The 139466-nt window shown below is 49.5% G+C and overlaps 6 protein-coding genes and 2 pseudogenes across 14 annotated transcripts in view; 3 read left to right on the forward strand and 5 right to left on the reverse strand.

Annotated features, from left to right (window-relative positions):
* The first annotated feature begins 256 nt into the window (after positions 1-256).
* On the forward strand, positions 257-976 carry LOC308255162 (phosducin-like protein 3; annotated as a pseudogene). Its single transcript has one exon. The product of its transcript is annotated as a phosducin-like protein 3 (transcript).
* A 5991-nt stretch (positions 977-6967) lies between these two features.
* SEC14L5 (SEC14 like lipid binding 5) lies at positions 6968-50742 on the forward strand. 3 transcript variants are annotated; one of them, XM_080682176.1, is made up of 16 exons: positions 6968-7211; positions 7859-7973; positions 25525-25674; positions 26051-26182; positions 28032-28160; positions 28797-28989; positions 33798-33910; positions 35501-35690; positions 38183-38271; positions 38363-38433; positions 39821-39992; positions 42684-42812; positions 43665-43799; positions 44181-44408; positions 45504-45664; positions 48622-50742. In XM_080682176.1, the coding sequence occupies exons 2-16, from the start codon at positions 7911-7913 to the stop codon at positions 48731-48733; spliced, it is 2067 nt and encodes a 688-aa protein (XP_080538302.1). In that variant the 5' UTR covers positions 6968-7211; positions 7859-7910; the 3' UTR covers positions 48734-50742. The 3 variants fall into 3 exon arrangements, with proteins under 3 accessions (XP_080538302.1, XP_080538301.1, XP_080538303.1); XM_080682175.1 differs by lacking the exons at positions 6968-7211; positions 7859-7973 and having other exon boundaries at positions 25430-25674; XM_080682177.1 differs by lacking the exons at positions 6968-7211; positions 7859-7973; positions 33798-33910; positions 35501-35690 and having other exon boundaries at positions 25430-25674.
* A 10249-nt stretch (positions 50743-60991) lies between these two features.
* Positions 60992-69930, reverse strand: NAGPA (N-acetylglucosamine-1-phosphodiester alpha-N-acetylglucosaminidase). The gene is made up of 11 exons (XM_080679188.1): positions 69828-69930; positions 69266-69721; positions 68242-68381; positions 67007-67115; positions 65639-65767; positions 64936-65141; positions 64787-64834; positions 63664-63792; positions 63354-63485; positions 63184-63247; positions 60992-61780 (listed from the first exon to the last, which is right to left on the reverse strand). Exons 1-11 carry the CDS (start codon positions 69908-69910, stop codon positions 61570-61572), a joined length of 1707 nt encoding a protein of 568 aa, XP_080535314.1. The 5' UTR covers positions 69911-69930; the 3' UTR covers positions 60992-61569.
* Positions 69931-78545: 8615 nt separating this feature from the next.
* Positions 78546-89252, reverse strand: LOC308253666 (UPF0764 protein C16orf89 homolog). Of its 2 annotated transcripts, XM_080679324.1 has the most exons (8): positions 88968-89252; positions 87435-87584; positions 86252-86402; positions 84965-85082; positions 83617-83752; positions 82678-82782; positions 80939-81025; positions 78546-78873 (listed from the first exon to the last, which is right to left on the reverse strand). In XM_080679324.1, the coding sequence occupies exons 1-8, from the start codon at positions 89170-89172 to the stop codon at positions 78710-78712; spliced, it is 1116 nt and encodes a 371-aa protein (XP_080535450.1). In that variant the 5' UTR covers positions 89173-89252; the 3' UTR covers positions 78546-78709. The 2 variants fall into 2 exon arrangements, with proteins under 2 accessions (XP_080535450.1, XP_080535451.1); XM_080679325.1 differs by lacking the exon at positions 82678-82782 and having other exon boundaries at positions 88968-89196.
* Positions 89253-94041: 4789 nt separating this feature from the next.
* LOC308252692 (GTP-binding nuclear protein Ran-like) lies at positions 94042-94774 on the reverse strand (annotated as a pseudogene). The gene has a single exon. The product of its transcript is annotated as a GTP-binding nuclear protein Ran-like (transcript).
* A 387-nt stretch (positions 94775-95161) lies between these two features.
* Positions 95162-107598, forward strand: ALG1 (ALG1 chitobiosyldiphosphodolichol beta-mannosyltransferase). Its single transcript, XM_080680802.1, is given in 14 exon segments — positions 95162-95371; positions 96293-96370; positions 96523-96626; positions 98396-98544; positions 100199-100288; positions 101432-101542; positions 102305-102426; positions 102629-102667; positions 102987-103046; positions 103786-103896; positions 105142-105256; positions 106186-106261; positions 107297-107422; positions 107425-107598. Coding segments are annotated over 14 exon segments (1413 nt in total). The 5' UTR covers positions 95162-95163; the 3' UTR covers positions 107449-107598.
* A 1781-nt stretch (positions 107599-109379) lies between these two features.
* EEF2KMT (eukaryotic elongation factor 2 lysine methyltransferase) lies at positions 109380-124596 on the reverse strand. 4 transcript variants are annotated; one of them, XM_080680803.1, is made up of 8 exons: positions 124268-124596; positions 121972-122031; positions 119767-119847; positions 118532-118633; positions 113654-113787; positions 113276-113571; positions 111852-112001; positions 109380-109965 (listed from the first exon to the last, which is right to left on the reverse strand). In XM_080680803.1, the coding sequence occupies exons 1-8, from the start codon at positions 124361-124363 to the stop codon at positions 109865-109867; spliced, it is 1020 nt and encodes a 339-aa protein (XP_080536929.1). In that variant the 5' UTR covers positions 124364-124596; the 3' UTR covers positions 109380-109864. The 4 variants fall into 4 exon arrangements, 3 of the variants coding, with proteins under 3 accessions (XP_080536929.1, XP_080536930.1, XP_080536931.1); XR_013961237.1 differs by having other exon boundaries at positions 109399-109965; positions 113176-113571; XM_080680804.1 differs by lacking the exon at positions 118532-118633 and having other exon boundaries at positions 109399-109965.
* Positions 124597-126305: 1709 nt separating this feature from the next.
* The window catches only part of LOC308253048 (ectonucleotide pyrophosphatase/phosphodiesterase family member 7-like), a gene marked incomplete at both ends in the record, with an annotated part of 37716 nt that continues 24555 nt past the window's right edge, over positions 126306-139466 (reverse strand). The window contains 4 exons of the mRNA XM_080678066.1: positions 126306-126375; positions 128026-128149; positions 130206-130434; positions 133929-134555. Coding sequence (XP_080534192.1) covers positions 126306-126375; positions 128026-128149; positions 130206-130434; positions 133929-134555 — 1050 coding nt within the window. The remainder of the gene's footprint in view (positions 126376-128025; positions 128150-130205; positions 130435-133928; positions 134556-139466) is intronic.

Here is a 139466-nt window from a genome sequence, read left to right on the forward strand (position 1 = left end):
TGCAGGAGGCAGCTGATCGATGTTTCTCTCTCATCGATGTTTCTAACTCTCTATCCCTCTCCCTTCCTCTCTGTAAAAAATCAATTAAAAAAAAAAGTGGATTCCTTTAAAAAAAAAAAAAAAGATGCGATCCTCCTGGATTTAGGGTGGGCCCTGCATCCAATGACAGGCGTCCTTATCAGAGAAAGACAGAGCGGAAGAGAAAGGAGGGACCCGGGTGCTGCGGCCAGCCTGGCTTGAGATATCTGAGACAAAGATGCAGGACCCCAATGCAGACACTGAGAGGAATGACATCTCACGCGAAAAGGGCATCTTACCCTCGACGGACAGTTTGAACGAACGGGAAAAGGAAGCAGAAGAGGAGGAGCAGCGAGTCCTTCCGCAGTCAGCTGTGAAAACATAAGAAGATATGACTCTGGAAGAATTGGAGGATAATGAAGACGAACTGAATGAGGAAGAGGAACAAGCTATTGACATGTATAGGCAGCAGAGACTGGCTGAGTGGAAAGCCACCCAACTGAGGAATAAATTTGAAGTTTTGGAGACCTCAGGAAAGGATTATGTTCAGGAAGTTACCAAAGCTGGAGAGGGCTTGTGGGTGATCCTGCATCTTCACAAACAAGGAATTCCCCTCTCTTCCCTGAGAAACCGGCACTTCAGTGGACTGGTCAGGAAGTTTCCTGATGTCAAGTTTATCAAGGCCATTTCCACAACCTGCATACGCAATTGTCCTGATAGGAATCTGCCCACAATATTTATTTACGTTGAAGGCGCTATCAAGGCTCAGTTTATGGGACATCTAGTGTTTGGTGACATGAACCTGACAATAGATGAATTGGAGTGGAAATTGTCTGAATCTGGAGAATTCAAGACAGACCTGAAGAAAAACCCTAAGAAGCCAATTAAAGATGCCTGACTGTCCTCAGGGTGCAGCTCTGTGCCGATGAGCAGGGGCAGCGATTCCGAGGCTGACTGAGGCTGTGTCCAGGTAACGTGCTGAGCTTTCTTGATGTGACAGATCATCTGGATGTTTTTAAAAAAAGGAAAAAGTAGAAATGAATCCTTTTGGTTTTTATAATTACTAGTGGCCCAGTGCACAAAATTCGTGAACTTGTGGGGAGTCCTTCAGCCTGGTCTGTGCCCTCTTGCAGTCCAGGAGCCCTGGGGAGGATGTCCGACTGACGGCTTAGTGGGCCTAAGCCGTCAGTCAGACATCCTTAGCATTGCCATGAAGGCGGGAGAGGGTCCCACCACTGCCGCTGTGCTCGCCAGCCGTGAGCCCGGCTTCTGGCTGAGCAGCGCTCCCCCTGTGGGAGCACACTGACCACCAGGGGGCAGCTCCTGCATTGAGTGTCTGTCCCCTGGTGGTCAGTGCACACCATAGTGACCGGTCATGCCACCATTTGGTCATTTGCATATTAGCCTTTTATTATATAGGATGTTTCAAATCTCATAGTTCTCAGGAATAATCACTGCTGGGAATCTTCTTGAATTTCTTAGAACTCTTTTTAAATTAATAACATTTTCTTAAAAATAAAAACCAGCTGTTGGCATGACAAGAGAGAAAGAGAGAGAGAGAGGCAGAGGGAGATCTGAGACACAGAGACACGTGGAGAAGAGAACAAGGCTGTGCAATCACTGACCGCTGACTGAGGCAGAGATTGGCATGATGCAAATTCAGGGTGGAGGTGGAGGCCATTGCCAGGGAATGATTGTGGCATTCTGTGATTATATTGAAACCATGGACTTGTAGCCTATAAATGAATGGATTGTATGACGTGAGAATTATGTTTCAGTAAAGCACAGTTATCACTTTCCTACACTGCACCATCTCAAATGCCAGCCCCTCAGCAAAGTCCCATGGGAAATGGCCCCCCTTTCCAAGCTGGCACTATTAACCCCCCTTTTTTTTTATATTATCGTGGAAAAGTATACTAGTACATAACATAAAACTTACCATTTTAAGTGCACAGTTTAGTGGCATTTAGTATTTCATGTTGTTGTGCAACCATCACCATCATCCATCTCAACAACTTTCTTATCTTGCAAAACTGAAACTCCACACCCATTAAATATTAACTCCCCATCCCCCCTTCTTCCTGCTCCTGGCAACCACCATTCTACTTTCTGTCTCTATGAATTTGACAACTCTAGGGACCTCATATAAATGACAAAATTGCCATATAATAATTGCCCTTTTGTGTCTGGCTTCTTTCTCTTAGCCCCGTGGTCGGCAAACCGTGGCTCGTGAGCCACATGCGGCTCTGTGGCCCCTTGAATGTGGCTCTTCCACAAAATACCATGGCCTGGGCGAGTCTATTTTGAAGAAGTGGTGTTAGAAGAAGTTTAAGTTTAAAAAATTTGACTCTCAAAAGAAATTTCAATCGTTGTACTGTTGATATTTGGCTCTGTTGACTAATGAGTTTGCCGACCACTGACTTAGCATGTCTTCAAGTTTCATCTGTGTTGTAGCATCTGTCAGAATTTTCTTCCTTTTAAAGTCTGAATAATTTTCATGTTACCCAAATTTTAAAGAAACACTATGGCCACCTTTACTGCAGAGACACCGGATGTGGCAGTGCCAGAATGCACACCCAGGTCACCTGATTCAGCACCCACCACTCACCACCCTGCAACCCAGCCCCTTCCTAAGCACCACGGGACTCCCCTGCACCACCTTACTCTTGTTCCTGCCCCCCTCCCTCTTTGCTGAGAGACCCTGGGGCTTAGAGAGACTTTTGCTCACCTTTGGACCCTGACCGCACATGCAGCTCCAGGTGGAGTCCAGAGCAGCGAAGCAGCATTTGTGGAAGTGACTTGACTTGGAGGTGGGTTGGGGGTCAAAGTGGGTGGGGCCTGGCTGTGCAGCCCCCTTGGTCAGGCTCCCCCAGACTCTGTCTCTTGCTCAAACTAAGCCACCTAATGATGAGGACCTCTGCATTGAGTTCTGCAGGCTACAACCTGCACACCTGTACACAGCTGCCCTGCCATTGACTCCTAAGACCCTCCAGTTCCCAAATCCAAGAGGCCTCTGAGCTCTGCTCTGAGTGGGGGGGGTGGGGGGGGAGGCGGGGGAGAGAGGGAGAGGAACAGGGAGGGGAGGGCGGGTGAAGGAATGCAGAGGCAGCCTAACAAATGAGATTGGTGCAGAAAGCAGATTGGGGGCAGAGGTGGGGGAGGGGCAGGGGCTGGTGGGAGGAAGGTGTGACTGTGTAAAGGGACCAAGTTTCCTTTTGGGGTGATGAAAATGTTCTGGAAGTAGATAGTGGTGCTGGTTGCACAACCTTGTGAATGTATTAAAAGCCACTTAATTGTATACTTAAAAAATGGTTAGATGGTAAATTTTATGTTATGTGTATTTTACCACAATAAAAAAAATACCCAACTTTCTTTAGCTTCAGCACTATCCCAGGGCCCTTATGTATTATAGGAACCAAGTCTAGGACCACTTGTATCCCACAAGGGTCTGGACTCTGGACCCTCTCACTCCACCCCCTCTTCATGCCACCTGCTCTTGATATCAATTGAGAACATTTCCCTTCAGGACACCTTCCAGGAGCCTCTGTGTTAGGACTGGGCCCAGTGTTTTAGTCAAATAAATGCATCACAGATATGCAAAGACATTGGGTGTTTCTGGAGTTTTCAAAACACAACTCACTAAGAGGCATCTTTGGTTTGGTCATTCCCACAGGACAAGTAGTAAACAGCAAGTAGGAAGAGCTTGGAGGTCCTGTCCCTGGAACTGACTTCATGCCCCAGAATTCAAATCACCCCATCCTTCTGGCACCTCCTCAGTCCAGGGCCCAGGATGCCTGGCTATCTTTTCAGCTCAGGCTGGGAAATCACATTTTTGGTACTTCAGCTCCAGCCCTGAGGGAAGAAGGCTTTGGAGAACCAGAGTCCTGGGTTTGAGTTCCTTACTAGCTGTGTGACTTTGAGGAAGTTACTCAACCTCTCTGTGTTTATTTTCCTTGTCTTTAAAATGAAAATTAACCCTAACTGGTTTGGCTCAGTGGATAGAGCATCGGCCTGCGGACTGAAGGGTCCCAGGTTCGATTCCGGTCAAGGGCACGTACCTTGGTTGTGGGCACATCCCCAGTAGGGGGTGTGTAGGAGGCAGCTGATCGATGTTTCTAATTCTCTATCCCTCTCCCTTCCTCTCTGTAAAAAATCAATAAAATATATTTTAAAATAAAATAAAATAAAATGAAGATTAAAATAGTTGTGACCTGAAAAAGTTTTTTTAAATTAGGTGATAGTCATATAACGTAAAATTAACCCTTTCGATGTGTACAATTTGGTGGCATTTAGTGTACTCACAATGCTGTGCAACCAGCACCTCTATGGAGTTCCAAAACATTTTTATCATTACTGCCTTAGCATCCCATCATTACAGCCTTAGAATAATGCTGGTACAGCAAGTGCAGTGAGTGCTCCATGAATGGCAGGATAATTAGAACAGGGGTCATAACCGGTAAGCCAAGGCGGGTGGTGGGCTTAAGTTACTTCCCTTGGGCTGCAGGAAGAAGTTAGGCTCTCACTCGCCTCTGCGTCCCATTTTCCACCTTGAGCTCTCTATACCCACCCACTGTCGCACCCCTCCCCCCACCCAGGGTCATGCCCTCACCGGTTGGGCTGATGGAGCCAGGAAACCTAGCGCCTCTTCCGCAGTCTCAGGGCCTCTCCTCGGCTCCTTTCTGCTCTGCTTGGCCCACTCCGCTGCTGCTCCCCCAAGCTGTCACCTTCTGTGGCAAAGGAGACACGTGTGGGTTGGGGCGTCCGGGAAGTTTTAGCCAGGGCGAAAGAGAATGAATGGGAGTGGAAACACGCCCACATCTGGGAGGAGCTCTTATGAGCAGACCGCCCTCACTTATGAGCGCACCACCTTCTTCCTCAGGGTCGGCTTTTACTCCAAGCATCCTGGGATCCCCTGCATCCAGCAGATCCTCGGGAATCTATATGAACATGTACCCTGCTGAAGGGAGCTGGAAAGTTTGGGACAGACTACTGCCGCCCCATCCTTCCAGGTGCAAACATCCTTTCTGTGGTTACTTTGTACAATTTAACGCCTTTCGTGCCATCATTATAGCTTGTGTTAATGCTCACTACTTACATGCACTGACACTCAGGAAAAGCATGCGAGTTTCCTAGATGAGTCCAGGGTACAGCAAAACATCCTTGGACCCATCTCCGGCAATTCGCCAACCTGTGGAGACCCAGGAGCCATGAACTGTCGTTTGCTGCCATCTTGTGGCAGGCATGGGAACTTTGCTCCCCATTTCAATTCTTTATAGCCCTAATCAAGAAAACATAACTGGCCACAGGTCACCAATAAGATCATGAGTGCCTGAATCAGACAGAGAAAGATAAATACCATATGATTTCACTTATGTATGGAATCTAAAGAAAAAAATAAATGAACAAAACAGACACAGACTCATAGATACAGAGAACAAACTGAGGGTTGACAGATGGGGAGGGACTCAGGGGGTTGGGTGAAAAAGGTGAAAGGAATAAGAAGTACAAATTAGTAGTTACAAAATAGTCACGGGGATGTAAAGTACAGCTTAGGGAACATAGTAATATTGTAATAACTATGCATTGTCAGGTGGGTACTAGAATTATCGGGGGAATCACTTCTTAAATTACATAATTATCTAACCACTATGCTGTACACCTGAAACTAATATAAAGTAATATTGAATATCAACTGTAATTTAAAAAAGATCCTATGTGCCTGGGGGCAGATCACAAGACAGACATGGTCCCAACCTTGTGAAGCTCACAGCCTCCTAGAAGAGACAGTCAATAATCCACAAGTAAATAAAATGAATGAATAAATAAAATGATTATAGAATGTGATACAAGCTAGGAACAAAGCAGGGGCAGAGTATCACAGGGTGAAAAGATATGTTTAATAAACCGAGTGTCTGTCTCCCTACACACCCACTCCCTGCCCAGAGCTGTGGGCCACACAAGGGCATGTGCATCTGTCGGACTCCCCCTTGTGAATGGGTAAAGTCACCCAGTGTTGGCACATAGTAGGTGCTCAGTAAATGTCTAATAAATACACGATGGCAACGCTGTGCTCAGCCAGCTTCTTGGCTCCTTTAGGCCAAACAGATGGGGGAGGAAAGAGGGGCTTATGGAAGAGAAGCTGGGTCCCTGGGGGTCCTGGGATGGCTGTAAGGGTTTGGGTGAGGATGATGGACAACCGTCACCCTCCCACGGAGACCCTAGTCCACCTTGTTTTAAATTGTACCCTCAATCCACTTGCTTCTTGAACCCCTTCCTTACTTATATTTTTCACTTTGGCATTTTTCACCATCTCACATACTATGTATTTGCCTTATTTATTTAACATTTGTTTCTCTCCCCCACTCCCAATCCCGGAATGTAAACTCTCCGATGGCAAGGATTTTGTCTATTTTGTTCACTGATGACTCTCCAGTGCCTAGAAGTGCCTGACACTTAGTAGGTGCTCTTTAAATGTTTGTAGAGTGAATGAATGATGCATGGGTGGGATTTGGGAGCAGGACCATGAGGGCACTGAGGGGAGACCAGTGGAAGGAGTGGGGCTCAGAGTCCAAGCAGCAGGTTGATCGAGTTACAGAAGAGGCCAAGTGTAAACTGTACTTGGAGGGGAGACATTGAGCGGGGCAAGGTTCCGTCGGGGCAAAGCTAGACTGGGGGTGGAGCCTTGAGGCGGGCTCTTCCTGGGGTTGGGCCATTCCCGAGGTTGCGTACTTTAAGGGAGAAACCGGTTGGAGGCGGGGCCCAAGCGAGGTGTGGCCAATCTGGAGGAAGAGCCGGATTGGGGGCGTGGTCAAACAAGAAAAATAAATAAAGGAGGAGCTAAGACGGGGGCGGGGCCAGAAAGCGGCTGGACCAATCAGGGATCCGGGTGAATCTGGGAGGGGACGAGGGCAGGGCCATCAATGGGCGGGGCTAGTCCAGAGGCGGGGCCGGGCCAGGATCTCTGCTGTCCCGGGTCCTGGAGCGCTCCCTCTCAGCAGGTCTCATTCGCGACCCGCAGGCCCTTCCCTGGCCACCTAGGCCCCAGGGTGTGTAGGGCTGGACTCTCCAGGCTCGGAGACTGTGGTCCGGCCTCGCCCCAGGCACTGCGCTCAGAGCCAGGAGACTACGGGGTCCCTAGCGGGCTGAGTTCCTCGCCGCCCCGGGCTGTGTCCCCACAGACTCTGACAGCGAGGGTGAGCCGGCCCTTGCGTGCATGCGTGTGTGCATGCTTGTGTTTGTCTCCTGCATGTGCGCACCAGTGTGTCTGTGTGCACAAGAGGAATTGTGTGTGGGAAGAGTTAGGTAGGTGCATGCTCCAGGGAACTGAGTGCGTGTGAAAGTTACGTGCATGTGCAAGGGTGGTCCCACGTGGGAGGAGAGTCCTGCATGTGTGTGTATGTGTGTGAGACAGAGACAGTGTATGTGAAATTTGGTAAAGACTGTGGGTGTCACGGTATCTTGGAGGAAATGAGAGGGAAGATACAGTGATTCTTGGAGGATGTCTGTGATGAGCTATGGGGTACGTGTGGTGAACTGTGGGAGTGTAAGAATGGCGAATGTGTGTGTTTCCATGTGAGTGGCAGTGAGGGTGCTTCTGGGGGCCTCCATGTGAAGGGGTAGGGACCAAAGAAAGTTTGGGGGTACTGATTGCTCTTGGAGGGTGAGTGCTGAGACCTGGCTGAGAATACCTTGGGGATTACATTGTGTCCTTTGCTTTGAGGGCTGGGAGATTTTGGGGTGGGACTAGAGGGGGTGGCCCTACCCCTTGCATGGGGGAGCAGCGGTAGGTTCTTGCTTCATGTGGAGGGAGCTGCCACCTCAGCAGTCACCTGTCTCCCAGGCTCTGTGCTCACTCCTACCTGAGTGGCTTCTGTTGGTGCTTCCCTGAGAACATGGTGCAGAAGTACCAGTCTCCTGTCCGTATCTACAAGTACCCATTCGAACTGGTCATGGCGGTGAGTGACCCCTGATTCTCTGGGTCTTGTGTGATGGTTGGAGGGATACAGGAGGTCAGCTAAGATTGGAAGGAAAGGGAACCCCTCAGTCCCTGGATCAGAAGGAATTATTGAGCTACTTGGTTAACCTGATGGGTCCAGCTTCTAATCAGTGACCCCTCAGCCTGGCCATCCTACCTTTCACTACAATTTCTGGAATCCTTGCCCACTGACAAAGCACAAGGTCTTTCTTTCTCTTCCTTGTTGAAACTTACATGTCCTCTTGTCTCAAGATTCTCTGACATAAAACAAGGAAATCAGCTAAGTCACTGCTGTCATTTTGTGTAATGATAATAATAATAATAAGCACACTAATGAGGATGATGATGGTGGCAGCCATTCACTGAGGGTGTACAGTATGTACAGTAAGTACAAAGAATATATGTGAAGATCAGCTGGTGTGGCTTAGTGGTTGAGTGTCAACCCATGTACCAGTAGGTCGCCAGTTTGATTCCTGGTCAGGGCACCTGCCCTGGTTGCAGACTCTATCCCCAGCAGGGAGTGTGTAAGAGGAAGCCGATAGATGGTTCTCTCTGTCATTGATGTCTCTGTCTCTAAAAATTAATAAAAAACATTAAAAAAAGAATATGTGTAAAAACATACATTTAATTCCCAATAGCTCACATTATTCTCATTTTATCTCCACTAAACGGAAGCTTGGACAGGTGACAGGATGGCCCCAAGTTCTGTGGCTAGGAAGAGGTAGAGCTGGTAATCAGATATACACAGGGAGGATTCCAGAGCCATAATTTTAGCCACAACACTCCCCAGGGTCCTCCTTCCATTTGCACACCCTCTGTATGTGTCCTGCCTAATCTTATTCTATGATCCTACCTATATTTGTATTTATAGTCACATAAAGGATTAAAAAAATTCTTCCATACATGTTATGCTGTTACGTGTAGATGGTTCCATGTCAGGAAAGAAGCAGAGGGCATACTGGCTAGTTGGTGACCTTGGGTAAGTTACTTAGCCTCTCTGAGCCTCCACTCCCCATCACTAAAATGAGAATTGCATAGTTTTGAAATCTGGGCATTCTGCTCAGGAGCAAATGAGTCAATATATGTAAAGCTTTTTATGCAGGATCTGGTGCAGATCAAATGCTATTATTGTTTTTGTTAGAGTTATTTTTGTTGCCCATGGCTGTGTGACTTTTCTTCATTTGTAAGAGGGGTGGGACACCAGCGGGTGATGGAGAGATTTGGGGACATGCCATCCGAAGCCCTGGTCCCTATAGTGGCTCCGCAGTGCTCTGGCTGTGTGTTCAGGAAGTCACTGCATTTCTCTGAGCCTTGGTTTCTTCATTTGTGAAACAGGGATGGTTATATGCACCTCATAAGATTTTCATGAGGATTCAAGATGATTAATGTGTGTGTATGACCCAGTGCAGGGCCTGGTCCATACTAAGCAGACAATAAATGATGGCTAAATAAAAACAATTGTCCTCTAAGGCGCCAGGCAGCTCACATATTCTAAGACTCTAGGACTCATTTGTTCATTCATTCATTTACACAATAGAAAAGAGACACTGTCCCCACCCTTCTGGGACAATGCAGGGGCCTGTGGTCCTTTGCCACAGAGCAGAGATAAATAACAATAGCATGGGAAACTAATACTTTTTTATTGCATGGGCTTAATAATTGTAAATTTAACTTAGAATGTTTAGGATTCTCAAAAATGTTTACAAAGTGGCATATTAAAATAAAACATGCCTGTAGCACTTAAGACTGTATTAACAAGACATGTAATGTGCTCATGTCACCTTTTCTGGACTATGTTAAGCCTATTTTGCAGGCTTTGTGGTCCATAAATGAAGACAGGTTTTAGTTAACTCCCTAGCGGTCAACAGTCTCTAGGTGTTGATGTATAGACGCTTGTGGGTGCAGTAGGAAGCAAAGGTTTTCAGATATTTGTTATCTAAATCTGCTCTAATTTAAGTTATGCATATTTTTCTAATACCATGTCACCTTATCTTCCATATAGTTTTTGTCAGTGAAAAGGCTCCAAACCGCTGTAACATCCCTGACAAAGCCACTTTGCCAACTGTTTACAAAACATCATTGTCCCAAAAATAGCTGCATAACTCAACATGACTTGTCCACTGTGTGGGCACAAAGGGGTTTTCTGCACTTAATGTCCGTCTTTGTTTCTCAGCTAAACACTTGCCCTCAGTTTGGGTCAGATGCCAGGGAAGTTTTGGATGAACTCAGCTGTTTTTACCACATCCGAGTGACCAGACCAACTGGCCTTTTGGTTTCTCTGTTTAACAAAACTGACTTGAGAATCAAAGCCTCCCTCATTTCTTCCAAAGTCTCCAAGTGATTACACAAGAAAACTAAAATTGGGCCTGTGGAACTGGTTATAACATAGCAACGAGGCAGCCCTGGCCGGTGTGGCTCAGTGGGTTGGAGCAACCCAGGTTGAGGGTTTGATCCCTGGTTGGGGAAGGCAACTGATTGATGTTTCTCTCTCTCTTTTTCTCTTTCCTTTCCCCTCTCTCTAAAATCAACTAGCATGTCTTAGGTGAGGATTTTAAAAATAGCACTGAGGCACCCTGCCAAGACCTAGCTTAAAATTTTTTTATTTTTTTTTTATTTCAAAAATTTAACTCAATTCTGTTTCTGATGGTGGGATTCCAAGGGGAATTTTGCTTTCTTCTTCTCCTTCTCCTTCTCCTTCTCCTTCTCCTTCTCCTTCTCCTTCTCCTTCTCCTTCTCCTTCTCCTTCTCCTTCTCCTTCTCCTTCTCCTTCTCCTTCTCCTTCTCCTTCTCCTCCTCCTCCTCCTCCTCCTCCTCCTCCTCCTCCTCCTCCTCCTCCTCCTCCTTCTCCTTCTCCTTCTTTTTCTTTCTTCTTTCTTGATAGTCCTCTGTATTGTTTGGTTCAAAACAATGAGCTTGGCCCTGGCCAGTTTGGCTCAGCGGATAGAGCATCAGCCTGCAGACTGAAGGGTCCTGGGTTCAATTCTGGCTAAGGGCAAGGGCCTGGGTTGCAGGCACGGCTCGATCCCCAGTGTGGGGTGTGCGGGAATTATCCAATCAATGATTCTCTCTCATCAGTGACGTTTCTCTCTCTCGTCCTCTCTGAAATCAATAAAAATATATTTAAAAAGAACAACAACAACAACAACAAAAACAATGAGCTTGGGTTATATTGGTAAGCAGAGGAAAGTAATTAAGGCAATGAAGGCAGCTGCCTTATCCAAGGTTGGAGAGGGTCCTTGCTCCCTTTGAATGTGGGTACCAGGAAGTGTGTGCCTGTGGGTCTTTGTGGAGATCCCTGTGCATAGAACACAAAGGCCTTGTCTTGGAGTGTGGATTGTGGTCACTTAAGTCCTGAAGGCCACTCTGGTCAGCCCACAGCCTGTCGTGGATGGATTTTGGGTTTCTGGGCTCTCTACCCAAAGGACTCTCCACCAGCTGGGTCCTTGCTCCAGTTTCTCACCTGGAAAATAGAGATACTAAAGGCCTAGCTCTTCAGAGAGTTGAAGTGATGATTCAATGAAGAAATGTGGGCTGTGGCTGGTGTGGCTCAGTTGGTTGAGCATCATCCCATGCACCAAAAGGTTGGGGCACATTCGATCCCCAGTAGGGGGCCTGTAGGAGGTAGCCAATCAATGTTTCTATATCATATCGATGTTTCTCTCTCTTACTCTCCTTCCTTTTTCTCTCTAAAATCAATTTTAAAAAAAGAGAAAGAAATGTGGGTGCCTCGACAGGGCCTAGTACATTGTTAATGCTTGTGAAATATTATTTAGATTTATTACTTTTTAAAAAATATATTTTTATTCATTTCAGAGAGGAAGGGAGAGGGGGAGAGAGAGAGAAACAACAATGTGAGAATCATTGATCAGCTGTCCCCAGCATACCCTCTCCCCCTGGGGATTGAGCCCGAACCCTGGGCATGTACCCTGACCAGGAATCAAACTGTGACCTCTGGTTCATAGGTTGACACTCAACCACTGAGCCACACTGGCAGGGCAGATTTATTATTATTATTACTTAATGTTTCAACAGCTTTATTAAGCTACTAGAGGCCCGGTTCACGAAATTCATGCATGGGGTGTGTGTGTCCCTCAGCCCAGCCTGCACCCTCTCCAATCTGGGACCCCTCTCACAATCCAGGACTGCTGGCTCCCAACTGCTCGCCTGCCTGCCTTCCTGATTGCCCCTAACCGCTTCTGCCTGCCAGCCTGATCACCCCCTAACCACTCCCCTGACAGCCTGATTGATGCCTAACTGCTCTCCTGCCAGCCTGTTTGCCCCTAACTGCCCTCCCCTGCAGGTCTGGTCACCCCTAACTGCCCTCCCCTGCAGGCTTGGTCCCCCCCAACTGCTCTCCCCTGCAGGCCTGGGTCCCCCCCAACTTCCCTTTCCTGCAGGCCCAGTCGCCCCCAACTTCCCTCCTCTGCCAGCCTGGTCACCCCTAACTGCCCTCCCCTGAAGGCTTGATCGCCCCCAACTGCCTTCCCTTGCAGGCCTGATCCCTCCCAACTGCCCTCCCTTGCTGGCCATCTTGTGGTGGCCATCTTGTGTCCACATAGGGGCAGCCATCTTGTGTGTTGGATTGATGGTCAATTTGCCTATTACTCTTTTATTAGCTAGGATAGAGGCCTGGTGCATGGGTGGGGGCCAGCTGGTTTGCCCTGAAGTGTGTCCCGGATCAGGGTGGGGGTTCCCTTGAGATGTGGGGCGGCCTGGGCAGGGGGCCTGTGGTGGTTTGAAGGCTGGCCATGCCCCCCAGCAACCCAAGCAGAGGCCCTGGTATCTGGGATTTATTTATCTTCTATAATTGAAACATTGTAGCCTAGAGCAGAGCCTAGCCTCCTGCTTGCTCCGTGGCCACAGCCATTTTTGTTGGGATTTATTTATCTTTTATAATTGAAACTTTGTAGTGGAGGCCAAGGCAGGCCAGGGCTGTAGGAGCTTGGCTTCCTCCATCACTGGGGGCAACCCAAGCCTCCTGCTCTCTCCAGCTCCGTGGCTGCCACCATTTTTGTTGGGATTTATTTATCTTCTATAATTGAAACTTTGTAGCCTTGAGTGGAGGTCTGGGCCCGCCAGGGTGTGCGGAAAGCTTGGCTTCCTCCATTGCCGGGGAAACCCAAGCCTCTTGCTCGCTTTGTGGCTGCAGCCATCTTGGCTGGGTTAATTTGCATACTTGCTCCTGATTGGCTGGTGGGTGTGACTTTTGGGTGTAGCGGAGTGATGGTTAATTTGCATATTACTCTTTTATTAGATAAGATAACTCACATATCATACCATTCACCCATTTAAAGGGTACCGGTAAAAGTTAGTGGTTTTTAGTATTCATAGAGTTGTACAACCATCACCACTGTCAATTTTTTAAAACATTTTTTATTGATTTCAGAGGGGAAGGGACAGGGAAAGAGAGAAAGAAACATCAATGATGAGAGAGAATCATTGATTGGCTGCCTCCTGCACACCCCCTTTTGGGGATCAAGCCTGCAACCCAGGCATGTGCCCTTGATTGGAATCAAATCTGAGATCCTTCAGTCTGAAGGTTGATGCTATATCCACTGAGGCAAGTGGGCTAGGGCACCACTGTCAATTTTAGAACATTTTCATCATCATGCCCCCCACCTCACCCCCCCGTGAAAGAAAACCGTCCCTGTACTTTTTTTTAAAAAAAAAATGTTTTCATTTATTTTAGAGAAAGGAAGGGAGAGGGAGAGATAGAAACAACGAAGAGAGATTGGCTGCCTCTTGCATGCCCTCCACTGGGGATTAAGCCTGCAACTGGGACAAGTGTCCTGACTAGGAATTGAACTGGTGACCTCTTGGTGCATGGGGCAATGCTCAATCCACTGAGCCACACCAGTTGGGCAGAAACCTGTACTCTTTAGTCATCATCCCATAATCTCCCCCATTCTGCCCAGCCCTAGATAACCACTAATTCACTTTCTGTCTCTATAAATTTGCCTTTTTGGACAATTCATATAAATGGAATCATAAAATATGTGGTCTTTTGTGATTGGCACACTGTTTTCAAGGTTCATCTGCATTGCAGTGTGATTGAGAACTTTATTACTTTATTACTTTTTTTTGGCTGAATAATATTCCATTATTATTATTATGGATGGGCACATTTGCTTATTCATTCATCAGTTGATGGACTTTAGATTGTTTTCAATTTGGGGCTACTATGAATAACATTGCTATGAACATTTATGTACAAGTTTTTGTGTGAACATATTTCTCCCAAAGAAATACCTGGTGTGAATGGTGGTGGTTAATTTTATTTGGTGGGTTTGGGAAGATTCAATTTTAAATTTTATTTAACAGACACGTACACACTGCTTCCTAGGTCCCAGGCACTGTTCTGAGCCCATTCAAATATTAATTCATGTACTTCTCATAACCACCCCGTTAGATAGGTTTGGTGGGTAGCCCATGCTACAGATGAGGAAACTGAGGCACAGAAAGGATGAATGAATTACCCAAAGCCACAAAGTAAACACGAGGGGATTTAAACACTTGCCCTCAGTTTGGGCCAGATGCCAGGAAAGTTTTGGATAAACTCAGATGTTTTTACCACATCCGAGAGACCAGACGAATTTATATTCCCAACCATGAGCTCTGCTATTTCTCAAAGCTGAGGATCTGAAGTTATGTTTCGATATCACATCGACGGTTCTCTCTCTTACTCTCTGGATCACTTCTGTGATGGAGCAGTTACCATCAAGGCTGTGTCCAGAATGCCGGCACCCCATCAGGACCCTGCAAAGGGCAGCACAGCCAACCCCCCGTAGACCCTGGCCTCTCGTTGGGCAGCTGATGCCTACACAGCCTGAGAGCGTTTACTGAGCCCTCTGTGCCCCCAGCCCTTTAAGCAGCTGAGAGGCAGGTATTATATGGCAGCAGCAGAAGAGGAGGCTGAGGCTTAGAGAGGTTAATGAGACTGTCCCTTAGTCAGTGTCCTCCTTTGCTAGAGCTGTGTAGCTAAGTGCTACGACTGGACAGCGCAAAACAACAGGAAGTTAGTGTCTCACAGTCCTAGAGGCCAGAAGTCTAAGCTCGAGGTGCCAGCAGGGCATGCTCCCTCTGAAGGTGCCAGGAAGGCCTCTCTCCTAGCTTCTGGTAGTTTCTTGGCTGTGGCAGCATAACTCCCATCTTCACGTGGCGTATTCCGTGTGTCTGCACCTCTGTGTCCAAATTTCCCCTTTATAAGTCATATTGGATCTATAAGGAATGACCACATTTTAACTCGATTACCTCTGTTAAAGACTCTATTTCCAAATAAGGTCACATTCTGAGGTACTTGGAGGGGACTTCTTTTTGGGGGGAGGGGGGGGAGGAGGCACAATTCAGCCTATAATGCTTTGTGAATGGCACCATTGGTAAATGGCAGAGATTTGAACTTAGGGAATCTGACCCCAGAGCCTGAGCTCACAGCCAGACATGCTGGATTCTGGCTTGATGTTCAGTAGACATCTGTGCACCAGAGACCTCTGCGGCTTCAGAAATGACCCGGCCGCCTCTCTTTTCCTGCCCCAGGGTCCCTGTGGGTCTCAAAACCCCTATGGCTTCAGGTCATCTCAGATTCTGCAAACCTAAAGAAGGAAGATGGCACGGAGTAGAATTTCCTAAGCAATACGCTGTCCATGCGGGGGAAGGGTTGGGAGGCGAGGGCTGTAGTCAGCAATGAAGTGCTAAAATATTTAAAGACCTGGCTTTTTGTATTGATAAGCAGCATGTAATTTAGCAAATGGGTTATTACTAAGGAGCAGCCTCTGAAGGTAAATCCTTGCTGTCCAGGTCAAGGGGAGGCACAGTTGAAATTGTTGTTATGGATGTAGTTTTAATAAAGCAACAGGGGCCTTATGTAAATGAGTTTAAATTAGTCCCCCGGGGCCAGTCATCTGACCCGTTGCTAACAGATTAAGAGAAGCAGTATTTTCCACCCTGGATTGCTTACAGGGCTCTGGGGCGCTCTGATTTGGGCTGCAAGAACAGAGGCGATCCACTGCCCAGAAAGGTGGTCTTCTGATTTCAGGGGGCCCTGAAATAAATAAACTAGGTCCTCATTCGTTAGTTTACACATGCATTAGTTCCTGCACACATGTGTGTACGCATCCCACAAACACTGAGTTTCCACCGTGTGCCAAGCACTGGGCTAGGTGCAGGGGCTATGAAACAGCTGATTCCTAGTACTTTTTTGAATGCATCATTATTCTGTTAATTTTATATGGAATTTGCTCGTGTACTCGTTTAAATGGGTCTTTTTCATTAAAGTAAGTTTCAGGAAGGCAGAGACCATGTGTCTTCCAGTTCTGTCTTGACCTGGTTTTCTGGACATGATCCTTTTTGTCCACATAGAGCTGGCACTGCGGGGTGTGTGTGTGTGTGTGTGTGTGTGTGTGTGTGTGTGTGTGAGAGAGAGAGAGAGAGAGAGAGAGACCAGGAAAGTGGCATGAAGGGTACTTTGTAATGAGGGAAGAACTAGTCGCCCGCCAAGGGTCTTGAAGGCAGCCAGGCAGAGCCTAGCTGAGGGGAGGAGACACACGGGGCAGAACTTGTCTCTGAAGAAATGGACATGGCGAGGTTGGGCCTCAGTGAAAGTCAGAAAGAGACTGGTGGGTCATTTGATCTCTCCAAGGACTTTGGGAGTTTGGAAGGTTTGAAGCAGGGGAGTGATGTGGTCAGATTTGGGGCTTAGGAGGATCCCCTGGCCCCAAAGTGGATCAGTGGGGGTTTCTATCCCAGAGTGTGGGGAAACTGAGGTGATGGAGGACAGGCACATTCCAGAGACACTTGGAAAGTTCTAAAATAGCATTTCCCTGCCATCACGATCCTGACATACAGCTAAATGTCAAGACTCCTTGGCCTTGCCTTGCTGCTGCCTCACCACTCTAGGAACCTTCCGGGGTACCAGCTGATCTTGGAAGTCTGTGCGCAGGGAGAGTGTTGAGAGGAGGAGGGCTCCCCTGCCCTGCCCCCCACCCTGGGTGAGAGCCACAGCAGGATTGTGTGAGTTGCTGGGCTGGGCAGCCAGGCTGTGTACTCGCCCAGAGCCTGAGAGGCCAGGCATTCTGATGGCATGACCTCATGAGGAGGTGCGGTCCCAGCCAGGCAAAGGGAGGAGTGAAGAAGCACAAACGAATAATTACTAGGCCGTGCTAATTGTGCCCCGTTCTGCAGACCTGGGACTGGGAACCTGCAAAAAACAGGCAACACTGTTCATCCGCACCTTGTTCAGGAAAATTCACTGGCCAATCGCTGCAGGTGCACTGCTATCGTGACCAGAGGGGAGTGATCAGCCATTATTCACCTGTGCGTGAAACACCTTCCAGAACTTAGCTCTCCACGGGCGCACAGTGAACACAAGGCACGGGTTACCCTCTGGGCAGCAGTGCCCCAGCGGATTAGACAGAAGCCCACTCATGCTGACAGGTGGGACCTGTACTGCTACATCTGCTCTTCTAGGTATACATGTGACGAGCGTTCCAGCTGTCTGCTCCCCCCCACCCCCCACCACTCAGCAACTGCCCTCCCCTCCCTCCCTCCCTCCCTCCCTCCCTCCCTCCCTCCCTCCCCCCTCCCTCCCTCCCTCCCTCCCTCCCTCCCTCCCTCCCTCCCTTCCTTCCTTCCTTCCTTCCTTCCTTCCTTCCTTCCTTCTGTCCTGGCATCCATCCACAAATATTGGCTGGGTGTCTCCAGTGTCCCAGGGGAATCTGGTGGTGTAGAAAACAGACATAGAGACAGAGACGTTGACTATAAACAAATAAACACAGACATGATATCCTAACCCACATCATGAATAATGCTCCTAGTAGGGCTGTAAACCACCTAGGAGAATGGTTTACTCTTTTTTTTTTTTTTAATATATTTTATTGATATTTTACAGAGAGGAAGGGAGAGGGATAGAGAGCTAGAAACATCGATGAGAGAGAAACATCGATCAGTTGCCTCCTGCACACCTCCCACTGGGGATGTGCCCGCAACCAAGGTACATGCCCTTGACCGGAATCGAACCTGGGACCTTTCAGTCCGCAGGCCGATGCTCTATCCACTGAGCCAAACCGGCTAGGGCGGTTTACTCTTTTTTTGAAAAAAATATAAAATATACATAACCCAACATTTTCTATTTTAACCATTTTAAAGTTCAGTGGCATTAAATACATTCACAATGTTGTGCAACCATTACCACTGTCCATCTCCACAAATTTTTCATCTTCCCATAATGAAATTCTGTACCTATTAAATACTAACTCCCTGTTCCTCCTCCCTAAGCCCTGGTAACCACCATTCTGCTCTCTGTCTCTGTAAACCTGACTACTCTAGGTACCTTATATAAGTGGAATCTATAATAATAAAAGTGTAATATGCTAATTAGACTGGACAGCCAAACGACCTTCTGGACATCCTTCCGGACAAAAGCCGCGGTGGCAGGGGCTGAGGCAGAGGCAGTGAGGGTGATCAGGCAGTCAGGCGAGCAGTTGGGGGCAATGAGGCAGGCAGGTGAGTGGTTAGGGGCAATGAGGCAGGCAGGCAGAGTGGTTAGGGGCGGTTAGGCAGGCAGGCAGGTGAGCGGTTAGGAGCCAGTGGTCCCAGATTGCGAGAGGGATGTCCAACTGCCAGTTACACCAGCAGTCGGACATTCCCCAAGGGGTCCTGGATTGCGAGAGGGTGCAGGCCTGGCTAAGGGACACCCCTCCCCCCCCATGCACAAATTTTATGCACTGGGCCTCTAGTTGTACAATATTTGTCCTTTTGTGTCTGGGCTCTTTCACTTAGCATCATGATTGAGGTTCATCCATGTTGCAGCATGGAACAGAACTGCATTCCTTTTGATGGCTGCATAATATTCCACTGTATAAATAGGCCACCTTTTGTTTATCCATTCATCCATCAATGGACATTTGGTTTGTTTCTACTTTTTGGCTATTGTGGATAATGCTGCTATGAACATAGGTGTACAAATACCTATTTAAGTCCCTGTTGATTGATAGCCCTAACATATCTACTCTGTACCAAATGCCTTACACATATTATCTCCCATCTTTAGAGCAACCCTTATGCAGTATCATCATCCTCATTACCCTTTTTCTGAGGAAACTGAGTCTCAGAGGGGTTAAGTTGAAGTCACCCAGCTGGCAAGTGTCAGAGGTGGCGTCTAAGCCCTGTGCTTTGTCTCGACTGCTCCACCATGCCTCAGATGTTTCCCCTCACCGTGTCCAGATGCCCTGGCTACAGGGTCCTTCTCACCCTCTGTCTGGGCCCTTTCTGTCTCCTGAGCTGGCTTTGCCCAGGACAGCAGCAGGTTTTTTAGCTACAGGGCCATCTGGATAAGCTGTTTGTATAGACGCACATGGCAGTGATTTCAGAAGGCTTCCAGAATAGTGTCGCCGTGGTTCTGATGAAGGCCTACTTCCCTTCATCAGCTGGGATGACACTGGTGCCATTGGTGGGTTTCTGATGGCTCATTCCCCAAGCCCTGATTAAGCAACTTGGCCAAAGCTGGGGATCCAGACAATGGCAGATTACTCAGCCATGAAAAAGAATGAAGCACTCATACCTGCTACAGCATGGATGAACCTCAAAAACATAATGCTCAGTGAAAGAAGCCTGCCACAGACGACCACATATTGTATGACTCCAATTATATGAAATGTCTAGAGAAAGTAAATCTACACAGATAGAAAGTAGATTAGTGGTTGCTGAGGGTTGGGGTGAGAGGATTGGGGAGTGACTGCCCATGGGTATGGAGTTTCTTTTTAGGGTGATCAAATGTTCTGGAATTAGATAGTAGTGATTACTGCATAACTTTGTGAATGTACTAAAACCCACTGTATTGTACACTTTAACAGGGTGCATTTTATGGTATGAGAATTACATCTCAGTTAAGAAAGAAGAGTTGGGAGCACCAAAGGATTGATACCTCTCTGTCCTGGGGCCTCCCAGGCTTGCAGGGAAAGCTGGCGGGTGGACAAGGAAGGCTCTCGAGGTGGCCACAGGGTGGTCGGTGCCCCGAATCCTGTAGCATGAGAGGAAGGTGGTGTATTGGGTAGAATTTGGGTATTCTTCCACATTTTCCATGAAAGGTTTGGATTATTGGTTCCAGCTTCATTTGAATTTGCATGAGGAAAGAGCAGGAAGGAAGGAGGGAGGGGGAAGGAGCAGCTGTCAAGTGATTATCAGAAATAGCTTTCCTGTACTTTATAGAATCTCGCTCTTTTTAAAAATTTAAATTTATTTAACAAATGCTTATGTAGAATGAACCATGTGCCAGACTCTGTTTTCAGCACCTTACCAAAACAGACTCGTTATTTGCCTGGACAACTCAGCAAGGTAGACGCTTCTCTTATTCTCCTTTTAACAAATGAAGGAACTGAGGAACTGAGAGCTTGATGATTTGTTTGTGTGGCCACAGAGCTGGTCAGAGGCTGAGTAGAGATTTGAACCCAAGCCCCAGAGTCCATGGCCTTACCGACTCATTCATCATGTAAATGTCTATTGAGTGTCAACTATGAGCTAGGTGTTTTTCAAAGCACCAGGATTGTCCTAGCTGGTTTGGCTCAGTGGATAGAGCATTGGCCTGCAGACCAAAGGGTCCTGGGTTCGATTCTGGTCAAGGGCATGTTCCTTGGTTGCAGGCTCCTCCCCAGCCAAGGCCCTGGTTGGGGCGCGTGCAGGAGGCAACCAATGGATGTGTTTCTCTCACATAGATGTTTCTCTCCGTCTTTCCCTCTCTTTTCCACTCTCCCTAAAAATCAGTGGAAAAATATCCTCAGGTGAGGATTAACAAAAAAAACACAAAACAAAACAAACAAACAAAGCACGAGAAATTCAGAGGTGAGCAAGCCCCCTGCCAGGGTCTGATGACTTCTCGCTTCAGCAGCTGTGACTCAGAGGAAGGAAACAGGTACCGTGAGCGCTCATGGGAGGGTCCACTTTACAGATGGGCCTGCAGGGGAGAAAGGACATGCTGTGCTCAAGGTCATCCAGCTCAGCTAGGAGTCCAGGGCTGTCTAACTCCAGCCCCCGCTCTCCACATGCTAAGTGTGTCCATGGCGGGGGGGCTGGGGGGGGGCGCATATGGGAGACATTCAATGGAAGTTTTCATCAGCCTCTGCCTGCCCCAGCTGAGGCCCCAGGAGTGGGTTCTCGGCCTTGGATCAGCTGCCTTTCTCAGCTGGCAGGCTTGGGTGTCCCTTCCCAACCACCTGGCAGAAGGGCTGTAACTCAATCCTCTGCTGCCTTGTGTCCCATGGTGGCCTAAACCATGTGTTTGTCCATCAGGGAGAAGCTCAGGCTTGATTTGTGGGGACAGCAGTCAGCATCTGAGGCTCTTAGGCAGGGATAACACTAGCCGAGTGAGCTGGTTTCCAGCACAGGTTGGGGCCTGTGAACTCTTTTTTTTTTTCATTAAATATATTTTATTGATTTTTTACAGAGAGGAAGAGAGAGGGATAGAGAGTTAGAAACATGGATGAGAGAGAGACATCGATCAGCTGCCTCCTGCACACCCCCTACTGGGGATGTGCCCGCAACCAAGGTACATGCCCTTGACCGGAATCGAACCTGGGACCATTGAGTCCGCAGGCCGACGCTCTATCCACTGAGCCAAACCGGTTAGGGCCCTGTGAACTCTTTGACCCTGTGATGTGGCCAATGCAAAGGGCCCCTGATTTGTGGGTTTAGGTCAGTGGGACTCAGCATCTCCAAACCACCCACACTTGTGATGTCTTAGAGGCAGGACAGGGTGGTTCAGGGCTGGGGTCTGGGTCAGCCGGGCCTGGCTCCAATCCTGCCACTTCCAGTGACAGTATAATGTCCTCCCAAGCCTCAACGTGCTCAGCTGTAAAATGGGGAAACAATGGCTCCCATCTCATCAGGGCATTGTGAGGATGAAATGATGCAGTTAGAATTTTGTAAATGTCGGTAACAACAGTGTCAGACACTAGACCACACACCCCAGCTGACAGCCCTCTGATACTGGAGCACTGGCCTAAGGATGGACTCCTTATTTCGGGGCCCTTGCCTTCCAGACAGAGCCTGAGCTCTGGGAGCCCCCAGGGCCTACGGCGGCGGCTCTGTCGTTGGAGCAGCCACTGTTCACTTGAAGAAGGCAGCGCCTTCCCTTGCACAGGCAGGGTAAGCTGTGCCCAAGCGCCTGTCCACCGCGATCAGCTCCCATGCCTCCCCACTGGTATCTGGGGGCTCCAGATGGGGCCCTTCTAACAAGAGGCTTGTTATGACAGGAAGTTAGCTAGTGACGCTTAGTGCCCTCAGCTGGCTGCGTGCGCTGAGCTGTGGCCTATCATTCCCCACCGACATGGTTCTCAGGCGATCGGGGACTTCGGTAAGAAGTTTATGTTATTTCTTTCTTTGCTCGTTGGCATTTCTTTGAGCCCCTACTAGTGTGTGCCAACAACTGAGATGATGCGGGTGTGAGGTCCGTGTGCTGAAAAGCATGCAGCCCAGGCCTTTGGCATGTATATGCAAGTGAGTAGTATGTGTGGTTAAAAGGTGCCATAAGTGCTATCCAGTAAATGAACAGGGAAGGAGGCAGCCTTGTGGTGGGGAGAGGGGAGGCTGTCCCAGGAAGAGGGACCAGCAGAGACAGACAAGTCCTTGAAGCCTGGCATCTCCTCACTCCCTATCCTGGTCTCCTACCACCTGGGAGCCCCAATGACTCGTCCCCCTCCCCGTTCACTGTCAAGTGAATTGCCCAGTGTTCCAAGCAGGGGAAACAGCTAGTGCAAAGGCCCTGGGCAGGAACAAGCTGTTTCCTGTGGCTGACACAGCGAAATACCACAATTTGGGGGCTTAAACAGCAGAAATTTGTTATCTCACAGTCTGGAGGCTAGAAGTCTAGGATCAAGGTGTCGCAGAGTGGGTTCATTCAGAGGGCTGTGAAGGACAGGCTGTTCCAGGCCTGTCTCCTGGCTTCTCGTGTTGCTGGTAATCCCTGGTATTTCTGGCTTGTAGAGGAATCGCTCGGATCGGTGCCTTCATCTTCACGTGGAGTCCCTGTGTGTGTGTGTCTGTGTCCACATTCCCCTTTTATAAGGACACCAGTCATATGGGATTAGCGCCCACCTACACCAGCATGACCTCATCTTAACCAATTACATCTGCAACAACCCTGCTTCCAAATAAGGTCACATTCAGAGGTCCTGGGGGTTAGGACTTCCACACATGAGCTTTGTTCGAGGTGGGGGCAAAATTCAACCCATAACAGTGTGTTCTAGAAACAGCGAGGCTGGCGTGGCTAGGGCAGAGTGAAGGAGGCTGGGGCGGGAGGTGGGCTGGTGTAGAGGAATCACCCCGATGAGTGCCTTTAATCTTCACGTGGCCTGACAGGCCACAGTATGGAGTGTGGGATTTGTTCTGGGCATCCAGGCCTGTTCTAAGGATGTCCTTTCATCTGGGGAACAGGAGAGAGACTGATGAGCAATCAGTGGAAGCGGAGAAGCTCAAGGGCAGTGTGGCCACTGCCTGGCAAGAGTTGAAGGACTGAAGGTGGAGAAAGAAATCGTGACCACAGTACAGGTTTTGGAGAACAGAACACAGCTCCTTCCCAGCCCATTCGGAGTGCTCTGCGGGCACAAATGCAGGAGGGAGCCAGAGCAGCCGGTGAGGCCTCACCTCTGTAAAGGGTAGATGGATGCTGGCATGTTTTGAAAGTATAAGGAGGGAAAGGAGTATATGCCCCAGGGGACAAAGCCTGGCTCTGTTTCCAAGTTTCCTGGGAGAACAAGCCCTGCTGCTGAGCAAGGGGTTCCTGAGGGAGTGAAAGCTGAGCCAGCCTGGGATTCAAATCCAGGTTCACCATTTTGCCCTGTGTGACCTTGGGTAGGTTACTTAGCCTCTCTGGGCCCCAGTTTCCTCATTGTCAAATGAGGATGCCATGCAGAGGATTAAATGGAAGAATACACACAGCTGGAAGAGCAGAGTCAAGGCTTGATGAATGCCAACTACTCTGAGACACAATCTGGTAACATCCTCACATTGCAGATGAAGAAACAGAGTCTCAGACTTGCCCAAGGTCACCCAGTGAGAAAGTAGAAGAGACTCAACTGAGCCTGACCAATTCTGAAACATATACCCCTTTCCCTCCTTATGCTTTCAAAACATGCCAGCATCTGTCTGCCCATTACAGAGGAGGGGCAGGGCTGGCTGCCCTGGCTCCCTCCTGCATCTGTGTGGGCAGAGGCTCCTGCAAGGGCCGGGGAGGAGCTGTGTTCTGTTCCGGCAAACCTGTACTGTGCCACTATCTGAGTCCTGTTGTCTGGAGAAGGAATATGCTGGGTGCCTGTGATGTGCCAGGCTGCATGAGCTAATCAACCTGATTTTGTCTTCTGGGAGACAAGCTTGGTACACATTTTCCAGATGATAAAACAGACTTAGAGCAAGGCACTGGCCTCTCTGCTGGGAGGAGGCAGAACTCCACCCAGCTCGCATCCACTTTGCCATGAGGCTCCCTCCTCAGTGGGGAAATGCCTTCCTTTGAAAGAGCATTCAGGGTCCTCCCTTGCCAGCCATCAGGGTCCAGACCCCTGTCTGGGAGCCCCATGGTGCACTTTCCCCGGGGACCAGCGTTCCTATTCTAATGCTGGTGGCTTGTGTGTTTGTACACAGCAACCAGATTTGACAGATGGCAGGAGGCAGCCCCATCCCCCTGACCCTGGCGGAGGGCGGCTGGGCTGGCCTTGTGGAGCTGGGATAACACCAAGGGCACCAGGGGCACGTCCATTCCCCCTCCTCCTGTCTCTGCCAATCTGAGCTGGGTGGGTGCCGCCTTTCCGCTGGGAGGGATGGGGGTGGAAGTGTGTGTCCTCAGATGCCAGCACTATATTTGGAGCTCGCTTTGATTCTGATTCCAGGGCATGTAGGCTGTGACAGGCGCTTGGAGCAGACGCTGCTTGAATGCCGCCAGCCATGAATGCCCACACGCCCCCCAGTGGCTCTGACTGGCTCGGACTCTGGAACTTCCCAAACTGGGCACAGACTCTCTCCCCTTCCAATCTGGAGGCCTTTTCTTTCTTTTAGTTGCCTAACTGCTCTGGTTCGACCTCCAGGAGGTTGAATAGAAGCAGCCGGAGCAGGCAGCCTTACCTTGTTCCTGCCCTGAGGCGGAAGGGTTCAGTCTGTCACCACTGAGTGTGAGGTCCGCGGTGGTTTCTGTAGATGCACTTGATCGGGTTGAGGCGGTGCCCCTCTCCCTCGCTTGTTGAGCTTTTACCATGAAGAGTGTTGAAATTTGTTCATTTTCCCTTTGAAAGATGCTTTCTTTTAAAGTGTCCCAGGTGAGTCCACTCTTTCTTCTAAGGGCAAAAGCTCAAATGTAAATCCAAAAAGTGATCTGCCAGGTCGCTGTCTTGGTGGTAAAACAGCAGTGGCCACGCGCTTCCCAGGGGACAGAAAGTTCTCACTCTCCACAGCCGTCTGTTCAATGAGCAATGAGAGACATTCCAGCCAGGGCAGGAGGAGGGCTGTGCCCGGCGGACCTCGGCCACCCCCTCGCACTCACTGCCCTCTACCCCCAGGCCTACGAGAAGCGCTTCCCTACCTGCCCGCAGATCCCTGTCTTCCTGGGCAGCGAGGTTGTGTTCGAGTCCCGCAGCGCCGATGGCGCGGTGCACGTGGTGGAGCGGAACTGCCGGCTGCGCGTGGAGGCCCCGCGGCTGCTGCGGAAGGTGGGAGCGCGGGGGCAGAGGAGGAGGTCGGACAGGGTGGTGGGTGACAGCTGGGAGCCAGGGGTGGGGCCACAGGGCGGGGCCAGTGTGAGTGTTGGTGCCGGAAAGGGGTTACGCGGTGGGTCTGGGTCGGAGGGGCCGCTGGATCATTGGATCTGGAGGGACCAGGGCCAGGAGGCTGGGCTGGGACTGGGCGGGAAGCAGGGGTCCGGGAATGGAGGGCTGGGGAGAGGAAGGCGGGGACCCCGGCCCAGGCGGTGGGCAGGCGTGGGGCGGGGTGTGTGTGTGGGGGCGGGTTCCGGGGTGACAGGGCAGCCCTCGGATTCGTGCCCCCACCCCTCACCCCCCCGCGCACCCGGTGCCCCATCCCTTGCAGATCGCGGGTGTGGAGCACGTGGTCTTCGTGCAGAGGAACGTCTTGAACTGGAAGGAGAGGACGCTCCACATCGACGCGCACAACGAGACCTTCGCCAGCCGCGTGGTGGTCCGTGAGAACTGCAGCTACACGGTGAGCGCGCGCAGGGCTGCAGCACCCGCTTCCCGCCAGCCTCCTCCCTCTCTCCCAGGGCCTTGTCCGATAAGATGCAGGCCGCACCCCACATCTGCAGTTCAGATACACAGCCGATACCTTTTTTTCTTTTTTAGTTTAAGTAGTTTAAAATATTGTTTGAGACATACTTACTAAAATAGTATTTGTTGTTTATTTTAAATTCAAATGTCACTGGGCATCCCGCTTTTAATTGGCTAAACCTGGCAACTTTTCTCCGCCCTCCATTCTTCTCTCATTCCTTTCCTGCCTCATGAAACTATGCCTTATTTCTCTACCTGTAGAATGGGGTAGCCACATAGGTTGTGGTGAGGATTGAAGGAAGTAAAATATTCAAACCCCTTAGAGCAGTGCCTGGCATATACTAAGTCCTGCATATGTGGTATCTTTTAACATAGTTAAGAATACTTATTATTCTCCAGTGCATACTGATTGAGCACCTACTATGTGTCAGGCACCCTGAAAAGTGCTGGGCACTGTGGACAAATGGGCCTGACCATTGCCCTCGTGGAACTTTCATTCCAGTGGGAGACACAGGCCAGAAAAAAAATCCCAAACAAATCAGTACAGACTATCACCTGTCACACATGCTCAGAAGGGATCCACCAGATAGAATTACGGAAAATAAGAGGAGGGGCGCTGTCTTGGTAACTGTGTCCCTGAGGCTTCCCTGAGGAGGTGCCACGAGCCAATCAGAGCCACTGGGGGGCGTGTGAAGCTGGGAGCTGAAGGGTGAGCAGGCAGGGAAGTGAGTCCTGGAGGCGGGAACAGCAGGTGTGACCCTTTGGTGGACAAGGGAGGTCAGAATGAGGGCTGTGCGGTCCCGCTGGCCTCAGGGCTGGAGTGAGGCCTCTGGGGGCATTTGAAAGCCAGCGCTGCCACTTTCTTGCTGAGTGACATTGGGCATGATGCTGCTCCTTTCCTGAGCCATCCTTCCTTGTCTGTAAGAGGGGACCTCTGCAGAGCCTGCCTCAGCAGTGCTGGAGGGGCAATGAGATAATGTAGCTGTGCTAGATCCCAAACGGCATTTCTGTGGCAACCTTGGCATTTTACAGGTGTTTTTGTTGGTTTATTTTAAGATTTTTTATTGATTTTTAGAGAGAGAGGAAGGGAGAAGAAGAAGAGAGAGAAAAACATCAATTTGTTGTTCCACTTATTTATGCATTCATTGGTTGACTCTTGTATGTGCCCTGACTGGGAATTGAACCCACAACCTTGGTGTATCTGGATGACGCCTAACCAATCGAGGTACCTGGCCAGGGCCTGTTCACTAACACTTTAGACCAGTGGTTTTCAACCTTTCTAATGCCGCGACCCTTTAATACAGTTCCTCATGTTGTGGTGACCCCCAACCATAAAATTATTTTCGTTGCTACTTCATAACTGTAATTTTGCTACTGTTAATGAATCGTAATGTAAATATCTGTGTTTTCCGATGGTCTTAGGCTCATTGCGACCCACAGGTTGAGAACCACTGCTGTAGAGCCTAACCATCGGGAAACACAGATATTTACATTACGATTCATTAACAGTAGCAAAATTACAGTTATGAAGTAGCAACGAAAATAATTTTATGGTTGGGGGTCACCACAACATGAGGAACTGTATTAAAGGGTCGCGGCATTAGAAAGGTTGAAAACCACTGGTTTAGACCTTGTGTTCTGGGAGGGGCTCTTGGTACTGCTGGCCCCCTCGGCTGTTGCAAGCTGTGACAGTGCTGTCCACTGAACGCTCTAGCTGATGCAGGTCACCAAGAGAGCCCTGGTGTCCCCCACCCTGAGACTGTGTCACCGGCCCTGCCTGCTTTCAGGTCCACCCTGAGAATGAAGAGTGGACTTGCTTTGAGCAATCTGCCTCGCTCGACATCCGGTCCTTCTTTGGTTTTGAAAGTGCCTTGGAGAAGATTGCCATGAAGCAGTACACAGCCAACGTCAAGAGGGTAAGAGAGGCTCCGTCCGTCACAGGGAGAAAAGTGCACAGACCTTGGGGGCTGCCAGTCCTGGTTCAAAACCCGCTCTGCTACTTGACAGCTCCTGTGACATCACGCAAGATCCTTAACCTTCCTCATCTGTAGAATGGGTATTCTAATAATGGCCATATTACAGGAGATGATGGATGGACAGCAAGCCTGTAATGGGGGCACCATAATCACTGTCCTGATAGCTCCCAGGCTTGTGTGTAAACTCTGTGGACACAGAAGGGACATTGTACGATGCTTTTTCTTGGTTTAAATTGTCCCCGCTTGTTTTAAAGATCTGAGACACTTCACTGAGTAGAGGCCTTTAGTGTAATGAAACAGATGAAATCCATTTTAATAATATATTTTGTCCAATGGGTTATCAATATAAAACTTACTTGGGAGCTATTTTACATTCTTTGGTACCAAATCTCGCAAATCTGGTGTGTATTTAACATTCACAAAACATTTCCATTTGGCTTGGCCACATTCCAACTGCTTAATACCCACGTGTCAGGGCTGGGGCCAGAGCCAGGTGGGGGTGACTCCCAGGCTGACATTGGTTACCCCGCTGTCCTGCCCCGGTGCTGACGTGTCTTGGTTCTCTCTGGGTCCCAGGGGAAGGAGGTGATTGAACATTACCTGAACGAGCTCATCTCCCAGGGCATCTCTCACATTCCCCGGTGGACGCCTGCGTTGGTTCGAGAGGAAGACACCCGCTCCCAGGCTGTGCTGGGAGATCCCAGCTCGCTGGAGGTCAATGGGCCCAGAAGCACCCAGGGCCCCACTGAAGAGGTGGTTGGTACGGAAGGTAGGTGACTGTGGCTTAGGCCCGAAGTTCTAGGACGTCTGCTCATTCTGTGAGGGAAGAATTGCCATGGGTCCCCTCGGGGATGGGCATGGGTCCTGGAATGACAGCCTCCTCTCTCTCACGGCTGCTTTGCTCCCTCTCTCTTCCAGCCCAAAAGCCAGAACTGGCTTATTTCTCGATCAGGAGTTGACTTGATCTGGTGCCTTCAGGCTCCCTTTTTATCTGGTCTGGTCACTGTTTTAGATTATATGAGTAATGCATAATCATGGTGGGAAAAAATCCAAGTAGGAAGTAGGACTCTTTTGCTCTCCTTGGAGGCAACAATAGTTTTGTGTTTGTGAAACTATCTAGGCATCTATACATGCATAATATGTACATGCATACATACATTCAGATATAACCTATGCTGAACAGAGGAGAGCATAGTATACATTCTATGTGATACTTTGTGTTTTCACTTAGCATGTTTCTTAAACAACTTTCTGTATCAGTGCAGGTGTCTTAGCATTTTGCATTATTTCGTGGTGTGGTTACACCACAATTTACTTATTAATAAACATTTATTGATTATTTTTAGTTTATTTGGCTAGTACCCTACTGATGGATATTTAGGTTGTTTCTGTTTTTTAAAAATACAAAAATGTTTTTAAAAATATTTGCATGAGTATCTACACAGCATATAATTCAAAAGGTTGAATGGATGAGTCGAGGTTATGTGCGAGGTTATAAATTTTGGTTGATTTACCAATTAGGCCTGCAAAGAGGTTGTATTAGGCAATGTTCCACCAAAAGCGTGTAGCTGTGTTTACTCCTGGCTTCACTGTGGCTCCCCGCAGCACAATTATTAAACACTAGAGGCCTGAGCATGACTTTGTGCATGGGTGGAGTCCTTCGTCTTGGATGGTGATCAGGGTTGATCGGGGACTGGGGGGACGGCCAGCCAGGGGGAGGGACTGCAGGAGATTGGCCGGCTGGCCAGGGGGAAGGACCACACGAGGTTGGCCGGCCAGGCCCCCTGCATCGGTCGTTGGTCACTTAGGTTTTTATATATATAGATTTTAAACTTAAAGGCAAAAAGTGACCACTGGTTGATTAGTGATCACCTTTTTCCTATGAGTGAGGCCAAGTATTATTTTTTCATGTTTAGTGACTCTATTTAACTTGGTTGTGAATCCTTGTTCTTGTTCTTTGTCCATTTTCCTATTTGTCCGTTAATTTCTTACTACTTTGTGAGAGCTCTTTGCATATTAAGGCAATTAGCCTTTGTCATATTTCAAACTTGGATTGACATGGGAAATGTTCACAATATGATGTTAAAGGAAGAAAACCTAGGATACAAAACTGCACATCCCCCTGAATCCAGTTTTAACCACGTGTACCTGTGCTCTCGACATTTCAGTGTCTCCTGGGCACATGGAAGTGTAGGGCTGGCCTGATTTAGAGAAACACTGTAACCAAACACACATCGGGGTTGTGTTTAGGAAGAACAAAATTACCTGTTTAACAAATATTTATTCTGCACCAACTGTGTGCACTAGCTGGCTGCCATTGTGGTGTGTGTGTGTGTGTGTGTGTGTGTATTTTGGTCAATCCTCACCTGAGGACACTTTTTCCATTCATTTTTAGGGAGTGGAACTGGGAGAGAAAGAGAGAGAAAGAGAGAGAGAGAGAGAGAAACATTGATGTGAGAGAGACACATTGACTGGTTGCCTCCTGCACGCACCCTGACTGGGTCTGGGGATCAAACCCACAACCTTTGATGCATGGGCTGACACTCTAACCACCAAGAAACTGCCCAGGGCATACATACATTTTAATAATATTTAAAAAAAATTTTTTACAATGCTGCATTTCTGCCCCTTCCTGTGCATACATTCTGCAGGCCGTGCCTTGTGCCCTCCTGTTTCACACAGCCCATTCCTTCCTTCTCCATCTGGGCTGTCCACAGCAGGGCTGGCACTCAGGATGGCTGGTGGAAGGCACGGCGTGCTCCTTCCGCCCTGGATCACTGAGCCTTTGTGTTGGGTGAAAGGGGCCTTCACAGCTGCCTGGGGGCTGGAAGGATGCTGGTATCTCCTGCCTCCCTTGTGTTTTCTCCCTCAACCCTTCCTTGCCCCCTTGCTTAGAGCCCCCTACCCGCCTCCAACACCTCTGCCTCTGATCTCTCTGTGGGTCTGGACAGTACCCCCCACAGCTTTACTCTTGCCTCTAGTTACCCAGACGCCTCCTAGAGCAGATGGCCTGACCCCCAGCCCTGGGCTTTGTTTTGGAAGGAACCCTGGGTCCTGCTGCTGGGTGTGCAGACACTGGGCCATCTGCACACAAGAAGAGCTATGCCCACGGGGCTGCTGCTCTTTGCAGAGTGTCTCACCCACTGCGGAGAGGCTAACACACTGAGATGCCTCACCATGCTGGCATCTGCCACCTCAACAGTTGAGAGTGGGCCACAGGACCTCAGGTTATAGCCAGGCCTCTAAATGCCAGCACATGCTGACCCTGAACAGCCCAATTGTGTGAGATGGGACTGAACAGGGGAAGTGATCTGTGTAGTTACGGACTGTATTCTGGGGTCAGCTTAAGAAAAGCCTTGCAGGGCCTGGGGCGGTGGAGAGGCAAAGGAACTGGCATTTATCAGCCACCTGTTATGCTGGGCACTCTGCATGCATTCACTCATTTGAGTGTACGGAGCCTCTCTCAGGCTCAGTTTTGTCTTCTCTAAAGTGGGAAAATAGTGACGCCTGTCTCACAGGGTGTAGGGAGAACTCATGGAGACAATGCATATTGCTAATAATTGTTACTCCAATAACGAACAGTCTGAAGGAGAAATTAAGAAAACAATCCCATTTACAATTGCATCAAAAAGCATGAAATACCTAGGAAAAATTTAATCAAAGAGGTGAAATACCTGTTATCTCTCAGAAAACTATAAGACACTGAAGAAAGAAGCAGAAGATACAGAAAAGTGAAGGATACACATTGCTCATGGACTGGAAGGATTAATATTGTTAAAATGTCCTTACTATCTAAAGCAATATACAGATACAATGCAATCCCTATTAAAATATCAATGGCATTCTTCTCAGAATTAGAACAATTAATCCTAAAATGTATACTGAGCCACAAAAGACCACAAATAGCCAAATAAATTTTGAGAGAGAACAAAGTGGGAGGTATCATGCTCCCTGATATCAAACTATATTACAAAGCTACAATTATCAGAACAGTATGATACTTTCATAAAAAACAGACATATAGATCAATGGAATAGAATAGAGAGCCCAGAAGTAAATCCTCGCTGAGATGGCCAATTAATCTACAACAGAGGAGGGAAACATATACAATGGGGTAAAGAAAGTCTTTTCAGTAAGTTGTGTTGGGAAAACTGTACAGATATATGCAACAAATGAAATTGGACCACTTTCTAATACCACATACAAAAATAAACTAAAAATATATAAATAAATTGAATGTAAGGCTTGAAACCATAAAACGAGAAGAAAACATAGGCAAGAAACTCTTTGACATCACTCTTAATAATCTGTTTTTTGGATATACTTCCTTGGGCAAGGGCAACAACAGAAAAATAAACAAATGGGACTTGCATTAGACTAAAAAGTTTTTGCATAGCAAAGGAAACCATCAACAAAACAAAACCATCAGCAAAACAACCTACTGAAGGGGAGGACATATTCACATATGATACATCGATAAGGGGTTAATATCCAAAATATATAAGGAACTCATATAACTTAACAACAACAACAACAACAAAACAATCTAATTACAAAATGGGCAGAGGAACTGAATAGATAATTCTCCAAAGAAGACATACAGATGGCCAATAGACATATGAAAAGATGCTCAACATCACTAATCATGAGGGAAATGCAAATTAAAACCACAATGAGATATCACCTCACACCTGTCAGAATGGTTATCATCAATAAGTCAATAAACAGCTAGTGTTAGTGAGGATGTGGAGAAAAGGAAACCCTTCCTTGTGCACTGTTGGTGGGATTGCAGATTGGTGCAGCCACTGTGGAAAACAGTATGGAGGTTCCTCAAAAAGTTAAAAATAGAGTAGCCATATGATCCAGCAATTCCACTTCTGGGTATTTATCTGAAGGAAAAACCCCTACTAACCCTAAAAGATATATGCACCCCCATGTTCACTGCAGCATGACTAGCCAAGATATGAAAGCAACCTAAGTGTCTATTCATAGACAAGTAGATAAAGAAGATTGGTACATATATACAATGGAATATTATTCAGCAATAAAAAAGAATGAAATCTTGCCAATTGCAACAACATGGATAGAACTAGAGGGTATTATACCAAGTGAAATAAGTCAGACAGACAAAGACAAATGTGATTTCACTTATATGTGGAATCTAAAAAAAGAAAAAGAAAACAAAATAGAAACAGACCCATAGATATAGAGAACAAGCTGATGCTTACCAAAGGGAAAGGGATGGGGGCAATGGAAAAAAATATTCAGAGGGTGGGACAGCTCAAGAAGATAGGGATTATTTCCATTTCTGAAGGTCAAAGGGGACATATCACTTGCGACTGTGAGATCCAGGCTTGGTCCCGCATGAGTTTTCAGAACCACCTGGAGATGGATTGGAAAGACTAGAGGATCTGGAGCCCAGGTGGCTGTCGTCTGGTGAAAGGGCTTCTGTGTGGCTTGGAACTACATTTTAGATCCAAGGTGGCCAGTCAGGCATGGGCTCCAGAAAGGGCAGACAAGGTGGGGAAGAGACACAGCGTCTCTCTCTTGTCCTGAAGCCCCCTTCTTCTCTGGCAGGGGACAAGCTGGACGCAGACTACATTGAGAGGTGCCTGGGCCATCTCACGCCCATGCAGGAGAGCTGCCTGATTCAGCTCCGGCACTGGCTGCAGGAGACACACAAAGGCAAGGCAAGTGCAGGGCGGGGCCTGCTGGAACAGACACATGTTCTGTATTAGCTGCCCAGCCTAGGCCCTGGGGAGGAAGGGCCAGGGAAACCAGTTTGTGTCATTGGTAACGCTGGGTACTTAGACTTTGCCTTCTTTTCATTACATATGGTTTCATGTGTCTGTAATGCTCCCGTTATCACTGACTACGCACTGCTGACAAGAACACCAGACAATCCTTTTTTTTTTTTTAATCCTCACCCGAGGGTATTTTCCATTGATATTTTAGAGAGAGTGGAAGTGAGAAGGATAGACAGAGAGAAATATCACTGTGAGAGAAAAACATTGATTGGTTACCTCCTGCATACCCCCGCCCAGGGCCCTGGCTGGGGAGGAGCCTGCAACTAAGGTATATGCCCTTGACCGGAATCGAACCTGGGATCCTTCAGTCCACAGGCCAATGCTCTATCCACTGAGCCAAACCGGCCAGGGCAAGGCCAGACAATTCTTTATGGTGGGGGCTGTGCTGTGCACTGCAGGGTTTTGAGCAGCATCCTTGACCCCCACACATTAGATGCCATGAGCTCTTCTCCCCACATTGTCACAACCAAAAATGGCTCCAGACATCACCAAATGTCTCCTGTAGAGCACAGTCACCTCCAATTGACAACCACTGCTGTTCACAAAACCAAGCATGCTATTCTTTTTAAAAGAGACTTACTTACTTGCGAGGGTTGATTTTTGACTGCATGCGGATTTTGCCTTGAGACTCTAAGCCCCATCACAAGAAGGTCCAATATGCATTTGGGTCCCGAGCATGGACTTGATCTTCAACTCTGTTGAATTGGAACTTCCTGCTTAGTCATAAGTTGATGGCCCTTCCTCCCCACTTTGGGAGGCAGACAAGGGAGTTAGTACTGGGCTGTGATGTAACCTGTCTACCTCATATGTAAAATTGGGATAACGTTAGTATTCGCCTCCCATAGTGAGTTAAAGGGAATCCACGTAAAGTGCTTAGAGCCAAGTCTGGTTCAGAATGAGAACCCACTAAAGGGTGCTTTTGGTTGGCGCTGCCTCTCCCTTGATTGTTGATATTTGCCAGAGGGAAGGAAGGAAAGAGAGCTGGTGGGGTCTTAACTTATCTCCTCAGCTATTAGTTAGTTAGACTCTTTGGGTTATATGTGGCAGGAATGCAGCTTGAACAAGGCAAAAAAAAAAAAAAAGGGGGGGTGGGTGGGTGGGTGGGGGAGGTATTATCTCCTATAACACACTGTTAAGAGGAGTGTGTTTATTTTCTGGGACTGCTGAAACAAAATGCCATAGTTTGGGTGGCTTACAACAACAGAAATGTATTCACTCCCAGATCTCAGCCACCCATCTGAGATCAAGGTGAGAGCAGGGTGGGTTCCTTCTGGAAGCTCTGAGGGAGAACCTGTTCTGTGTCTCTCCTGGCTTCTGGGAGCTGCTAGCAATCCTTGGCTTGTGGATGTGTGTGGATGCATATGGTCCTTTCCCCAGCTAAATATTTTCAGAGGAGACAGGAGATTCATTTCCCATAATCCTATCTACTGGATTAGGGAATACCATTCTTTGGGTTGCTCCTCCTTCTTGCAGATTCCCAAAGATCAGCACATCCTTCGGTTCCTGCGGGCTCGTGACTTCCACCTGGACAAGGCCCGGGAGATGCTGTGCCAGTCCTTGAGCTGGCGAAAGCAGCACCAGGTGGACCTCCTCCTTCAGACCTGGCACCCCCCTGCCCTCCTGGAGGAGTTCTATGCGGGGGGCTGGCACTACCAGGACATAGGTGTGTTCCTTGACCTACGTAACATAAGTGTATCCTTGGTCACTGCTGAATGCACTGTGAATACCACTTTCCAAGCTTCTTATTTTTCCTTTGGACTCTTCTGGGCATCTGGACATGACCACCCAGCCATGAAGATGGCAGAGCTGGGCTTGAGGCAAATAGTGCCTTGGGGCTGCCATAGCAAATGACCTCAAACTGGGCGGCTTAAAACAACAGAAGTTTATTCTTTCCCAGTTCTGGAGGCAGAAGTCTGAAATCAAGGTGTCAGCAGGCCGTGACCCTCTGCAGGCTCTAGGGTAGAATCCTTCCTTATCTCTTAGAACTCTGGTGGCACAGCCTCACTCCAGTCTCTGCATCTGTCTTTACATGGCCTTCCTCTCTGTGTATCCTCTGTGTCCTCTCTTCTTTTTCAAAATATGTTTCTATTGATATTTAGAGGAAGAGGAAGGGAGAGGGAGAGATAGAAACATCGATGAGAGAGGAACATCATCGATTGGCTGCCTCCCGCACACCCCTTACTGGGGATCAAGCCCGCAACCCGGGCATACGCCCTGACCAGGAATCGAACCAGCAACCCCTTGGTCCCTGGGTCAACACTCAATCGCTGAGCCACACTGGCCAGGCCTCTCTTCTTATAAAGACCCCCAGTTGTTGGATGTAAGGCCAACAATGATCCAGTGTGATCTCATCTTGAGACCCTACTTCCAAATAAGGCCACATTCTGAAGTTATGGGTGGTCGTAAATTTTGGGGATATATTATTCAACCTACTATAAATTTCTTGGGATTTTTAAAATTAAACTGCCATTGAAGCCCGTGCCTAGCATGATTTTCAATGTCCTTTATATAAAAATTCATATACAGTTGTCCCTTGAACTTTGCGGGGATTATAGGCACTGACCCACTCTTGTGCAGTTGAAAATCCATGTATAATTTTTGACTCCCCAAAACTTAACTACAGTCTTCCTTTGGCATTTGCAGGATACCAAAATCCACAGATGCTCAAGTTCCTTATATAAAATGGTGTAGAACAATGCATTGATCTGCTGTTGATGGAATCCCTGGATGTAAAACCCAGGAATATGGAGGGCTGACAGTATATTTATTGAAAAAAAAATCTGCATATAAATTGAGCCAAACCCATGTTGTTTACGGGTCATCTGTATGTTGAATAGAGCAAATGCTCGACTCTCCTGAAGAAGGGGCTGAGACGTTGTCCTTCAGTGAGCCGGTCCTCATTATTCACATACTGCATTTATTGCCCCCAAATCAACACTCGGGACGCTTTCGTGGTCCTTCGTGGACATGTGCAGAGTGCCTGCCCTGCAGTCCCCAGCTGAGGTTGAACTGGGCGTCTTCTGCCTTCCTGCTCAGCGCTCACGCTGGACACAGCATCCCTTTTGCAGTCTACTTAGTGCCACTTTTTTTTTTTTCATCTTTGTGCATTTGGTTGTGATTTTGCTGTTTACAATGGCCTCCAAGCATAGTGCAGTAGTGCTGTCTCGTGTTTCTAAGGGTGCAATGGCTATCACATGCCTCACGGAGAAAATGTGTGAGTTAGATCAGACCTGCATTACAGTGCTGCTGGCCGTGAGTTCAATGTTACCGAATCAACAAAGTATACTAAATAAGGTGTCCTTAAATAGAAACACAGAAAACTAGGTTATATGTATTGATCAGTTGACAAAAATATTATGACTAGAGGCTGGCAGGAACCTAACCCTGTGTTTTTCCTGGAAGCAGTGGGTCTGTATTTGATACTTCAGTGTTCAAGGCGATTATAGAACAACTAACGAGAATAGCAAGAATCGACTGCTTTGGTCTCTAATTCCTTGTTTTTCCTTTTTGCTTGGGCTGACAGAAAACTAGCAGCTGACTTTTATCTACTCTCTCCATGTTCCTTCATTACATGGCTCATTTCCTCTTTTTTAAAGTTTTTAAACTAACCTTTTATTTATTTTATTTATTTATATTTTATTGATTTTTTACAGAGAGGAAGGGAGAGGGATAGAGAGTTAGAAACATCGATGAGAGAGAAACATCGATCAGCTGCCTCCTGCACACCCCCTACTGGGGATGTGCCCACAACCAAGGTACATGCCCTTGACCGGAATCGAACCTGAGACCCTTGAGTCCGCAGGCCAACGCTCTATCCACTGAGCCAAACTGGTGAGGGCTAAACTAACCTTTTAATGTTAGGACAGTTTGGGGTTTTCAGAATAGTAGCTAGGGTTTACAGAGAGTTCCTGTATGCACCGCATTCAGTTTCCTTTACGGTGTAAACCCGTGCTTTTAGCACATGGTCTGTTTCTTTCGCCATAATTGGTATCAGGCCCTCGTAGGAATAGGCAAGCTATTAGTAAACGACAGAGGGACCGGCCGCGGTGAGCCACAGCCTGGCCCTCCTTCTCTGAGCAGGGTGAGGTCTCATCACGGCTTTGACCTGCCCTATTCCCAGCATTCCCTACACTGCGTCCCTCCCTCTTTGCACAGACGGTCGCCCCCTGTACATCCTGCGCCTGGGCCACATGGACACCAAGGGCCTGATGAAGGCCGTGGGGGAGGAGGCGCTGCTGCAGCACGTGAGTCGGGGTCCCTATTCCCTGGAGCCCCCGGGGCTGCCTGGGGTGAGCAGCCAAGTGCAGGTTCGCCAGCGCCTTCTCTACCCTCCAGGTTCTCTCCGTCAACGAGGAAGGACAGAAGAGATGTGAAGGGAACACCAGGCAGTTTGGCCGTCCCATCAGGCAAGAACCCGCCAGGGACACATTCCCCTGAACAGTACAGACAGCCCAGGCTCACGAAGCATGGCCCTTCACAGAAGTGTCCTCGCTTGATCCTCACAGTGATCCTGTGAGGCAGGGACCGCACCGTCCTGTCTTTCATCGGGGGAAACTGAGGCTCAGAATAGTGATGCTTTCCCACGTTTGCTAAGTTGGTAGTGGCAGAGCTCATGCCATGCATCCTCCTGGCCTTTGCCTTTGGGGACCCTCCCTGCCCCCAAGTGCCACCTTGAGTCTGTCTCCCAGGCATGCAGACTTGCAGCTGTCCTGGCACATCCGGTAACCCACCGTTCCCCTCTGGCTCCCCCAACTTCCATGCCTGAGCCCAGTTTCCCACACCAGTACTCACAGCGCCGTCGCCCCCGAAGGCACTGAACCTCTCCCTTCTGTAAAGTGGGGCCAGTATCACCAGTTCTAGGGTTTCTTTATGGATTGTCAAAAACAGTAACGTTAGGAGATGATGCAAACACGTGTCTAGAACTTACTGTGTAGCAGGTACTCTCCTCAGCACCTTGATTCCTGGCATCCTTATACCAGCCCCAGGAAGGAGGAGCAGGCAGGACCTGCTACTGAAGCTTTTAACCCAAATCCTGACCTTTATGAAAATTACCGTCCTTTGCCATTTGGTGCTTTCCTAAGGGGACATCTCCTGGGGTGCGGTGGGGAATGGATCACTCAGGGTCCTGGCCAAGAGGCAGAGTTCCCCTGGGATGGCTCAGATGACAGGGTCGCAGGGTATGACGGTGGTCTGGCAGGGTGAAGGGAACGAAGCTGGGATGCAGAGGCTTCCAGGGACTAGTGCAGCAGTAAAATGGTCATTTTCCTAATGAATTAGTACTAATGAAATGGAGGCACAGAGAGGTTAGGTGACCTGGTCAAGGCCACATAGCAGGTGGCAAACCCAGGAGTGCTTGAGCTCTATTTTGTTATCAGCATATTTTCAACAATCCGTAGTAATAACTAGCTTTTACTGAGTGGGTGCTATGTGCCTGCCCTTTACATATACGTCTCATTTAGTCCGAACAACAGCTGCTTGAGCTGGAGACTGTTACTGTCATAGCCACTGTCCTGATGAGGAGGAAGTTGCCCAGGTCACACAGCTTTCAAGGGTGAAGGTGACACTGGAATTTGGGGGCTCAGCCTCCAAGCCCACACTCTGAGCCTCTTTGCCACGTGGCCTCACTGTGGTGGCAGGATCCAGGAGTGTCCTGTGGGCCCCACCCCTTCTGCTCCCAGCCCTGCCTCACTGAGCGTGTCCATCCCTGCCTGTCAGGCCCTGGGTCCCTGCAGGGGGTGCTGGGGACCTTGAGAGGTGGCAGGGCAAGGTGGAGCGAGGGCTTGTGTCTTGCAGCTCCTGGACCTGCCTGGTAGACCTGGAAGGGCTCAACATGCGGCACCTGTGGCGGCCGGGGGTGAAGGCCCTCCTCCGGATGATTGAGGTGGTCGAGGACCACTACCCCGAGACACTGGGCCGGCTGCTCATCGTGCGCGCCCCCCGCGTCTTCCCTGTGCTCTGGACACTGGTAAGAGCAGGGGCCGGAGATGGGAGGGGTCGCTCTGTGAGTGGCCCTGCCTGCTTGTCCGGTGTCTTTTCTTCTAAGTCAGACACCATAAAGCTCACCACTGTAAAGTGCACAATGCTGTGATTTTTAGTGTATTCACAGAGTTGTGCAACCATCACTGCTACCTAATTCTAGACAATTTTCATCTCCCCAAGAGGAAACCATTAGCAGTCACTGCCACCCTCCTCCCCCAGCTCCTGACAACCACGAACCTACTTTGTGTCTCTATGGGTTTACGTATTCGAGATATTTCATATAAATGGAATCAAACAGTATGAGGTTATTTGCGTCTGATTCCTCACTCAGCATAATGATTTCAGGCTCATCCACAGTGTAGCAGGACTTCCTTTCTTTTTATGTTTGAAATATTCCACTGTACAGATGGAGTACATTTTGTGTAACCTTTGTCCTTCTTCGTGGACACCAGAGTCACACTCAGAATTGGACAGGCTTCCCTGGACCCCTGTGAGCAGGTTCTGCGGATCCTATGCTACAGGGATATTAAAACGTTTTGCCCATGACCCATAGTAAGAAATACACTTTATGTTGCAGCCCTGCACATGCATGCGTGTATACACACACACACACACACACACACACACACACACAGGCTAGTCACAATGTACTAAATTGATTTCACAACCACTGACAGGTTGTTACTTGCAGTTGAAAACCACTGTCCTGAGGCCCCTCCAAATTCTACAGACTCAGAGTTAGCATCTTACCCAGTGCCAGGGTGTGTGTGTTCAGTGCCCACAAAAGCTTGAGAGGCACTGCTGTAAGTAGAGGTTTGATCAGGATAGAGATTCAAGAGTTTAAAGTTAAACGGACTCAATGTTTTACTAAGCACCTACTATGTGCCAGGCACATCTCCAGGACCTGAGGATTCTGAGTGCACAAGCCACTGTGTTTCCCCCTCAATATCATGGGCGGGAGAGTTAAATCAGATAACCCCACACAAGTAAATAATGCTTCATGGTTCCCTGTGACATGGGCCTGAGGACAGTCAGGGTTCTTGGGGAGACTAAGCCAGGTAGGGGTTGACGCAAGGGGATAATTTGGATTGGGGAACTGAGGAAGGTCCCGCTGAGAAGGCCACTTGTGCTGAGACCTGAGGAAGGAGCAGGAGTCCGGTAGGGCAGAGCAGAGGGAAGGGCATGGCAGGTGACCTGCACAGCATGGGCAAGGGCCTGGAGGCCGGATGCGCGTTAGAAGAACTGAAAAACCGTCCCGGGGGCTGGAGCCAAAAGGAGCAAAGAGGCCGGCTGCCCCAATGAGGCTGGGAAGACAGAGGCTCAGGGATCAGTGCTGCCAGGTCCAGGCTGTGGCGACGATGGGACCTTGTACTGGGGCAGTAGGGAGCCCCGGAGGATTGTCAGCCAGAGAGGATGAGCAGACTTCTGGGGCAAAAACTTCTCTGGCTTCTGGGACGAAGTCAAAGCTGGGTTGGGGAGCAGGAGCTGTGGGAGGGACAGGCAGAACCTGCTACTAAAGCTTTTTATCCCAAAATGTCCTGATCTTTGTAAAAATTGCATTCCTTTTGCTGCTGGAGATTTCCTAAGAGGATGTATAGTGGGTGGGGGTGGAAGCCAGTCAGTTGGGGTCCTGGCTGGAAGGCAGATTCACCCTGATGGCGCAAATGGAGGGGTGGGGTGACAGGATGGAGCTCCCTGCAGTGGTGTGAGATGGAGAGGCCCCTAAGGACTAGCCACTGTAGCAAGCCCTGACCACCCCAGGGCTGCAGGGACAAGGGGTGGGGATAGCCTTGTCATCAGAGCCCCTGAGAGGTGGAACAGGGTGAGGGTGGGGGCTGCCAGAGGAGCTGTGGCTTCCAGGGGCACTGAGGTGGGGAGGGGTAGCAGAAGAACACCCCCATTTCCTGCTGCTTCCCCTTCCATTGGCCACACCAGATGGAGCAGGGGACTGCCTGCCAGGGTGGGGCCAAAGCAGAGTGACCACACAGGTGGGGTCCCAGTTCCCAATCTGTCTTTTGCCTGTAGCATTCCTTGCTGAATTGGCCTGTGCCCTGAAATGCTAAACTCCTCCCTCCCTCCCTCCCTCCCTCCCTCCCTCCCTCCCTCCCTCCCTCCTTCCCTCCTTCCCTCCCTCCCTTCCTTCCTTCCCCACCTATTTACTGAACCACACCAGCACTGAGGATGTCCTGAAAAACCTGATTGACATGCAGCTTAGAGTGCAGTTGAGATTCCATCTGGGATAAACAACACATGGCCATCCATACAGTGGAATAGTATTCGGCCATAAAATGGAAGCACGGGTAATGCTTCCTTTTTATAATGCATGGATGCGCCACGAAAACATCATGCTTAAATGAACGAAGCCAGACATAAAAGGCCTCATACTGTATCCATTTATACAAAATGTCCAGAACAGGCACAACTGTAGAGACAGGAGCAGACTGGTGGTTTCCAGGGCTGGGGGAGAGGGGACAGGGAGTGACTGCTAATGGGGGTGGCGTGGCCTTTTGCGGGGATGAAAATGTCTTGGAATTAGATAAGAGGTGACAGGTGCATGGCATACTGAATGAACTAAAAGCCGCTGAATCGTTCCCTTTAATGTGCTTAATTCTGTGGTGTGCAAATTACATCTCAATAAAAAACAACTCTTCATCTTGCTCCGTCTCCCCCACTTCAGATCAGCCCCTTCATCAATGAGAACACCAGGCAGAAGTTCCTCATCTACAGTGGCAGCAATTACCCCGGAGGCCTTGTCGACTACCTGGATAAAGACGTGATCCCCGACTTCCTTGGCGGGGAGTGCCTGGTGAGGCTGCCGGGCTGGGACTGGAGGAGGGCCAGTGTGTGGCTTCGAGGACATGGGAATGCCAGGGCAGGGCTTGTTCTAGAAGCTCCCCAAAGAGAGGCGACTCCTCCCTGAAGGAGGGCAGCCTTCCCTTGCTTCTTTCGAACACAGTGAGTGAAACAGTTTCCAGAAGTCCAGAGACCAGGCCAGGCAAAGGCTTACCCACCCTGCATTCCCCCATCCAAGTCTAGGTTGCTAGGATACAGTCAGAATTAACTTTTGCTATAGGGGGACGTGAGTCAAATGGCCCAGAGGCCTGGACCCCAGAGCCAGTGTACCCAAAGGAATTTATCCCCAACTCACAACCACAGGGGTGAGATACTAGGCATGGTGACCCTGCTCACAGCTAGCTGTCTTATCTCATCTGGCTGTGGGAGGGCAGGCCCCTCTCCTCTAACAGAAATACCAAGCAGCACATTTGCATGATTTGGGGATAAAAAGTATATTTCCTAGGAATTTTGCCAAACTTGCCTGTTTTCTCCACTTGTCCTGATATGTCTGTCTGCATGACTTATGTTAAGCAAATGGGCCTGCAAGACCAGCATAGTGGGAGGCAGAACACACCTGGGAGCCTGATAGGGGCTTGTGCCCAGGTCAGCCACTTTCTGCTGCCTTACTTCTCTGAGCCTCTGTTTTCCTCCTCTGTGAAATGGGAAGAATAATAGTTCCTACTGTTTTGTTGTGGGTCAGGTGGTTAAATGGGGTCAAGCAAGCCCAGTGCCCAGCTCACCAAGAGATTCCTGTTATTAGTGTGGTTCAGGGGTCACAGAGCCTGACTGGGCCCTAACCTACCACCTTTGTCTTTGTACCCAGTGTAATGTCCCCGAAGGAGGGCTGGTCCCCAAGTCCCTCTATCTGATGGACGAGGACCAGGAGCATGCAGAACAGCTGCACGAGTGGAGGGAGACCTACCAGCCGGCCAGTGTGCTCCGCGGGGCTCCCCATGAGGTGCTGGGGCCCTGGCCGGGGAGGACCCACTGGGCTGGGATGTTATTATAGGTCAGGGTCTCCCAGAGTAGAGGGTTCTCATGCTAGCGATTTGCTGAGGGCAAACTCTTAGGAGAAACCTGTAAGGAGAGGTGGGGGCTTGATGGATGTGGGCAAGAATTGAAGGTAAGAGACTGTTTCAGCCAGTCTATCCCAGCCTCACCTGTGGGGAGGGCTGGATGTGCAGGGCCCAGCAGAGTGGCCCTGCCAGTAAGCTCTAACCACCTGAACCCTCTTGTCTGTCAGTCAGTGGCTGTGGCTCAGCCCCCAAGGCAGGGTGGACCTCCCAGGCATTTCAGATAGAGGGGGATCCATTCTCAGACCTCGCCTGTCCCCATGCAGGTTGCAGTGGAGATTCTGGAGGGGGAATCAGTCATCACCTGGGACTTCGACATCCTACGAGGGGATGTGGTGTTCAGCCTGTGCTACACTAAGCAGGCACCCAAGTCGGGCCCCCAGGAGCCTGGGGCCAGGGCCAGCGGGCAGCTGATGGACAAAGGGGGGACCCTGGGTGCAGATTACAGCCCTGTGGAGGCCCCCCTCATCTGCCGGGAAGGGGAGAGCATTCAGGTTAGAATTCCTTGGTTCATTTATTCGTTCATCCATCACACAGGACTGAATGTTCACTGTGTGTCAAGGTTCGGGGGCATAGCCATGGGCAAACAGGACCTGGTCCTCGGCCTCAGGGACACTGTGGGACAGTGGGGGAGAAAGACAGATCCTGGCAGATCTGGGACCCAGACCTCAGTCCAGCCCAGAATCCCCTGGGACTTGTGCCAAAGCTATATAGGTCTCCAGGCTCCAAGCCTAGCAGGGTGACTCAGAACCTGTGAGTGTGGGGTTTGGGATCTGCACTCCTCGTCCTCTCCTGGTGATCGCTGACTCACAGGCAAGTTCCAGAACCAGCACAGCACAGAAGCTGGAGGTCTGCAAACCGAACGTGGACCTGGCACCAAACATGAGCCACCCTGCTGACCTCACATCCTACACGAGGCCAGTGCTTGCAGGTCAAACATCACAGGCCCCCAAACACACACTCACCCCCACACACATACATGCACTCACTCACACACACATGCACTCACACACATATACACACACATGCACACACTCACACGTGCTCACATAAGCACTCACACATACATGCACACACACACACACATACACATACACACACAAGCACCTGCGAGCAATGCAGAACTTCCTAAAGGTTCCATCTGGAGTCTACCACACTAGCCACTCCCAGGGTCCCACAGAACATCCATGCCCTTCCCTGAAGAAGTTGCTCTTCTCATAACAGCGAACACCCCTTTTTCTTGATCTCTCTTGGTTCTCAATAAGCTCTCACCATCTGTGCGGCTCCCTCCCAAGTCCCTCTCCAGAACTCCTCAGTGTGCAAAGCCCACTCAGCAGAACAAAAGCACAACAAAATCCAGGCAGTTAACCAGGCTACATCTCTGCTATCCTGCAGCTCCACTCCCAGTCCTGGGCCCCCACCCCCAGATTCAGAGGAGATCTCAGGTGCCAGGGATCTGGGGGTGACAGTGGAAGGGGGAGAAATGATGGCTTCGGCAAGCGCTTAGAGGAAGGACGGCTGGTGGGCAGGTTGAGAAGGGGGCTCTGTCCCCAGGAGGACCAGAGCCTCAGGTGCGGCTGCTGTTTCAGGGCTCCCACGTGACCCGGTGGCCCGGCATCTATCTGCTCCAGTGGCAAGTGCATGGCCCCCCCGGCAATGTGGTGGAGGACGTCCTGACGGCCCTGCACAGCCCTGGCCCCAGGTGCAAACTCCTCTACTACTATGAGGTGCTGGCGTCTGAGGACTTCAGGTAGGAGGGGCTGGGATTCAGCTCCTGGGCAGGAAGCGCCCCCAACTCCCCTCTAGGCCAGGCTCGGGGCATTGCATTCACCTCCCCTGTTTGCCTCTCAGCTTCTCCAGGGTAGGGCACTGGCACCGTTAAACATTCCAGTGGTTCAGCACCTCAGTGTGAGAAATTGGACACTATGTCTAAACTGCCTCAGCTGCAGAACCTTCCCTCAAACGAAACCTGGACAGAAGCCCAATATACCAGATTGACTAGTGGGGGTAGCCTGAGGTCCTGCTATTTGGACCTCCCCTCACATCTAGAATTTCATAAAACAGGGTTTGGACTGTTCTAGAACAGTCTACAATAGTGCCTCACAGACAACTCTTACCAAGTGATGCCTCAAAGAGACAGGGAAATATAATGGTTAAGACCTCCAGCACTTCCCAGTTGCTGTGTGACCTTGAGGGAGTCACTTCACCTCTCTCAGCCTCAAACTGGAACCCCAATGTTGTGGGTTGTCATGAGATGAAATGGTGGAGGAAGCCTGCCCTTCTCTGTGCGTTCACTAAGCACTCAATAAGAGAAAAAAAGCAGAGGGTGAGGAGGTGGAGCAGGTGGCTTCTTTAGGCCTTGCATTATATCTTTTAAAAATGCATGTGATTTTGCATTCTGCTTCATGAAGTGCCTGTTAGTTTCTGTCTAAAAATAATGCATTAGAGGCAGAATTCGCCACCTCCTATGAACACATTGGAAAATCACCTACACTTAGAACAAATCCTCCTGAGAGACAACTGAGGGCTGATTGAACAGCTTCTGTGCAACAAAAGAGAGGAAGAGAGACCCATAGAGGTTGGGGAACCACAAGAGCTCTCCGAGATCTGAGGGAACTCTTTCAGATTGGAGGTGCTGGTGAGCACCATTGTTTACATCCCCCCTCCACTAGATGGCACCGGGGGAGCTCTCTCCAGGAGTTCTAGCCCACCTGCAAGGCAAGGGCACGCCTTTCCTGACACCCTGCTCTGGAGCTCCCTCAGTGGGACCAACAGGGTGCTGTGGCACATGTGCATAACCAGATCCACATGGCACTGCCACACACACACACACACCCAGGCCACCCCTCCTGGAGCCAAAGGGGCTCAGAAATGTAGACACAGGCATTTGGGGGCTGCTGCCTCTAGGAGGTTAGGTGGGGAAGGAGGAGTGGGCTGGACACTGCTTACTAGCCCAGTGGTCGGCAAACTGCGGCTCGCGAGCCACATGCGGCTCGCGAGCCACGGTTTGCTGCTCTGTTGACTAATGAGTTTGCCGACCACTGGGATAGAGGCTTAATCACAAGGAACAACAACAGCCTGTAATTATTGGAATCGAGAGTCTAGGTCAGTGGTCGGCAAACTCATTAGTCAACAGAGCAGCAAACCGCGGCTTGTGAGCCGCATGTAGCTTGCGAGCTGCAGTTTGCCGACCACTGCACTAGCCTGTCTGGTCAACACGGGAATGAGGATGCCCTGCCCTTCATTAGCCTCATGAGAGAACCAGTTCAAGGGCTGTTTACTGGCCACCCTCAGTGGCCAGGTGCCAGGTTGGGCCCTGAGGGGTGGGGGGCAGATAGAGTCTGCTGTCATGGAACAGAAGACCACATCATCACAACTGTGTGTAATTATGAGGAGCGATGGGTGCCACGAAGGTATTCCAACCTGGGGTCCTTATCCGTGGTCACACAGCTAAGAGGTGCTTGAGGTCCCAACACAGGGCACTGTCAGAGCACAGAGCAAGAGGCCTGGCACAGCATGGGCGGGGTGTCCAGGAAGTGACATTGGAGTTGAGATCTAGGTGGTGTGCCCACAGATCATCTGTGGGTCTTGTCAAAATGCAGCCCAAGAGTGTATGCTTGAACAAGCTCCAGAAAACAGTGGTGCTGCTGGTCCCTTTAAGTAGCCAGGCCCTAATACTGCATTGTCCAACCAAATAGCTACTAGCCACAGGTAGCACTTTAAACTTTGCTATTAGAATACAATGAAATTAAAAATTCAGGCCCAGCCAGTGTGCCTCAGTGGTTGAGCATCGACACATGCACCAAGAGGTCGCTGGTTCAATTCCCAGTCAGGGCACATGCCAGGGCTGCAGGCTTGAACCCCAGTAGTGGGCGTGCCTGAGGCAGCTGATGATGTTTTTATCTCTCTAAAATCAATAAAAACATATATGTATTTTAATCTTTTATTTATTATTATTTTTAATATACATTTTTATTGATTTCAGAGAGGAAGGGAGAGGGAGAGAGAGAAACAATGATGAGAGAGAATCATTGATCGGCTGCCTCTTGCATGGCCCCTACTAGGGATCAAACCCGCAACCCGGGCATGGGCCCTTGACTGGACTCGAACCCGGGATCCTTCAGTCTGCAGGCCGACGCTCTATCCACTGAACCAAACCGGCCAAGGCACTAAAAACATATTTTTTTAAAAAATCAGTTCCTCAGTGCCCAGTATCCCCACGTGGCCAATGGTTGCTGTGATATCCACCATCACAGAAAGTTCTGGACAGTTCTACTCTACTCTAAAGTTTGGAGTGGGAGTTAACTAGACAAAGTGAGCAGGAGAGAAAGGCTTTTGGCAGGAGGCACAGACATGCAAATTTCCCAAGTCAGGGGAGGCGGGTGTCAGAGGAGATGAAAGGAGGTGGGGGGTGAGGCTGGAGATGGGCTGGGTACTCAGGCTGTGGGATGCCCTCTGGGCTATGCTAGGTCCCCTGTTCAGGGAAACTCCTGAATGGTTTGTGGCAGGTTGGGCTCTGCAGGGGGTACGTGTGGAGCTTCATTTCTCATCTTGGCCTCACTGGCTTTCCCTCTGCACGCTCTCTCTGCACCTGTTGGAAGAGGCCTGGAGCCTCATTTGCAGCATCACCAGCTTTTCCTCCGCTGTGAGCCCCAGGGCTGTGTCTCCACCAGGAGGTAATACTTATGCTACGCCTTTCCTCCCCAGGGGCTCCATGTCCAGCCTGGAATCCTGCACCAGCCGTTTCTCCCAGCTCAGCGCCACCACATCCTCCTCCTCCTCCAGCCAGTCCCACAGCAGCTCCCTGGTCTCCAGATAGCCAGGACTGAGCCCTGCAGGCAGCCCACTCGCCTCAAGTGTCTACCACCAGAAGCCAGCTTGCCGCGCCCTGGGACCATGTGGTCTGCAGCCCGGGTCTGGTCGCTGCCAAAGTTGGGATGTCGAGCTGACAGCAATGATTCAGCTTGTGGCCAGAGTGTGATGGGAGCCTCTAAGTCAGAACCATCTCCTTGGCGCTTTGTGTAACAACAAGCCAAGGAGTGGGGGCGGGGGGCCACCTTCAAGTCTGCCTGTTCTGGTGGCTCAGGGATGTCATCGAGGCTCAGCCCGCCCTTTACTTCTGCCTCTGCTTGCCCTGGGATGGCCTCCTTCTTAGGTGCCTTCCCCATGGCCACGAGGCTCCTTCCCTCTTTCCTCCCAGCTCAGCTCCAGAAGAGAACTTCCTTCTCCCAAAGTTCCTCTAATCAGCCTGCCCGGGGCCATGCTGGTCCCTGAACCAATCAGTTACCAGGGAAATGGAGAACACTGATTGTCCACTCTGGACTAATCACTGTGTGGGGAGCGGGTACAGTTATTGGCCAGCTGGACCACCTGTTTGTCCCTGGAGTCAACCACCTGGCCTAAAAAGCACAAGGGGCCTCTAAGAATATTGGGGTCCCCCAAGAAGAAGGGGGAAAGAATACTGGCCAGGCAGAAATGACAGATGTTCATCATAGCATCTGATTCCATAGCGATGCCCTATGTCCCAAGACAGGTAACAGCAGTTACATGAGTTACAGGCTTTGCTTTCTGTGGGGAGCAGCCCACCCTGGACTTGAAATCCATTTTCCTAGTGCTTGGCTGGGAGGCCCTCCCCCTGACCAGCCCTAACTTGAAGAGGATGGGAAGGTGCAGGGTTTCTGCTAAGTTTCAGGCTGTTGATTTCTCTCCTGGGAGCACTTTAATTGGGACTCTTTTGGTTGTAAGTTATGGAGACCCACATAAAAGTGTAACCATTCATGGGCACATGTAACGGGCCCGTCCAGGAGGGCTTACTTCAAGTATGGTTAGATCCAGGTTCTCAGCCTGGCACCAGGACCCCCTGTGGGATGGAGGCTGTGACTGTCGTGTCTGCCCTGGGTCAGATCTGACTCCTGGGACCAGCTCCAATATTGACAAACTCCCCGGGTTCCTGCATGGGAGAGTTTTGTATATCCTTGGGGCCTGAGGCCATTTCTTTTCCTTTCCTAGGCCTCCAAAAAAACACAGGTCAGAGGTCACCAAGTGGCAGCCTGCAGTCTGATCTGGCCTGCCTTTAGTGTTTTGTTTTTGTTTTTTTTTGTTTTTTTTTTTGCCTACAGAGTGATTTAAAATTAGGGCATTTCACCCAGAAATCAGAATTTCTGGCTTCCCTTAGGCATTTGGGAGTGTTGGCAAAACAGGCCCACTATTGACACATAAAGGCAACAAACACAGTTGTTACCCTGGCTGGGCCACACCAATCCCCACCACCCCTAGCCCATGTCACTCACTTGCCTTGCCTGCCTGGGAGAGGCCTCACTGACATGGCTTGGCAGGTAGCCGGACTCCAGTCTGGGGCCCAGAGGCCCAGCGTTACTTTTATCTGGTAACCTTGCTTACAGGTGGGGTGGTCTCTGGCCAACACCCAGGGCCACTGGGCCTTGCCCAAGGGGTGGATTTATAACCACGGGGATGGTCATCTCCCTGCAGACTTGGCATGATGGGGCACGAAGAGCAAGCTTACTTCCGTACCACCTCAACACCAAACCTGGAGCCAAGGGGAGGAGACAGCCTTCGTTCTACATGAATGGGCCTCGTTCACCTCTGTAGTTTTCTGTTTGCTTCTCAGGTATAGGAACAAAATCCCAAAATGCATCCTGCATCAAGGCGTGTGTGCCCATGTGTGAGGGAGAGAGGCAGGAAGGGACACTGGAGACATTCTCAAAGCGAATCGCAGCTATGTGATCAGGCACTTATGGCTGAGAGCAATTTGCAAACTGTCTTACTATCTTTATTTATTTATTTTTTTAAATAAATCTTTATTCAGATTATTACAATTATTTCTCCTTTTTCCCCCCATAGCTCCCCTCCACCCCTTTCCCACCCCACCTTCTGCCCTTACCTCCCCGCCACTGTCCTCATCCATAGGTGTATGATTTTTGTCCATTCTCTTCATGAATCCCCCATACCCCTTTCCCCCTGAGAATTATCAGTCCACTCCCTTTCTATGCCCCTGATTCTATTATATTCACCAGATTATTCTGCTCCTCAGGTTTTTAATTCACTTGATTTTTAGGTTCGCTTGTTGATAGATATGTATTTGTTGTTCATAATTTTTATCTTTACTTTTTTCTTCTTCCTCTTCTTTAAGAATACCTTTCAGCATTTCATATAATACTGGTTTGGTGGTAATGAACTCCTTCAGCTTTTTCTTATCTGTGAAGCTCTTTATCTGACCTTCAATTCTGAATGATAGCTTTGCTGGGTAGAGTAATCTTGGTTGTAGGTTCTTGCTATTCATCACATTGAAAATTTCTTGCCACTCCCGTCTGGCCTGCATAGTTTCTATTGAGAAGTCAGCTGACAGTCGTATGGGTGCTCCCTTGTAGGTGATTAACTGTTTTTCTCTTGCTGCTTTTAATATTCTCTCTTTGTCTTTTGCTCTTGGCATTTTAATTATGATGTGTCTTGGTGTGGTCCTCTTTGGATTCCTTTTGTTTGGGGTTCTGTGGGCTTCCTGGACTTGTAAGTCTATTTCTTTCACCAGGTGGGGGAAGTTTTCAGTCATTATTTCTTCAAATAGGTGTTCAGTATCTTGCTCTCTCTCTTCTTCTGGCACCCCCATAATTCTGATGTTGGTACGCTTGAAGTTGTCCCAGAGTCTTCTTACATTATCTTCAACTTTTTGGATTTTTTTTTTTGCTTTTTGCTTTTTCGGTTGAGTGTTTTTTGCTTCTTTGTATTTCAATTCTTTGACTTGATTCTTGTGTTCCTCTATTCTGTTTCTGGGTCTCTGTATAATATTTTTTATTTCAGTCAGTGTATGTTTAATTTCTAGTTGGTCCTTTTTCATATCTTCGAGGGTCTCGTTATATTTATCGGCCTTTTCTAGGATATTCTTAAAAAGTCTTATAACGGTGGTTTTGAATTCTATATCCAGTCGTTTGTTTTCCTCCATTTCTTTCGTTTGTGATCTGATTCTTTGACCCCGCATTTTCACTGATTCCCTGAGTTGGTAAGGTAGATATTTGTGCTAGGTTTCCAATATGGCCCAGTGGGTCTGCTTCCCCAGTTAACCTGAGGTGGACACTCTTGGTGCACCCCTTTGTGGACTGTGTGTACAGCCTTGTTGTAATTAAGTCTTTATTGTTGTTGGTATCACTGGGAAGAATTGACCTCCGGGTCAGTTGGCTGTAAGGATCAGCTGTGTCTATGCTGGGAGAAGCCCGGTGCTGGAGACAGCCCTATAGGATTAGACTTGCCAAATTGCAATAGCCTCTGTGCTCAGCTTGGATGGGGTGGAGCCTCAGTCTTGGCTTCCTGTCAGCCCCGCCCCTGCGCGCACATGCGCTTTCAGTCCTCCGCCTTCCCCAGCTCGAGTCTCCGCCTGAGAGTCCAGACTCCCCCCACAAGAGCGTGGGTCCCCAGGGGCTCGCCTGGAACCGGGGTTCACTGCAGTCAGAACTGGGGCACAGTGCCGTCAGGAGCCTCTGACTGCCCTCCACCAGGGAAAGCCCACGGCAACCTCCACAGCCCTTGTGCGCACCGGCGCGGGCGCGCTTTCAGTCCTCCGCCTTCCCTGGCTCCCGAGTCTCCGCCCGAGAGTCCAGACTCCCCCCACAAGAGCGTGGGTCCCCAGGGGCTCGCCTGGAACCGGGGTTCACTGCAGTCAGAACTGGGGCTCAGTGAAGTCAGGATCCTCTGACTCCCTTCCACTAGGGAAAGCCTATGGCAACCTCCGCAGCCTTTGTGCGCACTGGCCCGCGTGCGCCTTCAGACTTCTGCCTTTCCCAGCTCGAGTCTCCGCCCGTGAGTCCAGACTCCCCCCGTAAGAGCGTGGGTCCCCAGGGGTTCGCCCGGAACTGGGGTTCAGTACAGTCAGAACTGGGGTTCAGTGCGGTCGGAGGCTTCCTTTCCCCTTCTGCCAGAGGAAGTCAGCCAGGCTCTCAGCCGCCCTTCCTCTCTGTGCGCACAAAGCCCCTTTGCCGTACCTCCAATTCTCTGTGAGCTTTTCTCCTTCCTTCTAGTTGTAGAATTTTCACTCAGCCTGCTTTCCTGTGGTTCTGGATGGTGTCCGTTCTGTCTTTTAGTTGTAGTTTTGAAATTGTTGTGCGAGGCAGCAGTTTAGGTGTTTACCTATGCCGCCATCTTGGTTTCTGTCTTACTATCTTTAGATGAATTTCGAGCTTGCCCCTAAAGTCTATGTGTTATCCAGGAAGCATTTTGGGGTAAGCTGACCTAGCACTCCCTGCACACTTATAGGGTAAGACTAGCACCCAGTGAAGGAGGGAGAGGCCTTTCCTTGGCGTGGGGTTAGAAATGGATTTTGGTAACTGGAACCTGGATCTGCCGATTCCAAAGACAAGCATCTGCCATCACAGTCCAGCTTTTACAGGAGGAGCGAGGGGCATCAGACCCACTCAGTTCTCCCCTTCAGAGCTACCCCTTCTCCCTCTCTGCTTCACCCAGGCCTCTTTGCAAACCAGCCTTGTCCTCTCCTCTGTCTGGTGGGAAGTGGCTGCCAGCATCCCCTAGCCTACAACCACAGGGCTCACCATCTCTAAGGCTGGGCGGGACACTTATCATTTCAATGCCACAGAGGGCTCAGATTGGCCCTGCACGAGTTGCATGCTCACTCCTGTGGATGTACTGGCCAAGGGGGTGGGAAATCTGTGATTGACAGTCTCTCCAGAAGCAAGAGTGGGATGGGGGAGGACCAGTCACCCAAGGACAAAGGGAGCCGAGCCAGAGAAGCAACAGATGGCCATAGTGGTGTTTGCTACGGTTCTGTGCTGAAGGCCTCTGGGGCCCACATTGGAACATCATCAATCAATACGCCATCTTTTTACCTTGAGAGGCTTAGAATTAAAAATCCAAGAAGGGCTGCCAAGCTCTTGGCCTCTAAATTTCCCCGGCCCCCAGGGCTGGAAGCTCCTTGGCTTGGCTTTTTTCTCCAGCTAGTTCATTAACCTGTTGTGACCAGGACAGAAACAACTCACTTGCAACAAGACCTGCCCAGGTCCTGGGTTTAGGAGCCTGGGTCTTACAATTTAGACAGGGTGGGGTTCAGACCTAGCTGTGTAACCTCCAGCAGGTGACTTAACCTCTCTGTGCCTCAGTTCCCTCATCTGTGGAACGGGGACAGCAGTGCCTACCTCATTCATTGGGTCGTTGTGAAGTCCACAGCCCAGCACCCAGCTCACAGAAAAGTCAGCCGTTATTCTGGTTATTTAATGCTTCTCATCCAAAGACTGCAGACTCCTTCCTGAGGATGCCTGCCACTGCTTTTCATGGACAGAAGGCTCAGCACCTGGTGCATCCGGAGAAAAGTAGGTGTTGGGCTATTATTTCCCTTCATCTTTCCCTTTCAGAAACTGCTTTTGTGTTGGGGGGCAAATCCACTCACCTAGAACAGGACCATTCGGAATGGTGTCTCCCTCAACCAACTAGAGACTGTTCTCTCCACAGGTTGACATAAGGGGTATGTGGGACTCCCTGGGATTTCTCCCCTGTAATATGAATGCTCAATGAGAATACTGTAATTCTTTCCCTCACAGTCTGTTTCAGCCAGTAAAACCTGGGGTTTCTTATGGGCCTGATATTTGCTCCAATCAGAAGCATTAAATGTTTTAGATTTGGACATACCTCTGCTGTCTACTTCCTAAAACCCTGAATGTTTCCCTGGGCTTGCTCAAGAATTACCCAGCTGTTGTTCCTAAGACTCTAGAGCCTCCCAGCAGGGGCTGTGTCGGCCTCAGGGGTTGCAAATTGGTTCTTGGGGAAAGGGACACAGTTTTTATATATAAAGCATGGATGTATTAGTTTGCTGGGGATGCCATAACAAATGACCACAAACTAGGTGGCTTATAAACAGAAGTGGATTCTCTCCCAGTTCTGGAGGCCAGAAGTCAGAGATCAAAATGTCCCCAGGTTCTAGGGGAGGGTCCTGCTGCCTCTTCCAGCTTGTAGTGGCTCCATTGTTCCTGGGCTGTTCCTGGGCTGGTGGCCACATCACTCCTATCTCTGCCTCCACTTTTCCATGGCCCTCTCCCAGTCTCCTTTTTTGTTAGGACACCAGCCATTGGATGTAGGGCCCACACTGATACAGTATGATCTCATCTCAATCATTAATTACATCTGCAAAGATCCTACTTCCAAATAAGGCCACATTAGGAGGTCCTGGGTGGACGTGAATTCTGGGGACACTAATCAACCCACTGCATATGCGTACAGCACATAAACAGATACAGTGCCGTTTATCCATGGTATTAAATGCAGGTCCCGGGGGCCTACTCGGCACTGCTGACTTGAAGTCGTGGGGGTAGGTTCCTGGATTCTACTTGCCAGGTGAACATGAGACCCTGCCATCCATCTTCCTGGGCCACTCTGCCCTGTCCCCTGGGGTTGACCGAAGTCCCGCATTGCATCTGAGCAGAGTATGATGTCAGGATGGGGAGGGGTCCTTCCAGGGCAACACCTGTCCTTCCCAGGAGCTCGCTTGGAATCAGCAGGGTGCTGGCGGCCACACCATGGGATTCTGAAAAGGCTCCTTGCTTTAAAGCAGGAAGCCAAGGACTGTCACTTGGGGAGCAGAGGAGGTGGGGTTCCTTTGTGTGACAGCATGAGGGCCACCTGTCTCCACCAGCTTGTTACCCAGCTCTGCCCAACACATCTAACTGAGGGAGAGGAACTGCCCTTGCCTGCCCTGGTGCAGTGCACTCATTCCGTGGCCTTTCCATGGGTTTCGCTGGAACTGTGTGTGAGGACTCTCAAAGGAATAGCCAGCTGACTCAGGGGTGTGGCCAGTGTTAAGAAAGACAGAACTCCCTGGAGCAGGTGAGCCAGTCCCTGCTGACCTCTGTCTCCACAGGATCGCCTCCCAGAAGTCCCCTGGGATTTGGGTGTGGAGAGAACAGAGCATGCCAGGGCTCCCTGTGGCCCAGACCAATTCTTCCTCTGAGGACAGACCTCTGGGGGCTCTGTGGAGGGGTCTCAGGGCACTGGTGTGGGAGATTGGGCAGGGCCTGGAAGGAGCTGGGAAGATCCAGAAGGAAAGGTGCTGGGTGGCCCTCAGGGACGGCAGAGGCAGCTGTGGCTTGCAGAGTTCTCCCAGCCCCTTTCCCTCCCCTCCCTTCAGTGCCTCCTCACACACAAGGCATTTCTGAGGAATGGGGGTCCCCAGAAAGCACAATTTGAAATCTCTGACTTGAGTTCTCTGGAGCTCAGATTTTTCTGAGACAGACCCCTTTGAGAATCTGTTCAAAGCTGTGGCATTGCACTTGAATTCTGTTTCCATTGCCCACCCTTTGGTTCTGGAATTGAAGCTTTTTTCTGGAGTCTTTCCTGATGCTAAAGTTTTATAAAGAGAATCCCAGCAGCTGAGCTATGTGTCACCTTGGTAACTGCCCACACAGGACTCCCAGCATTCCAAGTCTGACCATCACTACCATGAGGTGGGGAGGAGCCTTGCACTGCCCTAACTAGACCATGTTAATCCCCAGCTCACAATCCTGAAGCTTCATGACTTTAGCTCTTTGTATGTTTATGTCACACGTGTCCCTGCACCACTAAAGGTTGGTATTGGAATCTCAGACATTTTTCTGCCTCTTGCTCCATGTCCCATGTAAATTCTACAAATGCCCCAGCCCAAAACGTGCCTCTCCTGGAATGGCACATTATGATTGTCAGACTCTTTGGGTTGCCAGAGACCCCAAAATCTAACACAATCTGCCTCAGGCAAAAATGGGGATTTATTGGTCCACATAATTGAGAACTCCAAGAATGACACTGGCTTCAGGTATAGCTGGATCTAGGGGCTCAAATATCCCCCTTCTCTCTTGGTTCGATTCTCCATGTTGGCTTCGCTCTCCTCCACGTGGCCCATATCCTGGAAGCTGGATAATCCCAGTGAAGATTTTTCCCCCCAGGTCCCTGCAGAAGTTCCAGGGTGAGCTCTGACTGGCCAACTGGGACATAGGCCTGTCTCTGAACCATTCGCTGATGCCACCTGGACTTGCGGGGTGCGGGGGGGGGGGGTGCCAGCCAAACAACAAGGATGGAGAATGGGGAAGAGGTAGTGGCCCAAAGCAACTTGACAAAGGCTTGTGGCCCTCGTAGAGCAGGCAGGAACTGCCAATTAATCCCCAGGAGCAGCCCTCAACCCATGATAAATGAGTATTGGCTTATAAACACACCAGTTCCCCCTTTCCTAGAGGCCCCAGCCATGAGCCTGGCTGTCCAAGGTAGGGAGTTGTTCATTAACGTACCACGTACAGGCTGCCTTCCCTTCTCCCCTCATCCAGGGATTCTTGGGGTCACCTCCCAAATACTCTACTTGCCCTCACATCCTTGTCTCAGGTTCTGCTCCTGGGAGGACCCAGCCTTAGACAGGGCAGATATTAAAAGAGGGGCTGAATGTTGGGCAAAGATAATACATACCCCCATCACACACTAAAAAAAATAAAATAAAAAAATCCTTGGGGCCACAGGGAAGGAATGTCCCAGGTAATGAACCAGGGACCCCTCTGGCACGCCACGACAAGCCCTCTTTGGGTTCTGCCTCGAGCCTGAAGTCCAGCAAGCCTGTGCACAGAACTGTCATTTCCAACTCAGCCAAGGATGGACAGAGAAGCTCCCTGCAGAGGCTGGCGCTTAGAGGACAAGGCCTTGCACAGCCCGTTGCCTCAGAGCCTTGGGGGTGCTCCCTGTAGATTCCCAGAGCCCTCTGCTCCTGACATTCTGTCTCAGGGGGTCTGGGGTAGGGTCCAGAAGTCTGCAATCCTAGAACATTCCTGGGGATACATTGTGACGGCAGCCAGGCTTGGGAACTGTGCCTGAGGAATATGCCGAAATGATCCTAAGGTGCCTGGGAACAGGCTTGAGTTCTTGCCACTGTGTCCTACTCTTTAACATCAAAGCAGCCCAGGGCTGCTGGGTAAAGAAAGCAAAATACAAAATGAACCTTCCAGGTGTTGAAACACAAGCTCCTTAGAACAGTGCTCGACAAACTGCGGCTCGCGAGCCACATGCAGCTCTTTGGCCCCTTGAGTGTGGCTCTTCCACAAAATACCATGTGCAGGTGCACACGTACAGTGCGATTGAAACTTCGTGGCCATGCGAAGAAGTCGGTTTTCCGCTCAAAAGAAATTTCAATCATTGTACTGTTGATATTTGGCTCTGTTGACTAATGAGTTTGCCGACCACTGCCCTAGAGGAATGCATTTTTGCTTACATTCCCAGGAGGAATTAAAACTTGCAGCATCACCTGGTTCCTTGAACAAGTGGCTGTCCCTAAGTTCCTGGACATGCTGAGAACGCCCTGCTGCCTTCCCTTTCTTCCCTCCAACCTGGGGCACAGACCAGGTGAGGGGCTGTGAGGAGGTGGCGCCTCCAGTGGCTTGGAGAGCTGTGGGCTGTGGGTTCACCAGGTCCCTAACCAACATGCCAAAGGTCAATGGCTCTGGCCAGAGGACCGGAACGCAGCACCCTGTAGGGAACGTCCCAGGCTGGCACAGTGGCTCCCCACTTATCTATCCCCATCTTTAGGGGCCAGACAGACCCACTGACCCACATACATCCTTCCAGGGACTCAGAGGCTGAGAACTGGCCTATGACAGTTCTCTATTTTTTTTTTTAATGTTTTTATTGATTTCAGAAAGGAAAAGAGAGGGAAAGGGAGAGAGAAACATCAATGATGAGAGATAATCATTGATAGGCTGCACTCCCCCTACTGGGGATTGAGCCTGCAACCCGGGCATGTGCCCTGACCAGGAATCAACTGGGTTCATGGTGGACGCTCAACCGCTCAACCACTGAGCCACACCAGCCATTCTGAATTCCTTTCGAAAGTGAAACAGACCCGCTTTATAGTAACTCGATCGCAGTGATGGGCTCCCTTCCCGTTTAGCAGCTCCTCTCATTAAGAGGTGGAGTCTGTCTCCTTTCCCTGGAAATCCAGGCCTGGGGACTTTATCTGATAGAATGTGGTGGAAACGAGGCTACACCACTTCTGAGCCGAGGTTTCAAAAGGCCTCGCATGCTTCTCTTCTGCAACCCCTGTCTCCTTCCACATTCCCAAGCTTAGGCCAACCTCCTGGAGGGCGAGACACCACCTGGAACACGACTCCCTCAGCTCCGGCCTCCCAGCCCAGCCCAGCCCCTGCTTTCACAGGTGAGTCCTGGGGAAATCACTGTCCCTGGCCCAGATCAACAGAAGCACCCAGTTGACCCAGGATCGTGAGAAATAATTGTTTTTCACGATAAGCAGTAACTGGTTGTTGTTGTAAGCCACCAAGTTTTGGACTGGTTAGGCTGCACTAGGTAACTACTACAGTTAGTGCCATGTCTTAGGGCTGCTATGATAAATACCACAGACTGGGTGACTTACAAACCACAGACACTTATTTCTCACAGTTCTGGAGGCTGGCAGTCCAGGATCAAGATGCTGGCACATTTGGTTCCTGGCAGGCTGGCTTGTAGATGCTGTCATCTCACTTCGTGTGAGCAGGTGGGGAGGGTGCTCTCTGGTCTCTTCCTCTTGTCATGGGTGCCACTCCCAGTAAAAGGAGTTTTTAGGGGTGAAATAGGCAGGTTTAGAAAATTTTAGGAATTAAGGGGTCCATGGAAAAAGCACAGGGTCTCAGAGCTGCAAAGGGAACATTTCCATAGAATAAGGGAGCTGGGAATAGTAGAAGGTACATTTCCATAGAATAAGGGAGCTGAGAGCTGCAGAGGGTACACATTTACAGAATAAAGGGAAGGAAGCCCCTCATTCAGAGAGGGAAGAGGAAAGCCCAAAGGGAATAGGAGAATAAGGGAGGAGGGAACCTCAGGTACCTCACGTGAGGTTTGAGCTCTGAGGTTGCTACAGTGACCTAATCAGAGGGGATATTAAGGCACAAAAAACTGCAGCCTTTATAAACCATGGAAAAAAGGGACTTTGTGGGACCCTTTTCCCCTCCCCACGTGGGAGTCTGTGCTTGTTTCTCAATAAATTTCCACCTTTTACTATACCACCTTTTGTCCGTGGTTTCATTCTTCGGCTCCACCAGACAAGAATCTGGGAACCATCCTGCCCAGAGGAACACCACAAGTTCCAGTTCAACTTTCCCGTTTCACCATCAGGAGGGCACCACCCTCACAAGCCCACCTACACCAAAGGCCCCACCTCCTAATGCCACCACACTGGGGTTAAGGCTTCAACATAGAAATTGGGGGACGACGACACAAACATGCAGTCCATCGCATGCATGGGTTTACCTGAAGACTTCCTGAAAGCTGTGGCCCCTCCATCTCCCCTCCCAGAACAATTGCTAAGCACATCTTCATGGGATGGGGGGGGGGGAGGTGGGGGGGGCCTGCCAGGCTTCCTGAAGACCCTTCATGGCCACAACTTACAAATCTGATACTCACAAGGCTGGAGGTCACAGGTGAGGGGAGCTGGCTGCTGGGGCTACGATGAGTGGAGGTCCAGGTGGGGCTGTACATTCTCAGCTCTGGCCAGCTATTGCCCTGTGAGGGCATCAGCCTGGCCACTACTCCTCTCTCTGATTTTTAAACACTGGTAATTAATTTAAATTCTATTAAAATACAATGTGCACTAAACCTTTTCCGTTCAAAGTGTGGTCAGGGGCAGCCTCGGCACCACCTGGGAGCTTGTTAGATGGAGACTCTCAGCCCCAGGGCCAGAATCTGCATTTTAATAAGGCCTCTTGGTGACTCAGGTGCACATGAAATAAACAAGATACATCAGGGAGCTGGAGGTGCTGGGGGCTGCCTGCTCAGGGCTCCTGACTCGGTAAAGCAGCCCTGCCTATTAAAACTCAGGAGCACTCTGAAGTCCATGATTCAGAATTCAGCCACTGCCTACTAGGCGTCCTCAAACTGCGGCCCGCCGAGGACATTTATCCGGCCCGCCGGGTGCCGCTGCCTGTCCTGCTTAGCAGCCGACTCGTCCCGGGCCCCCAGTGTGCATAGGAATTTGTTCATAGTTTTTTTTTAAAAACTATAGTCCGGCCCTCCAACGGTCTGAGGGACAGTGAACCGGCCCCCTGTTTAAAAAGTTTGAGGACCCCTGGAAGCGCTCCTTCAATTATATAAATTTATTCAAGAGGTATAAAAACTCTCTGGGTGGTAGGACGACAAAATCGAAAGCCTGTAAACATGATTTCATCCTCTGTCCCTTCTAAGGAGTTTCCCGTGATAGGAAACTGAATTCTAGTTGGCAAATGCGGTGATGAGGTCTATAGAAAAGGGTCGCGTGACATGGCCGTTGTCTCTTTAATCCACCCAAGTGAAAGGGGGCTGGCACCCCCCACTTGGTCTCTGTGAGTTCCATTCACTGGTGGCCGGCCCCAGGAGGATGGAAGCTCTTTGGCGGAGGCCCTGGGGGATGGGCCTCATGGCAGCAGACACAGGCAGGCGGGGAAGGAGGCAGTCTCTCGGGAACACTGTATTGCACAGGTTGCTCCTGCCATGGCAGACATCCAGGCGAGAGGGCCGCGGGCCAGGTGAGGGGCTAAGGCATACCCGCTATCAGAAGCTTGGCTTGGCCCTGGGGCTCAGGCCACCGCGTCAGTGGCCTTGGACAATCCCCTGCAGAAGCCAGACAGCGTTGAAATGAGCCTCCATACAGGCCATGGTGGGCAGCTGGGGCTTTCAGTCCTTGAAGGGGTTGCAGGTATCACCCGGCTGTTCCTTCTCGGCAGCCGAGAGCTCCCCGTTCATCTCCTGCAGCGGGTGGTAGACATAGGACCCATCCAGGTGCCGGCTCCGCTCTGCCCTTGAACCGAGGAGCAAGGACACGTTCGCCACTATGCTGAACAGCAGAAGGAAAACCAGGGCCAGGGTGAGGGCCAGCCAGGCGGTCCTGGGGATAGGAGAGAAATCCTGAGTGGGGCGTGCAGGGCAGACTCAAGGCTGTGAGAGTGTTGGAGGGATGCTCCTCCCTCCTACTTTGCTCTTCGACCCACAACAGGGGCATAGGGTCGGGCCTCCAGGGACCATACAGGGACTGTCAAGGAGCAAACGGGCCTGTGGGGCTGAGGCCCATCCAGACACACGTTTAGGGAGCAGTGTGGATAGATGCTATGCGGGATGCAGCTGGGGCTGACACAAACTGATTTTTCAAAAGAAACCATTAACAAACGGGGTTTTACATGAATGTTACTGATTTTCAGATGTTAATAAATCTTTTTAAAATGTTGAACTGTAAAGGCCAACTCAAATGACCTGATCCAGCCTGGGAGGCATCAGTCTGCATCCTGTGCTCCATGGGATGCCTGCTGACCAGAGGCTGGACTCTGCTCCAGGTCCACAGAGCAGACGGAGCAGGGAGAACCCCTTCCTCCAGGGCAGGGCGGGCGGGCACAGGGCGGAGTATTTCAACGATCTTTTTTTCTTCCTATGAATCTTCAGCTGCAGCTCTCAAGGAGAAAGCGAACACTGGTAGATTGCTGGGTGCAGGACCTGCAGCCATGCCCATCGGCCTCCAGGGCTCCCCAATGGGTTCTAGGTGTGGGCAGGGAAGGGCCCTCAGTCTCACCCCTCAGGAGCCTGAGCTTCAGGCCAGGGGCTGGAGCTCCTGTCCCTGCTCTGGTGCATTTTGAAAGCACATTTTTCGTTTTCTCCAGGCCTCACCACACCCAGACACGCTGGGTCAGGATCCCGGAAGGACGTAGCATTCGCATTACTGATGAGCTCCCAGCGCTGCCTCTGGAACGAGGCTGGGGAGCTTTTCCTTGGTACCCACACCTGGTTTCCACACCGGAGGGGGCTGAGTGGGGTGGGTCAGGCCAGCACCCAGGCTGGGGCCATGGGAGGTGAGAACCACGGGATTGGCATCACCTGGAATGCAGATGCTCGGACTCCTCCCCAGACGGACTGAGGCAGAAACTCTGGGGGTGGATACACCCTCTTCCCTGATGTCAGGCTTGAAAGCAAAGCCTCAACACAGGCCTGAGCACACACAGGTGCCTGAGGAATAATTCAAGTTCTGTGGGGCCTGGTGCTTCTGGACCAGGAGCTGAGAACAAGTCGTGTCACGACCAAGGACAGTAAGCTCACGCCTGGCCCCCTCCATTCCCACTGGGGTGCTGACCAGGGTCCCTCTCACGAGATCCCTTTGAGCATCCGCTGTGACTCTCCCTGTGCTCCCATTGGAGGACTATCACTTGAGTGCCCCGCTGCCACCTGCTGGCCTTGCCCAGTCCCTCGGAGGTAGAAAGAGGGGTCTCCTCCCACCCCTGCCCTAGGTCCCAGCAAAGCACCTACCCAGTGAGGAGGGAGAATTCTCTTGTCTGCAGGCTGACCTGGGATGGCTGGAGACACTGCTTCACTGTAAGACACCAGGGTGAGGCTGCAGGTCTGGGAGGGTCTGGGCCCGCCCTTTCCTGCCCCTGGGGTGGGGGTCGGGGGGGAGGAGGGATCAGGAGGGACCGTACCTTGGGAGAGAATGCTGCTCAGGTTGGGAGCCTGGGTGAGGTTGCAGTTGCCGGTCTGGGGGTCGCAGGGACACTGATGCTCACACTCACAAGGCCTCTGGCAGCCTGGCCCATGCCAGCCGAGGGGACACTCTGCAGTGAGGTGGCAGGAAGATGGAAGTGGAGGTGCCAGTGGCAGGGCCTCTCTCTGAACCGACAGGATAGGCCCAAGGTGTGCACAGAGCCCGGCTAAAGGAGAGGTGTAGCCGCTACACGCACATTCCCAGGGTGGTGCTTCCTCCTAGCTGACTCAGGGGCCCATCTAGCTTACCCTGAACACAGCTGTCTCCAGTGAAGCCAGGGGGACAGATGCAGGTCCCCCGAACTGGGTCACAGGCAGCTCCATTCTGGCACTGACACTTCTTGGCACAGTCCTCCCCGAAGGAGCCACTGCTGCAAGCTGGGATGGGGAAAGGGAGGTCTTTGCAAAAGCTGGCCCTGTCCCTCCCAGATGGGCCAACAGGTGGCAAATGGATCTCAGTCACACCAAGTGGCCTTTAGGCTCACATATTCTCCCTGAAACTGTGCCCTCATGGAGCTCTGAGTCTAGGAGGGCAGGTGGCCAGCAAGCTAGAGAGCAAATGTCAAAGTACAAGTGAGGACAAGGACTGCAGGGCTGTGACCTCTTGGCAGCAGCAAACCACTGAGGGGGTGGTGGTGGGAGGTCCCTGGGGACAAGACATTAGGCTGAGACTTAGAGAGGAGCAGAGAGCACAGTGAGCAGGGAGGGGCTGGCGCAGCCAGGGCCTGGCAGGTCACACTGAGCAGTTCGGGTTTTTCACTAAGTGTGAGAGAAAACCACCGAAGGGTTTAAGCTGTAGATAGTTGTAGTGGGTTGAATTGTGTCCCCCTAAAAGATACATCCTAATTACTAGAACTTGTAAACGGAGCTTATTTGGAAATAGGGTCTCTGCAGATACACTTAAGTTAGGGATCCTGAGATCATTTTAGATTTAGGGTGGCCCCTAAATCCAGTGACCAGGGGTCCTTGGTAAGATAACAGAGAGGGAGACTGAACACACAAGGAGGCCATGTGAAGATGGAGGCAAAGATTGGAGCGATGAGGCCACAAGCCAACGAATGCTGGAAGCCACCAGGAGCTAGAAGAGGTAGGATCCTCCACTAGACCTTTCAGAGGGAGCATGCCTCTGAGGACACCTTGATTTTGGAGTTCTGGCCTCTGGAAGTGTGAGAATGTATTTCCATTGTTTTAAGCTGCCCAGTTTGTAGAATTTGTTGCAGCAGCCCCAGGACAACAATGCAGTGATTTACATGTGAGGTGAGAGCAAGAGGCACGTGACTGCAGACCGAGAGGTGAGAATAAAGGCAGTTGCCGCTCTCCCCCTCTCCCCATGTGCCTGGGGGCTGGGGCGGGGCTGGCCTGTGGCTTTTACCTTCACTGCAGTTGGACCCTGTCCATCCAGCTTCGCAGCGGCAGCCAGCTGCCAAGACAAGACCAAGAAGGTCAGGTGAGGACCCAGGCAGAGCTGGGTAGGGAGAGCTGGGAGCCCGGGTGAGCTGCCTCCCCAGAGCCTCCACTCACTCTCTGTGCAGAGCCCATGCTGGCTGCAGTTGGAGGGGCCACAGTCCAGCTCGTCGCAGGCGGCGCCCCGCCAGAAGTGCCCCGTGCACTGGCAGTGCCCCTCCACACAGGTCCCGTGGCCATTGCAGTCAGGCGGCTGGCAGCGGGGCTTGTGCACGCACACCACAGTGGACACACTTCGGGGACAGCGCCACATGTTATCCTGGCTGCAAGGGGACACAGTGTTTGAAGAGGCTGGGGTACTTACCATCCCCAGCCAACCCCCCACCTCCGCGACCCCCTACTGTAGCCTACGAGTGCTGCCTTTCTCCATTGTCCCATCTTGAGACTTTTACAGGTTCCCAACCCCCAGTCCCTCTCACCCCAGGGCCTTTGCACATGCTGTTCTCTTACCCAGAAGGCTCTTCTCCCCGCCTCCCCCCTGCCCCACCGTCTACCCATCACCTCTTCCTTTAGATCTCAGCTCATGTTTCATTATCCTCAGAGAGGTTTTTCCTGACCAATCAACCCCCTTTCACCAGCTTAGGTAGTATTGGTACACTATGTGTACTTCCTATATGCAGTGAGAGGCAGGGATCTCAGCTCCTCCTGCTCACTGCTGAATCCCTAGGGCCTGGCACATAGCTGGTACTCAGTATTTGTTGAATGAGACAGGGACAGGCCTGGACTTAGACCTTAAGAAGGGGGACTCCGGTGTATTTACCAGTGGTCTGACGGGTAACTGGCCAAGGTCCCATTGAGCACGAAGGTAGCAGAGCCCCCTCCATCCAGGTTGATGGCGTTGACCACATCCTGTTTCAGCAGGAACTCCGCCATCTCCCACAGGTTAATGCTGCAACACAAGAGCAGCACTGCTGACAGTGCCCACCACCATTTCGGTTCAATTATTCTTACTTCCTGTGGTGGATGGTTTCATGTCCATGTGGCAGGCAAATTTCTAAATGGCCCCCCGAAGACGCCCATCCTAATCCCAGAAGCTGCGAATATAATGAGATCACTCCCAAGATAGTTACACTACATGGCATAGCTGTCAACAAATGGGAACCCTGTCCTGGATTATCTGGGTGGGCCTAATGGAATCACAAGAGCCCTTAAAAGCAGACCCCTGGCTGGAGGCTCGGCTGGTTGGAGCGTTGTCCCAAATGCTAAAAGGTTGTGGGTTCGATTCCCAGTCAGGGCACATTCCTAGGTTGCAGGTTTGCTCCCTGGTTTGGGTGTGTGCGGGAGGCAACAGATCAATGTTTCTCTCTCACACTGATGTTTCTCTTTCTCTCTCCCTCTTCCTCTCTCTCTAAAAATCAAATGGTGAGGATTAAAAAAAAAAAAGCAGTGGTGGAAGAGGAAGTGGGAGATTGGAAACATGAAGGGATAAGAGGGATTTGACACATCTCTGCTGGCTTGAAGATGGGGAGGGTACACACGAGGCGAAATGTGGGCAGCTGTAGGAGCCGAGGCCCCAGCTGGCAGCCGACAAGGACACATAGAACTCAGTCCTACAACTGCAAGGAACTGCATTCTGCCAACAACTTAAATCAGCTGGGAAGAGGGTTCTTTCTCAGAAGCTTCAGATAAGTGCCCTGCCTGGCCAACAGCTTGACTCTTGTCTGTGGGATGACCTGAACACAGAGCCCAGTGAGCCCTCTGGACTCGTGACCTACAGAACTATGATGTAACAAATAGGTGCTCATTTTTTACACAGCAACAGCACAATAATACACTCTTTTTACAGAGCACGAAACTGTGGCCCAGAGGGGTTGAGTGACTTGTCTATGGCCACAGAGCTGGCAGATAGCTGAGCTTGGACTGGAATCGGGGTCTTCTCCCTGCTAACTTTGTGATCATTTCCTTTCACCCCAACTGAGACTCAGGAGGGGGGAGATGTGAACTGTGGAGACTGAGAGGAAGTGTGTGGAGGATGATGAGTTCTTGGAAGTGTGGTACAGACCACAGGAAGGCAGGGGACAGATGGGTGTGAACATCCCCAGGTGACACCTGGTGAGAGGGCAGCCATTGGTGGGTGCAAGTTCCTCAAAGTGGACTCAGCCCTGAGGCTCTGGTTCCTGGCACTCACCCCCGCTGCTCCGTCTGCCCGTCTGCATGGAAGAGCACCAGCTGCCCCTCCCGGTCATGGCCCACAGCCGTCCTGGCCGATATCACATTCACAAATTTGCTGAAGGAACCTGAAAGAGAAGCAGCTGGGCTGATCACTGGCCCTTCGGGAGGCCTCTGGGCTCTGTCTGCCACTTTCTGCCAGTCCATGCCATCCAGTGTTTCCGTGCCTCCCCCTGTCCCATTCCAGTCAGTCTCACATAGGAGCCAAAGGACTTTTAAGTGTACATCAAGTCATGTCAGCCTCCAGCTGAAAAGCTCTTATGGCTTCCACTGTTCTTAGAGCAATATCCAAACACCTTCCCAAGGCCCAGCATGACCATCCTGGCCTGCTCCCCTACCACATCTCCTGGGGCTTCCCTATCATCACCCTGCAGCCACTTTTTGTTCCCTCTGCTGGACTGCGCTTCTCCTCAGCTCTTCCCACAGCTTGATCTACGCCACCTCGGTGAGGCCATCCGTGACTGCTCAGTCTAAAATAGCTCATTTCCACATTAGGGCCATGGGGTCCCTTTCCTGCCCCAGCATTCCACACTCCAGTGGTTTTCAAACTTGAGTGTCCATCAAAATCATCCATGGAGCTTGGTAAAACACAAGCTTGGGCCTCACCCCCAGAGATTCTGATCCTGTAGGTTTGAAGGAGGCCTGAAGTTCTGCATTTAAAACAAGTTCCTGGGCTCGGCCAGTGTTGCTCTGTGGTTGAGCATTGACCTATGAACCAGGAGGTCACAGTTCCATCAACCAGTCAGGGCACATGCTTGGGTTGCAGGCTCAATCCCCGTTAGGGGGCGTGCAGGAGGCAGCCGATCAATGATTCTCATCATGATGTTTCTATCTCTCTATCCTTCTCCTTTCCTCTTTGAAGTCAATAAAGATATATTTAAAAAATAAAATAAAACAAGCTCCTGGGTGACACAGATGCTGCTGGTCCACGAACATTTTAGCAGCACTTCTCCATTTTTTGCCTGTAGTCCCTTTCCTCCACTTATTCCCATTCTCTCAACTTTATTTTTCTCTTAGCATTTACCACTTCTTTTTAGCAAATGATGTATCTATTTTCTCTCTCATATATTGAGCAGGCACCTTATCTGTCTTAATCCCTGACCCCCAGTACCTAGAATAGTACTGATGGAAAGACTTCCCCCACGACCCCTCTGGTACTGGTTCTCAGGAGCACTGTTGCCACCCCCACCCCACCTGTCTCCTGTGTCTCATCGCACTCAGTCGCCTGGCTCTCATTGATGTAGATGCTTCCATTTCGAATCAGCCACACGACCCCACTCAGCAGCTGCACAAATGGATTCTCAGTGTCCAGCACCTCCTCTTCAGACAGGTACCTGGACACAGGGAAGGTGTGAGGTTCACTTACCAGCAGGGGCAGCTGTGGGTAAGTGGGGCTCCTTTCCCACCCCCCTCCCCAACAGCCTGACTGCTTGATTTCTCCTTCTGCCTCAGGAACCTGCCTGGTCCTAATCCCAAAAGTAGCCTTATAAACAGTCAACACAGCCCAGGCTACACGCCAATGAATAGAAACAACCTTCAATTTCCCAGGCCATCGTCCTGGCCAAGCTAACACCCGATGCCTTTACAGCTCTTAACCGACCTCCTTGCTTCCACTATGGCCCTCCAGTCTAGTCTCAAAGTCAGTCCTGCCATCCTCTGATACTCTGCTCCTTCCTTCTGTCCCGCATACACACCAAACCCCTCTGCCCCTCTGAGCCTTAGCGTTTGCTGTTCCTTCTGACTGCAATGCTCTTCCTCCAGGTCTGATCCTGGCTGACCTGTGATTAATCTTCAGGCCTCCACTCAAAGGTCACCTTCTCAAACAAGCCTTCCCTGATCTCCCTCCCTAAAATCAACACTCTATTTACAATCGGTTCACCATGTTCATTGCTTCACTGCACATACACAATCTGAATTCATTTTAGTGATCTTCCTGGCTTTTATTTTCCTAGTAATGGGAGAGGTCCGTGAAGGCCAAGACTGTGTGTACTCTTCACTGCTTCATATATCCCCAGCACAAAGCACATTGCCTATACACACAAGCGCTCAATGATAATGGATGACAACTAAACCCTGCAAGGAGGGTATTCCTCACCCATTCTGCAGACGAGGAAACGGAGGCTCAACTTGATTAGGTGAGCTGAACTTGGCAGTACGGACACAACCCCAATCTCTGGCCCTCTACCCACGACAGTCACAGGGTTTCCTGCCTCCTCACCCGGTGACCAGGGTCCCGTCGCGGCGGATCCCGAACTGCGCGTTCTGCAGGCCCCCGGCGCTGCTCACCCGCCGCCCGTCGCTCACCACGTTCCCCAGGCACTCGCCGGTGTCCATGCGGAAGAAGCCGCCGTTCTGGGCGACGCTGCAGCCGGCCGGCCGCGCCGTCTCTTCCACGGTGGCGCGGCGCCTCGACGCGCAGCCGCCGGGCCCACCTGGCTCGAGCACCGAGAAGGTGCGCAGGGGGTCGGCGGCCCGCGTCAGGTGGCCAGGCACCGCGCGGCCCTGGAAATGCGAAACGAAGGTGCGCACTGCGGGGCGGCGGGAGCCGGGGGTCGCTGGGGAGGGCGGCCAGCTCTCGTGCTCGCGGCTGCCGACACGCACCCTCGCGCAGTCTCGGGCGGAGCGCGCGCGCACGCGGGTGTAGGGCAGCAGCAAGTCGTCGTCCAGGGAGGCCCTGCGGGACAGGGCGGTGGTGAGCTTGGAGGGTTGTGGCCCGGGCGGGGGTACCCCCGAACCTGGCTCACCGCGTCTCTCCCACGACCTCCGGGAGCTGTACTCACCCCCAACCCAAGCCGCCGGACGCGTCCCAGAGGAAGCTGAGCAGCATAAGGAAGAGAAGCCAGCGACCCATGGAGGCCGCCATGTTGGACTCGGGCCTCCGGTCACGTGGGCTCAACCCACGTTACTCTCGACCTCTGGAGGCTGCTGTCAGCTCTGACAGAATTGGTACCTTCCTTCCTAGGGGTGTGGCGGCATCTCGTCCGGTAATTTACTGTGCTTCGTAGGGGACGTTGCGTTGGGGTGGTGGCGGAACTTTTAATATTGATGTAATTTCAACCCTACAGAAATTGCAAGGTCAATAGAAAGAACTTCGTTATAACTTTTACTTATCTTTACCAATTGTTAATGTTTGACTCTTTTGCTTCAGTATTTGTACTTTATTCATATGCTTTTTTTTCCTGGACCATTTACAGCCTAGTTGCAGACATCATGGTCCTTCCCCTCAATAAATCACTATGTATCTTCTACCAACAAGGATATATTTTAAAACTTTATTTATTTACTTTCCATCACCATGTATCCCCTCTGTCTTCTTTCTTACATAACCACAGGCCAATAAAATCAGGACATTTCATATTGGTAGAATTCTATGAACTAATCCACAGTTCACATTTGAGTTTTGCCAACTGTCCTTATAATGTCCCATTCTATGGTTTGGGGAAGGATGTGAATTTGGAAGGGACACTATCTAACACAGTGGACACAAGAGGCCCAAAATAGAGTCACTTGTGCTAAGTCCCACATCACCAAATTGCAATTGCAGCCCCTCTCAGGAAGGTAATCTTAAACTGTCAGTCTGGATTTTCCTGGTCAGCACTACAGAGGCAATGTGTGTAGACAAAAAGTGATTCTGATCACAAATTCTTAACTGGGCAGGTCATGGTGGGTAGTCATGCCCCAGGCATATAACGCCTCTAGTAAAAGGCTTATCTTTGCCTTAAGCAAGCCATGCCCACTGTTTCTGTGCGTGGTTAACACACGTTTGAAATTCCTTCTTTCAGCCCCATCCTTCAAGAGAGCACAAATCTTAAGTATCCTATAATTTGATTGATCGGTGCCTTGCTTTCTCCCACCTTCATTTAATCTTCTTTGTGATCCCTCCTTAATCTCAAAAGCATAAAAGAAACTGCAAATTGTTATTCTCTGAAGCATTTTCCTCAGTCTGTTGAGATCTTGCTTACAGGCATATTCTCTGTTTGGCTCAAATACATTATTATAAAAATTCTCTACAGGTTTGGACATTCTTATATTGACATCTGCCTGATAGACCCCTTTTGTCTCTTGAAGGAGGTGATCTTGCCTGAAATAATCCACACTTCTCCCTCTTCTGTCCATAAAAGCCTTTAATTTTGTACATCTCCTTGGATCTTCTTTCTAATTGCTAGATGGGGTGCTGCCTGATTTCAGAATCATTTAATAAAACCGATTAGATCCTCAAATTTACATAGCTTAATTTTTTAACAGTCCTTTGTAGCTCTTTTTCCCACATCCAGGATCCAATCTAGGAGTTGCATTTAATTGTCATGTCTCTTTGGTCTCCCAAAATCTGAAGCAGTTCCTCAGCCTTTCTTTGTCTTTAATGATGTTTTTGTAAAAATAAAAAAAATTATACTGATTTTTAGAGAGAGAGGAAGAGAGAGGGATAGAGAGAAACATTGATGAGAGTGAATCATCGATAGGCTGCCTCCTGCATGCCCCCTAGTGGGGATGGAGCCTGCAACCCGAGCATGTGCCCTGACCGGGAATTGTACTGGGGACCTCTTGGTTCATGGGTTGATGTTCAACCACTGAGCAACACTGGCAGGGCTATGACATTTTTTTATTGATTTTAGAGAGAGAGACTGAGAGAAACATCAATTTGTTGTGTTCCACTTACTTATGCATTCATTGGTTGCTTCTTGTGTGTGCCCTGACTATGGATTGAACCCTCAACCTTGGCATATTGGGATGATGCTCTAACCAACTGAGCTTGACATTTTGGAAGAGGACAGGCAGGTCAGCTGCATAATTTGCAGGGACCCTTGTTAAAATATTAAGACTTTCAACATATTGAGAGCAGAGCGTGAAAGCTAGGGTGGAACTCCTCTGTGCACAGGCCCTGTGCACCGACACAAGTTGGAAGCCCACGAAACTGGCCTGTTATTTTGTAGCATGTACTTCAGGATTCTTTAGAGAGGATACTTCTTTTCAGGCCTCTGGCCCAGGGCAGTGTCCAGGGTTAGGTGGCACCTGTTGGTGCTAGTGCACCTAGGAGCCAGCAGAAGTCTGGTTGGCCTTTGGTGCCATCGGTACTCAGGGCCAGGTCTGGCCCTTTCTGTCCACGGTCAGTACAATTAGTGCAATGACTCAGTAAGGAGGCCATTAGACTGATGGGGTTCTAATGCCATGGCTGTCCACGGTTTGAGCCACTACTCCTCTAAGAGCCACTCAGGGTCAGTGTACTGTGTTAGATAGTGTCCCTTCCAAATTCACATCCTTCCCCAAACCATAGAATGTGACCTTCTTTGGAAGCAGGATTCTTGCAGATGTGTAAGTTAAGATAGGGTGATACTGGAGTAGGGTGGGTCCTAAGAACAGACTGACCTGTGTCCTTATAAGAAAAGACACACACCTAGCGATACACAGAGGGAAGATGGCCATGTGAAGAGGCTGGAGTGAGGCAGAGGCTGGAGTGAGGCAGCTACAAGCCAAGGAACGCCAAGGCTTGCTGGCAACCACGGGAAACTAGGAGAGAGGGACGGGACGGATTCTCCCGCAAGGCTTCGGAGGCCTGCTAACACCTGAATTTCTGAACTAACAGTCAGTGACCTCAAATGGGCCCCAAGGGCGTCTCTGAGGCCCGTAGCGGAACCAAAGTTAGTTCACCTCAGTTAACCACATTCAAAGCGACTGCTCCTCTCGGGGATTAAATTACCTCCCTGACGCACATATATTGATGTGGAAGGATTAGGTCTTTCTATTCTTTATGTCCAAGCTGCCAAAAACCATCAGCAGACAAGCCAAGGCCTGCGCCAGCTTCCGTACCTCTGAAGTCCTCTTTTCCCTATGTCAACTAGGAGTTGGCAAGTGGCAGGCAGTCTCCGGTGAGTTCTGATCTTTTGTCTTCTCCCTGCTTTGATGTTTGTTACTCCTTTGCCAAGTTCTAAGCACATAAGTGCCACAGAAATTCTCCATTTGAACTGAGCAGCCTGTTACAATGACTCAGTAAGGAGGCCATTAGACTGATGGGGTTCTAATGCCATGGCTGTCCACAAAGTAAGCAAACAAAAACTTAAACCTGCAAATGCCTCAAGGTTACAAAATGGAAATGCTATCATAAACAGCCAATCATAAACAGTTAGCTAAGCTTTAAGCTATAGTCAATCAATTTCCTTTTGTTGCTTCCCCACTTTATCCATAGGAGTTTTCTAGGTTGGTGCTGCCTGATTTGAATCGATTTTCACTTAAGTAAACCCTTACATTTTTAAATATGCCTCTTTTTATCTTTTAACAAGCCCAAATCCACAGTTCTAATTGATTCATGGCATTCTCCTTTGCCCACACCTGTTCTTCATTTGGAATACCTTGTTCCCTTCTTAGCATCCTCATCCAAGTTCCACCATCATTTGAGGATTCAACAGATTGAGCTCCCCTATGTGTTAGATGCTGATGAAACAGACAGACTGGCCCTGCCCTCCTAAATCGTAGATTTAAAGAAAAATGTTTTTATTGATTTCAGAGAGGGAGAGGGAGAGATAGAAACATCAATAATGAGAGAGAATTATTGATCGGCTGCCTCCTGCATGACCCCTCCTGGGGATAGAGCCCACAACCCAGGCGTGTCCCCTGACCAGGAATCAAACCATGACCTCCTGGTTCATAGGTCACGCTCAAACACTAAGCCATGCCTGGCCAGGCAGGATCTTAGATTTTAATGGTGAAATAGACACTTAACATGCAAGCATGGTGAGAGCTGGGAAGAAGGAAGGAGAGAGAACAGTGTCACTGGCAGGGAAGGCCTCTGTGAGCCCATTTAGATGGAGACATAAAGGACAGGAAAGAAGGGATAGTTGTGGGGAGATGAGGGCCAGAGCCTTGCAGGCAAGGGCACTGCAGAGCCTGGAGGTGGGGCAGAGCTTGGCGGGAGGAGGAGGATCAGGCAGCAAGGAGAGCAGAGCAAGAGGAGGGTTGAGGTGGGAGGGCCAGGCCAATGCCAGATCTCGCAGGGCTTGAGGCAAATAAGTTTGGATTTTAGCCCAAACAAAATAGAAAGCCACTGGAAGTTTAAAAAAACAACACACAATTTAATTGAGGTATAATTTACATACCATAAGATAAGAAAGGTACAGAGATCTCTCAGCATCACCTTTAGTGCACTTTTAGGACATTTTAACCACCCCTCCCCCTCAAAGTTTTGTCGAGTGGTTTTATTTGTATTAAATGTTTGGAAAAGGCAAATTTGCAGGCAGAAAGCAGACTAGTGGTTGCCTGGAGCTGGGGCTGGAACGGGGAGTGATTTCAAACCGCAGGGTGGGTGTTAATCCTGAGGCTGGCAGGATGGCATTGAGGGTTGTGGACTCCTCCCTACTCCTCTGCCCACAAGCTCCAGCCTCTGAGTTCCTACCCCAGTTCAGGGCTGGGCACACCTTTCCTGAAGAGGCCTCCTCTGTTGCTGTGGAGCTTTTACATGCAGGTAGCAGGCTTTCTGACTGAGCGTAGAATATAGCAAGTATCTGTGTTTATTCCACTTACCTAGAACATGAACAGCATTTATGCGTTGGTATGCGATTATGAATTGAGGGACAGAATAAAATGTTTAAGCCGTGCACCCAGTCTTTCCCTACTATAAGCTCCACCTGCCTGATTGAAACTCTTTTCTAATGTCTCTCTCCCACCTTGACTGTCACATCTATGAGGGCAGAGAGCACTGCTTTCCCCCCAACACTTAGCACGTGCCTGGCACACAGTAGGTGCTTCACGATATTTCTTGAATAAATGGATGGGAACAGGGTCATTGTGTTCTCAGCTGCATTTCCCATGCCCAGAGCACAGCTTGGCACACAGCAGGCTCTCCGTCAATATTTATTGAACAAATGGATAGGGATGACATCATTTGCTAGGTCTAATTGGTGACTGATGAAAACCCAGAGGTGGTGTGGATGGATGCTGGCTTTATAAGAAAACTCAGCTGACAGCCACTTGAGCTCATCTAAACCCCAGGCACTGTGCAGGGGGCTTAACTTGCACCATTTTATTGGATGCCTCATGGATCCTAGTAGGTGGGTATTATTAAGTTGTCCTTTATACAGAAAAGGAAATGGAGCCACAGAGGGGCAGGCTCGGGCCCATGGTCACACAGCTGTAAGATGAAGCAGATGGTTCTGAAGCATGAGCTCGTATAGCCCTCTGCTCTCCCGCCTAGAAGCAGCTTCCTTCTCGGTGGGGATGCATGTTTGTTTTGGAGTCTGGAAAACCAAGGTTGCTTTTCATAAAACCTTTTTAAGAATTATAAACTAAGATCATTTTCTTATGTTTGCGTAGTATTTTGTATCCATTCTATAAAGTGCTACGAGGGCATTTACAATGTCCTAGAACCAGCTTCGAGGTTTTGAGAGGCAGGAGGTTTTGTTGTATATGCTCCATGTCTTGGGGGGAGGTGACATTAGGAGCCCTGGCATTCTGCATGGAGTTGGGGGCCTGCCAGATGGCCAGATCAGACTCAGTAATGCTCACAGCCCAAGGTTTCTTCCACTGGCTAAGACCTGAACATAATCCAAAGAGTCTGTTAATTCCACAAACATGTATTGAACACTTCTGTGTTCCAGGCAGTTCAGTAGGAGCTGGGCTCCTGAAGAGGAGCACGATATTGTCCATGCCCTAGTTTACAATTTGATGATAGAATCTGTTAACGTAAAAAAAAAAAAAAAAAAAAAAAACCATTGAAACCTGTAAAGAATTTTTGTGAGTTTATTTGAGCCAAACTGTCAACACATGCCGGGAATCAGAACCTCAACGAATTGAGATAATGCTCCGGAGAATGGCAGGTTACATCTGTATTTATACATTGCAATCGAAGGAAGGGATGTAGGTGGGTTACATGAAATCCATTGGTGATAGACTAGAGAGGTGGAAGAAAGCAAAGCAGGGAAACCCCTGGGATTGGATAAAAAATAAAACGAAAGACACATACTTAGGTGGGTGCAGGAACAATTAACATGATAATGAAGGAATTTGTGGTATCTGTCTTGGCGCCAGCACATTAGGTTGTGCCCCAGGGGCTCCAGAAAAAGGGAAGTTACAAGTTACCCAGACACTTCAAGGGTATGTTGTTATAGATGCAAAAAGACAGATAGGCTCAGTTAAGGTAAAGGTTGATCTTGTCAGTGAAGATACCGACCTAGGACGTAACTACCCACCATAACTGCTTTTAGTTAAGGTTTAATTTCAGACCATCCTTTGTGGTTACTTTAGGTCTCTGAGTTTGCAGACCGCCATGCAGGCCTTCCCTGAGCTTGTCAGGTTAGCATGTGGCCCCTTTCTTCCACAAATCAGCACGTACATAAATAAATGCCAGAATAAAATGTCAAAAGAGCTGGATATAAAAGAAGTAGACAGGGAGTTAGGAGGGAGGATGGGAGATTTCATAGGACAAGTGACCTTCCAGTTGAATTTTAAAGGTAAAATAAAATCGTAACTGAGTTAGGGGGCTGGGAGCAGAACGGGTAATCCAGATGGAAGAAAGGGAATAAGTTAAGTCCTGGGAAATGCAGAGGGTGCCGGTGAAACATTGCCTGATTCAGTCCCCTGACCAGCAGTGTGTGAGGGGGACATAGAGGCACGATCGCTGAGAGAGAAAACGGGAAAGAGTGGATGCTTGAGCTCATCTGGGCTCTCGCTAATTATGATTTTCCTTCCTTTTGTTCTTCTCTCAGATCTGGTTCCCACAAACTGATTCACACTGAGGTGAGTAGACAGAGGAAGTCTTAACTCACGAGTTTTCCCATTTTGCCTGAGGAGTTGCTCCTCTTGAGAGTGACTTGTAGGCTCCGGTTTCTCCTAAATGCATCCCCTGCCCCCTCCCCGCACCCCCCCCCCCAGGTTGGTAACTTAAGCCATCTAAAAAGAGTGGGTGTCAGGCCCCGGACTAATCCATCCACTTCAGGAAGGATGGGGTGGGGAGGCACGCCTCTCCCCAATCTGGCTGTGTGCCTGTCTTGGAGAACTTTTGTTTGCGAGGTCATGTGGGAGGACCTGACGCACAACTTCTGAGCAATTTCAGGAAAGCTTCCAGCGGCAATTAGAAGTCAACAGAGGAGACTAAATCCTAAAGGAAAGATTTAGAAGAACTCTAGCCCCTCTCTGGGTATTTTATTTTATTTTTTTATTTTTTTTTAAATATATTTTATTGATATTTTACAGAGAGGAAGGGAGAGGGATAGAGAGCTATAAACATCGATGAGAGAGAAACATCGATCAGCTGCCACCTGCACACCACCCACTGGGGATGTGCCCGCAACCAAGGTACATGCCCTTGACCGGAATCGAACCCGGGACCCTTGAGTCCGCAGGCCGACGCTCTATCCACTGAGCCAAACCGGTTTTGGCTCTCTGGGTATTTTAATTCGGATCCTCAAATATGACTAAATTGTCACATAAGAATGATCAGCAGTGATCACCACTTTGTCTATTTTTTATATTTTAGAGAGAGGGCAGGGAGAGAGAGAGAGAAAGATCGATGTGAGAGAGAAACATTGATTGAGCCTGCAACCCAGGCATGTGCCCTGACTGGGAATTGAACGGGTGACGTTCTGGTGCCTGGGAGGACACTCATCCAGCTGAGCCACACCAGCCAGGGCTATGATTTCCCACTGTGAAGCAAAGCAAGACGATGGACTCAGAGCCTTCCAGCCCAAGGACCAGGTTTTTAGCTGGTTTTTCTACCCATCTGATGCCAGCCTGAAATCGGCACCACAGACAGGGCCTGGCCCCATAATAAGGCTCTGGAAGGTCTTTCCTCAAACACTTGATTATTGTCAGAGCCCCAGCTGACGTGTGGCTCTGCTCACAGGGAGGCAGAGCGTGGGGGGCAGAGCCACAGACTGGGATAAGAGAAATGTTGACCAGTCAGCTGCTCCTTCCCACGGCTTGGGGACAAGTCCCCACATCACCTGACATCTCCACTGTTGTGGTAGCAGGTAATACTTACCTGGCACTTACTGCATCACAGGTACCATTCTCAGCCCTCTGCAAACCTAACTCTCACAGCAGTGAGGCCAAAACTGAGGTAGGTGCACTAATTATCCCAACTGATGAGGACACGGAGCCACAGAGACACTAAATGACCCTGCCCAGGGACACTGAGCTAATGAGTGGGAACTGGGCCTTGCACTTAGGCAGCCAGGGCAGAGAACACGGGGTTCCCATCGTGTCACACAGCCTTTGGTAAAATCATGTGACTGACAAGATGTGACCTGATGTCGCAGAGGTCTTTGCACAGGATGTAGAGATTTTATGTGCTGCCTTTTGTGCTCCTATCTCGAGTTCTAGGCCACGACTTAACTTATTTCTCAAGACCCTTATTTCTCCGAGGGGGGAAGACGCAACCATTGACATCTGATCAAATTGCATTAAGACTCAAGTTTACGGGTCTCTAGCATTTGTGTTGAGTGGGCTGAAGATTCAGAACACGGTCCTAGATGTTGTCCAAGAGGCTGAGAAACAAGGCTCAACTCCCCACTCAATTGCACTCTGAGTTTATTCACCTGCTGCCACACCTGGATCCATCCCGACCCCCTCCCCTGGTCCTGCGCCCTGAGGGGACAAAGTTGGGGTGCTTTGCTCTCAGCTGCCTCCTCAGGGTGTGGCCCAGGACTTCAGGAAGGAAGGACTAAAGGCGTGGGCTTCATCTGGGGGCGGCAGGAATGGAGCCACCCGTGTCAGTGGCCGTTGGTGGTGCCAGTGTGGCTTGCTGCGGCTCTCCGTTTGCTGGGGGGTATTGTGCCAGGGCGTAGAGAAAGCCACCCAGGGCTGCCACGGCCGTGGCTGTGTTGTGGGAAGAGCAGCCATCTGGGGAGAGACAGAGTCCCCCCCATGAGTGCTGGGTGGGGCCACAGTTCCATCCGGAGTGCTTTGCAGATACTCCCCCAGCCAGCCTGGGGCCCGCAACTGGATTGGGCACCCATCCACCTGCTGCTCTGAGCGTGTTGGCTGCTAATGGCTTCCTCCTCCAGAGAAATGTCTTCAGCCATCTGGGAGGTTATTCATCCCAATGACTTAGTAATACAGGGACCCAAAAGCCAGGCCCCTGTCTTGGGATGTGACTCTGCGGTGCGATTCCTGCTTGAGCCCCCCCCCCCCCCCATGAGATCGGACCCGAGGCCACATGCACCCTTGTCCAGCTCCTTCCTGTTTCCCCTGCTCTAAGGCCCTCTGAAACATTTAGCACCTCATTGCCCCATTTTACAGTTGGGAAAACTGAGGCGCAGGTAGCAGAGCTGAGCTCCCAGCCCTGGCACTTCCACAGTTTATTTCTTGACCGCACTGTTTGGTCCCCATTTTACAGAGGAAATTGAGGCTCAGAGAGGTAGAGTGATCCCCACAGTGAATAAAGGCAGAAGCGGATTCAAACCCAGACAGCCTGCCTTTAGGTCCTGTGCTCCTGACCTCCACGGGTGTGTGTCATAAATGAAGGAAGGAGCACATCGCTCCCTCCTGGGCAATTTTCTAGGCTGCTGGTCAACCATCAGGGGCACAAGTTAGGGCCGGGGCTTCTGAATTTCTCCAGCTCCCTCCCCAGCTCTCAGTGTTTAGGAAGCAGCCAGCTCCCAGGGTGTGCACAGCAGGCTCCTTACCACCCCCACAGGCAGCCCCTGCCCCCTCCATGTCAGGAAGGCCTAGCCAGGGAGGGACCTGAGGAGTCGGTTTCCTGAGAGAGTCCCTTGCCCTGCCCAACCCCTGGGGCAGCTGTAAAATGGACCCATTGCATGTGTGATGCCACTCCCCTCTCTTGTCTACCTGCAGGTAGGTGACCCGGCCGTGGTGGGGTTGATGGTGAGACTCCTAGTTACTGAAATCATTTCCCCAGCGTACGCTGGACATCTACTTTGAGCTGGCTACTCCACTTCCCTTCCTGTTTTTGCCTTGCAGTTACTTATTTTTTATTAGCAAAAAGATTGAGCCCGGCCAGCGTGGCTCAGTGGTTGAGCATCAACCTATGAACCAGGAGGTCACGGTTCAATTCCCGGTCAGGGTACATGCCCGGGTTGTGGGCTCGATCCCCAGTGTGGGGCGTGCAGGAGGCAGCTGATCAATGATCCCCTCTCATCATTGATGTTTCTGTCTCTCCTTCTCTCTCTCTCCCTCTCTGAAATCAACAAAAATATATTTTAAAAAAATACAAAAAGATAAAAAGATTGAAATCAAGTCCTCTCTTTATTCTTTCTCCCTCCATCTCTACCTCTCTCCGCCCGCCCCTTTATTCCATGTTATAGTTTGCCTTTCTTTCCTTTCCAATATAGTTATATCCTATTCTCAGTCTCCCTGAATGGGTGAGCTAACCACATAACTTAGCACGTCAACGAGGATGCTTTGGGGAGGAAAAGGGGCACTATTCAAATTGACACCAGAAAAACTGGCGTAAGCTGGGGACGCCAGGACATATGGCCCCTGGGATTGTGCTGGTTACTTGCGTGTTGGCTCCCAGATTCCCTCCTTACCCTTCGTTGCTCCAAATCCCAGTGCACTGACCTCTTCAAACTACACTTCCCAGGCTTCCTTGTCCACCAACAGCAGGCAAGTTCCCTACATTTGATTCCCTCTTGGGGAGGTTCACATGTGGATTCTGTTCTCCTGATTAGACTTTGATGGAGAGGGGTTAACTCCATGGTTTTCAGTATTACACAGAAACTTCGCTTTTCTGCTCCTTTCGCTGAGACAGTATCTCTGGACTCACCATTTTCCAAGGGGAGGGCGTTAGGGACTCCTAGCCTCACCCCTCTCCACCCGAACACAAGTGCGCTTTGATCAGCCCCTTCAGGGATGCTGGGCCTGCCTTCCACCGAGGGCCATCTGTGTGCACCTTTCTGGACATCTCCGTTTCATGCCAAGAAGGTCCCTTGGGTACTTTTATTACCTGCAAATAGCTTTTCTCGCCTCTTTACTCTTCTCGAAGAATGCTGTTGGTGATGAATGACGTTAGAGAATTCTTCATCTTCAGTATCTGGGAGAAGAGTGAAAGATGAACTTCTCAAGATGGATTTTAAAACATTACTTGCGGAACAGCCTCCCCTTACAACACCTCAAACCACTCAGCTCCCATCTTGGATCTGGAGGCTCTTCCAGAAGTTCCCTGGAGCACCTGTCTGCAGACCATTCCGCATGGCCTAAATTTGTCATCTACTGGTATTTCTCCAATTGTGGTCCCCAACCACCCACATCTGAATGGCCAGAGGAGCGCATTAAAAATGCAGGTTCAGTGGTTGAGCGTCCATCCATGAACCTGGAGGTCACAGCTCAATTCCCAGTCAGGGCACATGCCTGGGTTGTGGGCTTGATCCCCATCATCGGGGGCATGCAGGAGGCAGTCTATCAAAGATTCTCTCTCATCATTGATGTTTTGATCTCTCACTCTCCCTCTCCCTTCCTCTCTGAAATCAATAAAAAATATTTTTTAAAAAAATGCAGGTTCATGAAACTAATACAATATTGTATGTCAACTGCAATTGAAAAATAAATTGGAAAAAATTATTTTTAATATATTTTATTGATTTTTTTTTTTTTTTTTTTTTTTTTTTTTTTTTTTTACAGAGAAGAAGGGAGAAGGATAGAGTTAGAAACATCGATGGGAGAGAAAAATCGCTCAGCTGCCTCCTGCACACCTCCCACTGGGGATGTACCCGCAACCAAAGTACATGCCCTTGACTGGAATCGAACCCGGGACCCTTCAGTCCGCAGGCCGACGCTCTATCCACTGAGCCAAACCGGTCAGGGTGAAAAAATTATTTTTAAAATGCAGGTTCCACAGCCCCAGCTTCACCTGCTGAATCTATAGGTCTGGGGGCCTGAGAATCTTCATTTCCTGAACTCCTCTGTTTCAAAACCAGACTCTCTTATTTCAAAAGCGGTGCCTCTTTGAGCATCATAATAGTTTCATTTAGGACACCAGCATTGATTGGGAGCCTCCTCTGTACCCAGACAGGTCAGGTGGTTTCACATGTATTATACATGTATTATACTCCTCATAGTTTAGAAAGGAATTATGCCCATTTATTTACAGACGGGGAAATTGAGGCTCAGAGAAGTAAAGCAACTTACTCCAATGAGGACCAGCTGACCAGTATCACATAGCTGGAAAGGGACTGCATCCTCCACCCTTTGCTTCTATGTCACCCCTCCTAGACATCTCCCCTGACCATTCCGCCTAAAGAACCTTCCATGATGTTCTTTTCTTTCTCAGCCTGTTTCTCCTTCACAGCCCTTTCAGAACTCACAATTATTTCACTTATTGGTTTGTTTAGGTAGGATCTGCCTCATTTTCTCATTGCCCTAGTAGTTGATCTGGAGCTTAGCACAGTGTCTGGCACACAATAGGTGCTCAGGGAATACTCGTTGAAGGAATGAGTTTGTTAATGCAGGTGCAGGGGGCTAACATCTTTCAACACGACCGCCTCCTGTCCTGCAAGGTTTTGGCTTCCAAAGTTCCGAGCCCATGTTCACTCGCGCGTGCACGCGCGCACATGTGTGTGTGTGTGTGTGTGTATGCATGCATGCATATGGGTGTTGCAGATCTCTCTTTGTATCCCTAACACCACTGTGTCCCTTTCCCCACCTGGCACAGAACATGCTCCCAGTCAGGGCTGGAGGGCAGCTCACCAGGCCTCCCAAAGCATCCTTCCTGTGGCTTCTGCCAGCTGAGAATGGCCTCCAGCCACCGAAGCTTGTAGAAGTCAGAGAAGCCGCCGATTCCACAGAGCATGACTGGAAGCAAACACAGGGGACCCTCTGCAGCCCTGCCCCCACAGGTCCACCTCCTCCCACTCCCCAAGGCCACTGCAGTGCCATCTGTCTCTTCCCACCAGGGCCAGGCAGTGCCAGGAGGTGGGCGCTCAACACAGTGGCCGACAGGAGGCAGCCCTGAGGCTCTGCATTAGGAGCAGAGGCTCCCAGCCTGGGTCCTGCCTCCCACTCCTTGTTCAAAGTGAGTCTAGAGTCAGGATCAGGAGAGGGATCTGGACACTGAAGCCAAGAAGCGGCCTCCCAGGACCCCCTTTCGGCTTCATCTCTAAGGCTTTGACTAACTGTTGGCCAGGCAGTCCGTCCATCCAGAGCTCTGTCACTGGGTCAGCCTTTGGGGGCAGGAAGCAGTCAAAACAGTGGCAGATAAAACACAGGAGGCCCAGTTAAATTTGAGTTTCCAATAAACAACAAATTGAAATTTTTAAGTATAAGGACAGCCCATGCAATGTTTGGGACATTTATATTAAAAGTTATTCATTGTTTTTGTGAAGTTCAAATTTACCTGGGCATCCTGTACTTCTGTTTGCTAACACTGGCAGCCCTACTCTGTGTGCATATGTCTGGCACACAATAGGTGCTCAGGGAATACTCGTTGAAGGAATGAGTTTGTTAATGCAGGTGCAGGGGGCTAACATCTTTCAACATGACTGCCTCCTGTCCTGCAAGGTTTTGGCTTCCAAAGTTCTGAGCCCATGTCCACTCGTGTGTGTGTGTGTGTGTGTGTGTGTGTGTGTGTGTGTGTGTCCCCGTTATCAGGGACACCCTGTTGCGCTGTCCCCAGAGAGGAACGCCCACTGTTTTCCATGAAGATGTCCCGGATGGGGTAGGCGTATCCGATGGCTTCGGCCCTCTGGTTCAGGTCCATCATGTTGGCGCAGAACAGGTCCACGTAGCGCTGGCTCTGGCGGAACAGCCCCGTCGTGCATCCCTTCTGTGGGGACAAAGGAGGTTGGTGGTACAGGTGACAGGTGTGCCATCTGTTTGGGGAAAAGACTTGCAGTTCTGAGATGGTCCTGAGGTAGCTACCTTTGGGTCAGGTCTTTCTCCTTTTCCCAGAATTTCTTCCCACCCACACTCCCAGCATGATGGAGGCTCAGTCACTGGGCTCAGAGAGATCTGGGTTTGAGCCCTCTGCCACTTAGGAGCTGTGTGACCTTGGTCCGCCAAGTTAACCTTTCGGAGCCTCAAGGGTCTTCACAGGGAAAGGGCAATGCTGCTGGGAGCTGCAGGGGCAGGACGCTCACACTGGTGGGCGATATATACTAGAAAGTGCCTGACAGGATGCCCAGCACTAGGGGGCACCCTATAGCCACTAGCTGCTGTTAGGACATTCTGATTCCAGCCGGGGCTGGCGGCTTCAGGGCTACTCAGAGGGTGGACCTCGGTTACTAAGAGGGGACAGGAGATGAGGTTGGCTTTAGAAACCTCTGTGGCAATGTCAGGGCAACTTTCTACCTGTCGAATCTAAGTCAAAATAATGTTCCTTGTAATTTGTTTTTTATTGTATTTACAAAAATACTGGTTTGTGACGGTTTGCAAATAAATAATAATAAAAGAATCCGTTAAACAAAACCAGCAAGTCCCCTTTCAGATAAAATCTCTGGACAGTTAATAACATTTTAAAACTAGAGATAATGAGCCCTACCTTTCTATATAAAGAAATATAGATGCTTTAAAATGATCACTGTTATTATTTAGCAGAGTTTGAGCTCTTGGGCTTGGACGAGCTTGGGTGCTGGAGAGGTGGGGCGGGGCTGGTTTGGTCTTGATTTCAGCTCCTGGCAGCAACTATCAACTCCAGTCTAAGTTCTTTTCCATTTGTTGTCATTTACTGAGTTCTTTCTGCTGCTTCTCTTTCACTGTTTTTATTTTTCTGATGCCCCGATCCAGTTCAGCATGCAGAGTTCTCTGTCCAACAGAATCCCAAATCCACAGCCCCCTTGCCCCGCCCCCAGCCAGGTTGGTTAGATTGTATAGCTGGTGGATGGCAGACTACTCTCACTTCTCCTTCCGGTTGTCCCAAACACAAGTCCAAAAACCTGCTTATTTTCCCAGTGTGTAGCATACAGGACCACATAGCCACGAGCCCCTTTTCATCAGCCTCCACCCCCTCGAGGCGTGGCCAGGCCCACTCAGCACTCACCATTCTGGCCAAGAGGAAGAAGAGCAGCTGGTGGGACAGGCAGTAGCCTGAGCAGCCGGGCTTGGTCATGAGGGTCCTGCAGAAGTCTGAGAGCCTGCAGGGCCGGCTGCTGTCTGTCCTGGGGGAGAGGTGGTTCCAGGCTGGTGAGGGTGTCCTAAAGGAAGTCCGAAGGCCTGGAGCCTTCCCTGGTCCCGATTGCCCCACTAGTTTTTAGAGCCCTGTAGGTTCCTGGCACCCAGCTGGGCACAAGGGGCTGCTGGATAAGACACAGGTGTCTGTGTTTTGATTGGCTTATTCGGTGTCCCTAGCAGAGGGAGGTGACCTGGAACAATGTTGGGTTGGAGGAGCCACTGGGACTGCAACTTCTCATTGCTCCATGGGAACTCTGACAGCTTGGGGTCTGGGCCCAGCATGCCCAGTCCCCCTCCAGGCCTGCCCCATAAAAGAGACAGGGCAAAAGGGGTGGGTCCCTCGCTGGCGGAGCACAGACCCTTGGTGAGCCCAGCTGTGTCCTGGCCCAAACACCTCTTTGAAGGATGCTGAGAGGATGGGGGCCTAAGCACCTGCTGTCCCTCTGCCCAACGGTCCCTGCGTCTAGGGCTGCCCTGGGGATATGCTCTGAGGCCAAGGCTCAGCAGGACGAAATGGGGGGCTCAACTAGGGTCCCACTCTCCAGACCTACAGCCTGGTGGGGACACAGAACCATGAAACAAATGTGTATTGCATCTGTGGCTCCCATGGTGTTAGGAGAGGCAGCCCATTATGGGAGGCCAGCACGTGCAGTGGGGTCAGGGAAGGTTCTGGAGCTGGTCCCCAACTGGGAGCAGTTACTTAGGCACAGGGGTGGGGAGAATGGGATGGGAGGAGGACCTGTAGAGGCATGTTCTTGGCAAAGGGACAGGCTTCTAATGGGAGGGTGCGTCTTAGGGTGGACCAGAGGGGCCTGGGGAACTGCAAGGGTGGTAGGAGGTAGGGCTTTGTCCTGAGAACAACAGGAAGCTTCAAGTGTGGTTTGTGACAAGATCCCTCTGGTGTGGGGAGACCAGTCAGCAGGTGAGGGTGGGCCTGCAGTGGTGGCGGTGGCTGGACCAGGCTGACAGAGTGGGTGGAGAGTGTGGCCAACTCACATGTGCTGGGGGTGGGAGAGGGTGGTGTCAGGGTGGCTCTGGGGAAGCTGCTCCTGGTTTGCTATAAACCCCTGGGGACTTGGAAAGCTAGTGGGACAGGAGGACTGGGGGAGAGAGCACTTTTGGGTTTTCGGGAAGGGGGCAAGCATAGGGGGCCCACCCGGTTCCCAGCAGCTGCACCAGGCACATGTCACTGTGTTCCTCTGAGAAGGAGTCCTGGATCTCGATCGTGGGGTACACCATGGAGGTGTTGGTGTGTGTCCAGACGTGTGGGAGCTTCCAAAATCCGGGCTGGACAGTTGGCTGGAACTCTGGCAGAAAGAAGCGGGTGGAGGGAGGGCCCCAGGCGCAGTGGGCCGTGCGGTGCTTAACCGCCCCCTGGCTCCTGTGGCTCAGAGCCCAGGACCTGGGTGATCCTCCCTGGGCAGCCCTGACCACATGGTGTCTGCTCAGGCTCTAAGCCTTGCCCGCTGGTTGGGCATTGCATTTGAAACACTCAGGAGGCTCTTTTTCTAAGAAACAAATAAGCAACAACAAATAAACACCATAAAAATAACTAGAACAATGTTGGGACTGGCTTTGGCTAAATCCACGGCATCTGTGGAAGCTTGAGACAGATAAAAAGGGTTAGTTGGTTCCTTCAGTTCGGTGAGAAAGTGAAGCTCTTGCCACAGAAATACCCAGCCAAGGGGCTTCTCTAGGGTGACATGAGCTGGCAGGGTCTCAGGGACCAGGCCTGGGAGAGGGTGGAGGATCTCCCCGGCAGTGGGAGGCCAGGGCTGGGCAGGGCTGGGCTGGGGTCACGGGCAGCAGGGCCTGGCAGGAGCTGTGGGCCTGGGAGACAGGGCCAGAGGAGCATGATGGGCTGGTTTTATAGCCCCTCGAACAGTTCAGGCCAGGCTCATGGGATGCGGCCCTTTGTAGGGCAACTCAATGCTGACCAGGAGAACGAACTCCTAGCTTTATAGGGCATAAGACAGATGCTAGCGAGATGCTAATATTTGCTGTGCAAAGGGCTGAATTAGCATTTAGATTCCAATCTCCCGTCCCCTCTGGTCTAGGATGAAGGTCCCCAAGCCTGGGCACAAGCTGAACAAATGAGAGGTGACATGTTCCCTACTTTCTGCCCCCTCTATGTGGGTGGGAGAGGTTGTCTCAATCTGAAGTCAAGGATGAACAGACAGTCCCCAGGGCTAGCCTGTGGTGCACTGGGCCGACAGGACGCAGTGGTTACGAGCCGTCCTCAACCCTCCCTTTGTACCAGAGGTGCCGCACCAGGGTATCTCAGTAATGTCCCCAGAGGCTGTGCTCCTGAAGAAATGGACTCCACCCCGTGCCATTACCTCTTAGGTACTGGGGATCACTCAGCCGGAGGTAGGAAACGGATCTGTGGAGGAGAGGCTCCAGCTCCCGCGCCAGCTTCCCCACTTGCAGGCTCTGCTGCTGCAGCCGGGGGTCCTGGGCCCACTCCTCCTGAACACCTTTCAGCTGCACTGGGAGGGAACAGAGAGCGCGCATTCCACCATCTGACAAGCCGTGTGGGCAGGGAAAAGACCCTATGAGGTAATGCTTACTGAGCCTCTGCCTCCTCCAGCTACTGAGGGGAAAGACTTTGCTGAACTTATTGGAAATTAGGCCTCTGTGGGGCTGAGCTGGGCCACGGGGGTGGAGCCAGAGGTTGTAGGTGGCTGAGAGATCTGGAGGTGGTCCTGGATTCAAATCCTGACTCGAATGCTTTTTTGTTGGGTGACCAGAGAGTCATTTAATTTCTCTCCACTTCACTTTCTTCATCTGTAAAATGGGGATAATGATAGTCCTTCCTTCTTGAAGGAGTGGGTTATGAGGATTAACTGACCTAATGCATGAGAGGACTTAGCATTGTCCATAGTGCAAAGTGAGGGCTTAATAAAGTTTAGCTATCCCTGTTAATTAGGGAGACAGGGTGGCTGTACAGGAGAGAAAGGTGAGGGAGGGCTTCAGATTGCAGGGCGAAGAACCACCATGTGCAGATGAGCAAGTTGTACACCACGTGAGGACAACACAGGTCCCCATCATGGGTTCGTGTCTGTATTAAGACAATTTTCCAGCAGATGGCAGTCAAGTGACTTGAGGAAGGGGTTGCTTTTTTTTTCCTTCTCACAAAGGTGCCCTATGGGCTGACTAGCAATGGCCCCACAGGAGTGGGAGAGAAGGATGGTGGCCAGAAAGAGAGGAGATGTCTTTGTCCCAGAGCCCCTCCTCCCGCTGGGACCTGGTGGGCCGAAAGCTGCACTGAGTACATACACAGAGGACTGACCTGGGAGAGGGGCCAGCCAGAGCCCCAGGCTGACACCCAGTTGGCTCTCTGTCACGTAGAGTGGCCTGTGGGGAGGGATTTACCGCCACTCATTGTGTGTGTGGGTGTCTCCCTGTTTGCCTTGGCCTGTTTCCAGTTCCTTCCTCGGGAATCTTATATTTCTCAAAGCTGAACAAACACTTGGCTCTTTTCTCAGAGCCTCCTGGTGGCTTTGGCTGGAAGTGGGGGGCGCTGGGGCTGGGACCTACTGGGGGTCCCCAGTTTTGTCCATGGCCACCCTCTCATAAATACCCCCTTCAGAAGGCACACTCCCTCTGCCTACCTTGTTCATGGCATATCAGGAGGGACTGTCAAGTGGATCATTTCCTCCCAGGAAAATAATACTTTTCTAATCTTTTCTCATGTGGCCTTCGAATCCTCCCTGCTTCTAAAATACCTGTTAACAGCAGGGTCCCCAGATACCCCAAAGAAGCAAGTCCCCCCTTTCCTAGTTATTAAGCCAGGGGCACAGAGCAGGCAGATGACAGGCTGAAAACTGGTTTTCCTGGTGGCCAGTCCAGGGGAACAAGAGCACACCCACCTTCCAGCACCCGGAACCCCACCACGCCGTCCAGGTTGATTTCAGGCAGCCTCTTCTCCAAGAAGGAAGTGGCTCTCTCCAGTGCCGAGAGGATGAGGCTGGCAATGGTGGCCTTGCCCTCTGGGGTGTCCAGCGGTGGCAACAAGGAGGGTGTCAGCGGCCGTGCCAGAAGCAAGAGCAGGAGCAGGAGTCCCAGGCTGGACATGGCTGGCTTCTACTTGAGGCTTGTGGAGCGCTTCAGCCCAGGCCAGCCCGCCCCCACGCCCTCTTCCTGCCTCCTCCCCCTTCTCCCCCTGCAGAGCTGCAGACAAGTGGCTGGGCAAGGCTGACCCAGCAGCTGGGGTGGCCTGGGCAGAGGGCTCTGGAGGGACATCAGTGAGGCCAGGACTGGGTGTGGAGCCAACTGGCCAAAGGCTGGGGAGAGGAGCTCCCACCCTTTCATTCTCACCGGAGACTCCAGGCCCACAAGCTACATGTTTGATCTAGCAACTGCAATTACAGTGCAGAAATCTCCAAACACTGAAATGCAAAGCTGTCGTTTTTAAAAATACGTTTGGAATAAACTCATCTGAGGGTATATCTGCCCCAAACGGACCGCGAGGATTCCTTGGAAGGGCACCTGTCTGGTAGAAACAATACAAGCCACAAAGACAAGCCAAATTTTCTAGTAGCCACATTAAAAAAAAAAAAAAAAAAAAGCTGAGAGGCAGGTGAAATGAATTTTAACAACCTATTTTTATTTAATCCAGTAGTTCCAAAATATTACCTTTTCAACTTAATCAATATAAAAATGATTAAATTTCACATTCGTTTTTTTTAAAAAAAGAATTGTGTGGATGATGATGAACTCTAGGTCAGGGATTTTTTAAAATCCTCACACGAGGATATTTTTTCTATTGATTTTTAGAGAGAGTAGGAAGGAGAGAGGAGGGGAAGAGAGAGAGAAAAACATTGATGTGAGAGAGACACATCGACTGGTTGCCTTTTGCATGTGCCCCAACAGAGGGTGGGGAGCAAACCCACAACCCAGGTACATGCTCTTGACTGGGAATCGAACCTGCAACCCTTGAGACTGTGGGACGATGCTCTAACTACTGAGCAAACCATCCAGGGCTACCTTCTTTTTAAAATATTATTTTTCTTGTATGAAGTCTTTGAAATCTGGACGAGTGTTCATACTCAGGGCACACGTCAACTCGGCTAGCCACATTTCAAAAGCCAATAGCCCCATGTGCTTCTGTACTGGACGGTGAGGAGGCGAGGATGTAGAGCCCTCAGGTAGCTCACTCAGTGTGAAAGAACGTGTTTCCCTGAGGAAATTTCAATTCCATGCTATCCCCAAACCTTGCCCGACTGTCATGTGTATGCACGCCATATTACCTTTCCCAAACTAAAAAAATTCTGATTTCAGAAGCATACCTGGCCCCAAGGCTTCAGTTAAGAGATTACAGATCTGTAAAAATAATAAAAATACCACCACACAAAAGTGCATCTGATGCTCCTGTGGGCTAGAGCCTGCCCCACAGGTCAGGATTTCTCAACCTTTTAATTTCATTCTTGCCTTTCCCCACATCTCTGACTCCTGACCTTTTTAGACATTTTCCCCTGAACATTTAAGAACTAGAGGCCCGATGCACGAAATTCATGCAAGAGTAGGCCCTTGCAGCCCCGGCTTCGTCCGGAAGGTCCTCCAGAATGTCGGTCGTTCTGCTGTTCGGCAGTTCGGTTGATTTGCATATTACGCTTTCATTATTATAGATAACAGATTTGCCCTGCTGGTGTGGCTCAGTGGTTGAGTGACGATATGATACCCAGTCAGGACGCATGCCCAGGTTGTGGGCTCAATCCCCAGTAAGGGGTGTACAGCTGGTCCTCATTGGAGTACAGGGGTGTATGGGACATTCCTTGTTCCTTTGGCCCAGACCGCTTTGTTGAGCCCGGTGTCAATGTGCACTTCTGGAGCTCCCATCTCCTTCATGGCAGATTTCTGGATCTCTTTGAGTGTCCGAGGGGCATGCTTCTTGAAACCCACTCCATGGATGCGCTTGTGAATGTTGATGGTGTATTCTCTGGTCACTACTTCATTGATGGCCAAGTGGCCTCTTCTTCTCGCTACCCTCTTTTGTGGGAGCCATTATGCCAGGCCCATGTTGGAAAGAAAGAGCTTGAGATATTGTCAGCATAACGTTTTCAAGGTTCATCTACGCTGCAGCATGAATCAATACTTCATTCCTTTTTATGGTTGAATAATATTCCATTGTGTGGATTAGTCACACTTCATCCACTCATTGTTGATGGACACTTGAGTTGTTTCCACCGTCCTGCTATTGTGAATAATCTGATATAAACACTCATTTACACATTTTTGTTTGAAACCTGTCTTCAATTCTCTTGGGTAGATACCTAGGATGCAAATGCTGGGTCATGTGCTATGTTTTATGTTTAATTAGTGAGGAACTGTCAAACTATTTTCCCCAGTGGCTGCAACCATCTTACATTCCCGCCAGCAATGTAAAGGGCTCTTCTTGCACACATTTTTGTACAAACTCCAGTGAAATCTTAATACTATATATTTGTTTATGCACTGTATGCATCTAGGCTTTATACATAAAAGAGTAGTTTTCCTTTGCTTCCCAAGAACCATTTTTTGCCCTCTTGAGTGTGCCATTGAAAAATGGATGTTTCAGGTGAAGCTTGGTGCTGTCGTCACTTCTGTTAATCCTTACAGAGACCCTGAAGTGGGAACTATTCTTATTCCCTTTTAAAACATTTGGCTCTGAGGGGGGTAAATGACTTACTGTGACCCACAGTCTCACAGCTAGTATCAGGTGTTTCATGCATGCCAGTTCCTGAGTTGACATCTTGGCATCAGAAAATCCTGCCAGGGCTCACCTCCGGTCTCTGGAAGGGGAAACAATATCCTCCTGACTTTTGGAAGGACTGAATCTCATGTGTGAATATCAATGGGACAAGGAGGGTAAGCAGGGCTGGCTGGCGAGGCACCCTACTCCTCTCTCCCTAGAGAAATGTTCTCAACTTCTTTTCCAATTGGGGTTTCATCTTCCATAGCGAGGCATTTACTCTTAGTTTGTCATAACTGTAGTGCCTGGTCCTCCTCCTTTTAGATCAGGGATGGGGAACCTTTTTTCTGCCAACGGCCATTGGGATATTTATAATGTCATTCACCTAATACAGTGGTCGGCAAACTGCGGCTCATGAAACCACATGCGGCTCGCGAGCCACGGTTTGCCGCTCTGTTGACTAATGAGTTTGCTGACCACTGGATAGGGGCTTAATCACAAGGAACAACAACAGCCTGTAATTATTGGAATCGAGAGTCTAGGTCAGTGGTCGGCAAACTCATTAGTCAACAGAGGGGCAAACCGTGGCTCACGAGCTGCAGTTTGCCGACCACTGGCCTAATATAAATTTGTGTTATTATGAAAAAAAGCTCCTAGATTTATTGACCTTCAAGTACCGCCTGCAGTTGCCTTGGCAGGGCCAGACCAAATGATTTCCAGGGCCTTATACGGCCTGCGGGCCGGACATTCCCCACCTGTCTTAGATCATCAGAGCCAGGGGGGCTCTCTGAGATGTGAAGTTCCCTCCCTTAATTTACAGGTCAGGAAAGCTAATTGATCTGCAGTGGTCGGCAAACTCATTAGTCAACAGAGCCAAATATCAACAGTACAACGATTGAAATTTCTTTTGAGAGCCCAATTTTTTAAACTTAAACTTCTTCTAACGCCACTTCAAAATAGACTCGCCCAGGCCATGGTATTTTGTGGAAGAGCCACACTCAAGGGGCCAAAGAGCCGCATGTGGCTCGCGAGCCGCAGTTTGCCGACCACTGATCTAAAGTGACTTGCTCAAGATCAAGGAACCCACGAGGCTGAGGTCTCCAGCCTCCAGCCCCACTCCACCACAGAGGGTGGACGGAGTGGGCAGGGCACATGCAACTGACGGCAGGAGCCTCACTGGTAAATGAGGGAATGAGGCTGCCCACGGTGTCTGCCCACCTCTCCCATCTGTACACATTTACTCGCCCTTCCTTCCCCTCTCAGATCAGGTTTCAAGCCCTGCCTTTGCCATGCATTCATTAATGGTGTGACCTTCAGTGTCCTTTTATGTAAAAAGGGGAATCATAGGGCTATTGTGAGAACCAAATAAGAAGTGCGCTAAGTCGTGAGCTAGGGTCACCGGGGAAGCACATCAGCGCGGTGCTGCCCTGTCCAGGGGGCACGAACCTGCCCAGGCTCTTATCCTGGGAGGAGGTTTCTTTATGGAATGCGTAACTGGGTGAGGCAGGTCTGAAGGTGAGTGGTGGCTGTGCTGGGTGCTCTGCAGGTTCTGGGGCAGCTCCCAAGGTAGGGGCAGTGGGGGTGGCTTCATTAACATGTTCTCGATGTTCCTCAGCGAGGGGACCCCTTTCAAAGTCAAAGGCTGTCACATGGACACACACTAAGCTCTTCAGTGTGACTACTTTGGGTGGTGACTTTGGAGGGTCAGGGGGGAAATTTTCCCTCAATACTATGGATACTTAAACTCATTATGGCTTTTACTTTCTTCTTTGTCCTTTCTCTTCCCTTTCTCTTTATATTTTAAATGTTTTATTCAAGTACAACACATATCCTGAAAAATGAATAAGTGTGATGTTGGATGAATTTTCCCAAGTGGAACACACTACATTAGGAGCATCCAGACCAAGAAAAAGAACATGATTGCCCAACACCCCACCTTCTCATTGACCCCCTCCCACTCACTTCCTGACTCTCCAAAGAGGTCATTCCCCTGACTCTGACAGCAAAGACTATTTTTTTTTAGATACTTGAAATACAACTTAATTCTGATTCTAAACGAAAATGAATGGGAATGACAGTAATATACAAGGCTTTGCCACTGAATATTGTGATGTGACTGCAGCACTTTTATATTTGAAGCTCAATAAGGAAACAACTGCATTCCAACAGCTAAATGTGCAGGTCCAAAAAATGAAGGTATTTTTAAACTGCTACATTCACTCCGAAGCCCATTCATCTCCTTCAGCATCCTAAAGGTCAAGCACAGGCTCCGCTTAGCTCCATAATAAAGAGGCAAACACTGACATCACAGGACAGGTGACTATAAAACTAGACTTCTGACATTGGGCTCCAGCTTCCCTTCCTCCCAGGTCATCATCCTCGTCTGGGAGAGCAGTGATCTGGGCAACCTCTGGGTCATGCTCATAAGTGCTGCCAGTGCTGGGTCCCGGACAACCTCTGGTGGGGCAAGAGCAGGCATGGCGGCAAACTCCCAGTTAGGTTCTCCAATTAGTTTTCTAGCAAGCCAGAGGAAGGGCTTTTCAAAGTGGTAGTTACTTTGAGCAGAAATATCATAGTACAGAAGTTCTTCTTTCGGTGGAAGACAACTGATTTTTGCCTTAACTTTCCTAGGCTTAATAGCCACTTTGTAGCCACACAACATGATGGGGATGTTGTCACACACACTTGTAACCAGATCTCTATGCCAGTTAGGCACCTTCTTTTAAGTAACTCTCGAAGTTATATCAGACATTATAATTGCACCCTGGGCTTGGATATAATAGCTGTCTCAGACCGCTGAACTCCTGGCCCCGTGTACCCCACACATTGAACTTAATAGGCCCTCTGTTGGTGTGAAACTGGAGGGGATGGACTTCAACACCCAAGGTGGCTACATACTTGTCAAACTCACCAGATGAGTTTCACCAGTGGAGTTTTCCCAGTCCCATCATCACCAACCAACACAAGTTAGAACTGAATCTGGGGTTCTCCTTGGGAAATCATCATGATGTTACTTTAAGAAGAATCTCCGGCGGGTCTGACTGAAAGCTAGAAAGATGGAAGATTACTTCTCATTTTATATAAATGGAACCAGCCAGCATTTACTCTTTGGCGTCTAGCCTCTTTTCTCAATATTATGTTTAGAGATTCATCCAAATTATTGTCTTTCAACTTTTGAAATAAAATGTTCCTAGATCCCCACATGGTAAAAACTTTACCTTCATTCAACTAATTCTTGGATCTCAGGGATTCTTCATGGGTTCCGCGGGCCGCCTCTTAGGGAACCACGCCCTCCCCAGACTTCTCTCCGCCTACCTCGGAGGTTCGCTGTACGGCTGCGCACAGCGCGCCCGCCGGAGGGAGCGCGGTCACGTGACTGCGGCCAGTCGGCCAAGATGGCTGCCCCCTGCGTGGCTGTGCTAGCGCTGTCTCTAGGGTTGCCGCTGCTGCTGCTGATCGCGTGGAAGCGCTGGCGGCGGGGGCGCACGGCCCGGCACGCGGTCGTCGTGGTGCTGGGCGACGTGGGCCGCAGCCCCCGAATGCAGTACCATGCGCTGTCATTGGCCAAGTGTGGCTTCTCCGTGACCCTCCTTGGGTTCTGCAGTGAGTGCCGGGGATCTGGGAAGGAGGCAGCTCTCTCAGCTTGATCACCTCAGAGGGGCCGGAGCGAGGATGCTCCTTTTCTCTCTCCTCCCTTGGGCAGCTCTCCGAGATGGACGAGCCCACTGTTGTCCTGGACAGCTGTTGCCAGGTTTCTGCTCAGGCTCTGCTGGGTGGGTCTGCATGAACAGTCTAATCGAGCTGTAAACGAGCGCCTGCCATATGCCAGGACAGTGCTAAGCTAATTGAACTCATTGCACAGTTCTCACTTAATCCTCCTCGTAAGTGGAAAGACGGACTGGAACCCAGGTGCGTGTGACTCCAGGGCCAGTATTGGTAACCGCATCTCTGCAGCTCGTCTGAGGAGACAGGCAGCTTGTCTCTTCTGCATTCCTCTTTGCAGAGCTCTGCAGACAAATGTTTTTCATTTGCACAGCATGTCTACTTTTCCCCTCAATGTGCAGCGTCACGCGTGTCTGTTCCTCCATCCTCCTTCATGTTGACATCTTTAAAGGGCAGCTCATTCTATATCAGTGCAAAACCGTAATAAGAGCACTGGTTGCCTTTGGTCTCTGTTTAGAGTCTGCTCTCCGAGGGTGAGGGGGTGGAGTGGGACTTAATAGGAGTCTCCCTGTGATGGGATAATTCCACAATCCAGGGAATCTAGATCAGTTTGAGGGGCTACTATGTGCCAAGTATTGTGTTACCTTATGGTGAATAAGATTCAGGCCCTTCCTCTGTGGGCAGTCTAGTGGAATCTGGACAAGAATTAACCTCATCCTGTGTTCTGGCAATTGAGGAACAGAGAACTGTTTGGAAAAGTCCTATTTTCCAAAATACTCTCCCCTATTTTGCCTGAGCTGGCAAAATAGATTTTAAATTCGATTGTCCTGTCTGGTTCATTAAAGGGAATATTCTTTTCAGACTCCAAACCCCATGATGAGCTCTTGCAGAGTGACAGAATTCGGATTGTGCCTTTGACAGAACTTCAGAGACTTGCAGGTAGGGTGCAGCCCACTCCAGATTTCTCTGACTCCGTGTGTGTGTGTGTGTGTGTGTGTGTGTGTGTGTGTGTGTGTGTCGCGGGAGGGGTGGTGGTGTCTGTAAATTGCCAAGAACTCCTGTGGTAGTGACAGCTATTTTCTGACTTGCAGTTGGGCCACACATTCTTCAGTATGGAGTCAAAGTTGTATTTCAGGCGGTGCACTTGCTGTGGAAGTTGATGTGCAGTGAGCCAGCAGCCTACATCTTTCTCCAGGTATATGTCAGCCCTGCTTCTTCCTGTGAGAATCACAGTTAACAGTTCTCCTTACTTTCCAGCCTTTAAAAATGCACAGGTTGGTAAATAAATTGCACGTCTGTGTGTATAAAATTCTAAGACTATGAATAGGAGACTAGAGTATGTGTCCATTGTATTTATGGTACTCATCCAGTTTATTTTTCTACTAGAGGCCCGGTGCACGAAATTCATGCACTGGGGGGGGGGTCTCCCTCAGCCTGGCCTGTGACCTCTTGCAGTGTGGGAGCCCTCGGGGGATGTCTGACTGATGGCTTAGTCCCGCTCCCTGAGGGAGCGGGACTAAGCCATCAGTCGGACATCCTTAGCACTGCCGCGGAGGCAGGAGAGGCTCCCGTCACTGCCGCTGCACTCACCAGCCATGAGCCCAGCTTCTGGCTGAGTGGTGCTCCCCCTGTGGGAGTGCACTGACCACCAGGGGGCAGCTCCTGCATTGAGTGTCTGCCCTCTGGTGGTCAGTGCGTGTCATAGCGACCGGTTGTTCTGCCTTTTGGTCGATTTGCATATTAGCCTTTTATTATATAGGATGTCATTACAGAAAAGTCTTATATTGTACTTATTACACATCTAAGTGTTTTACATGTATTAACTCATTCAATCACTGACAACAATCTTAAGAAATAGGTTCTAATATTACATTTTAGAGATGAGGAGACCTAGATCCAGAGAAGTTCAGTAAGTAGCCCATTGTTACACAGCTAGGAAGTGCTGGAGGCAGAATTTTTTGTTTTGTCAATCTTCACCCAAGGGTATTTTTTCTATTAAGTTTTGGAGAGAGTGGAAGGGAGGGGTAGAGAGAGAGAGAGAGAGAGAGAGAAACAGCGATTGGTTGCCTCCCGCATGGGCCCTGACCTGGGGCTGAGGATTGAGCCTGGAACCGAGGTATGTGCCCTTGACTGGAATCGAACCTGTGACCCTTCAGTCTGTGGGCCGATGCTGTATCCACTGAACCAGACCAACTAGGGCTGGAGGCAGAATTTGAACTAGGTAGTCAGTCTGGCTCTGGAGTTATGCTCTTAACCTCTCCCCTTCACTTTTTAACATATAGAAACCTTTATTTAAAAATTTTTTTAAAAAATTGATTTTAGAGAGAAAGGAAGGGAGCGAGAGGGATAGAAACACCAATGAGAGAGAAACATCAACATTGATTGGCTGCCTCCTACACGTCCCCCTGCTGGGGATTGAGCCCACAACCTAGGCATGTGCCCAGACCAGGAATCGAACCGGTGACCTCCTGGTGCACAGGTCGACACTCAACCACTGAGCCATACCAGCTGGGTAGAAGCACCTTCATTTACTTGGCTGATGTCCCCTGATTATTTATTTAGTTTTATTTTATGGTAAAAGAGTATCAATGAATATATGTTTTTTGCACAAGTCTGATCTCTTTCTTGGGATAAATTCATAGGAATGGAAGTGCTTGGTCAAAACTGATGCACTTTAAAATGCTGTTGTGTGCTACTGGATAGTCCTAGAGTAAGGCTGGGCCAATTTATTCCCCACCCAAGGGGATGCCTCTTCCCCCACACAATTTTCACCTAACTAAATGTACTTCCTTGATTCAATGACCTTGGATTTTTCAGGTTGGTCAGTTTGTTTCTTTTATGACTTTTTATACCTTTTTTTTAGTGAAGAAGAGGGTCTTCTGGCTATCGATCATGTACGTTGCACTCAGTTTATTGTCAATGATGGTCTGCTTTCCTCTTCATCCAAGTCTCTCTTTTTCCCAGAACCCCCCCGGCTTGCCTGCCATTGCTGTCTGCTGGTTTGTGGCCTGCCTCTGTGGGACCAAGCTCGTCATCGACTGGCACAATTATGGCTACTCCATTATGGGTCTGGTACATGGCCCCAGCCACTGCCTCGTTCTGCTGGCCAAGTGGTGAGGGTCTGGAAGGATGGTGCAGATACCTTCCCTAAACTGTGGTAGGAAGAAGGGCCTGGGTGGAGACTCAGTAAAGCTGCTTCCCTATATACTCTGTGGGGTAAGGGCTAGGCTGGGGAATTGGGCGGATGCTGGTTAAAAGTGATGGAAACAGGCCTAAGCAAAGGACAGCATTTGATGGCTCACGGAACAGAAAAGTCCAGAGAAATGGCTGACTTGAACTCAAAAAGGGTGTTATCAGGACCCCTTTCATCTCTCTTTCCACACTCCCTCTGGGAGGTATTGCTCAGGTTCTGGGAGCTCCCCTTGCTGTTAGCCGCACCCTGTCAGGCTCTGCAGAGAGTGAGCCTCTGATTGGCACCTGCCATCCTGTGACCTCCCACTGAGGCCAGGAGCTGTAGCACCCCATTGCCTCAGGCTTGGCACAGGTGCTCCACTCGGAGAGCTGGGATCCCAGGTGTGCCCAGACCAGATTCCCAAGTAAAACGGGCTGCTGCTGGAAGATAGGGACACAGGCCACAGTTTGCTGTGGCTGATGAGAGGGAAGAAGGGCCTGTGGTAGCAGGTTTGACCAGGGGCAGGAAGAGTTGGTCTGTTCTGAGCCCCAGTATACAACTCTTGCCTCAGTGGGGACTTGCAGCCTCCCCTGATGGGTCATTCTTTGATGGTGGTAACAGCAGTGGTGGCAGCAGTAATTATTGAGCACTTGCTGCATGCCAGGCTCAGTCCGAGTCCTTTATCCCATTCAGTCTACACTGACCCCCTTTTACAAGCCGGGAAATCAAGGTTGAGAACCATTATGTCTCTCATCTCACAGCTAACAAGTGTGTGGACCAAAATTCAGGCCCAGGCTGTCCAATTCCAGAGCTCTCTGCATCCTGAGTTAGCAACAAGCCCTGATACACCAACGGCACCTGAGTCTCATTCCCCCTTTCCGGTTCTCTTTCAGTTCTGCCCTATCATCAAGTTGCAAGCCTTCGTTTGGAGCAAATCTGTTGTTAACGCCTCTCTATCATTTGCTAAACTCCTCTGTAACACATGGGGAGCATCCTCAGCCCCACAGCCTTTGTAGGGAACAGTGCAGGGTAGCTAAAATTTATTTTTTTTTTTTAAATATATTTTATTGATATTTTACAGAGAGGAAGGGAGAGGGATAGAGAGTTAGAAACATCGATGAGAGAGAAACATCGATCAGCTGCCTCCTGCACACCTCCCACTGGGGATGTGCCCTCAACCAAGGTACATGCCCTTGACCGGAATCGAACCCGGGACCTTCCAGTCCGCAGGCCGACGCTCTATCCACTGAGCCAAACCGGTTTCGGCTGGGTAGCTAAAATTTAATAACAGGGACTTTATTGTATTTCTTCTTATGGCAAGAGAGACTGGGTTTTCCCTTCGGTAGCATATATTGTTTCCTTTGAAAGTAATTGTATTTAAGCTGAAAAGTGATACGATGTAAAGAAAGATGTGAAGGAAATAATAGCACAGGTGGAACTCAGTACAAATCCTGGGAAGTTACCTTGCCAGTGACCTGATTTGGGAGACCCCAGCTCTGCAGCCTCTTCTGTATGGGAAGGTTTCCAGTCACATGGTGGTTATGGTTGTGGGGCCTGGTCAGGGCTCCGGGCTGAGCAACACTGTGTCTTTTCAGGTACGAGAAGCTTTGCGGACACCTCTCCCACCTGAACCTGTGTGTGACCAGTGAGATGCGGGAAGACCTGGCAGAGAACTGGGGCATCAAGTAGGGACTTGGGGTGGGGCAAGGAGCCCCAGCTCAGTTGGTCCCAGCTGCAGTGCCTGCTGTGTCATGTTGGCAAGGCATCTGGAAATATCCAGGGGCCTGGGAGATGGTTATTGTCTTGGGAAGCTGAGGGAAGAAGAGTGAGGGAGGAGGAGGTTAGAGTTTCTTTACAGCCAGCCAGATGGTCCAGGCAGTTTTCAAATACACACACACGCATATACACACACACTAGAGGCCCAGTGCATGAAAATTCATGCACTGAAGGGGGTGTCCCTCAGTCCAGCCTGCCTCCTCTCATAGTCCGGGAGCCTTCAGGGGCAGGAGGCAACCTGGCGATCAGGGGAAGGCGACACCCCCATCACACCTCTGCTGCTGCCACTGCCGGCAGCGCAAGCCTTGGCCGGCCCTGGTTACCTGAGCCTCAGGCGGCCCTGGGCAGCTGGGCAGCTGCCATCTGAGGCTTGCCTGTGCCTCAGGCCAGCTCTGGGTGGCTGGGGGGCTGAGAGGACTGGGGGACTCCGGAGGCAGGCCTGTTGCCCTGGCGGGGCTGAGGGTCCTGGGCGCTGCCATCTTGTGGCTGTGGGTGCTGCCATCTTTGAGGGCATGTCAGTCAATTAGCATATTCCCTCCTTATTGGCTGTGGGTGCTGCCATCTTTGAGGGCGGGGCAGTCAATTAGCACATTCCCTCCTTACTGGCTTCGGGCACTGCCATCTTTGTGACAGCGTGAAGGTCAATTAGCATATTCCCTCTTTATTAGATAGGATATTGGTTGATTGATTTCAGAGAGGAAAGAAGAGGGAGAGAGAGATAGAAACATCAGTGATGAGAGAGAATCATTGATTGGCTGCCTCCTGCATGTTCCCCACTGGGGATCAAGCCTGCAACCCAGGCATATGCTGGGAATCTAACTGTGACCTCTGGTTCATAGGTTGATGCTCAGTTGCTGAGCCACACCAGCTGGACTGACCCAGGCAGTTTTGTTAGAACTTCTCTTTCTGATGCCCCAAGTAATTCATAGCTTCTTATTGTCATTGTCTGAGACTTGGATTCCCCAAGTGCCCTTCTTTTTCCAGTTCCTCCTGGGTCTTCTATTCCTTAGGCCCCTCTCCACTCCTAGAGCCTCCCACTGATCTCTTTGCAGAGCTGTGACTGTCTACGACAAGCCAGCATCTTTCTTTAAAGAGACACCCTTGGACCTGCAACACTGGCTCTTTATGAAGCTGGGCCGCACCTACTCTGCACTCAGGGCCAGGTAAGTCTCCTGTCTTCCATCTTCTCTTGTGTTCGCTGCTGTCCTGGCTTCTCCCCCGTCTCTTTGCTGCAGACTTGGGAATCCACTAAATCCATGGGTTGGCTAACTATGGCTCCAAGCCCACTGCCTGTTCATAAATAAAGTTTTATTGGAATGCAGCACATTCATTCATTTATGCATTGTCCACGGCTGCTTTCACACTACAACAGTGGAGCTGTTACAAAAGAGATCAAATAAAAGCTTGAAGTGTTTATTCTCTGGCCATTTAAGGAAATGTTCGTCCTGCTCAAGGCTGTGGGCATCTTACCCTCCTGCCTGCAGGTTTCTGACCCCATGGCAGCGTCTGTGGACCTGTGTGATCTGTGGGGTGTCTCCCAGGGCTCAGGAAAGGCCCTTTAAGCAGCAGTTCACACACCAGTTGTTCGCTCCTTTCAGTAACCTGGGAGCCAGGTGGGAGGTCACAGCATCTTCATCCTAACTTGAGGGAATGACAAGAACAGGAAGCTGGTAAAGGCTGGGGCTGAGTCGGTCTTGTCTGCTATTGTGACCTCAGCACCTACCAACAAGTGAATATTGATACAGAAAGCAAGGCACATGTCTGTGCCCCCCCGGCCTAGGGTTGTAGGGTTGGCTCGGGATGTCTGACATGGCCATACCCTGACCTTTGGGAGCTTCTGGGCCTTGCTCTGGTGGGAGATGGCCATCCTGGGGCCTGTAGGCCTGCTCTGTGGCATCTTATAGGCTCTGTCTCTGCTCCTTCAGCTCAGATCCCTTGGACCCAGCCACAGAGAGGTCGGCCTTCACGGAGCGGAATGCTAACAGCGGGATGGTGACACATCTTCGTGGGCGGCCGGCCCTGTTGGTCAGCAGCACGAGCTGGACAGGTCTCAGGATCCCCCTGTGTACTTGGGGTCTTGTATGAGCACCTGTCTGAGCTGGCATTCTCCTTTCTGCCGGGCCTGTACCCCCCACATATAATTGGGGTGCCCTGAGGCCCTGATGAGAAAGGGGAGGTCATTGAACTGGGTGGGATGGGGGCCAGGGGAAACATTTAGAAACCAGTGTGATACTGTCTCTCTCTTGTAGAGGATGAAGACTTCTCTATCTTGCTGGCAGCGTTAGAAAGTAGGTGTGTGGCTCTGATCAGGAGCTGGGCTTTCCAGGGGCTGTTCAGTTGTGAGGTGCTCACTGAGCCTTGCGTGGTGTCCTCTGCAGAGTGTCCCTTCCCCCAGGGCTGCAGGGTGGGCAGCCTGGGCACTTGGGTGGTGGAGGTGGTGGCTCTGAGTCCCCATTTGGGTCATGGAGTGACTAGGCCCAGAACTGAAGTGCCATCTCTGGGAGAGTGACCTTGTGTCTGGAATTGTCCCTCCGCATTCCCCTCCCCAACCCGTCCCTCACCTGAGTAGATGATCCTGGTCATCATCATGTATTTTCTTAAACACAGAGTTTGAACAGCTGATCCTGAATGGAGAAAGCTTGCCTTCTTTGGTCTGTGTGATAACAGGTACTGCCTGGGACCCTCCATGTTCCTGTATTTGGTTTGGGGGCAAGGAGCGGGGAAGGCATCTGCCTTTCTGGTGTGCCTTTCCTACGTCAGGCACATAATGCTCCTTGTTTCCTTAATCCTCATGGCAGCTCTCTGACGTAGGTTTTTCTACACCTATTTGACAGCAGGGGGAAACAGGCTCAGAGGGGCCTCACTGCAGGGCATAGAGCCTGGATTTGAATCTGAGCTTTTCACTTCTGCAGTGATTTGCAGGTGTTTTTTTTTAAGAGGCCACTGTCTGACATAAAATTGCTTCCAAAGTAGCCCAGTGGGAAGAGAAGCAGAGCTGTGGTCAGAGAAGGAGGGTCCTGGGCCAGGTGTCCCACCTTGTGCACTCCCCTCCTCCTGGCCCCTGGGCTCCCAGGGTTGCAGGAGCCCACTGCACATGCCATGCCACCTGGGACTCCTGGTGAGGCACAGGGCAGTCCATGTGAGAATCGGTGTCTAATTGGCACGCTGGCACTAGGCCAGAGTTTATCCTGGCCACGCTCATAGTCTGCTGGGCACAGGTTGCCATGGCCTCAGTGGTCAGGGTGCACACCCCTGGAGGGTTGTTTCTGGAAGGGGCCAGATGGGAGTTTGATTGGAGCTGGGGAGTGTCGGCTTCCTGCTCACACCTTGGCAGGGGCTTCTCAGGTCTGGGCCATGGGTGGAGCCAGAGGTGGGCCAGTGCAGTAACTCCGATTTTCTCTGCAAGGCAAAGGGCCTCTGAAGGAGCATTACAGCCACCTCATTGGCCAGAAGCATCTCCAGCACATCCGGGTCTGTACCCCATGGCTGGAGGCTGAGGATTACCCCCTGCTTCTAGGTAAGGATGCCTTCCTGGCAGGAGGCCTGAGGGAGTGGGGAGAGGAGCGGGGCTGAGGTTTAAGAGGGGATACTTTAGGGCTGGGGGACATACTTTTTCTGAAAATGACAAGATTGTAAATATTTTACTGGCCTCTGTTGCACATTTGTTTTTGCAACCCTTTAAAAATTAAAAGACATTCTCAGCTCAAGGGCCATACACACATTGGCCTCAGGCTGGGTTGGGCCTTGCCTTGGGCCCTGCTCCAGGGACCACCTGGGACAGAGATGCTGCTTGCCAGAAACCTGTCAGAGGAGCTACTGACTGAACTCCGGGAAGGGAGGCTGTTTCCTGGTGTGCCAGCTCCTCCCTGCCCCGTGGGCTCAGGTGCTGTTTGCCAGGGATTGTAAGAGGGTTATGTCCTCTTAGCCTCCACGCCCTCAATTCAGTCCTGCTCTTCTGTCCAGGCAAGAGGGCTGAGCTGGCTTGGGTTGGGGCCCATTGTTCCCCAAGTGCCGGAGGGCAGTGAAGAGATGAAGGTTAGGCAGTATTGACTTTCCCTTCGAGAATGCCCTCCACTTCTCTTCCCGTCTTCATTACTCTGGGGAGGGCAGAGTTGGCTTGGTACTGATGCGTCTCCAAGGCTCATCTTCCAGCAGCCAGTGAGCAGTCCAGGCAGAGAGCCTATGTAGGCAGGCATTTCCAGCCAGTACTTAGTGATGTGAGCTTGTTTATTTGGCTTTATTTTCACAGCGACAGCTGGTTTTCTGTTGAGTCTCCTGTGGGTTCAAAATTTTTCTAATTATTATGATAAAATATATATAACAAAGTTTGCCATTGGAACCATTTTCCCATTTTACGTGTACATACAACTCAGAGGCATGAATTATGTTCACAGTGTTGTGCAGTCATCATCACTGTTTCCAAAACAGCCTCATCACTCCAAGCAGACACTCTGAACCCATTCAGCATAATTGCGGTGGGTTCTTTTAAAATAAATGGGGGTTAAGTAGGAAAAGGGAGTCCGTTTAAATTAAAATGTTAGTGATAGACAGTTAGTTTTCAGATAGGGCTGAGTGGCCAGGATTGGACACTGCTGTGTCCCCACCCTGCACCGGGATGCTTGGCCGGCTCCAGCCAGTTCTGTGTGGGGTTGGGAGTGTTTCCCACTTCCCACTCCCCACCAGAGGCATGGATCCACAGTCCTTGCAGCATGTGTGGTCAAAGGGAACATGGCCAGTGCTCTGATGGCCCCTCCCCCTGCAGGGTCAGCGGACTTGGGCGTCTGCCTGCACAAATCCTCCAGCGGCCTGGACCTGCCCATGAAGGTGGTGGACATGTTTGGATGCTGCCTGCCCGTGTGTGCCGTGAACTTCCGGTGGTAGGAGCGGAAACTGAATTTTCTGGGAGTTAGGTTCTCAGATCAGCAGCTGAGGGAACCAATGTGGTCAGAGCTGCCCGCACCCCCGCCCCTGCCCCCGCCGCCCCAGAAAGGCTCCTCCTCCCGGTCTGTGCAGCTCAGCCGATGGCCCTGGGGAGTGGGAGTCCTCGGATGGGCTGAGTCCTACTGCAGGAGTTGGCTTCCACCTAGAGCTCATGTTGAAGGAAAACTACCTGTCCTCAATACTCAACTTGGGGCTTGTGCTCAAAGGATAAAGTGGTGGCTGGAATCGCCTGCACAATTTACTTGATTTTATTTCTCTTCCCTTTTGTCTGAGCTCATTTACTCTTACTCAAATTAGTCAAATGAGTGTAATTCTGTCTCCACTCTTCCTGGCAAAGATGGGGGTTTGGAGAGGACAGTGTGAGAAGAGGCTCTAGAAACTGCTTTCCCATGGGCTCAGGAGCCAGCCTCTGGATGGAAATCAGGATGTTAGACCCTTGTGTGAGCTGAGCACTGCACTCTGGGGTTACCCAGAAAAGTCACCCGTAATGTGCTGAGCCTACCTCCAATGGGGTTGCCTTTTACCTTGTTACTCTGCCGTGTCGTTAAAAAAACAAGCAGAACCCACTGAGCGTGTTCTCACTACAAAGAGTATAGAGCAGAAAAGGCTCAGGTCCCTGTTCATTGCTCCCCCCTCCCTGCCGCAACTCCCAAATTGGTTTGGATTTTTGATATGTACCTTCCCAGGTCTATTTTCTATTCAGATGTCAAATCTAAGACCAGATTCATTGGAACTAGACTGGCTGTTCCTGACCCCTAGCTTAGCCGGTGGGTGGGGAGTGTTGGCGTGGGGGTCCGGGTGGGCACCATGGAGTTCTGGTGTCTTCTCCAGGCAGCTCTCAGGCCTCCCTCAATTCTCTCTGCAGCTTACACGAGCTTGTGAAACATGAGGAAAATGGCCTGGTCTTTGAGGACGCAGAGGAACTGGCTGCTCAGCTGCAGGTAGCGTGTCTGCCCCCATGCCAGGGCTTGCAGGGCTTCAGGCTGGCACTGGGCCATGCCCCTGCACTCCTTGGGCCTGTGCTGGGTCTGGGTGAAAAGCAGCAGCGGTCCCAAAGGTTGGGACTCAGTGGACCCGGGGGAATTAAGGCACACCCCACCTGCTGCTGGGTTTATGGAGCTTATACCACGCAGATGATGCACAGGTGGACTGTGTGTCACTTAGGGAGCGACTGGATATCAGGAGGGAGAGTGAGGAGTGAAGGGAGCTTCCTAGACCAGCCTTGCAAGATGGGCGGGAGTCTTCAAAGGATACTTATTTCTTATTACAAAAAGTCATATATCATCATTTTTGATAGTTGAGACATTGGTGGCAAACTTTCTTGAAAGGCCCAGCTAGAAAAATCTGGTGTGATTGTGTTTCAATAAAGCTTTATTTATAAAGACAAGTGGAAGGTCCAATTCAACCCACAGATGACAGTTTGCAAACACTTGACTGACTTAGTGAAACTGGGAAGAACACAAGTGAAACTGTGTTCTTCCCAGTTTCACTTGTTCCCAGCCCATGGGCTGGATGGTGCTGGGCAGAGGCTGAGGGGTGGATGCTCTTGGAGGAAGGAACAGCATGGCAGAGGCTGGGGGCTACTGCCGGTCAGTGTGTGGATGGCGAGCACTGCAGCTTGGCCGAGCTGTCGAGTAGGAGAGTAGGAAGTGGAACATGGCTGGGGTGTGAGGGGTCCCATAAGCTCAGTGAGGGAGGGGCTGGCTAGGCCAGGGAGGTCAGGTTCAGAGATGTTTGAGACCAGTTCCCCACGCTGTGTGGAAACTGGGCAGGCTGGTGCAGGGAGGCCACTGGAGGCTCCCAGCCACTGGTGGTGGTAGTGTGGCCACAGAGGAAGGGTTTCTGAATCACTGGCCGGACAGCTGTGTTTGGGGTGCAGCTTTGTTTGGGGTGAGGCAGAGGTCCAGGCTTCTGGGAATGGGGGTGGGGGTGGCGGGAAGTGGTGATGAGGGAAGTTTTTGTCATTTTTCTTCTAGATGCTTTTCTCAAAGTTTCCTGATCCTGCTGGCAAACTGAACCAGTTCCGGAAGAATCTTCGGGAGTCCAAGCAGCTTCGTTGGGACGAGAGCTGGAAACAGACAGTTCTCCCTTTGCTTGTGGACACATGACCCCTTGGGCCAAAGACTGAACCCCCCTGAGCATGTCCTGGTGTTGGATGTCACAAAGAGGAAGACCCTGAGGTTCATGCAAACCCCTCCCTGCTCTCATAGCCTTCCCACCAGAACCGTGCTCCATGTCCCTCCTCCGGCCTCTTCCAGCTGCTGTCCGTTCCCTGCACAAACTATGTAGAGCAGCACCTCCCAGTGGATGGCAGTTCAAAGGATAGCAGCAGGTGCCACGCACAGGATGAAATTATCCCCCCTCCCCCTTCCTTTAAACTTTATTCAGAAGGCGAATTTTGGCAGTTTCATGACCACTTTGGTCAATAAAAAATCATATGGTTATTTCTAAGTTGCCAAACAGTCTCAATTCAGGACAGAGAGGTGAGTGCAGCAAGAAAGTTTTCATTTAATTGGTGCTGGTATAGATGGCTTCCCATCCCTGGGGATACTCAGTTGCACCTCTATGACAGGGGCGATGCGTTTTTCTCACGCTGGCTGCTCCAGTTTTGGGAGGTCCACTCCACACAGAATCTGCTGGAAGTCTCCTCGCTTCCTGTTTTCTTTGAGAATGATTTAAATACCTCCAGACAGCCAGGCTGTGGGCCTGTGCTCAGAGTGTTGTGTGCATTGGGCTGTCATAGTCAACAACATTAACACATCAGAAATGGAGGAGAACTCCCAAGCCAAAGGGCCACCAATGAAATTTTCAATAAGATGGAGAAGGTTGTCTACCAAGTGAAGTGCTAGTTCCCAATGTTTATTGTCAGAGACCATTTCATTGCTCTTCATGCTTTATGAAGGGTAAAGGGGTTTGGATGATTGGGACAGTTAAGGAGAGAGGATTTGTAATAAGGAAATCTTTACAGAGCCCTGGAGTATGAGTCCCACATCTTCTTAAAGTCGGCGGGGGGGGGGGGGGGGGAGTTGTCTCCCTCGCAACTCAAACTTCGGGAGGGAGCTTCCACGGCTCTACATGTGAGGCTAATCATGTAGCAGGGGATGTGGTGGTTGACACATCTCAACAGCCAGACAGGCTTCCCAGACAAGCTGAGGAAGGGCCAGCCTTCGGCTTGGAATGAACTTATTCTAATGACTGGGAATCTGTGGCCCAGGAAACTAGTTCAGCCTTGAGTCACTTCTCTCTCCTTTTTTTTTTTTTTTTCACTGTTCAACTTTATTTTTTAATTTCTTTATTGATTAAGGTATTACATATGTGTCCTTATTCCCCCATTACCCCCCACCTCCCATTCATGCCCTCACCCCCCTGTTATCTATGTCCATTGATTAGGCTTATATGCATGCATATAAGTCCTTTGGTTGATCTCTCCCTCTTACCCCCACCGTCCCCTACCTTCCCTGAGGTTTGACATTCTGATTGATGTTTCTCTGTCTCTGGATCTATTTTTGTTCATCAGTTTATGTTGTTCATTATATTCCACAAATGAGTGAGATCATGTGATAATTTATCTTTCTCTGCCTGGCTTATTTCACTTAGCATATTGCTCTTCATCTCCATCCATGTTGTTGCAAATGGTAAGAACTCCTTTTTTTCACTGCAGCGTAGTATTCCATTGTGTAGATGTACCACAGTTTTTTAATCCACTCATCTGCTGATGGGCACTTAGGCTGTTTCCAAATCTTAGCTATTGTAAATTGTGCTGCTATGAACATAGGGGTGCATATATCCTTTCTGATTCGCGTTTCTAGTTTCTTGGGATATATTCCTAGAAGTGGGATTACTGGGTCAAATGGGAGCTCCATTTTTAGTTTTTTGAGGAAACTCCATACTGTTGTCCACAGTGGCTGCACCAGTCTGCATTCCCACCAGCAGTGCATGAGGGTTCCTTTTTCTCCGCATCCTCGCCAGCACTTGTCATTTGTTGACTTGTTGATAATAGCCATTCTGACAGGTGTGAGATGGTACCGCATTGTTTTGATCTCTCTCCTTTTTTTCTTTCCTCTAGTTTATTACTTTTCTGTTAATAGCCTGTGGTCTATTCCACATCTCTTTGTCCCGTTTTTGTCTCCTGGTGTCTGCCTCTCAGCATCTTCTGTTATGTCCCTAATATTTTGATTCCTGCTTTGACATGGGCACTGCGGCCCCCACACTGTAAGCAGAGATGTGCCATATGCACCGTGGGATGTGTGTCCAGAATGGAGGAAAAAGTACTCGATATATGTGTTTTTACCTGTACAAGTGGAATGCTTATCTCTGAGCCAAAATTTTCATTTCTGATTTATGGTGATTTGCTTACAACCAGAACTGCTGACAGAAAGGGGCACCCCCACACTTGAACAGTTATATTTCATTAGAACATAGTTGGTGGTTCCTGATTCAGAATTTAACACTCTTCAAACATTTAAGTTCAATGAAAGTTTTATCAGCTTTCCCACATAAAAATTCTTTCCCAAGTGATTTAATTTTCCCAAACATTTGTAAACCTACAGCATTAGTTTCAGAATTTCCATCTCTGAGTGCTCTTCGTAGGGAAATAGCTTCTGGTTGTGACGAGGCGCCGCTTCCCATGAGATCCCAGCCTTGCCTGGAAACAGAGCATATGTGTCTCAGGATGGTGGGGTTTGCCGACAGGATGTTGCCTGTTAGTGCAGGGCTGCAGGACAGGCCTGGAGGTGGGGAGGGGGGGAGTGTACAGACAGATTTTCAAGCCCCATCCAGACATCTAGAGTCAGCCTCTGGGGGCAGGACCAGGAATCGTGTTTTGAAACACTTCATGACAGCCAGGTATGCTGTCTCTGTCCATCGGCCATGCCCATCCCCAGAAGGTCATGGCATGACTGGGTTCCCTGTAGCTCTGCACCTGTCCTACACCTCATCACCAGGTGCAGCCAGGATCTGAACCCGCTCTGCCTGACTGGTCAGCGTGTGCCTCCTCACAAAGGCTGGACACGCATCTGAAGGGACAGCCATCCTCTTCAGGAGCACAGATGTCTGAAGAGCCATTGGTAAGGTTCAAAAAGAAAATGACATAAAAGTGTAGAAGCACCTATGATCCTGCTGTCCAAGTATAACAACTGTTAACTAGTGTCTATTCTTCCAGATTCCCCCCCATGTGAATAGTAATATAAAGGTGATTTTTTAAAAAATAAAAATTGGCTTATACTATTTATGCTGTTTGGCACTTTGCTATCTTCACTTAAAATATATTGTAGATTTTGATGGTTACCAGATGGGAGGGGGGTAGGGGAGAGGTGAAAAAGGTGAAGGGATTGAGAACTACACATTGGTAGTCATGGGGATGTAAAATACAGCAAGGAGGATATAGTTAATTATACTGTAATAACTATGGTATCAGATGGGTACTAGATTTATTGGAGTCATCACTTTTTAAGTTATATAAATGTCTAATCACGGGGTTGTACACCTAAAACTAATGTCAACTGTAAATTAAATATTAAAAAATATATACTGTAGATACTTTGTCCCATAAGTCCCATCTCCAAAAGGACTTCATTCTTTTCGAGGCTCACAGTACTCTGCCAATGGGACATGGGCACGTGTGGGTGCGTGTTCAGGTGGTCTCTGTCTGTGTTTGTCAGCAGAGACTGCTGCAGGTGGGGCTTTGCTGGGGGTGGGTGTTGGGGCAAATGGGTCCTGCACTGTTGTCAGGTTCAGAGTTAGAAGGCCTGGCCGGTGGTGGGAATTGTAGGGCAGTGGGTGTGGGGTGGGAGATTAGGGGTGGAGAGCAGGAGCAGGCTGCCTGGCTCCAGTCCTTGGAGCTTAGGCCGTTACTTAGCCTCCCTACACCCATGTTTCCATGGGCGACAGAGGATGACACCCCTCCAGCTGCTGGAGGGGCTGGCACGTTTCAGGTCTGGGGACAGTGCCTGGTCCGTAGCAATACCAATTCAGGACTGTAAATGGCAGACTCCTCTCCCTTCTGAAAGTCACCCCTTGTTCTTCCATTTACTGCGCGTTTAATCTAGTAATAGCAGCTCCTGTTTTCCTGGGCGTTCCTGTGAGTCAGGCCCTGCTCCACCTCAGGTGGATGTTTCCACTGTACAGATGCCCCGGAGGCAGTGCAGCCCAGCTCCACCAGGGGGGGTGTTGGAACCAACTCTAGAGCCTGTGCCTGATGGCAATGTGGCCTGAACTTCGTCTACCCTGACACCACTGGCATCCGCCATCCTGTCCACTTTAAAGCCAATGAAACCTGCCCTAAACACATGGTAGGGCTGCTGGTCCCAGCCCTCCAGGATCATGGTGTGTGCTCTGTCCCCCGGAGCCTGCTCTCCCCGCAGCCTCCTCTGCTGACCGCAGGGTGGGAGTTGTTGCCCCAGCCCAGCTCCTGGTTTGTCGCTGGGACCCCATTTTCTCACTTCCCTGGTTTCTGCCTCACTGGAGTCCTGTGTGGGGCCAGCACAGTGGCCCCTGCAGGTTGGACGGCCTCTCAGCCTGTCCTGGGCTCACCTAGCTCAGTGGTGAACAGCCAGCATGTCTCCGGGTTGCGGATGGTGAAGGCAATGTAGGCGTCAGGAGCCTGCCGGTCCTTCTGGCAAGCAGAGAGTGTCTGCAGGACCCTGACCAGTGAGAGGACAGTTTCTGGGCAGTACAGCACATCTGCAACGAAAAACCCTGGGTCACTGACAGGGACTCCCTCTAGGATTCAGGACCCCAGAATGGAGAGCGCTGGCTTGTGCCAACCCTGGCAGCAGGTCAAGGGCCAGGAAAGCAGCAGTTCCATTAGATGGGAAGAAAGTTACGTATGTAAAAAAAGAAAATCCTTAGGAGAATGAAAGCTGCTGAAAGACAAGGAAACTGAAAAATATCAAGGACTCACTGCTTGTTCCTTTAAAAAAAACACCAATTCTTTAATAAAGCAAACCTGAGTCTGCTTCAGACTTCTTGCCTCTTTGCTCTCTGCAGTGTGGGGACCAGTTGGCTCCTGCCTCACAGCCAGGCTTACAGGGATGGTGCCACCTTGGGGTGTGCTGCTTGGGCTCTGCGCTCGGCCACTGTGTGCCTATGGGTCTCAGGGCTGTGGCCCAGGACCAGAGGTATAGACAGCTCTGTCAGCCAGGGGTTGAGGTGAGCTTGGCAGAGGATAAGGGGTCTGTTGGTGGCCAAGCCGAATGTCCCTTTTCTCAAGGAACCTGTCCTTACACTAGACGTGGGTGGTCCCCTCTGTGGGGACTCGTCTACGAAAGACACGGTGTGCATCTTGGAAACATGCAGGAGCTCTTCTCAGGGCCACACAGACATGTGGCGATGGCACAGAGCACAGGGAAGCCAGCGCTGACAGAGGTGGGGCACTCAGAGCGCCTTCCCTGACTCGGACTCCACTGCGGTTGGACCCTGAGCCCATGGGTGCCCGTGACACACAGAGGACTCAGATAGTCCTGGAATACTGTGCTGTTCCTGTGGCCCTGACAAGACAAGGCTGCCACAGCCATTTCCCACCCCGTCCGCCTGAAGATGGGGCTGCTTTCACTGTTTGATTTAGGTTCTAGATGGCAACTGAGTGGCCTCCCTCAGACTCTGGAGAGGGACACAAAGGCCGGGCTAATAGGTCAGACCACTGTGGTGCCCTGGGGTCTGCTCTGCTCATCCCAGGCCTTTTGGGCAAGAGCCAGGTTAATTGTAGTGGTTCTGATGGAACCACTACAATGGGAGTGCAAAAGTAGCCACTTGATCAAACAGGCGCATGTGGCTTTAGGGTACCCAAGTGGCACACCCTGTGCTTTGATGTCGCTCTGGAGGCTCACAGTGACCCTTCCAGATGTCTCATCCGTACCTCCCTGACCCTGCAGAGTCCACGGTCTGCTTCCCTGAACTGAGAGTGGGTGGAGCCACAAGGAAGCCACAAATGGAAGCCACAGGGGGCTGAATGACACCTGCTGCGATGATGACGTCTGGCTGGAAGGCAGAGAGCTGAGGGGCCGTCACGATGTCCCAGTCTAGCTGCGTCACCGTCACCCTGGGACTCTCTGCGTTGTGGGTGTTGTGTCCTGGGTGCTGCACAGGGGTGGTGGCATCTGACTCTAACAGGAGGCCATTGAGAAGGATGTTCCCTCGGAGCTGCTCAAGGACAAGGCTGTGACAGTCGCTGAAGACATATGCTCTAGGATGGCACATCTTGCAAATGGTCAGGCCTGTGAGGCCGGCTCCACTGCCGAGCTCTAAGACAGTCCTGAGTGGGAGAAGGGGACACGTGTTTGAAATTGTGTTGGGGAAAACTCGCCGTGGTACCCTGCCCTGTGCCCTGAGGTCACCTGTGAGTGAAAGTCGCTGGGTTTTCTATGGCCCATTCTGCAAGGTAGAGTGCGGCATTCCATGTGACCAGGCCGGTGGTGCCATGGGAAACGATGGCTGAGCTCTCAGAGAGTGTGACTGAGTCCCCGGAAGGCTGGATGGAGACAGGTAGAGAGATAATCCAGCCACCAGAAGACAAGAAGCTGGCGTTAAAGAGAAAAAAATCACAGCAGGTGGATGGCTAAATAAACTGGTATGCCCATGCCATGGAATAACACACAGCAATAAAAAAGAATTGTTGACACATGCACCAACCTGGATGGATTGCAAGAGTGTTATGCTGAATGAAAAAGGCCAATCTCAGAAGGTCACATACTCTGTGATTCCACTTATCTAACATTCTCAAATTATAGAGTTGTGGAGACGAAGAAACAGATCAGTGGTGGGGCTGCCTGGGGTAGGAATGGGGACTAGGCATGGGTGTGACTATGAAGGGGTGGCCTGAGGGAGGTCTTTGCCGTGACAGAACAGTTCTGTGTCTTGACTGTGATGGTGCCTGTGTAGGTCCCCACATGTGGTGGACGACACAGAATTACACACACACTGTGCCATGTCAGTGCCCTGGCTGTGATGCTGTGAGTGTCAGGTGTTTCCACTGGGGGACACTGGGGAAAGGGCACGTGGACCTCCCTGTACGATTTTTGCAGCTTTCTGCGAATCTAAGTTATCTATAATAATAAAAGCATAATATGCTAATTAGACCGGATGTCCTTGTGGACGAAGCCAGGGCTGCGAGGATTAACAACAACAACAAATATAAGTGTGTGTGTGTGTGTATACTCACCCCCCCGCCCCAAAATGAAAAGTAAATTAAGAGATTGCTATGGGATGAACTGTGTCCCCCAACCCTCTCAATTGAACCTCTGAATGTGACCTTATTTGGAGATGGGGTCTTTACAGAGGGAGTCAAGTTCGAATAAGGTCATGACTGCATCCTTATATGAAGAGGAAATCAGGACATCGAAACACCACAGGGATGATGCTATGAAAGAGAGACAGGGAGGAGACGGCCATCTGCAAGCCGAGGAATGGCTGGACACAGCCTTCCTTGCAGCCCTGCTAACACCCTGACTGTGGAACTATAGCTTCCAGAACTGTGAGGTGATACATTTCTTTTGTTTAAGCTACCCATTTTAAGGTACTTTTTAATGAAAAACAAAAGCAAAGAACAAGTACTAAAAATTATAATTTAAGAAAGCATTCCTGAAAAAAACAAAACGATTTGAAATAACATTGAAGGAATACAAGTATTGCTCTTGGGATCACCAACCCCGAACAATCAACCCAAGACACATTCTAGTAAAATGACTGAACTTTGAAGAAAGAAGACCTTTTGCCCATCTAAGAGAAAAGGGAGAGAAAATTAGATTATCATCAGGCTTTTCCACAGCAATGCTTCATGCCAAAGAAAAGGGAGAAACATATTTAAGAGACTCAAGAAGAGAAAATATGAGTCAGAATTCAAGTATAAATGGCTCAGACTGTTATCAACATATAAGAATGCAGGGAAGGTCAATCCCAGAATCCCTTCTTAAAGAATCTATTAGAGAACAAACTTCAGGCAACCAAAATGGCTAGAGAGACGTCAACATGTGGATTGAGGGGAGCTCTAAAGACATATAGATTGAAAAGGAAGAGACTATGGGATGTGTGCTAGGTCATTAATGTCTATGCCCACCCTCCGGACCCCGTGTCTGTGTTATGTTACAAGGCCAAGGGGCTCTGAAGATGTGCTTAAAGTTACAGAACTTGAGATAGAGAAATTATCCTGGATTATCTGGGTGAGACCAATTTCATCATCTGAGCCCTTAAAAGTAGGGCATTTTTTCCTGGCTGAAGATTGAGAGATTTGAACTGCAAGAGAAACCTGACCTGCTGTTGCTGGCTTTGCTGATGAAGGGGCCATGAGTCAGGGAACTGGGGGCAGCCTTTGGAAGCTGAGCACAACCCCTAGAAAAGAGCCAGAAAGGAAATGGAACCCGAGTCCTGCAGCCATAGGAATGAATTTGTGCCAATGACCTGCATAAGCCTGGCCCAGCCCTCTTGACACTTTAATTTTAACCCTATGAGATTCAAAGGAGAGAAATCAGCTAAGCCCACCAGACTTCTGATCTACAGAACTATCTGACAACATGACAATTTATGTTTCCTTAAACTGCTAAGTTTGTTGGTAATACTATGCAATGCCTTTATGATGACAATGTAGCTATGGTGTGGCAATAAACAAATAAAAAGAGGGAGGATGGGGATAGTGTATATAAAGATTTTATACTATTTTCAGCAACCATAATGGTGAATAGGATCAGCTGCATGAGTATTTGGGATAAAGCAAAAAGGCATTTGGGGGACATCCTAACGTTATCCCCTGTGTTCTTGAAACCAGAATTTCCAGTGTGGGAGAAAGGAGAGACAGATGCACTGTAAAGAGGCTGAGTGAAACCCTGCAGTTCTGAGACTGACAGCTGTCAGAGGGGAGGGGGGTCCGGAAGCTGGATGAAAGAAGGTGAAGGGATTAGGCAAAAAACAAAAAACTCTCTCTCTCTCTCTCTCTCTATATATATATATATATCTCATAGATAGACACCGACAACAGTGTGGTGATAGCCAGAGGGTAAGTCGGGGGGGGGGGGCGGGGAGGAGGTGATGGTGAGGAGGGCAAAGGGGGGGAAAATGGGTCAAAAAGAGACTTTGCCTGGGGTGATGAATGCATGATACAGTGTACAGAATATTAAAAACATTTTTATTTACTGATTTTTGAAGAGAGGAGGCAGGGAGAAAGAAACGTTGATTTGTTGTTGATTTATTGGCCGATTCTTGTATGTGCCGTGACCAGGGATCAAATCTGCAACCTTGGTGTATCGGGATGACGCTCTAACCAATTGAGCTACCCAGCCAAGGCGATGCTTTGTTGAATTGTACACTTGAAACCTGTACAGTTTTGTGAACCAATGTCACCCCAAAAAATTCAACTACAAAAAAAGAAACCCTGCAGTTTTGATTTTGAATTGGAAATGTCAATATGGATTCATGAGGTATTCTATGTTAAAAAGTATGTATATACATATTACCACTCATATCCTAGTTCTGTTCACTGGAAAGGCCTACACTGTAGCAATGAGTACCCTAATGCCCAGATTGTGGTCTCTAAATATCACTTCCAAGTAAAAGAAACCAGGGTTTGTTGAAGACATGGCTAATTCCTAGTCTGGGGTAGGAAATATGCAAGATGAGTCTGGAAAAGCTTGACAAAAAATACAGCAAGAGCCCTGGCCTGTGTGGCTCAGTTGGTTGGAGTGTCGTTCCATGCACCGAAAGGTTGCCGGTTTGATTCTCAGTCAGGGTACATACCCAGGTTGTGGGTGTGATCCCCAGTTGGGGTGCACACAGGAAGCAACCAATTGATGTCTCTGTCACATTGATGTTTCTCTCTCTCTCCCTCTCCTTCTAAAATCAATAAAAACGTATTTTAAAAAAATTAAGCAAGAAAACGATTAGGGTAATGTCAAAAGGGCTCAGAAGCCTATTTGAAGTGCCTCAAAATAGCACATTTTGAGCTTCAACAGAACATGATTTGCTTGGAATGAACCCCTTCTGGGGATGATAGGAAACAAATTCACTGTCTTGAAAAGGAAAGATGAAGCCTGTATCCTTCCTTTTTTCTGCAAGCTGTGAGTAACCAAATAGTGGATGAAGGGAGGCACCTCCTTATAAAATTTCTCCAGTTAATGAGTGAAAACAAAATGATAGAATCAGGAAATTGCCCTTGTGCATCCTCCAGAGAATGAGTTAGTCTGAGCGTTGGGCATTCATAACTACTGTCATTAAGAGGATAACAAACAGATATGATGTGCCTCCTAGAAAGCCATATTGTGTTCTTGTCAAAGCAACGAAACAGACATGAACCTGAGTGGGCCTCTGAATCCAGACACCGATTTTTGGGAAACAGAGGATGGAGGACCAAGTTGAATAGCACCACGTGTGCGCCACCAAAAGCCAGCCTGTGGAAGGCTATCAAGGCCAAACAACAAAGGCTGTTCAAAGGCACCGCTAGGAGAAGAGCTGGAATGGAGATGGTACCTGTGCATGAAGGGAGACTTCAAGCCACACCTAGTTAATGGGCAAGACAAAATGCTAGTGTCCATAGGTGGACAGGGCAGTGATAAAACCTCAGAGTGATTAGTCTGAAAGGGAGATGGTGGTTACTTTTGCAGGGGCTGAGGGCTAGAAGAGATAGGTCAGACGGGGGCCTTGTGGGCTAGCTGCCAAAATTCTGTCTTTTGACTGGAGCGGAGGTTACCAGGGTGGCTGCCTTGCAATGATTCAATAAGCTGTATATTTATTTTGTGTGGTTTCCTGTATCTATGCTTTATTTTATGGTAAAAGGTTAAAAACAGACAAAAACATCTAAGATCCCTCTGACTGTTGTGTGCACAATGAATTTTTGTGGGGCAAGAAGCTGGAAGACCAGTCAGAAGGCTGAGACAGTGGTCCAGGCTGGTGAGGATAGTGGTGGGGGAGAGTGGGAAGTGACTGGTGTCCTATAACATCCAATCATCAAGCATTTATTGGGGACTGAGTGCGATGTCCCTGCTATGTAAACACTATGCATAACCTAATTTAACTCCAGCCACCCCATAAGATAGGTACTATTATTTGTCAAAGTGCTTGATTTACAGATGAAGAAACAAGCTCAAGGGTGGTTAACTGATTCCACCTAAGACTACAGAGCTGATGAGTCAGGATCTGAACCCATGGGAGGCTGCTGGAGCCTGAGTTGTAACTCTGTGTGCAGAGGCGGGTGTCTGGCCTGTGTGGGGAGGAAGGCGCATGGCTCCTACCAACAGATAGCTCCTGTGGCACTGAGTGGGCTCCTCGGCTGTCAGGATCTCTGCCAACGCCTCGTACAGCTCGTCCAAAGGCTCTTCATGAGCAGCTTCGTGCTGGGGGTGGTGGAGCAAGAGCTTCAGCAAGAGCATTAAATATGGACCCTCATGAATCAAACAAAGGTCCTGTCTATTTGCTTTTACTCTGACTTCTAAAAACGGCTGGAGGATTTTCACCAAATATGGAGGGGCAGATTGGGATGGATTGACATAACATGGGCTACTTGACATATAAAAAATTTACTCAGTGGCGGTACCTGGGTATCTCAAATAGGTATAGAGAGGGTGAGGGTGAGAATAAGGTATAAACACGGAATGGCATGAGAGCTGTTGTGTGACAGGGACAGAGAGTTCTGCCCTTCGACCATGATGTCCTGGATGGAAAACACAAATGGTGCTTTTAGGTGGGCCCAGGCAAAAGCCATAGAATGGCACTCCACACTTCAGGATGTGGCTTCATCAGTGGGCAACCTGTCCTGCGCCCCATGGGAGTGGGGTGGGGTGGGATGGCATCTGGTGGCCTTGCTCCCCCTAGTGTTGGGGAAGAGACCTACTGGTGACTGCTAGATGTGCCAGGCTGGTGAGAATGAGGGATGGAGGCAACGGAGAGGCCGGGATCGCTCCATGTGCTAAGCGTGGGTAATGCACAGCCCTTGTATTCAGAGGCCAAACAGGTCAGGCCTGCTACTGATCACTGAGGGTTTGTCTTACTGAACTCCAGTCTAACATGAAACTCAGCAAATTTGGGTTCAACCTTAAAATCCATCCTGTATCAGTCAGGAAAAGAGCTATTCCAGGTAGTTCATTGGGGGGAAGGTAGTAAGGGGAACTAGTTATAAAGGCATTGCAAGAACTAAAACCTCCAACAAGGACAGTGCAGCAATCCAGAGACTGGCAACAGCAGGAAACTGTCAAAACCTCTCAGGTGGCAGAACAGAAGGAGAAGGTGGGGATACGATGCTCAGGGCTGCCCAGTAGAAATGACAACTCGCACAGGGACCACTGAGGAGATGCAGCTCCTGCTGGAGATCCCTCGAGGCAGAGAGGGAGAAAGGGTTTGCAGAGGAGGCAAAGGGCATGGGATGGATCTGAGCTCCAACAGGCAAAACTGGGCAGAGGGCCCACTTCTGGAGAGCTAGCCAAGTGCCAGACACTGTCTGGCTACTGGGCAGACAGTGCCCACCACTGACCTTTCTGATGAGCTCTGAGAGAAAGCACCGGACATACTTCACAGACGGCGGATGCTTCACGCACAGAGGATGTTTCACGGTCTGTGACGAAGGACACATGTGAGTTGGTGAAGAAACCCGGCCTTAAGTCTCCCATGGGCTCTAAGTGATTACACAGCAAACCCCAGTTACCTGATCCCTCAGCAAACACATACAGACACAAAGGTTCTGGCTTTAGGTGATTCTCATGCATCTGAAAGAGTAAGTCTTCAGAATAAGCCCTTTTCCAACAATTCTCTGCTGCAGCAGCACCGACTGTGGCAGTGTTTCTAATGCCCATTCTGGGCAGGAACATGAGGCACGCGGACCCAAGTGAACACCCTGCTATTGACTGAATGTCTGCATCTCCCCAAATTCATATGTGAAATCTAACATCCAATGCAATGGTTTTATGAGGTGGGGCCATTAGGAGGTGATTAGGTCATGAAGGTGGAGCCCCAAGAATGGGATTATTGCACTTATATGAGAGACCCCCATAGCGGTCCCTTGTGCCTTCCACCATAGGAGGATACAGAGAAGATGGCCCTCTATGAACGAGACAGCAGACCCTCACCAGACACTGAAGTTGGCACTTTGATCTTGGACTTCACAGCCTCCAAAACTGTGCGAAATAAATTATTGTTGTTTATAAGCCTCACAGTCTATGGTATTGTGTTATAGCAGCTGGACTGGTCTAAGACACATCCCTTCCCAGGGCAGCCAGCATGAAAGAGAGTTTGTAGTAAGGACAAGTGTGGATTGCCTGGCTCCATGGAAGAGACAAGGGCCCAAATGGTGGAACAAGGCAGATTTGGCACCTGTCCTCCTGGAACTCATATCCCAGCCAAGGAGTTGAGCAGGAGCCAGACCATGATGAGTGGTCTGATGGCCAGGGCAGAGGAAAATGGGGGCTCCACCTGGGACATGGAGGAGGGGAAAGGGGGCTCTCAGGGGTGACAGTTCAGTGGAGACCTAGAGAATAAAAAAGCAGGGGAAGAAAATCCAGGCAGAGAGAACAGCTTAAGCAGGCTCCAAGGTGGCCACAGCCTGGCATTTTGGGAAGGAGGGCAGGGTGACAGGAACAATGAGAGTAGGGGCCAGTTCCAGGGGGCCTGTTGGCTGGAGAGACATTATTTTACCCAAGGGCAATAAAATATCCACACACTGCTCAGGGGCTTTCTAGTTGGCTGGTGCTATGTGGGATGAGAATCCGAGTAGCCTACAAGACAACGAACAATGACCTTGGACATGTCTGAGCTCACAGTCCTGAATACTAGATTGCCCTGAAGTCCTCCCTAGCTACAGCTCCACCTTCTCTACTTGGTGGTCAGAAGGATACTCCTGGTTCACCCTCCACACAGGAATTCTTTTTTTAATCCTCAACTGAGGATGAGAAAGAGAGAGAGAAAAAACAACAACACATTGATCATTGGTTGCCTTCTGTATGTCTCCTGACCAGGAATCGAAGCTGCAACCTTTTGGTATAGGGGACTATTCTACAACCAACTGAGCCCCATTGGCCAGGGCCACGCAGGAATTCTTAATCTGGGTTCCTTGGAGGGCTTAGTGGTGGGAGGAGGATCTGTGACTCCCCTGAATTTGTATTCCAAATGTATTCTGATGCATTTTTTTTTCTGGGGGGAGAGCCCATAGGTTTGGGTTTTGAGAAGGGTTCATGACCCTTCAGAGGGTTGAGAGCCAGGAGGCAATGTAATCTGCACGTGATCCACATGGCCAGGGGCAGGTCAGGCACAGTGGTGGTTCCACATATACCCTCACCCACACGCATCTTAGAATCCAAAACTCAACTCCAAAAAGCAGGGGCCCACCTACATCTAGAAGAGAGACACAAGAGGGCAAGACTTGCATCTTTATTTTTCCCTTAAATGTAAAGAAGAAATTCTCTGAACAGCTAGCAAATGCTAGATGTTCCCACAGCTGTCACTTGTTTTCTCTGTGGACAGTTTAAAAAACATCTGCCAGACTCCCTCCTCTCAAGTAGATTTTTGTATAGTCTGATATCTTCATCTAAGAAAGCAAAAGAGCCAGAGCTCTCTGAGGTGCTCCCACCCAAAAGCAGTGCCTTTCTTTTGAAAGGAGACAAGCACAGGCACTGCACTTCTGTCATGTCCTCCTGGGCACGTCAGGAGGCTGGTGACTGCATTCCAGTGACTCTGTGATTCTTACCTTCTGCAAAATATCCAGCAGCAGCTCAGAACTGGAGTCCCTTAATTTCTCTTCTAGGCTCTATTTGGAGACAGAGTGGGGGAGAGAGAGAAATCAAGACATTTTCACAGGAACATTAAACATGCAATAGAACATGTTGGCAAAGTGCTAAGTGATCTCTCCCCAGGGACCTTGGTGAACTGGAAGTAGAAGCCACAGGCGGCTGAAAGCCTGACCTTGACAAGTCCCAGGTTACACCTGGATGAGTCGGAGAAAGAATATCAGGAGACAGACACTTGGTTTGCATTAGCCCTGGCTGCTAAGCCTCGCCGGGGTCACAGACTGGCTTGGTTGCTGTCTTCATCAGCCAGGAATTACAGTTAGCCAGGACATCAGCGCCTGATTGGCTTGCCTTGGACTTGACATCCGAGTTAATGTGCAGCTGCCAGGCCCAGCTTATACACTGTCCTCTCCTGCAGGGGACTCCTGGTAGTGAGCTCAGGCTCCACAATCAGGCAGACTGCCTGGCTGGTGTGTGACCCCAGGCAGATCCCTTTGTTTCTCCAGAACAACTTATCACATGCTGTAAGACCTGTCCCTGGCCTCTCTCTCATCTCACTTGCCATCATCCATCTCACCTCTACTCATGCCACTCCAGCCACACTGGCCTCCTTAGAGCAGCTTGCTCTCATTGGCAAAACCTCTGCACTCCCTGCTCCCAAGACCTCCCACAGCCCACTGCTTCACTGTTCAGGTAGTGGTTCAAATTTCTCCTCTTGGAGGCCTTCCCAGATTCCCCTACTTTGATGAAACATTTCCTTGTTTTATTGGCTTTATAGCCACTGTTATCCTATGGAGTTTTCTTATTTATTCATTTACGTGTTTATTCTCTGGCTCTCCCATCTGAACAAGGCCTCACCTGTGTGCTGCTGATACTGGTGCCTGGCTCATGGAAGGCATCCAGTAAACATTTGGATGGAATAAAAATACTAGCTAACACTTACATCCATTTACCATGAGCCAGGCACTGCCTCAGATACTTCATTGTCATGCACTCCTGAAAACAGCCCTTTGAGGTAAGCATCCCGTGCTACTAGTAAGAAAACTACAGCCTAGAAGTGTGCAGTCACTTGCCCAAGGTCACACAGCTTGTATGGGATTTGGGCCAGGATTCCAAGCAGGAGGCTGTCTCTCAGGTCTGAGCTCTCCACCTCTCTTCTAGTCAACCTGTGTGGTAAAACACAGTAATAGTAATAGCACCCACCACATGGGTGTTGTGGGACAGCCTAGGTATGCATTTAGCATGGTCCTGGTACAGAGTATGCACTTATTTTATGTGAACAATTTTAGCTGATATGGAATTGGGTCCCATAGATGCTGTTAGAAAGGTTTAAATTTTGGGTTAAAAATGTACATATTCCTTTGTGACTGGAAATGAGCTCACAGAATGCTAAATGGTTTATGTCAATAAAATACAAATGACTAACGAGGGGAAGACCCGGAAAGAATACATATCCAAACTGAGTCATCCCAGTGAGCTCACCGCACATGAATTATAAAGGAGGCAATGTCATTAGAAATCTCCTTGGCAGAAGGAAGCTGCTGCCATGCCATTGTCCTGTGCAGTGGCAGGTCCCAGGGCAGGGGAGCTGAGACTTCTATCATCTATTTTCTGGCCAGCTTTGTTTCTCCCTGTCTCTTCCTTCCGAGGCTTAAGAGCCTCAAAGTTGCCTCTGAGACAATTTTGTCCAAAGCTGATGACAAAGATGAAAACACCCAGGGGCATGTGTCTGTAATTGGGTGCGGGAGTTGTCTGTGATCTGGTCACTGCGCTCATTGCAACCTGATCTCTAGCTGTGCTGAGGCCGTAGACCGTTAAAATGGGCAACAGCAGCTGTTTCTCATGACCGGAATAACTGGCTAAGAAAAAAAAAAAAAGTCATGAAAATTTCTGGGAACTGTCCATGACCCTAAGAACCTGAGTGAAAAAGGTAGTTGGGAGGAAACCCTGCATTCCTTCAATTCGTGGGACCCAAGTAGCAAAGGTAGCGGAGGGCGGGAAGCGCCCAGAGGAGAGGGAGCTGGTGGCCGGGTGAAGGGTGGGCTTCCCAGGGGCGCGCAGGTGCACCTGCTGCTCTCCGCCATCAGCCTGCTCGGCCCCCAGCGCAGCCCCAGGTCCAGCACCAGAGGTAAGGCCCAGACACCCGAGAAAGCCGAGGCCGTCCAGTGGCGGGGAGGGCGGGAGTGGGAGCCGTAGCGCCCCCCTCACCAGTACTTCGCCACCCACCGCTGGCACTCAGCGCGCCCTGCCGCCCACCTGCCAGGGGAAGGAGCGAAGCGCGCGCGCGGCCAGGAAGCGGCGCTCGAAACTCTGCAGCAGGCGCGACGCTTCCACGCTCTCCTCCAGCGCCATGACCGGGCGGAGCAGCCGCGTTGCTCGGGAGACGGGGCGGAAGCGGGGAGGTGCCTGGAGGAGGCGGGACCAGCCCTAGGCGACTCGCGGGGTCCGAGGGCGGGGCTTGAAGCGTCCAGAGAAGGCCGGAGGGGTCGGGGGCGGGGATTGGGAGCGGGGCCAGGCGCGCTTGTGCTCTGGGTGGAGAGGTTAGGGTGTCTAGGCGGGGCCAGGCGGTGCTCGCGTCCCTGAGTGTGGTTTGGGGAGGGAGTCAGGGTGTTGCGGGTTCTGGGAGGCGGGACTTGGGGAAAGTTGGAGGCGGGTGCAGGAGGCGGCTCGGGCGAGCTTTGGGATCTGGGAGGTGGGGCCAGGGTCGGAAGGGGCGGGGCCAGGCGTCGGCGGGGCGGGGTCAGGGTTTGGCGCCACACGAAAGCTTGGTGGAGCCGCGAGCGCTCCCCTGGGAGCGTCCCCTGAGGCTGAGATGCCGGTAAACATTCTCGCTGTTCCCGCACTTTCCCGAGGGTTTTTTTTTTTTTTGTCGGGGGCAGCCCCCGCCTCCCTAACCTAGCCCTGTCCCCGGTGGCGCCACTTCTCTGTGTGAATGGGCAAAAGGGACCCTGACCGCCCTCATGACCCTGGAGGGGGGTGCCTACTCAGGCCCGGGGTCCTTGGGCTCCGGCCATGGCCGCCCTTTCCCTTCTTGGAAAAGGGCATTTAGGTCAAAGTGTTGTTTTCCAAACTGGCTGGCATACGGAGGGCGAAGAGATACGGAAGAGAGGCAGGCCACCCCAGGTGGGTAGGTGGCAGGTTTAATAAGGGAACTTATTTAAGAGTCTTGTCTGGGAAGTCTCGAGAGGAGTAGGTCTCCGCACTGCTCGCCAGAATCTTAAAAGTTTCCGTAGAGGCCTTCAGTCGTACCCGTACCCAGTCCAGGTGGTCCATCACCACAGTTCTCTCAAGGTTGTGTCCTAGAACCCGCTCCCACTTTGGGGACGGCGGGCAGGCACGGGGTGAGGCGCCTCCACCTGCCCTGGCCCGCTCGCAGGTCAGCCTGAGGTCACGTCCTCTCCATGACCTCTGACAGAAGGCAGGAGCTCTCGCTCCCCCAGCCTTTGGGTCTGTCCCCAACCCAATGGGGACTTTTGTTCACCAAATGCTTGTTAGCACTTACATGCTTGGCACTGGGGATGCAGCAGTGAGAAAAACCAGGAGTGGTCCCTGCTCTCCGGGGCTCAGGGGCTCTTGGGGGAAGGGGACATTGAAGTAATCATCGCACTTAAATGCAGAAGCATGATGGCATTAGATGTCAGGCAGGCGAACTCGGAGCTGAGTGGGAGTGAGACTATGCAGGAAAAAGGAGTCTGAAAGAAGAGTAAGGGGGCTCTTAGGTGTTGTGGAGTGGTACAGAGGTAGGGATAGGGAGGAAAATTAAAAAATAATTATTTCTGTGTGACATAATCATGTCTTGAGTGAAAGGCAGGGCAGATAGTTCCCAACTTACCAGTGCTGCCCCTGGAGTTTGAACTGTGTTCAAAGTCTACACGGTTAACTTCACAAATCTCTCACAAAACTCTTAGAAGCATCTCCAGAGCTAATTTGCAGAAGGCAGATGAGAGGACAGATGAAATCTCATTACCCCCTTTGGATGAGCGACACTGGAGCCCTGTTCAGCTATGAGAACTAGAGAGAATTAATTCTAATTGAAAGCATTTATTCTCTCATATCTGTTGTGCTTTTTCCACAACCAAGAGAGCACAGGATCTGACACAAAAATAGCTTATCTTTCATTCCTTCAACACTTGTTGACTTAAAGAAAGAAGGTGCGCTGTGGCGATTGCTGTGTTTTCACATGGAATTCATGGTTTCAGGTTCCGAGATGTTGCAAAAACCCTAGTCACAATGTCCAGAGATAGAATTACCAGTGATACAACAATGAGTCTTAACTATGATTTGAGTCTTGGTCCTAAAGGGCGACTCTAGGGATTTCGGTCAGGTGCACTGGTTCACTTTTGCTGTTTTGATCAGCGCTCTGCCTGCAGTAGAAAACCAATGGCAACGGGTCAGTTAAACTCATAAATACAGGGCTTATTCTAGGAACACACATAATAGCTATTATCTTTCCTCTGAGGAGTGAAAGGACATGTATAGTTAATGCCACAGTAACACTGATGTTATACTAAGATATTAATAAACCTAGGCTGGTCCAACCTTACCTAATGCCATAGATGGGAAGCAGATTGGGGAAGGATCCTGAGTAGGCTGCAGCATTGATATACACCCAGAAGAAACCTTCATCTTTGTGTGAGGGCTCTCAGGAGGGACAAAAGTGATACATTTCAGGTCTGAATCTGGAAGGATGTAGGCATTGAAGGGATGTTTAAGGTTTTATGGACCTCAAAGGTGTGGTATGTTCAGGCGTAAGTGAAGATTAGGACTGCCGTTTAACACAAAAATTCCACGTGGTGTTGATATGGAGAGAAGCATTAGGACATCCCAGTGGTCCTTCCAGTGGCAAGAGGGATGTGCATGAGCACATGCCAAATTAGTGATTCAGCTTTTGGATTTGAGGCTTTCATTAATAGTAATAATAATAAAAACCTAATGCATTTTAACTATATGGAATGGTTGCCTTTTAGAAATTATGCTGTGGGCATGGCAATTCAATCAGTACATTGCAGTTTTTCCTGTATCTCTCCTATGGCTAATGGTTTCTGTAAAAAAGGACCAATTGATTTCTTTCTAAAATGTTGCTTCAGGGTGTAGAGACCTTTATAGGTCATGTTTCAACTCACAGGAAAATTTTATAGTTTAAATACAACTTATGCTAACTGTGGTCTTTGAAATGGAGTTAAGGTTAAGTAAAGTTCTGCCTTTTGGTAGTTTATAGTGTTCAGGAGGTCCCCATGCTATGTCCAAGTAGAAAAATGGTCAGGGTTGGGTGCAATAATATGGAAGGCTCAGTCTAATGATAAACTACTGAGATGTAGAAAGCAGTGCACCAGCTCATATAATGCTTTGATTGGTGGAGGAACCAATATTATGGGTTGAATTGTTCCCCCCCCACCAAAGATATGGCAAAAGTCCTAGGTATGTGACCTTATTTGAAAATAGGGTCTTTGCAGACATAATTAAATTAAGATAGGGTCATACTGGATTACAGGGGTCCCTAAATCCCATGACTGGTGTCCTTAGAAGACAGTGACACAGGGAGAAGGGGCTGTGTGACAATGGAGGCAGAGATTGGAGGAAGAACATCAAGGACTGTTGGCAACCACCAGAAGCTAGAGGAGGCACAGAAGGACCCTCCCCTACAGGTTTCAGAAGGACCATGGCCCTGCCCAACCCTTGATTTTGTATTTTCAGCCTCCAGATCTATGAAACAATACTTTTCTGTTGTTTTAAGCCACCCAGTTTGTGGTACTTTGTTACGGCAGCCCTAGAAAACTAATACAACTAGTGTATAATTTGGGGGTCTAGTGCAACATGAAAATGCAGGGTCCTTGTTAAGAATTTTGAGACTGTGGTAGTAGCTTACTAAACCAAGCTGGGGGCTCTTCTGAGTCCTGGGCCCAAGGTGGTTCTGGTTGCTGGGTTCTCAAAGTGCTGGACCCCTTGTGGCAGGAAGTGATTGAAATGGATGATTACAATGTGCACCAACCACAGGAAACCCAAAGGCCACTCACTTCTTTTTCCGACGAACGGCTGTGTATGTCACGCTAGTGACAAACAGAACTGCAAGAACTCCTGTGATAGTCCCGAGACCTATTGCTGTATTTTGGAGAGCAGATGACCTCTGCATCTCTGCTCCTGTTAAAAAAATCAGATGGTTTTTAATTGTCTGATTATTAAGAGGCTGTTCCAGATGCTTCAGGGTCCGTGGGAAGTTTCCCATCCAGGCGCTAGTGAATATTAATTATGGAAATGAAATGTACATTTAACCCAAGAAAGTGCTCACTGTAGAGAAATCTCAGGGCAAGTCATTGAAAGACGATTTACTAAATGACCTATTCGCCAAATGACCCATTTGCCTAATGACCACTTTGCCAAATGACCAATTTGCTAAAAGCCAATTCACTGAAAATCAGTTGGTGGGATGTCCACTGCTTATCAATAACTGATGGTCAAACACACCTTACCCCAGCTCCCAGTGTGCTATGGGGCAGAAGTGGGGTCCAAATAGTTGAGCAAAATTCTAATGTGTTTTTAAAAGTCCTCAATATTTTGGTGAAGTGGTCATTTACTTAATTTTCTGCAAAATGGCCTGCTTTCTGTAAGTTCACAAGAAGATCGTGGGCAGTGACTTGGAAGAAGGGAAAAGGGTGCAGGAAGCTATTTTTTTTTAAAATATATTTTTTATTGATTTTTTTTTTTTTTAAAGAGACATTTGGGTTTTTCTTTTTTTTTTTTTTAAATATATTTTATTGATTTTTTACAGAGAGAAAGGGAGAGGGATAGAGAGTTAGAAACATCGATGAGAGAGAAACATCAATCAGCTGCCTCCTGCACACCTCCTACTGGGGATGTACCCGCAACCAATTTATATGCCCTTGACCGGAATCGAACCTGGGACCCTTCAGTCCGCAGGCCGACGCTCTATCCACTGAGCTAAACTGGCTAGGGCTTTTTTATTGATTTTTTACAGAGAGGAAGGAAGAGTGATAGTCAGAAACATCGATGAGAGAGAAACATCGACCAGCTGCCTCCTGCACACCTCCCACTGGGGATGTGCCCGCAACCAAGCTACATGCCCTTGACCGGAATCGAACCTGGGACCTTTCAGTCCGCAGGCTGACGCTCTATCCACTGAGCCAAACCGGTTTTGGCAGGAAGCTATTTTTTATACTCTGTTTTGATTGAGTATGGTTGCTCTAAGCCAGGGGTGGGCAAACTTTTTGACTCGAGGGCCACAATGGGTTCTTAAACTGGACCGGAGGGCCGGAACAAAAGCATGGATGGAGTGTTTGTGTGAACTAATATAAATTCAAAGTAAAGGAGCAGAGGGGAGAGCAAGAGAACCGGATAGAACAGCCGGATCCGGCCTGCGGGCCGTAGTTTGCCCACGGCTGCTAAGCACTCAATAAATCATCAGGCAGTATCTAAGTCTTTCCCCGCAAAAGAAAAGCTGGCCAGTGTTTGCAAACACTGAATTTCCAGAAATGATTTCTTTCTTCCTTTATGTCACCCAGATTCAGGATTTTTTAAAAACCTTCACCCGAGGATGTGTTTATTGATTTTAGAGAGAGAGGAAGGGAGGGAGGGAGGGGAAGAGAGAGAGAGAGAGAGAGAGAGAGAGGTGAGAGAGAAACATCGATTGGTTTGTTGGTTGCCTCCTGCACGAGCCTGGACTGGGGATCTAACCTTCAACTTTTGGTGTACGGGAAGGCAATCCAATCAACTGAGCCCCTGGCCAGGGGCCAGATTTAGGATTTTGAAGTCTTAAGAATTAGCAACCTCATTTATAGGAACCCTTGCCCCTTCAGCAATGAGTGAAATGATTAGCAGCTTTTCTCCAGGCGCTAACATGCATGGAGTTGAGGAAGGAAGGCTAATTTTTGGTATCTACAAGGGGCAGACTGCACACGATTTCTGATGATCAGTAGGATTATCCTCTGACTTCCTATATAGAGAGCCTTCCCTTTGCCCCTGAAGCACTGTGTAAAATGTCACCATCACATCCAGGGGTCCCTACCTCCTCTGCTATCTTTTTAGAGCTGCTGATATCTTGTACTGGGGGTGCTGAAGCTGCTGGGAAACAGGATTATTCTGCTTGATTTCACCCCCTCCCCAGGAGACCCCATTATGAATCCATTATTTCTCATGACAGGAAGCAACTGCCAATTTTCTCGTTGCTTTTGCATCTCACCTGGCCGCTGGTCCACAAGCATTTCTTGGGTGATTGCCAGGGAGCCATTGTGGGGCTCAGGGGTAACCCCCAGGAGCTTACACATGAGTGGGTAGATATGGATGCTGTCAAAAGGCTCAGCCAGGTGATTCTTCTTGAAATTTGGCCCAAAAGCTCTGAATATGGTCCTCATGTCCTCGAGATCATTATCAAAGCCATGGTCTCCTTTGTTGAAGTAAATTATAAGTCGCTGAAAAATAACAACAAAAAAGCCATTTTAGATCCCAATTCACTGAAAGAAAATTGCCCCTTAGTTAATATCATGCTTATCAGATCCATGAAATCTTTGAAAATTTAAATGACGAGGAAGGACACTGGCAGAGAGAAGAGCAAAGAATGAAAGATCTTTAAAATAGAATAAATTAGAAAGCATACCCATTAGAAACAGCAAGAATATAATGATAACAATACTGGCAATGACAGTAAGCTCAAGCATAGAGTGCTTACTATGTACCATGAATTGTTCTGAAAGCTTTATAAATATATGTTAACTCCTTTTACCCTCACAGTGGCCCAGCAAGGGCACTGTTTTTATCCTCCCTATTTTGAAGATGTGAAAACTGAGGAGCCTGCCCTGAGTCATGTAGTAGCAAGGTTTGGAGCAGGTGTCTGAACCCAGACTGTATGATTCTAGAGCCAAGTATGTTTTTTATGGCATAAAAGTGTGTGTGTATATATATATTAGAGGCCTGATGCACGAAGATTCATGCAAGAATAGGCCTTCCTTCCCCTGGCTGCTGGAACAGCCTTCGCTCCAGCCCGGAGCCACATTTCTGCCTGCCTTCACTCCGGCCCAGCGCTGCCTTTCTGCCTGCCTTTGCTCCGCCCAGAGCCTCCTTTCCACCTTCACTCTGGCCAGAGCTGCCTTCCCCATCTCGCCTTGTCATGTCAATTTGCATATTCCCTCCTTATTGACTGTGGGTGCCGCCACCTTTGTTGCGGAGTTGCGGTCAATTTGCATATTCTGTCTTTATTAGATAGGATATATATTCTATCTAATAAAAGAGTAATATGCAAATTGACCGTCACTCTAATACACAAGATGGCCACCCCCATGTGGTCAAAGATGGCTGCCCCCATGTGGACACAAGATGGCCACCACAAGATTGCCGGCAGGGGAGAGCAGTTGTGGGCAATCAGGCCAGCAGGGGAGGGCAGTTGGGGGCGACCATGCCTGCAGGGGAGGACAATTAGAGGCAACCAGGCCTGCAGGGGAGGGAAGTTGGGGGTGACCAGGCCAACAGGGGAGGGCAGTTAGGGGCAACCAGGCTGGCAAGAGAGGGCAGTTAGGGGTGACTGGGCCGGCAGGGGAGGGGGGCAATTGGGCTGGCAGGGGAGCAGTTAGGCGTTGATCAGGCTGGCAGGGGAGTAGTTAGGGTGTGATCAGGCTGGCAGGCAGAAGCAGTTAGGGGCAATCAGGCAGGCAGGCAGGTGAGTGCTTGGGAGCCAGCAGTCCTGGATTGTGAGAGGGATGCCTGACTGCCCTCGGGCCTAAATGGGCAGTCGGACATCCCTCAAGGTGTCCCGGATTGGAGAGGGTGCAGGCTGGGCTGAGGGACACACCCCCATGCACGAATTTTGTGCACTGGGGCTCTTGTGTGTGTATATGTATATATATATGTATATATATATATATATATATATATATATATATATATATGTGTGTGTGTGTGTGTGTGTGTGTGTGTGTATATATATTTGGGTGGAGTTTGGAGAGGAGGGAATAAGGACTGTAGGTAATTGTTTAATGAATGCCGATAGGTTTTTGTCTGTGCCCCTTTTCAAATGACTAAGTAACATCAGTCACAACACTGTTTATATTTTCTTAGGACCAACAGATGTTCCAGCAGGTAAGAAATGTGGTGCTCTGTGCTTTGGAAAGTTGATCTCATATTTGGCCAGGTGACTACAGAAAGCTCCTGTCACTCAGCTTAGGCTCCCTCACCCTAAAGAAACCAGTCCAATGACCTTTGAGGCCATAGGGAAGCCCATCAAGAGCAAGTGCCCCAGTGACGCCCTCATGTGGTTTTTTGCAAGCTCTTTAGTTCCTGAAGAGAGAAGGGTAGCATCCACTTTACTCTGCACCCCAAGGCAGGCAGATGAATGGAAATCTGAGTGGTGTACTCAGTGAGATGTACTGAGACAAAAAGATTTTCTGTCTAATTGTTAGTTTTCCAGAAGATTAAACTGATCACAGCATCCTATTCCCTCAAACTCTCTGGTTGGTCATGTTGGGAATGTGACTGTCTCATTAAATGCCTTGGCCATACTTGCAACCTTTTACATCATAAACTAGGTTTACAAAGAGGCCACTGACTCTGGAATCTCCCCTTGGAGAGGCCTTAGCTTTGGGTATGCATCCTCAGTGGTTTGGGCTATTTGAGGGATTACAAAATACCAATAAATTGTTGCACTTTATTGTGAATATTTCCACCACCATTAGACAATAACCTAGTGAATTTTTCCAAGACTTATAGTAAGCTGAGAATATACAGATTGCAAACATAATTATAATGTTTGGCCCTGTCCACAGCCTTAGATAGGGATTCGTCAAGCTATACCTGAGATGGTCTTCTGTTATGTGATATTTAAATATCACCTCAACTTTGTTCTGACATGAATTATTGGTTGATATTTAAGAAAAACGAGACCTTTTCACTTATGTCTCACAATTAGCATTGGTTTTGCTTATTTAAATCTAATAAAATTTGTTGAGATAAAATTTACATACCACACAATTTACCCATTTAAAGTGTACAATTCAATGATTTTTAGTGTATGCACAGAGCTGTGCAACTATTCTCACAACCAGCTTACAAGATTTCCGTCATCCCAAAAAGAAACCCTGTGGCCTCTGTAGTCACTCCCCATTTGTCACCAAGTCCTCTCCACCTCTGGCCCTAGACAACCACCAATCTTAGGTTCTATCTCTATAGATTTGCCTGTTCTGGATATTTCATTTAAATGGAATCATACAATATGTGGTCCTTTGTATCTAACTAGGGCATAATGTTTTCAAGGTTCATTTGAGTTGTAGCATGTATTAATTCTTTGTTCCTTTTAATGGCTACACAATATTCCACTGTATGGATATACCATATTTTGTTTATCCATTCATCAGTTGATAGGCATTTGGGTTGTTTTCACTTTTTGCTTATTGTTAATAATGCTGCTGTGAGCATAGTATATATATTTTTGTGTGAACAGGATTGCCTTTTTTCCCTTTTCTTTTTGATATGTACCAAGGGGAACCAGGAGGTAGGTTTTGGTAAATTTCCTGGTGATCTGTGTATAATAATCAAACACACAGGCGTGGGTTCAGACTTCAGCCTTATACTTCTAATCCCAAATCATTCCTCTCTAGCTCTGGTTTCTCCCTTATTAAAATGAGGGAGATAAGAGCATCTATCTTTAGATAGACATGAACTAACCCACGTTAAGTTTTTAGCATAGTGCTGGACTATTAGCCTTGGTCAGGGTGTTTGTCATTATTATTGGATAATAGTGATGTGAGGCAGGGGTGATTGGATGGGATGTGGAGTGTGGGGGTGGGGAACACATAGAAAACAGTGGGTTACCACTCACTGTGCATGCACTTATGTTTTGATGTTTTCCAGAACTGTCCCTCCCTAGTGGCTCTCTCCCAGATCCAAGATGACTTTATTCATTTAAAAATCAACTCACCCCATTGATGTTGTAACCAGAGTCCGCATACAGCAGGATTGGCAGGACCCGCTCATGCTTAGCAAAGTGGAAGCGTTTTGGAAATTCCTCCTTCTTATAGACATGGAGGTGTGGATGTGCATTCTTCAGTGCTTGGTAAAGGGCTTCCTCTTTCCCTGGTTTGGGCAGGAGCATCCCAAAGCCTCCATAGTCCACAATATCAAACTTGACTAAGTCTCTGTACTTGATGTAGTTGGTCAAGAGGATCTCAGTGACACTGGGCTTCTTTTTTACTGTAGTCATACCGTGGTCTGATGTGATGATGACATTGAGGTGCTCAGTCAAGCTGTGCCTCTCAATGGCTTCCACCAGGTACCCGATGGTTCTGTCGATTTGCTGAATTATTACTCTTCTGTTTTCCGTCTCGGGCCCGAATTTGTGTCCCACATTATCTGGCTCTCCATAGTACAGAGTCACAAAGTCAAAGTCTTCCTTAGTGAACCAGTTCATGACAATATCAATGTTCTCCCTCCACTCTGTCTCATTGCTGTCTGGGTGAGTGTAAGACTCCACCAGGGACCTCTGGACGGCTTCACCCTTGTATTTAGCACCTCCCCCAGGATAGTGAAATGACGCTGTCTTCCTCCCCTGCAAGCACAAGAAGAAAATTCCATCAGGCCATTTCTCATAACAAGCAAAGCCCAACTGATTAACATCCCTACGCTTGTCCAGAGGTTTAGGAACCACATGGGCTTTGGAGTCAGATGGGGGTGGATTTCATTTTTGGCTTCACTACGATCTCATTGAATCTAAAACTCCATTAGTTGATAGACATGCCATTATTTTATGCACTGATAGGAAAAGCAATCCTGTCAATTAAAACATGACACACCAGGGATTGGAAGATGTACTCTTAACTTCAGAGATGGCAAAAAAAAAAAAAAAAAAAAAAAAAAAAAATTCCTTAGAATGGAGGAAAAATGGCTCTAAGATGGGGATAGTGAGTTGTTTAATCTCTTATGCTTTAGTTGTTTAATCTCTACATGTAAAATGCCAAAAAGTTGATGGAATTTTTAAAAAAATATATATTTTATTGATTTTTTACAGCGAGGAAGGGAGAGGGAGAGAGAGTTAGAAACATCAATGAGAGAGAAACATCAATCAGCTACCTCCTGCACACCCCCTACTGGGGATGTGCCCGCAACCAAGGCACATACCCTTGACTGGAATTGAACCCTGGACCCCTGAGTACACAGGCCAATGCTCTATCCACTGAGCCAAACCGGTTAGGGCAGTTTATGGAATTTTTATGAGGTTTGAGCCAATTAATTTTAAGGTGAAATGTTGGACATCATGTTTTGGCAAATAGTAGGCACTCTTTGCCTCCAAATATAACAAGCCACCACAGGTCTTCCCCAGTGTGTGTAGTGGACAGTTAATATGTGTGCTTGCCCAGCACCCAACTCCCCTATCTACTGGTTCAGAGTCCCCTGACTTTCTCTGGAGACTCTCCTCTCTGCCCTTGCTTCATGCCAGGTTCGGGATGTGTTGGCTCCACATCTGGCTCCAGATGTAGGCTGAGGCTTTAGCTTGGCTAGAGGACACTACATCCTCTGGTCACTGTAGCTGGTTCAGCCTTGGGCCCATGTCCAAGCTAATGAGATACAATCATGGGACTTCCTCTGGGGCTGTTGGAGAGGGGAGAAGCTGCCCTACTGGTTCCCATATCTAATGCTTATAAAATTTGGGGGTGTTTGTAAGAAGGGGAGACTATCTTGTCCATTGTGCAGTTTGCTCAACCACTGGGCCTGATGACCTGCTCAGAGACAGAACAGGATGGCAGTTAAAAGTGTGTTCTGATGCTGGATTGCCTGGTTATAGTCTTTCCCACCACTTGGATGCATGTTACTCATGCTCTCCACCTCAGTTTCCACGTTTGTAAAATGGAGATGATTATGCCACTTCATGGGGTAGTTGTGAGGACTAAATGCATGTAGAGCACATTAGTAAGCTAATGAGATTAGCTTCTATTTTTCCTAGAGAAGGAGGACAGAGAGCATTGGGCAAAGTAGCATGGTCAGGTAAAGAGGGGGCAACAATTATTCCCTCTAGTTTCTGTCTCCTGCAGGGTACTGAAGGTACATCTGGGATGTGCCTGTACATCACAGGGTTGGGACTGCAGAGAGAAGGTGAGATTGAGGACTTCAGTAGTGGCAGAAAAGACTGTAGGATAGGGCATCGAGTTCTTTACAACAGAGGAATAGGGTGGGTCAGCTATGAAATGTGGCTGAGTCTTGCAAGGCCCCAGAGAGGCCTGGGGTTGCTACTTGACACTGAGACTCTTGTTGGTGAGGCCTGATTACCTTCACCCCTCTATGTGAGACCACAGGCAACTAGGTAGAGCAGCAAATTACAGTGAATAGGAAAAGGGTCATGGCCTCCCTACAATCTTTTATGGGAGGAGCCTATATGTTTCTTCCTTTTCTTGTCTCCAGAGAGTAAACCAGGGAAGGGTGTGTATGTGTCTGAAAGAGTAGAGCACAGGCCATGCTCCTACTCCAGGCTGCTGATGCCCCCCTACCCTCTCAGGGTCTATGGAGAGGGTAGGGGGGGATCTGGGAAGGAGAGTTATTTTTATTTTTATTAAAAAAAAAACTTTATTCAGATTATTACAGTTGTTCCTCTTTTTTCCCCCCATAGCTCCCCCCCACCCAGTTCCCACCCCACCTCATGCCCTTACCCCCCTCCCACTGTCCTCATCCATAGGTGTATGATTTTTGTCCAGTCTCTTCCCGCACCCCACAATCCCCTTTCCCCCCCGAGGATTGTCAGTCCACTCCCTTTCTATGCCCCTGATTCTATTATATTCACCAGATTATTCTGTTCATCAGATTTTTTTTAAAAATATATTTTATTGATATTTTACAGAGAGGAAGGGAGAGGGATAGAGAGGTAGAAACATCGATGAGAGAGAAACATCGATCAGCTGCCTCCTGCACACCCCCACTGGGGATGTGCCCACAACCAAGGTACGTGCCCTTGACCGGAATCGAACCTGGGACCCTTCAGTCTGCAGGCCGACGCTCTATCCACTGAGCCAAACCGGTTTCGGCCATCAGATTTTTTATTCACTTGATTTTTAGATTCACTTGTTGATAGATATGTATTCGTTGTCACTTTGTTGTTCATAATTTTTATCTTTACCTTTTTCTTCTTCTTCCTCTTCTTAAAGACTACCTTTCAGCATTTCATATAATACTGGTTTGGCGGTGATGAACTCCTTTAGCTTTTTCTTATCTGTGAAGCTCTTTATCTGCCCTTCAATTCTGAATGATAGCTTTGCTGGGTAGAGTAATCTTGGTTGTAGGTTCTTGCTATTCATCACTTTGAATATTTCTTGCCATTTCTGTCTGGTCTGCATAGTTTCTGTTGAGAAATCAGCTAACAATCGTATGGGTGCTCCCTTGTAGGTAACTATCTGTTTTTCTCTTGCTGCTTTTAACATTCTCTCTTTGTCTTTTGCTCTTGGCATTTTAATTATGATGTGTCTTGGTGTGGTCCTCTTTGGATTCCTTTTGTTTGGGGTTCTGTGGGCTTCCTGGACTTGTAAGTCTATTTCTTTCACCAGGTGGGGGAAGTTTTTGGTCATTATTTCTTCAAATAGGTTTTCAGTATCTTGCTCTCTCTCTTCTTCTGGCACCCCCATAATTCTGATGTTGGTACACTTGAAGTTGTCCCAGAGGCTCCTTAGACTAGCTTCATATTTTTGGATTCTTTTTTCTTTTTGCTTTTCCAGTTGGGTGTTTTTTGCTTCTTTGTATTTCAAATCTTTGACTTGATTCTTGCGATCCTCTAGTCTGCTGTTGGATCTCTGTATATTATTTTTTATTTCAGTCAGTGTATGCTTAATTTCTAGTTGGTGCTTTTTCATATCCTCGAGGCTCTTGCTAAATTTATCGGCCTTTTCTAGAAAATGATTGAAAAACCTTATAACCATGGTTTTGAACTCTATATCCAGTCATTTGCTTTCCTCCATTTCTGTCATTTGTGACCTGTTTCTTTGTCTCTGCATTTTGGCTGCTTCCCTGAGTTCATAGAGTGGCTTTGTGTGCTAGGTGTCCTATAGGGCCCAGTGGCTCAGCCTCCCCAGTTACCTGAGGTGGACACTCTTGGTGCAGGCTGTGTGCACAGTCTTGTTGTAGTTAAGCCTTGATTGTTGTTGGTATCACTGGGAGGAATTGACCTCCAGGCCAATTGGCTGTGAGGATCAGCTGTGTCTATGATAGGAGAACTTCTGTGCTGGAGACACCCTTATGAGGCAAGATTTGCTTCAGTGGGGCTTTGGTGCTCACTGAGTCTGCCCTCTGAGAGTGTCCCTTATGGATCTGAGGAGTTGTAATCTGGATGGTCCTGCTCTGACCCCTGGGTACACTGGCTCTTGGATCTCCAAGGAGGTGCTAATTTAGCCTCTGCCTGAGGCCACCCAGCAGGAGCTACGGAGAGATCTGCAGATTCCTCTTCTTTGTTTGGGTTTTGGAGGTGCCCAGATGAGGCCCAGCTATGAAGCAATGCAAGCTGCTGTGGGGCCTTGGGCCTTCTTTTGGATGTTCTGGGTCTCTCTGACTCGACTGCAGTTTGTTAGGTAAGTTTAGATTTCAAAGGACCAGGCCATCCATATGCAAAAGCCTCTGCGCACACCTTGGATGGGGAGGAGTCTCAGGGCGGAGCAAACAGCAGTGGCTTCCTGTCAGCCCTGCCCTAAGAGGCCCCCGGGTCTCAGTGTCCCATGGTAATCGCTGCAAGCACCTCTGAGAGAAAGCCGGCCTCGAGTTCCACCCACTGCCAGACAGTCCAGTTTCTCCCCAAATGAGTCTTGGTCCCCAGAGTCTCGCCCGGACTGGAGTTCAGAGCAGTCGGGAGCTTGTGTCTCCCTGCGGATTGAAAAAGCCAGCTGTGTCCTCAGTTGCCAGCCCTCTCCACGTGCGCGCCTCCGTACCTCTGCACTTTACTTCCGCAGCTCCTGTGAGTCTCAGTGTGCTTTTCTCTTTCCTTCTAGTTGTAGAATATCCACTCAGCCAGCCTTCCTGTGGTTCTGGATGATGTCCATTTTGTCTTTTAGTTGTAGTTTTGAAGTGGTTGTGCAAGGCAGCAAGTTCAGGTGTTTACCTATGCCGCCATCTTGGTTTCTCTGGGAACGAGAGTTTTGACTTGGATTTGAGATGAAGGTTCTACCATGAGCAGAACTGATTCTTCAGAAATGGGGCTGTTTTAACAAAACAGGTGACTACAAAGTCATGAAAATACTCTTTTTAAAAAATTGAATTGAGAGAGAGAGAAATACATCAATTTGTTGTTCTACTTATTCATGCATTCATTGGTTGATTTTTGTATGTGTCCTCACTGGGCATCAAACCTGCTACCGTGGCATATCAGGATGATGCTCTAACCAGCTAAGCTACCTGTCCAGGGCATGAAAATATTGTTAAGTGATCTGCTCTCCAGCAGAAAGGTGGTTTTGGACAAAGCTTGGTAAAATAGTTAGGAAAAGAAAATAATGTT

The sequence above is a fragment of the Plecotus auritus genome, assembly GCF_963455305.1.
Source record: "Plecotus auritus genome assembly, chromosome: 7".
Lineage (NCBI taxonomy): Eukaryota > Metazoa > Chordata > Mammalia > Chiroptera > Vespertilionidae > Plecotus > Plecotus auritus.

Excerpts from the sequence above, each read along its gene's own strand:
- SEC14L5 (XM_080682175.1), top strand. The coding sequence starts at position 25,438 with ATGAGAGACATTCCAGCCAGGGCAGGAGGAGGGCTGTGCCCGGCGGAC. Across the intron at positions 28,990-33,797 it reads AGAGGTGGTTGGTACGGAAG|GGGACAAGCTGGACGCAGAC; the intron begins GTAGGTGACTGT and ends CTTCTCTGGCAG. Across the intron at positions 33,911-35,500 it reads AGGAGACACACAAAGGCAAG|ATTCCCAAAGATCAGCACAT; the intron begins GCAAGTGCAGGG and ends TCCTTCTTGCAG.
- NAGPA (XM_080679188.1), bottom strand. The coding sequence starts at position 69,910 with ATGGCGGCCTCCATGGGTCGCTGGCTTCTCTTCCTTATGCTGCTCAGC. Across the intron at positions 68,382-69,265 it reads GACGGGACCCTGGTCACCGG|GTACCTGTCTGAAGAGGAGG; the intron begins GTGAGGAGGCAG and ends CCCTGTGTCCAG. Across the intron at positions 67,116-68,241 it reads CGATGAGACACAGGAGACAG|GTTCCTTCAGCAAATTTGTG; the intron begins GTGGGGTGGGGG and ends CTTCTCTTTCAG.
- LOC308253666 (XM_080679324.1), bottom strand. The coding sequence starts at position 89,172 with ATGTCCAGCCTGGGACTCCTGCTCCTGCTCTTGCTTCTGGCACGGCCG. Across the intron at positions 86,403-87,434 it reads TGATCCCCAGTACCTAAGAG|AGTTCCAGCCAACTGTCCAG; the intron begins GTAATGGCACGG and ends TCTTTCTGCCAG. Across the intron at positions 81,026-82,677 it reads AGGATGCTTTGGGAGGCCTG|ATACTGAAGATGAAGAATTC; the intron begins GTGAGCTGCCCT and ends CTCTTCTCCCAG.
- EEF2KMT (XM_080680803.1), bottom strand. The coding sequence starts at position 124,363 with ATGGCGCTGGAGGAGAGCGTGGAAGCGTCGCGCCTGCTGCAGAGTTTC. Across the intron at positions 122,032-124,267 it reads TTCGCTCCTTCCCCTGGCAG|AGCCTAGAAGAGAAATTAAG; the intron begins GTGGGCGGCAGG and ends GTCTCCAAATAG. Across the intron at positions 119,848-121,971 it reads TGCTGGATATTTTGCAGAAG|ACCGTGAAACATCCTCTGTG; the intron begins GTAAGAATCACA and ends CCTTCGTCACAG.